General features: G+C 54.8%; 7 protein-coding genes and 2 long non-coding RNA genes across 29 annotated transcripts in view; 7 read left to right on the forward strand and 2 right to left on the reverse strand.

Annotated features, from left to right (window-relative positions):
- The first annotated feature begins 4,953 nt into the window (after positions 1 to 4,953).
- Positions 4,954 to 20,821, forward strand: ZBTB7B (zinc finger and BTB domain containing 7B). Of its 4 annotated transcripts, XM_055403423.2 has the most exons (5): positions 4,954 to 4,992; positions 5,167 to 5,267; positions 11,330 to 11,369; positions 16,871 to 18,039; positions 18,534 to 20,821. In XM_055403423.2, exons 1-5 carry the CDS (start codon positions 4,966 to 4,968, stop codon positions 18,997 to 18,999), a joined length of 1,803 nt encoding a protein of 600 aa, XP_055259398.1. In that variant the 5' UTR covers positions 4,954 to 4,965; the 3' UTR covers positions 19,000 to 20,821. The 4 variants fall into 4 exon arrangements, with proteins under 4 accessions (XP_055259398.1, XP_055259400.1, XP_055259399.1 ...); XM_055403424.2 differs by lacking the exon at positions 11,330 to 11,369 and having other exon boundaries at positions 4,973 to 5,009; XM_055403425.2 differs by lacking the exons at positions 5,167 to 5,267; positions 11,330 to 11,369 and having other exon boundaries at positions 4,954 to 5,009.
- A 184-nt stretch (positions 20,822 to 21,005) lies between these two features.
- Positions 21,006 to 32,181, reverse strand: DCST2 (DC-STAMP domain containing 2). 2 transcript variants are annotated; one of them, XM_055401438.2, is made up of 15 exons: positions 31,923 to 32,181; positions 31,584 to 31,754; positions 31,210 to 31,311; positions 30,776 to 30,973; positions 30,154 to 30,219; positions 29,460 to 29,673; positions 29,141 to 29,298; positions 28,237 to 28,401; positions 26,970 to 27,137; positions 26,737 to 26,837; positions 25,684 to 25,814; positions 24,595 to 24,722; positions 24,158 to 24,251; positions 23,912 to 24,052; positions 21,006 to 21,051 (listed from the first exon to the last, which is right to left on the reverse strand). In XM_055401438.2, the coding sequence occupies exons 1-15, from the start codon at positions 32,176 to 32,178 to the stop codon at positions 21,006 to 21,008; spliced, it is 2,139 nt and encodes a 712-aa protein (XP_055257413.2). In that variant the 5' UTR covers positions 32,179 to 32,181. The 2 variants fall into 2 exon arrangements, with proteins under 2 accessions (XP_055257413.2, XP_088691962.1); XM_088835836.1 differs by having other exon boundaries at positions 26,970 to 27,152.
- Positions 25,220 to 28,626, forward strand: LOC148778201 (uncharacterized). Of its 2 annotated transcripts, none has more exons than XR_016037323.1 (4): positions 25,220 to 25,799; positions 26,204 to 26,313; positions 26,949 to 27,081; positions 28,262 to 28,626. It is a non-coding gene; the product is annotated as an uncharacterized LOC148778201 (long non-coding RNA). The 2 variants fall into 2 exon arrangements; XR_016037324.1 differs by having other exon boundaries at positions 26,204 to 26,285.
- Positions 32,182 to 32,427: 246 nt separating the features above from the next.
- On the forward strand, positions 32,428 to 48,394 carry DCST1 (DC-STAMP domain containing 1). 2 transcript variants are annotated; one of them, XM_055403379.2, is made up of 16 exons: positions 32,428 to 32,594; positions 32,932 to 33,057; positions 33,126 to 33,200; positions 37,833 to 37,961; positions 38,302 to 38,441; positions 39,204 to 39,417; positions 39,504 to 39,647; positions 40,290 to 40,411; positions 40,676 to 40,833; positions 42,861 to 42,960; positions 43,087 to 43,182; positions 43,324 to 43,450; positions 44,058 to 44,174; positions 44,666 to 44,808; positions 44,926 to 45,039; positions 48,091 to 48,394. In XM_055403379.2, exons 1-16 carry the CDS (start codon positions 32,537 to 32,539, stop codon positions 48,340 to 48,342), a joined length of 2,115 nt encoding a protein of 704 aa, XP_055259354.2. In that variant the 5' UTR covers positions 32,428 to 32,536; the 3' UTR covers positions 48,343 to 48,394. The 2 variants fall into 2 exon arrangements, 1 of the variants encoding a protein (XP_055259354.2); XR_008682823.2 differs by lacking the exons at positions 32,428 to 32,594; positions 32,932 to 33,057; positions 33,126 to 33,200 and having other exon boundaries at positions 36,607 to 37,961; positions 42,861 to 43,182; positions 44,758 to 45,039; positions 48,091 to 48,228.
- A 383-nt stretch (positions 48,395 to 48,777) lies between these two features.
- Positions 48,778 to 60,245, forward strand: ADAM15 (ADAM metallopeptidase domain 15). 8 transcript variants are annotated; one of them, XM_088835838.1, is made up of 23 exons: positions 48,778 to 48,964; positions 50,153 to 50,259; positions 50,877 to 50,953; positions 51,376 to 51,454; positions 51,629 to 51,705; positions 51,795 to 51,987; positions 52,771 to 52,836; positions 52,919 to 52,987; positions 53,065 to 53,234; positions 53,379 to 53,463; positions 53,900 to 54,048; positions 54,125 to 54,299; positions 54,539 to 54,631; positions 54,746 to 55,050; positions 55,137 to 55,338; positions 55,595 to 55,672; positions 56,135 to 56,207; positions 56,347 to 56,485; positions 56,858 to 56,927; positions 57,558 to 57,629; positions 58,054 to 58,244; positions 58,364 to 58,488; positions 58,593 to 60,243. In XM_088835838.1, the coding sequence occupies exons 1-23, from the start codon at positions 48,886 to 48,888 to the stop codon at positions 58,643 to 58,645; spliced, it is 2,727 nt and encodes a 908-aa protein (XP_088691964.1). In that variant the 5' UTR covers positions 48,778 to 48,885; the 3' UTR covers positions 58,646 to 60,243. The 8 variants fall into 8 exon arrangements, with proteins under 8 accessions (XP_088691964.1, XP_088691966.1, XP_088691963.1 ...); XM_088835837.1 differs by having other exon boundaries at positions 48,779 to 48,964; positions 57,555 to 57,629; positions 58,593 to 60,241; XM_055402533.2 differs by having other exon boundaries at positions 48,780 to 48,964; positions 58,054 to 58,125; positions 58,593 to 60,239.
- A 106-nt stretch (positions 60,246 to 60,351) lies between these two features.
- LOC129540960 (ephrin-A3) lies at positions 60,352 to 83,042 on the forward strand. Of its 7 annotated transcripts, none has more exons than XM_088835845.1 (5): positions 60,353 to 60,561; positions 80,063 to 80,376; positions 80,844 to 80,909; positions 81,096 to 81,173; positions 81,388 to 83,041. In XM_088835845.1, the coding sequence occupies exons 1-5, from the start codon at positions 60,449 to 60,451 to the stop codon at positions 81,516 to 81,518; spliced, it is 702 nt and encodes a 233-aa protein (XP_088691971.1). In that variant the 5' UTR covers positions 60,353 to 60,448; the 3' UTR covers positions 81,519 to 83,041. The 7 variants fall into 7 exon arrangements, with proteins under 7 accessions (XP_088691969.1, XP_088691970.1, XP_088691971.1 ...); XM_055402541.2 differs by lacking the exon at positions 60,353 to 60,561 and adding an exon at positions 73,570 to 73,780 and having other exon boundaries at positions 81,388 to 83,040; XM_088835843.1 differs by lacking the exons at positions 80,063 to 80,376; positions 80,844 to 80,909; positions 81,096 to 81,173; positions 81,388 to 83,041 and adding exons at positions 62,676 to 62,971; positions 63,355 to 63,398; positions 63,804 to 64,507 and having other exon boundaries at positions 60,352 to 60,561.
- A 7,919-nt stretch (positions 83,043 to 90,961) lies between these two features.
- LOC129541515 (uncharacterized) lies at positions 90,962 to 95,531 on the reverse strand. Of its 2 annotated transcripts, none has more exons than XR_008682834.2 (3): positions 95,332 to 95,531; positions 93,522 to 93,885; positions 90,962 to 93,189 (listed from the first exon to the last, which is right to left on the reverse strand). It is a non-coding gene; the product is annotated as an uncharacterized LOC129541515 (long non-coding RNA). The 2 variants fall into 2 exon arrangements; XR_008682835.2 differs by having other exon boundaries at positions 93,522 to 94,045.
- A 30,326-nt stretch (positions 95,532 to 125,857) lies between these two features.
- Positions 125,858 to 132,792, forward strand: EFNA1 (ephrin A1). The gene is made up of 5 exons (XM_055402702.2): positions 125,858 to 126,408; positions 130,112 to 130,407; positions 131,419 to 131,484; positions 131,650 to 131,700; positions 131,874 to 132,792. The coding sequence occupies exons 1-5, from the start codon at positions 125,957 to 125,959 to the stop codon at positions 131,984 to 131,986; spliced, it is 978 nt and encodes a 325-aa protein (XP_055258677.2). The 5' UTR covers positions 125,858 to 125,956; the 3' UTR covers positions 131,987 to 132,792.
- Positions 132,793 to 133,791: 999 nt separating this feature from the next.
- The window catches only part of SLC50A1 (solute carrier family 50 member 1), a 2,391-nt gene continuing 610 nt past the window's right edge, over positions 133,792 to 135,572 (forward strand). The window contains 4 exon segments of the mRNA XM_055402703.2: positions 133,792 to 133,925; positions 134,234 to 134,311; positions 134,456 to 134,579; positions 135,166 to 135,327. Of these exon segments, the coding sequence (XP_055258678.2) occupies positions 133,846 to 133,925; positions 134,234 to 134,311; positions 134,456 to 134,579; positions 135,166 to 135,327 (444 nt within the window). The 5' untranslated portion in view covers positions 133,792 to 133,845.

Below are 135,572 nucleotides of genomic sequence, written 5' to 3' on the forward strand. Positions count from 1 at the left end.
GTCAGAGCTCTGAAAGTGGAAAGATTGAAGAGAGAGATGGGGAGGATAACAAAAACCTCATACACCATTCCGAAGCCCGTTTCAGCTAAAGAGTGCTCTGAGCCTTACAAAAGTCCACTTCAAAAGTAGGCAGGACAAGAGTAATTATCATATCTTTACATGAAGGAACAAGCCCAGAGAGCTGAGGTGACCCCTCCAAAGTCGCACAAACAGCACTCTGCAGTAGGGTAGTCATTTGGTGAACCCAGATTTTTTTCATCTCAAATTCACAGCCTCTCAATGAGCCTGCCTTCCTCTTCTGAACGCGTGCTTGGGATGGTGGTCTAAGTGGCCTGGGAGGCAGGGACAGGAAAGCGAAAGGGTGGACGGGACAATCAACCCTATTCTACACCCACTCCATGATCTCCCGCTTGACCTCAACCCTAAGCTCCCCTGGTTCTTCATTTCCTGCCTGGGGCATTTGGGAGGCCCAGCTGTGCCCTTTTCATGTAAGCCACAGAGCCAGGAGACTCCCCACTGGTCTAGAAGGAAAAGTGAGATATGGCAGTTACCCTGTAGTGTTCTCTTCCCATCTAGAATAAGCTCCGGTTTTGAATGTCCAAACCACTCTCTCCAGAACACACTGGAGGGGGATGAGGGGAGGGATTAAGGAAGATAGGGAGGCACCAAGACAGTGAGGAAAGGGTAAGAGCTCATCTACCCCTCGACCTGCCCACCTCGGGACCCCCTAGAGGCAACGAGGGGTAGAGGACTAGGCCGATAAAGTGCGGAAAGAGACCAGGCAGAACCGAAAAGGGAAAAGGTAAAGGTGCAGTGCTCAGTCCTGTCTGATTCTTTGAGAAACTATGGACTGTAACCTGCCAGGCTCCTTTGTCCATGGAATTTTCCAGGCAAGAATACTGGAGTGGGTTGCCATTTCCTACTCCAGAGGATCTTTCCGTCCCAGGGACGGAACTCACGTCTTTGGCTTCTCCTGCATTGGCAGGCGGGTTCTTTACCACTGCATTACCTAGGAAGCGTTTTACCAGTAGCGGCTTTGTACCTGCACTGGTGCTTTGGGTGAGTGTTTTCCTCACTCAATCTCAGTTTCCTCGTCGGAACTCGAAGAACTAAACTGGCGGAACTGGAAGTGACTCCCCAAATACGACAGCACGCGGAGGGAAAGCGGCCTCATAACCGGGATTCCCAGCTGATCACGGCGGACATGACCCTCAGTGATGTGCAGAAAGTAGGTGGAGAGGGGTCGAGAAAAGTGGTCTGAGGAGCCGTGCGCAATTAACTAGATATTATAGCGATGCTCTTGGGATAGTCCCACGTTTTCCCAGCAACACTGAAAGGCGGGCAGAAGGCAGTGTGGCAGTTGTTTCACTGGCGCCAGAGCGCCGACCTCCAAGGGCATTGGCTGTTATTTGCATCCCTATTTGCATCTCGTTTGCACATGAGTTATTTCCCCTTCTGAAGGCAGAAGTCCTTTCTAATTACTCCCAGCTGAAGCTCTCTACTCTCGTCTTTGCCAACCTTGGGGCATATCCATTTTTCTGGCCGTTCTCTGTCCCCTCTGACCTGCGCCCCTTCGTGCTCTTAGGTCGTTCGTTCTCAATCCTTTGCCTACCCCAGCTTCAAAGCAGCGACCCGGCTCGAGAAGCAGGGGGACCTGCGCCGCCTGGCGGCTGGCGAGAGGAAGCTGAGGGCAAGTGGGTTCTGTTTCGCCTTCTCTGGGACGTGGAGTTTTGGAAAATGTTCCCCCGAGCTTCCTGAGGCTAAATTTATCTCCCCCTGCCCTGGGGGGCGCAGAGATCCCGGCGACGATTAGCGCTGCGCGGCAGCGCGCTCCCGCCCAGAGGCCCGGAATAGGCGCCGAGTTATAAATAGAGCAGCCCGCAGGTGTGGGGGGAGTCGGCGGGAGGGGGGCAACCCTGGCAGCCACGGTCCCTTCAGGTGGGTTGGGCGGTCACGGTGGGGGCGCCGGGGCTGCGGTCTGAGCGCCCCCAGCGGTTTCCTGGGCGGCGGGTTTTTCGAGGGAAGCGGCGGCAGCCTGGGGAAGGCGGAGAGTGGGGAAGAGGTGGGCGCCCGGCGCAGGCTGAAGCTCCGCTTCCAGCTTAGCCCCTCCACATTCCAAAACAGGCCCCTAGACCCACTCTCTCAGGACCCCGCCCAGGCCCAGCTTTGCCTTTCTTCCCGTCAGAAGTACTCTCTTCCCCGGGCTCTGCAAGTATCCATCTCCCCTGCAGCTGCTCCTTGGCGCACGTGGCCCGGACTACGGGCCTGTCACTCCGAATCGCCGTCCCCAGCCCCAGGTGTGCAGTTCTCCTTAAAAGGGGTTAACTCCCAGAAGGCCTGGACATTCATCCTTCTTTTTGGTCAACCACTTCATCCTCCGGGTATTTACAGACCTCCTGCTAATTTGCCCCCCAAATTTAGGTCTAGTTGGTTGCCTGAATATTTATGTCTGAAATTGTGGATCTTGGAAGCGCTCAGATCCCCAGGAAGCCCCTCGGAGATCCCACACTTGCCCTCCAGTTCCCGGTTCCAGTACAGGCCTAGTGCCTGGGCAGGGGTGGTGGCAGGCCTCGGGGGTTTCGTGGGAGGGGGTGGGGCCCCCAGTCAGCTTTTCTTCGCTTAAGTAGCCGCAGTTGTTCGGCGAGGTAAGGCTTGGAGTTGGGGGTTAGGCGGGAATTTCAAGTTGGGGTTCCACCCTCTGACTTCTGAGCGAGGAAGGGAGCCGAGAATGTGTTGGGGGGTGGGGAGAGGAGGTGGTCACTAAAAAACTAACAAGGGGTTCCAGGACTGTCCAGACTCAAGTGGGAAATGCATTCCGGCTGCTGAAAGATCCAGGTAGGGTAAAACAAGACGCCTGGCACGACCCCCAGAAAGGGGGGACATGGCGAGGCCACTGTTCATTTTTCTATACCTAAGGGCTGATGCCAAGGCGCCTTCCTTTCTGTTGCTTCTAGAGGCTCTGGCTCTGCCCTCCCCGAGCCACTTTCCATGCCCTCTCCAGCCCGAAGCAGCCCCCTCTCCATTTCACTTGTGCTTCTGGCACTGTCGCCTTGCCCCTGGCACAGCCCTTCTCCAGTCTAGCGCGACCCCGAGCTGGAGGAGGGAGGGGAAAACCCTGGCCTGGACGCCACCGGCTCCGGGCCCTGACGAACCAGAATCTGTCCGGCGGGGCCGAGAAGAAAACCCGGAGCAGTGACCAGCCTCGGGACCCATGGGGGACAGGGACGATAAGAAAACCCGGAGCGGATTACCTATCGGGAGCGCCCCGTTCCTGCTGCTGCTACCCCCTCCTTCCTAGAGCCCCCCCAATTCTACAGTGAGATAATGTCTGGGTTGGGGGGCTGTTTGGTTTGGCCTAGGCCCTCAGGGGCGCCTCACACTTTCCGCCCCTGGCTGGGGAGCAGGGCAGCGGCCCCGAGGCTGAGTCACGGCCGGAGGGAGAGGGAGGGAGGGACCGGCACTCCGCCCCTCCCCCTGCGCGGGGATCCCGGGTCAGCCCGGGTGAGGGCCAGGGCCCCCCTGGCGCCGCCTATTGTGGTCCAACAGGTTGAGCTGGTGTCCCGCGGAGCCACCTGCTGAAAAGGGAGGGAGGCCCCCTGCGGAGGGGGCTGGGGTTGGAGAAAGCGAGCTCGACCCGGTTCGGCCCGGCAGGCCGCGGGGAGCGGAACCTGGCCCGCGATAGCCGGATTTGAATCAGTTTTACACTAGTGGGAGGGGCTCTTTGGGGTACGCAGCGCCGCAGGCCCAGTTGGAAGCGTCCCAAACGGGCTACCTTCCTCAGTTGGGGGGCACTGAAGCACATATCTCGATCCCCCTAAACCTACGTATATATCGTAAAACACTCAGGTACCCTCGCCTTCTGGGTCTCTGAGCGAATCCAGGTCCAGATATCTCTCCGCGGAGACTCAGTTTCTCCACTTATGGCACAGCGGGATGGAGGCGGGGAGCAGGAGCTTGAGCGTTCCTCCCCCTCCCCCCTCACGGACCTGGCCCCTCCCCTTCGACAATGCCAAGGCCGCAGCGGGCACCGGCTGGAGCGCAGAGGCTGCTTGCCCAGGGCGCCGTCCCCTCCCCGCGGGGCGCCGTCACGCGTGGGGAGGGAGGCAGGGTGCCTGCAGCCTCAACTCCCCCGCTCCTTCTAAGGGGGTTGGGGGTGGGGCGTAGGAGCTGGAGTTGATGGCCGGGTGGCTCCCCTCCCCCTACCTCCAGGGGCCCTGACCTGATTATAGCCCCTCACGGGACCCCCTCCCTCAACCCCCTAAGTCCCTGCCTCACCCCCACCTAGCGTATTTTCGACCTGCTCATACCCTTCCCTCCCGAGGTGCTGACCCTACAGAAGCCCCTCTTAGAAGAGTGAGAGCCCTTCTTGGGGATGGGGGTGCTCGGTTCCCCGGCCGCTGCGGACACTGCCCCCTCCTCTTCCCCTCCTCCAGGTTTCAGGCCAGCCCCCTCGGCTCCGCCCCCTCCCTGCCCAACGCGAGGCGGGACCCACTTGGAATGGGCGGGTGTTCAGGCCAATGGGCGGACAGGGCGGTGGAGTGCAGGGGGCGGGGCGGAGTAGCGGCGGAGGGCTGGATGGGGGTCGAGGGCGGAGCTCGAGTTAAGGTGGACTGGGAGAGATAGGGGCTAGAAAGAGAGAGAAAGAGGAGAGGGAGGGGGAAAGGGACCGCGGCAGGTGAAGGGAGAAAGAGAGAGACAAGGAAAGAAGGAGGGAAAGGAAGAGGGTGGAAAAAGCTCAGAGTGCAAAGTAAGAGCTTGGAAGAAAAGAGCGAAAAAGGAGGGAGCGATCCATCTGCGCCCTGCAGACACTGGCTGGACCAAGGGGTTGAAGTTTATGTCCTTATTGGGCGGAGGGAGGGGGGCCTGGGGGGGCGGGTGAAAAACCAGGAAGTGACAGAGGGTGTTGCTAAGGGTTGGGAGGGGGAGTTTGGGGGGTGGCAGGGGGCGGGGGGAGGGAGGGGAGGGATGGGGGGAAAGCAAGCAGGAGGACAGGTGAGACAGCAGGACAGGTGAGGCGGGCCCTGAGGGGGGGGCGGGTGGGAGCCAGGTGAATGTACGGTTCTCCGCGGCCGAGGGGGGGGCGGGCGGCAGGAGGAGGCAGAGGGCTGCGGAGGAGGAGCCCCCCAGCAGAGAGCGGCGAGCCACTGACCGCGGCCTTCTGACCAGGACCGGAGCAGGGCCCCAAGCCCCCGGGCCTGGCGGGGGACGCGCTTCTCCCCACACCCGGAGCCTCAGCAGCTCCAGCCAGCGGACCCAAAGGCGGAGAGGTGAGTGTACCCCTCTTCTGCCTCCTGGCTAGGGGTCCCCCATACTCGAGATTACTGCAGTGTCCTTCGTCTGTCCTGTAAGTGGGACCCCCCCACACACACGCGCGCATGCAGACCAGATTCCCACCACTCCCCTTTCCTGTGCCTTCCCAACACTCCGGGTCTTGGGAATTGATTTTAACGGGGAGGAAAGGTAGAGAAGGAACTACAGCCTCCCCCAACCCAGGACGGAGGGTCCCCAGAAACTTTCTGTGCACTTCTGGGATCAGACAGACTGGCGGCTCCGGGATGGAGAGAGGGCGAGGCGGCGCCCAGCGCTTCCCCAGTCTCCTTCGTGACTTTAGAGGTAGACCCCCGACCCGACCGAGTTGAGGGAATGGAAACGCTGACGGACTCTAACTAGGACAACGCTCCCCCCCCCCGCTCCTCCGCGCCCCCTGGCGCGGTGGGTTGGATTCGGGCCAGTTGCTTGGGGGGTGGGGGGAGCGCAGGAGGAGCCGCGGCTCGGGGGAAAGTTACCGGCTGGACTGTTTGGTTTCTTGCGCTTCCACGGCCGCGCTCTCTCGCCGGTAGCGGGGCTCAGCGACAGCCTCCGAGCGATACAGAGCGACCCCTCTCTCCGCCGCCCCTCAGTCCCGCTCTCCGTTCGGGCTCCAGTGCCGCCGCCACCTTTTCAAAGCCAGCTCCTGCCCCCAGAACCCGAGAGCGAGTGTGGGCGACTAGGAAGAATTCTACCTATCGTCCGTCCCCCACCGGCGCTGGCGCACCTGCCCCTTCCCGGAGTGGGGGTCGCTACTGTGTTGTTGTAGGACCTAGTCTGAGCGCGGCTGGCACAGGGCTGCCATTCAAAGGGGTGGGGGGCGCTGCTTTCAATTTCCAGTTTTCTCTCTCTCCTCCCACCCCACCCGAAGTAAGAGAGCGACGTGTCCCGGCCAGAGCGAGGGGGGGCCGGGAGTGGGGGGGCGGCGTGGGCAGCGGGTTGTGCCCGGACACGTGCCTGCCCAGGCGCCCCGGCCCTGCTGGTGTTTGGAGAGAGGGCGGGTCCCCTGCCCCCCGCCCCGCACAACCCCCACGTATCAAAGGGCGGCTGAGACGTGGTGAGACCTCGGGGCGCCCTGGGGGGGGCAGGGAGCCTGGGTCCGGAGCAGGGGAGGGGCAGAGGCGCGGGTGCTAGCTGACCCACAGGAAACGAGCGCTGCTGACCTAGTTTGGGACACCGGAAGTGGGTGCTGGGGAGAGGGGGAGACCAGCAGGCTGTCCTGGCTTCCGGGCCAGGTGGAAGGCGTTCTTGAATTGACCCCCACCCGAATGCAGTGAAGACCCCGAGCTGCAGCGGAGAAAGAGAATGAGTCAGCGCAGCTATTCCCGCTTCCCTCAACTTATTCCTGGAGGAGGGAGACAGTTTATCAAGGCGCATGGGGAGCCAGATTGGGTAGTGAGGGGTTAAACTGGGATGGGAACTCTCTCTTCCCTGAGGGTGCATGTGTGTAGGGGGGGGTGAGGCCTGGAGGATTATGGGGAGCCTCCTGCTCCCCCACTCACACACCAACTGGTTTGGTCACCCCTGTACCCGTCTGGCACTGCTGGGAGAGCTGGCATGGAGTGGGCATCAGGTTGGGCAGAGAGAGTGGGCATATGGAGTGTTGTGCTGGGCTGGACATATTTGTGACTGAGTTTGGGTAGCAGTTAGTATTCCTCCTTAGTGGTGACTGGGGAGAAGAGCAGGGGGCTCCCCCTGGAGCAGCTGATGAAACAAGAAGAAATCTCTGTCAGTGCCGCCTGGCCCTGGCCCCCGGGACCCCGGTTCCCCCAGCGTGCCTCTGTTACATGGTTGCTGTGGGCACAACGCAGCCTGCTGGCACCCCCAGACACTGTCCCCTCCCTTGGGTACCACACCCCCCAACCTTAGTACATGGGTCAGGAAGGGGTTAATGCCACCCCAAAAGGGGCTCTGGGGGAGAAAGCAGGCAGTGCCCACTAGGCTCAGGTGTCAAGGAGGCCTGCTCCACTGGGGCACTCTCATTCCTGCTCAGCTCTGGCTGACATGGACCCCAGTGACTGGGAGACAGGTGCTGACCTCTTCCCCCTTCCCCATGGTGCCCCCTGGCACCCAGGGCCCCCAGCTCCTCCTTGGCCTGGTGCCCGCCCTGGGAGGGCGCGGCGGGCAGCGGGGGCTGGGCTAACAATGCACCATCGGGTCCTTTGTGTGCTTGCACTTGGCACCCTGGGGAAGGGTGGGGGAGGGGGGCCCAGCGGGCATGGGGGGTGGAGCGCCTCTGGGGTGGGGACAGTGAAGGCTGGGGGAGAGAAGCAGAGAATGAAAGCAGGTGGGGAGGAAAGGGAAGTAGGTCAGCTAGGGTGCTGGCCCCCCATCCCAAGCCAGGGCAGAGAGAACCAGCCCTGATCCTATGGCTGCCCAGATGGCATCATGCTGCCTGGGGCACAGCCTAGGACTGGGCATTTGGGGTCAGAAGTCACTGCCCAGGGGACTGCTCAGATAGAGGAGGCCTGCCCTGTACTGCCTCCTTCTTGGTGGCTAAGAGACCCAGTTCTGGCCCAAAGCCAAGGTCCCAAGACGGGTAGTGACTGGGCTCCAGGCAGGGCACTGCCCTCTGATAGAAGCCTCTGGGACTGCTTTGGGGCTTCCTGCCTCCAGCCTGCTTGGCTCCCTGACCTTCAGAGAGTTGAGGCTGCCCTGCTACCAGGCCTTAGGGCCTATGCCTGTTTTGGCCTAGGGCTGAAGAGGAGGGTGGGGGAGGAAGGTGGGGACAGGCAGACGGATAGGACCCTGGCATGGGGTGTGCCCGCCCTGGCCTCTTCCCCCTCCTTCTGCTGAGTAAACTCGTGAGTAAACTTGACGTTTTGCCCGGACAGTTTGAAGTTGCCTCGCCGCCCCCCCACCACCACCAGTCCTGCCAACACACAGGCGGCCAGGCGCCAAGGCTGGCCTGGGGGACTAGGGGGAAGGGGTTAGAGCTACTGTTGTCTACCATCACGGATCCTGGAGAGGCAAAAATGATCTCCCACCCAGGCAGACCCAGGTCTTGGCAAGAGTCTTGGCTGGGACCTATAAACATCTGTCCCAGAACCTTGGGGAGCCTACAGAAAGTGGCCTGGAAGCAGAGCCTCTGCCCACTTCTGACTTCCACCCCCACTAAGTAAAGGCACCCAGCTGCTCTCTGGTCCCCTGAGTTGCCACCTTTAATGTTCACAGGCTACCGGACACAACTGGAAAAGTTACCTTTAGCAAATTCCACAGGAACACCAGAAAATGATTCCCTCTTCATTCTGTCCTACAGCCTGGGGTGGTGGGAGGCTAGAGGCCTTCCTTGGCATCTTAGCCGTCTCTTCACTGAGGCCTCCCAGTTGCCATGGCCTCAGCTAGAGGGTGGAATCCACATTTACCAGCACAATTTCTTGACCTCACCCCTGGGCCTAACCCTGTCTCTCTCTACCATACAGCCCATCAGGCCTGGCCCTAATCTTGCCCAGCCCCTTCCTCTGTTTGCTAGCATCACAGAGCCGAGTCAGCTTTCAGAGCTCTCCAGCCAGAAATACTCGTACCAGATCCAGGGGCTGATGGTGCCCCAGACAAAAGAGGGCTGGTGGCAGGTAAATGGAGCCAGTGACCCCCACAAACATGCCAACTGACTTGTTACTTGACATCACTAATTCCTCTTAGGCCTCACTAGGCCACCAGAATGATCCCGAGGCCCGGCAGGGGGAAATGCCTTCCCAGTCCCTGCCGGCCTCGGAGTGGGGCTCCACCAGGCCCTTGCTGTAGACCTCATGTCTCTGGCTTCAGTTTCCTTCCTGTTTCCACCCCCCCCCCCAGCTCCTCCCCACCCATATGCCCCTTTCAACAGACATCCTCTCCTCCTTCCTTCCTCCTTTCCTCCCACTTTGCCTGGGAGCAGGGGTCCTCTCCTCCAACCATAGACCTCCTGCCTTTTACCTCTCCTAAACACAGTCCCCCTGGAGATTCATGACCACCTCCCATCCCCTGCTCTGCTCTCCCCACCCCATCAGCAGCAGGGCTCTGGGGAAGGCAAGAGCACAGGTCTTCTCAAGGGAACTACAACTCCCAAGGTACATGCAAAGCAATTGTGGTGCATACTGGGAGTTGTAGTCCTCCTTGATCTCTCAATTTGGTTAAGTTGGAATTTTTCTGGATGGGACTAAAAGTGGACTGGGATGACTGGGAACCTGGGGACCCTCTGGATCCCCCCAGCTTGTCCTCCTTGCCTTGTTCCCCCATGACACCATGTATCCATGAGTGTCATCCACCCCCCCCACCCCACCCCCAGCTGAGACATGCTATCCATTCTCACCTTAGGGCTCCACCCAAGAGATGCCCACACCCTGCCCTGCTGCCCCTGGCAGGGGTGGAATGGAGGGGCCCCATGAACTCCCTCCCTGCCCCGTGCCCTCTAGGCTGGTTCCCTCCCTTTACAGGGATCAAAGGGCAGAGAGCAGCCCCACCTCACTCCCTGGCAGGCTGCGGGCACTAGAGCGATCAGGAATTGCAGGGACTCTGGTGCCCAAGCAAATGCCTGGGCAGATGCCGGGAGACCAGCACCTGGCCGCAGGGAGAGACACTGGCCCCCGTCGTGGGGAGTGGAACCTTCGATAACTGTTCATCAAACTGTCCACAGCTCCCTTGGACTCTCTTCGTGTAGGCCCTAACCCGTGTATTGCCTCTTGAGGAGATGGCTTGAGAACAGGGTCTCGGGCCTTATCTGTAGGATCTAGGGGCCTGGGCCCGCCTAGCTGGCACCAAGGCACAGGGGTGACCCTCCCCCACCCCAGGCCCACAGTTGGCATGGGGCGCTGGGAGCCAGGGGGTAGGAGGGAGAGGAGGGCAGGACTGCCAGCATCCTGGTGGGTAGGTGCCAACCGGGCCGGGAGCTGGTGAGGGGCAGCAGGCCAGCGGCATTGAGCCAGCAGCTGTTGGGGGGAAAGGGGAGGGGATATTTTAGGGGGCATTTCTGTGGTCCCCCCTCCCAGCCCAGCAGGACATGGGATGGCCTAGTGGTTGGGGGACCTAGGGCCCGCCTCGTTACAGGAATATGAGTCCCCCAGAGTTGTTTAAGTGGAACTTTGTGGCCCACCCTCCTCTGGGCTCAGAGCCCTCCTGAGTTGCCCCTCAGGCCCAGGCGGGTCCCACCCAACCGGCCAGGGTGGCAGCAGCTTACGCAAGGGGTGGGGCTAGGCGCTTCCCAGCAGATGCCCCCTCCCGGCTCCTTCCTCTTTCAGTGCACACAGCTCCCCCCATCTGTCCACCCCACCTCAGGCCAGTTCTATCCCCCTGATGCCCCTGGCCACTGGGGGCTGGCACAAGTGCTGCCCCCTGGCCTGGTTGGCAGGGGCTGGCGCCCGGGCAAGGAACTGTGGTATGTGAGTGGGTTTGGGGTGAGGCATGGGGAGGGCGGGGTGCTGCCTTGCCCAGCCCCTGAGGGCCCCAGCCCAGTACAGGGTGGGGAGAATTCGGCCAGCTCCCAAGGGTGCTGAGGGGCCCACTGGGGGTCTGAAGGGCCTCCCTGTGGTCTCCTGTTCGTCCACATGCCCTGAGGGGCTGGGACCTGGGCACCTGTCACCCCTGGCACTGACTGTCCAGGCTTCCCCTCCTCCCTCTTCTGGCCACTGCCGCCTCCTGTCCCCTCCCCTGCCTTCTTCCTTCTCCTGGTCCCACCTCCAGCAGCCTCTCCCATTGCTCCTCCTCACCTCTGTCCTCCTGGACTGTCCCAGCTCCTACCTTTCCTACCGCTCACCTTTTTCCCCTTTTAGGACTGAGTCAGGACAGGCGGGGGTGGGTATGGCTGGGGCTTCGGGCACCACAGGCAGAGACTCTAGGCCCTCTCCCACGCTGCCAGGCCTCTGGTAACCCCTCCCTCCATCTGGGGGGAGGGGGGACAGCACCCAGAGGGTTAAGGCTCTAGGGGGGAGGGGCTGGGCCAAGTCGTGGGCGGCCCCTTTGAAGGAGGGAGCTGGAGCGGGGAACAGCCACCCTGCCTCCCCCCCAGCCAGGCCCTCCCCCACCCCTCCCAACCTGTTCCCCCCAGGGGCCAGGAGGAGTTGCCGGCAAGGCCCCTCAGCGTTCAGGTGAGTAGGCCCCGCTCTGGCTTGGGAGATCAGGCCCCAGGGGAGGCTCGGAGGCCTAGAATTGGCCAAGGGTCAGAGAGGGACTGAAAAACAGGCTAGGAAGAGGGTGTCCAAATTTTCACAGGGCTTGGTTTAGGGAGCTGAGGGGCTGAGGGGCTGGAGTGTGGGGGAGCCTATGTGTCCGAGGGAGGTAGGAGGACAGGAGAGCAGAAGGGGCCTATGGGAGCCGAGGGGCTGCTGGGCCAGGACAGGAGGTTGGACAGGCTGGCAGGGAGCCGGGCTCCGGGGATTGGGCTGGGGTGTCCTCTGGGGCTGGGGGGCTCAGGTTTCTGCCGGCGGCTTGGCGGGTGTGGGGTTACCAGCCGGCTCGGTTACGCAGCCGGGGACACTAGGCTGGGGGGGAGGGGGTGGGCACAGGGCAGACCCTGGCACCTTGTGGGTCTCCTCAGGCCCTAAGGGGACCTGGCGTGGCTTCGGCAGACCCCTGCTGGGAGCGCTGATGGCCGGGGTCTGTCCAGGCGCATGGTTGCCTGGCTTTGGGTGGGCAGCCTCTGGGGAAACTCCAGCTGCTCCAGGGCTGGAAACTCTGACGGGCAGAGAGGCCTAGCTGTCCCCCCACCCTACCCCACATCCGCTCTCATTGTCCCCCCCCACCCATCTTCGCCAACTGTCCCCCCCGCCCCGATTTTGGTCCTGTGCTTCATCCAGAATGGGGTCGTGGGTGCCTAAATGCAACCATCTCATGGCAAGACCAGGCCTTGGAGGGCAGGCCCGGTTTCTTAATTTAATTCCTCTGCCCCTCTCCACCCGCATCCATCCATTGGCCTGAGGAGAAGAGAAGGGATGCTTGGAGTAGGGCGAAATGGAGGAAGTGGGAGAGGCCTCAGCGAGAGAACCAAAAGCCAAAAGAAAGGAGAGGTAGGGATGGTTCCTTGGAGACCTAGGGACTTAAGGACGCAGTAGAGAGGAAGCAGGAGCCTTGCAAGGGCTGAAGGGAGGAAAGCAAAGGAGGAGTCGCGGAGAGGGGAGACAAGGGTCCGAGGAGTCAGGAAGAGGCCAAGGCAAGGGGCCAAGAGTGGAGAGGGGCTGAGGGCAGGGGTCCCCAAAGGAAAAGAGGGGAAGACTAGGGAAGACGGAGTTGCCCCATTCCTTCCCCCGCCATCTTTTATCGCCCTCAGATTTCCCCTGATGCGATCTCAGAGGCTGTGGACTAGGGCAGGTGTCATGGAAAGAAAGTATGGGGAACACTGAGGTCTCCCTCCTGTCAAGAGCTGAAGCACCAGGAATTGGGGATTTTGAGGGAGGAGAGGCTTAACCCCCACAGCACCGGGAAGCAGCCAACTCCCCTTGCCTCCTTCCCCCTTCGTGGCTTGCGGTCTCTCTTCCCCGCCTCGGCCCCCAGGAAGTGTGAGTGCTGGGGGTGGTGAGGTTAGGAGGGGGAAGCGACATATGGGGGGATGGGGAAGGCATGTACTAGCTTGGAGGGGCTGGGTGGGGAGGGAAAGGCTCCATACATGTCTGGGGCGTCCTGGGCCGAGGGCCTCTGCTTCGAAGCCCTTCCAGTCCTCCAGGGGATTCACCTCCACCTCTCACCCTGCCTTTCCAACTGGGCAGTCCAGATGGCTTCAGCCCCTGGGCCCCAGAGGCCCTAAGAAAGGGTGGAAGAAGCTGGGAAGCTAGGATTCCTGGGTCCCTGAGGACTTTGGACTGGCTGTCCTATTTCCCCACCCCCGACCTGGTCCAGCCACAGGCCAAAGCCCTGGCTTCGTGCAAACTTCGCTCCAAAAAAACAGGAAGAGAACCTGAGGCTGGAGTTGGGGTGGGGGCTGGGGGAGACAGGAGAGAGAAGTGAGGGGAGGGCGGCCAGCCACGGTGGGAAGAGCGCCAGGCTTCTCCATCGCCCCGGCAGGAGGCATCACAGCCTGGCCAGCATCCGCACCCTGAGCTGCCACACCTGGAGGAGCTGGCCAGGTCCCTCTCGGGCTCTCTGGCAGAGCCCGGAGGTGGGGGCCTCTGAGCCTAAGGAGAGGGGGCTCTGTGTGCCTGAGTCTCAGGCCCATATCTATTTTCTCCGCCGCTAATCCTGTTTCCGCCTGCTGCCCCCCACACTAAGCCTCACTCCCCTAATCCCCAGGGTGTGGGGAAGGGGGGCCAGCTTTACGCAGCTGCCCCATTCAGGGCCTCGTATCCCAGCTCTTCAGCTGGCTCAAGCCGGCAGTGTTGGCCCTGGTATTCCCCCAGCCCTTCACTGGACACTGCCTGAGGTCAGCACCTGGAAAGACTTTCAGCCTCCTTTTCCTTCCCGTGCCAGGGCCAGTGCCATCTACCTTTTGGTTTCTTGATGGTGGACACACCTTGGGAGGTGCCTTTGGGCACTGAGGGGTAGGTGATAGGGGCTCCCACCTTTGATCCCCCTATACTTTTCTATCCCCAAAGTCTTCCCCCCACCAAAGACGGGGCAAGCTTGACTCAGGGCCCAGTTTCAAGAGAGCTGCCCACCGGCTTGGCCGGTCTAGCAGGCCTGACAGTGAGGGGAGCCTGGGGGGGGGGTGACGGGAAAGGGGGGAGAGATGGGGCGGGGCCCCCAGTTCTTCCCTCTACCAGGCAAACAGACCTTGCCTGGCTCCCTGGCACAGCTGCCCCCCCACCAACCACCCCACACGCCCATGCCCACAAGGTCTTAGCAAGAGGGGGCATGCCAGGCTGGGTGGGGATAGGCCGTCCTCATGGGTGTTGGGGGGCTGGGCCCTCTGGGATACAGAGTTGGGAAGGGTGCCCAAGTTGGGGTGGGCATCCTGGCATCAATGCCCCACCCTGGCAGAAAGAAGAGGGAGTTCCTCCCCATCAATCCTTCCCAGATGATGGGGCCTAGAGTGCCCCCTTGGCCTGGTTGGCACCAGCCTAGCTCCAGGTGGCACCTAAGTCAGCATGGGTGCCAGAACCCTGGGTAAGGGCTAGGGGAGTTTCCCAGAAGCTAGAGACGCCTGGGAACACCTCCCCTTCCCAAATGGGTCCTCTGCCTCTCTCTTCTTTCATTGGCCTTGGGCTCTGGAGTTAGGCCCCAGGGGTTAAACACCTACCCTTGCCCAAGCCTCTGCATCATGAACCAGCCTGAGCCTGTGACCTGACAGCAGGGTCAGCCAATCAGCAATCCCGCCACACCAAGTTGCCACGGAGATGGCCCTGGGGTGGGAGAAGGGAGGCGGGCTTACGCAGCGGGAATGGGTGGGGTGTGGAGGGAAGAAGGGGGAGGGACAGGGTGAGCCACGTGCTTGCGGGTGCACAGCTCCCGGCCGATGGACAGCGAGGACAGCCCCACCCATCCCCCTCAGGAGGGACAGGATTCACTTGGGCCCGGGAGGGTGCCCACTACTACTTGAGTGGCCACTGCTGCTGCCCACCTGGCTTTGTTTGCTCCTAAGTCCTGGGGCCATTGGCCACTTGTACTATTTATAAAGTACAGGTGGGAAAACCCAAGGAAACTGGGAGTGCTCCCAGACTACTTGGCCCCCAAGGAGAGAAGTGATTCGGGGACTTAAGGTGGGAAGGGGTGGGCTATCTGAGGGTGTCTGACTGTGGCTTATGAGCCAGCACATGGGCGCTGCTAGCTCAAGGCTTCCACGCAGGCATCCGGATGCTAGTGAAGACGGGGAGGCAGGCAGAGACGATGCAGTTCTTGTGTCCTCAAAAGGAAACCTGTAGCCCTCGACTCCTCCGACCCCCTCAAAACCCTTCCCCGTCAGTGGCCGATACTGACGTTGGGAGTGTCAGAGAAGACACTGACAAGCTGTCAGTGGGACTTGCCCTAGGGATCATCCGGGTCAGCCTTTAATTTTGCAGATGAGGAAACAGGAAAGAAAGTGACTGGTTCAAGGTCGTGTAGCTAGTAGTAACCAGACTCCCCCTGAGTGATCTGACGGAGGGAGACAGACCTTTCTCCCAGCAGAGACCATCTGTATAGTGCAGTCTGCCTCCGGGTGAGGCTTGGTTTCTCCCTCCCAAGGCCAGAACTTTTATTGAGCCCCTTCTATGTGTTAGGCGTTGTGCCACCCACGGGCTCGTTTAACCTTCACCATAGCCCTAGGAGTCAGGTGGAATTATCCCATGTTATAGACGGAAAAGAAGGTTCAGAGATTAAACAACTTGTTTAAGGATCACAGAGCTAATCAGCCGCAGAGTGAGGATTCAAACTCAAGCCTAGATGACTCCAGAGCCCAGCTCTTTCCAGGCCTCAACTCTGTCTCCAGTTGCTGCAGACCACCAGATGTCAGGGTGGAAGAGCTGAGCCCCTGCAGCTTTCATCCCCACCCGCTCCTTGTGTACCATGAGGAGACAGAAGCACAGAGCGGAATGACTTGGCCAAGGTCATTCGGCAAGATAGTAGCAGAGCCAGGATTAGAAGCCGATCTCCTCACTTCCAGACCAGACTCACCCTGCTACCCACCTCCCTCCACCAGCCTTGGGACTGCCAAAGTGCTGTGCCTTCTGTGGCTGTGCCTCAGAGAGGATAGCACGGGGAGTGGAAGAAGGTCTTCTGGCGAGGGGGGCCTCTCCTGACTGGCCAGGAATGGAGATGGAGAGGTGGTGGTGGTAGCCCAGTGGAGGAGGGGTAGGACTGGAACTTGGCCTATTGGCAGGGGGGGAGGGGCGGGGACGATGCTTATCGGTGCGGGGCAGGAAGCACCCGCGCCAGCGCCAGCGACACCCCAGCAAAGGGTGGCTGCTCCTTGGCCCCATGGGGGAGGGGAGGATGTGGGGGAAGGTATGCTGGGAGCTGTGTTTCCCTTTTGGCCTCTACAAGGGAGAGATCTAGAAGGGGAGATGAACTTTTAGTGGGTGGGGAAGGAGAAGGTGGGGTCCTGGGGAGCCACCTCCCAGGTTTGCATAGTGTTTTATAGTGCACCAAATGCTTTAGGGAGATAATGTGAGCTAAAGCACCTGACCTTGCCTTGAACAGACCTTGGCCCAGTGTGAATCTGAACTCTCATTGGCCTCTCTCTGGGCTGAGAGGAGGTTCCATCACAAAGACTGTCACCCCACTTTTCCGATGCCTGAGGCTGGCTGCAAGAGGCACCTGGAGTCCTTCAGCTAGTTCTTCATGAAGCCTGAACCAGAACACAGGCATCCTTTCCCCCAGACCAGTGCTTCTTCCAAAGGGATGGGAACGGGGCAGGTGAAGCATATAGGTCTCTAGGAAAGGCCAGAAAGGCAGAGCTCCCGCGCTCACTGAGGCAGAACACTGCACAGTGGTTAGGAATAGGGCTCAGCCCGCCGCCTGGCTTTGAACCTGTTTGGCACTTAACATAGAAAGTCAGTTCACCTGTTTGCACCTCAGGCTCCTGCCTGTGAAATGGATAATTGTTACTTTAGAAGGTCGTGGAAGATGAAATGGGTGTAAAGTGCTTGAAGGGCCTATGCTCACAGCCAGTGTTGGTATTCCCACTCTGGGCCCCCTGGCAGGGCTGAGCGCTCCTAACCTTCCCTTCTCCTTCGCTCCACAGGAGAAGATGGGGAGCCCTGAGGATGACCTGATCGGGATTCCATTCCCAGACCACAGCAGTGAGCTCCTGAGCTGCCTCAATGAGCAGCGCCAGCTGGGCCACCTCTGTGACCTCACCATCCGGACACAGGGCCTGGAGTACCGCACCCACCGGGCTGTGCTGGCTGCCTGCAGCCACTACTTCAAGAAGCTCTTCACTGAGGGTGGTGGGGGTGCACTCTCGGGTGCTGGGGGCGGTGGGACAGCTGCCGGGGGTGCAGGGGCCGGCGTGTGTGAGTTGGACTTTGTGGGGCCGGAGGCACTGGGTGCCCTGCTCGAGTTTGCCTACACAGCCACCCTGACCACCAGCAGCGCCAACATGCCGGCAGTACTCCAGGCCGCACGACTGCTGGAGATACCCTGTGTCATCGCGGCCTGCATGGAGATTCTGCAGGGCAGCGGACTAGAGGCGCCCAGCCCGGACGAGGACGACTGTGAGCGCGCGCGGCAGTACCTGGAAGCCTTCGCCTGTACAGCCACCGCCTCAGCTTCGGGAGTCCCCAATGGTGACGACAGCCCTCCACAGGCACCCCTCCCACCGCCGCCGCCACCGCCTCCTCGGCCTGTTGCCCGCCGCAGCCGCAAGCCCCGCAAAGCTTTCCTGCAGACCAAGGGGGCCCGGGCCAACCACCTAGTGCCCGAGGTGCCCACAGTGCCCACCCATCCCTTAACCTACGAGGAGGAGGAAGAGGCGGGCAGAGTGGGCAGCAGTGGGGGCAGCGGGCTGGGGGACAGCTACAGCCCTCCCACAGGGACTGCCTCACCCCCCGAGGGGCCCCTGAGCTACGAGGCCTATGAGGGTGAGGAAGAAGAGGAGGAGCTGGTGTACCCCCCGCCCTACGGGCTGGCACAGGGCGGCGGGCCCCCACTGTCCCCAGAAGAGCTGGGCTCAGACGAGGATGCCATCGATCCTGACCTGATGGCCTACCTCAGCTCCCTGCACCAGGACGCCCTGCCACCAGGCCTGGACAGCCAGGACAAGCTAGTGCGCAAACGCCGCTCCCAGATGCCCCAGGAGTGCCCAGTCTGCCACAAGATCATCCACGGGGCAGGCAAACTGCCACGCCACATGAGGACCCATACGGGTGAGAAGCCCTTCGCCTGTGAAGTCTGCGGCGTCCGTTTCACCCGGTGAGCACCAGGGGCGAGAGGCCCAGCAGGGGCCATGTGGGAGGGTGCTGCAAGGGAGAAAGGGGTTGCGAGACCCGGTGTGTGGAGGGCCGTGATCCTGGAGGGACTGTGGGGTGGTCCCCAGGCTGAGGAGAGAGGCCAGGAGAAAGAAAGTCAAGGAAGGTGGGTCTGGGGCCTTGAAGATCTGACTGTGCTGGAGACAGGTGGTTCAGTTCAGTTCAGTTCAGTCGCTCAGTCGTGTCCGACTCTTTGTGACCCCATGAATCACAGCACGCCAGGCCTCCCTGTCCATCACCAACTCCCGGAGTTCACTCAAACTCATGTCCACAGAGGCAGGTGGTTAACCTGGGGCTAAGTCAGCAAGGGTCTCCCGGAGCAGAAATAGGGAAACGAGTGTTTGGGGACAGGAGTGAACAAGGCCGGGGAACCTGGCCCCGACGATCCAGGGATCCCCTCCTGACCTGATCTCTTTGCCCTCCGCCAACCCGTGCCAGGAATGACAAGCTGAAGATCCACATGCGGAAGCACACCGGAGAGCGCCCCTACTCGTGCTCGCACTGCCCAGCCCGCTTCCTGCACAGCTACGACCTCAAGAACCACATGCACCTGCATACAGGGGACCGGCCCTACGAGTGCCACCTGTGCCACAAGGCTTTCGCCAAGGAGGACCACCTGCAGCGCCACCTCAAGGGCCAGAACTGCCTGGAGGTGCGCACCCGGCGGCGCCGCAAGGACGATGCGCCCCCGCACTACCCCCCGCCCTCCGCAGCCACCTCATCCCCTGCTGGCCTCGACCTCTCCAACGGTCATTTGGACACCTTCCGCCTGTCTCTGGCTCGATTCTGGGAGACATCCGCCCCTACCGGGCCCCCAGACTCCACCCCAGGGCCCCCTGATGACGAGGAGGAGGAGGGGGCGCCCACCACACCTCAGGCTGAAGGTGCCATGGACACCTCTTAAAGAGGGACGAGTGGCCGAGCTGGAGCAGCACGGGGACCCGGGAGGCCCATGCCAAGCAGTGGGAGTGTATACAGCAGAGACGGCGCTGGGGGTTCAGGCACTGAGTCTCCCTGGCATCGGAAATAGGCTCCTTCCCTCAGAGCCCTCATTCCAGTTCCAAGCCGAGAAGGTTTGGGGGCAGTCTCCCCAGATTGGGGTGCTGTCCCAAGGAGTGATACATATGACATTATGTATATATTTACAGCTCCATTGTAAAGGTGGGGTCCCTGTCCCCAGCTGCTCCTGGGGAGTAGAAGCAATAATGTATTTCTGATTTGTGGGGTCCCTCTTCGGCTATGCGGGTTTCTAGGGGGTGGGGGGCTTGGGACCAAAGCCTTGCCCCGCCCCCATGCCCCTTGGGGTTTTGGCTGTGTAAGGGGGTGAAGGACTGCCCCTCCCTTTCGAGACCCCTCCTTCCTGGTTTCTGTTCCCTTTTCCTGGCAGTGAATTACGCAAAGGGGGGCGGCAAAGGAAGGGTAAGTGGGGGAAAGCAAGGTAAAAGCTTGAAAGGCGGGGACTGGGCCTGTAAGGAAGGAGCCATCCCGGTCCCCCTCCGCCCTCCTCCCAGCGCTGAGTCATGGGGTCCTGGAGAAGGGGCGGGGTGGCCTGATTGGCTCGCCCGCCCCTGGGGGCAGCGGGAGGGCCCCGCCCAGCCAGGGGAGCCGCTGCCGCTTCTCCTCCCTGCCCTCCCCTCCCGCGTCCCCGGGCAGGGAATGTCTTGTTCCCGCCGCTCCCTCCCCGGGGCCAGAGGGCAGGGCGGGCCGGGCGGCGGCCTACCCTCTTCTCCTCCTCCCCACCTCCTCCCCGCCCAGGTGCGAGCCGCGCCACCACCGCTGCCGCCCCTGACTCACGCCGCCCCCGGGCTGGCGCGGTGCAGGGTGTGGGACCGGGCGAGGGGCTGGGGGGAGCCTGGCGGAGAACGGGCCGGCCGGCGCCATCTGGCGGCTGTGCCCTGCGCGGGCGAGCGCCCCTGGCGGCCGCTGCCGGGGAGCCGTCTTCTCCACCTCCACCACCCCAGCGCGTGAGCCGCGCCCCCTTGCCAAGGCCGGGCTCGGAACTGCTCGCCCGCCCCCAGGGAAGGTGGGCTGCGGCCCTGTGGGAAAGGAGTCCTACCCTCTGACCCTTGCCTGCCAGGGCTCCCTGTTGGGGAATAATTCCCTCACTCTTCCCTTAGGATTGAATCCACCCCTGTTCTGTACATAGCCTTTTCTGTTGGTCTTGTTGAAATCTAGTTTCAGATTTTTAACTACCCAATTCTGCTGGGGGTGGGGGTATCTCCCCCGCTTCCTCGCTGGGTGCTGGACCCCGCTCGGGCCTGGGCTCTGCCTTGCACTATTTCCCCTCCCTGGCCTGGCGGCCCCCGCCTCCTTAAAAGGGGCAGGTTCAGGGGCCCGGTGCTCTCCCTCCCTCCCATGCACCCCCATGCCCATTTGCACAGCTGCCCAGGTACCCCCAATAGTGGGGGGGTCACAGGGAGGGGGTAGCGGGACCAGTCCTTGTCTCTATTTAAAAAGTGATGATGTAATATATTGGGGTAGGGGGAGGTCAGGTTGCTCTGGGCCTCATCTTTGCATTTCAGGTGATGGGGGAGCCCAGGGCTGAGGAGACCCGGGGCCCAGCCCCAGGGAGTGAGGACAGTGTGGCCTCCCCCCTCCCCCCTTGCGGCTTCTCCACTCAGTGCCTTAAGGGGGGAGGCGATCCCCCCTCTCCTGTTCCCCTCCCCTTCCCTTGCCCCCCACCTCGGGTGTAAGCGACAGGAAGAAATAATAATAATTTAAGATTCCCACTGTGTCCACCTTTGGTTTCTTTATTTTGGAGGTAGGTGGGAGGGATGGGGAGGAGACGGAAATGAGAGACGGGGGGGGGGGGGGGGGGGGGGGGGGGGGCTGCTTTGAGGGCAGAGGATTTCTGAGGTGGTCAGTGGGGCTGAGGGGGATGCTGACAGACTGGGCCGCAGCTGGGGGTGGCTACCTGTGCCTTCTCTCCCGAGGCCCCTGCTCCTCATCCAGGTCACTAGAGAGGAGAGGAAGAGGGTGGCCCAGTCACCCGTATTCTGCTTTCACAGGTGACTTCCTGCCTTCTGCCCCTGCCCTGTCTATTCAGATTTGGCTCCTGTTATTTTCCAGCTGCTGCCACTCTCACAGGCCCCTCCAAGGCAAGCCAGCGTGTGTCTGTAGATATCTTCTGACTTTAGCCTGAGAGATGAGTGGGCAATGATGTGCCCAAGGTCATGTGCTTTGCAAGGGCAGAACCAGTAGAGACCTCGGAAATAATACTCACTCGAGGCCGTAGTGATCCTCCCTGGCAGCCCAGCTTTTAACTTCATTGAGCCCTCTGGAACCACTGAAAATAAAACTTTCCTTCCCCTTCAACCTCTGAATTCATTACTAACTTCCGGTGCCCCATTCACACTGGAATGTGACCACTGGACAGTTTTCTCTTCAGTCCTCCCAAGTGGAGGTTGCTTGTCTTTCTCAGACTTGGCATACCTCTGGCGTATTGCAAAGCCCCTGGCTGTCATGGAAGCTACACTCCCGGGCTGTGCCTATCTCCCCAGGTCCTGCCGACATCCTGCCATATCCATCCAGGGTGCTAGTACCAGACTTAAGCCTCTCTTGTGGCCCAGCTGCCTTCTAGCTGGTGGGCAGACTCTTCCAACACACTGGCCTTCCAATCCTCAACCTCCTTGGCCATAATGACCTTCCTCTCTGCTCCTACTCGGACATCACCCTCAATCTTGGCCGGGATAAAGATTCTTCCAGATTCTTCCTGGGCCTGGCCCATTGTCTGCATCCCTCTTGGCCTCTACTTTAACACCCCAATAACACATAGACCTTGGACAGCCCCCTGGGGTCTCAACCCCTTTATCTTCCCCAGTCATCTTAGATACTCTGACTAAAGCACCCCAATTCTCACCCCATCATCTCCTGACCTGCCCAGGAAAAGCCTTCAACCCTGGAAGCCCATTCATGGCTACATTTCCTTGAGAAAACCACGTAACCAAGCACGCTGGAGTCTGTCATTACACGTGATGATTTTCAACTTCATCTGAGCCTTTAACGCTCCCTGGAAATCTCTTAACCTCCCCAGTTGGCTCCTTTGCACACTCCCCAAGGCAGGCATTTCAACCTCCACCACCCACTCCTTGAAACCTTTATTCCACTCCCAACCCCATTCTTGACTGTTTCAGCAGGTGTGCATGCCTCCTATCCCCACCCCCAGTCCCCACCCCCACCCTCACCCTGAGAAAAGCAAGGCCACCAGACTGGAGCAGGCTCAGCTCTGCTGGGAGGAACATGCCCTCTCTCCTCCTGCCTCGGGCGAGCCCGGTCCTATTTGAGGCCACCCTGTTCACCTGGCCCTAGATCCCATCTCTCCGGCATCTCTCACTCTTCAACACTTTTTTCGTCTCTGAAATCCTCAGACCTCCCCATACGTGGGTAAAGAAAAAGCTTTTTCTTGGATGAAGAAAAATCTTTTAGGTTCCCTTCAAGCTACTCTCTTGTTCTGTGAAGCTAACTCTCTCCTCTTTACCATCAAGCTTCCTTTTTTAAACTTCAGAAGTTATATTTAAAAAAGAAAAAGAATTCCCAAACTTTTGCAACAGTGACACAGAGCCATGTACGCTGTTTCTGAGTCTTCTCTACCAGTCACCCCCCTCAACCCACGAGGACTGATTTTGGCCTTCCCCACATCATGAGAAATAGTCCCACAAGCCACTCCAAGGATCTCTCGACCACCGAATTCAATGGCCAGTCTTTAGGCTTCATCCTACTTGACCATCTCACAGCACTGGATCTGCTTGGCTCTCTGTTCATGAGTCTGTCCCCACCTTGGTTTGTGATGGAGCCCCTCAGGGTCCTGTCCCTGCCCCCTCTGGTGACCTGCCCTCCACCAGGGCAATCCAGCTCATCTCTCTCACAGTCTCCAAGTCAACAACCCCCCAAAAGATACCTCTGGCCCAGAGTCCTGCCCTTTTCTAACTGTCCCCTGGGCATTCCCAGTGGATTCCCTACAGATACCTGAAAGGTCTAGAACTGGGCCATTGTTTCTGCAGAACCTGTTTCTCCTCTTGCCCTAACACCACCCAGTTCCAAACACAAGCTCCCTGTCATTCTCAGCACCTCAATCCTGAGGCCATCACCAACTTTCCCTGAGCTAAGACAGCCTCCTCTCTGGTCTCTCTGCTCCCACCCTGCCTCCACTCTGCCTTCTTAGCTTATTGTCCCAAAAGACAAATACGAATACATCACTTTCTGACTGAGGATCTTCAGATGGTAAACTGAGGCCCTCTCCCACCTCACCCTGCCTTGATGGCCAACCTCATCTCCCAGTACGCTCTGCTGTCTCCACCCAGCCACAAATACATCCCTCCCTGACCCTTCCCCTACCTCTAAGTGTCCCATTTTCTCCAGACTCACACAAGCCTCCCCCTGGAATGTTCTCTTGCACTCCTCAGCCTAACAAACCCTCTGGCTTCCAGGCTTCATCCTACTTGATAATCTCTCAGCATTTGATATACTTGGCTCTCTGTGAGTGAAAATCAAACCCACCTATTTTTCTGACTTCTTTCGTGAAGCCTTCATTAATATGCCTCCATCCCAAACTGGGTGTTCTGTCCCCTGTGCTTCCCAGAGCCTGCTTCACTCCTCATCTGGGGCGCTGTCTACATTGTCACTTATCTACTTGATGTCAGTCCCCCCCACTCACCCCAGGGCAGGGGTGACGCAGCAGGCATGAGGCAAACCTCCCTCCCCCCACCCCTTTTATCTCTCCAGCTCTAGCAGAGGGCCAGGCACCCAAGACACAATTGATAAAGGTGACTGAACATGCTTAGGCCTCCCAGCCCCCACTTCTGAAGTTTTCCGCTCACCTGGATTCCGACATGGAATCCGATGAGAGGGTCCTGCCCAGCGCTTCCTGGAGCTGCTGCCACAGTAGCGCCTCCTGCTCAGGACCCTTGCGGTGGGCGGCAGCCAGCCATAGGCGGGGACCCTCCTCGTCACTGGAGTCCCTGGAGAAGCCTCCCATCTCAGCAGCCCACAGAGGTCCTGCAGGAGGGGTGGCTGCTCCCACTGCCCCCACAGTCTCCAGCCACCCCATGTCGCCTGAGACTCACAGCTCTAGGTTCAGCTCCTCCTGGTAGGAGAGGGGAGATGCACACACAGAGCAGGTGTTGTCCAGGAGACGGAAGCAGGCGAGACAGAAGAGACCTAGAGGAGGCCGGGAGGGAAGAAATTGAGCTTGTCCCCCACCCCCACCCCGGCACTGCGCTCCCGAGCTTTCAGCCCTTGCCCCCCCAACTCCACCCAAGAGGGAGACCATCAAACCATGCACTCTGGGGGACTGCTGTCGTACCACCTGCGTAGGAATTCTCCTTGCACTGGAGGATTAAGGCACCCAGAGAAAATGAGCTACCTGAGGGTTCTGTGTAAATGAGGACATGCATCATAACGAAGGGAGGGGAGCGAAAGGTGAGGTACAGAATCCATAACAGCTGACTGTCACGTACAAACCCTGAGAGCCCAGCAGAGAGGCATCCTCCCCAGAACTCACCCCGGCAGCCTGGGGTACTGCAGGCCACCGAACTCTCTGCGTCCCCCTCGCCCTGCGGCTGCCCGCAGCCCAGGCAGTAGGTCTGACGCTGGCTGAAGTGGCTGATAAATGGAACCAGGCAGGAACACCTGAGGAGAGGGGTCCCAGACACTAAGTAGGTCAGCTCAATATATCTGGACAAAAATATAATTCAAAAAGATGCATACACCCCTATGTTCACAGCAGCAGTATTCACAATAGCCAAGACGTGGCAACAACCTAGACGTCCATGGACAGATGAGCAGATAAGGAAGATGTGGTCCGTACATACTGTGGAATACTACTCAGCCAGGAAAAGAATGAAATAATGCCATTTGCAACAACATGGATGGACCTAGAGATTCTCATACCAAATGAAGTCAGAAACAGAAAGATAAATACTATATGATAATGCTTATTTGTGGAATCTAAAATATGACACAGATGAACTTTTATGAAACAGACTCACAGACATGGAGAAACAGACTTGTGATTGCCAAGGGGGAGGGGGAAGGGAGAGATGGAGTGGGAGTTTTGGGTTAGCAGATGCAAACTAGTATATATAGAATGGTAAATAACAAAGTCCTACTGTATAACACAGGGAACCTTATTCTATATTCTGTGATAAACCATAACAAAAAAGAATATTTTTTTAAAAAGAGTGTGTATGTGTGGATGGCTGAATCACTTTCCTATAATACAGCAGAAATTAACACATAATTGTAAATCAACTATATTACAATTTTTTAACTAATGTTTTAAAAAGCAGGCCAGCCCAGCCAGCCTAACTAACCCTTATCCTCTCCAGTTCAGTTCAGTCACTCAGAAGGTAGGTCTCCCTACAGTCTAACCTCCATCCCTCTGACTATAGCAAGAACCTCCCTTTTTCCTGTCCTCCTCCTCCTTTGACTCCCCACCCCTAAAAAGTCTCATCCCCAATCCATTCATGAATGAGCACCCTCTTCAACCAAATCTCTGGACACCTGGGAAAGACAGTGATCCATTCTGACCTCTGGCTCTTTTTGTACTCCCTCTCACTCCACTTCCTATAAGGAAAGACAGTGGGCTTACCGTCCGGCCAGCACCTGGAGGATGCTCGTGTGGCCATGGTCAGCTGCCCGTCTCCTCACTGATCGGTGCAGGGCAGCCAGCAGCTTGGTTCGGCGGCTCAGAAGTACATTGTAGAGGTAGGAGATCCTCTCCTGGTGGAGGGGAAGGGAGGTCAAGGATGGGGTCCCCTTGATCCTGTCTGCCTGGAATGCCCTCTGCACTCACCCCTGCCCCTTACCTTTACCTTCTGTCCATTTCCTATGACTCCTTGTAGGCTTGGCTCAATGCCCCTTCCTGGGGGAAGACTTCAGGGCTTCCCTAGGTGGACGCACCCATCCCCTCCTCTGGGTTTCCACAGCCCTTAATAAAAACACTTTTTTCTTTCTCTTTTTTTTTTTTTGGCTGTGCTCCAAGGTTTGTGGGGTCTTAATTCTCCAACCAGGGATCACACCCTCACCCTCTCGCCCCCTGCAGTGGGAGCTTGGTGTCTTAATCACTGGATGGCCAGGGAATTTCCTAAAAATACTTTTCTTCATTGCAGTGGTCTTGTTAAAACCTGCCTTGAGACTGTGTCTGGTTCATCTCTGCATCCCTGAAGCCCCCGGCATGGTGACTGGCATACAGTAGGTGCTCAATGAGTCATATGAGCAAGTAAGCAAATGGCAGGTTTTCATTCCCACCTCAACACCAGCATGGCTTCTGTCCCCCAGGGTTTTTGTTTGTTTTGTTTTAATTTATTTGTTTATTTGGCTACACCAGATCCTTAGTTTTGGCATGTGGGGTCTAGTTCCCTGACCAGGAATCAAACCTGGGACCCCTGAACTGGGAGTGTGGAGTCTGAGCCACTGGACCACCAGGGAGGTCCCCTTCCCCAGGGTTTTAACAAATCTTTGGAATCAAACTTTATCTCAAGAGGCACCATTTCTCCCTTCTGCGGTCCAGGTCATTTGCTTTGGGGTTCAACCAAAGGGAGAGAGCTGGGCTGCGGAAGGCTTCTGAACTCCCCCAAACCAAGACAGACAGCCAGGAGCTTAGCCCCCTGGGGGGAGCAGGAACTGGCCTTGGCCCCCTCACCTGCTCCCGGGATGGGTAGTAGGAGGCACAGATGAGCCGCCGCAGCCGACTGACATAGTTGCCGAACAAAGTGACAAAGAAGCAAAGGCCATACATGACGCCTGGGGGCACAGCAGACACAGTAAGCTGCTGCTGCGGGGCACCAGGTGCCAGTCACGCTCACCCTCAGCGGACTGTGCCCCTCATGCTTTGAATTGTGTCTGTCCCCCCAGCGCCCTTGGAGGTGTGCATACCAATGACTATGTAACCAGAGGAGTCAGGCTCTGAGGGATGCAGATGGCAGCGTTGGGACAGGACGGTGATGTTGCCTTGCTGGAGGACATCGAATGCCGACACTAGGTCGCGGTAAATCTTCCCCGCGGAGCCAGTGCCTTCCACGGTTATGGACATGAACACAGGGCCTGGGCACCAAGACTCTGTGTGAGGGACATTCTTGGAAGCTGCCCACTCCACCATGCTCAAAAGACCACACCTTCTGGAGGGTGGCAGGTGGATGGTACAAAGCATAGAGATGGCCCCCAGGTCCCCCTGGAGGCCCCAGGCACCCTCATGGTGCTCTAGGCCCCGACATCAGCTCCTGGAAACTAGGCCTGGCTCCATGGTCCAGAGCTGGCTGGCACTGCTACCTATGTGGTCTGCCTTCTCAGGCCACCAGATCTGAAATGATCTTGATAGCCTGTGAGTTCATACCCAGACTCCATGACTACCCAGAAACATTTATTTTAAAGCATTTGTTGGGGGAGGGAAGGTTTGGGAGTATGGAATTAGCAGATGCAAGCTATTATATATAGGATGGATAAACAAGGTCCTACTGTGTGGCACAGGGAACTATAGTCAATATCCTGTGATAAATCATAATAGAAAAGAATATGAAAAGGAATATATATATATTTACATATAACTGAATCTCTTTGCCATACAGCAGAAATTAAAACATTGTAAGTCAACTGTACTTCAATCCAATTTTTAAAATTTTTTCAAAAATAAAGCATTTGTTAAGCACTGACTGTGCAGCAGGTATTGAACTAAGGGCTTTATCGATTGTTTCGAGGTTTTTTTTTTTTTTACTTTTTCTGTTGGGCCTCCGGTATGAAGGGTTAGATTAATTCTATTCTGTGGTTTGTGGCGCGCTGTCAATCCAAGATCCACCAGGCACTCACATGTGTGGTCTCATCTATGTAGAGCCACCCAGAGAAGTTGCTACCATCACTGTCCCATCGTTCAGATGAGGCAACTGAAGGTCTGGGAGGTTGAGCAAACTGCTCAAGGTCGCCATCTGGTAGAGGACACTACTGAGATTTGACCCCAGGCCAGTCTGACTTTAGAGCTTGTGTTTGGTGTATGTGTGTTATGGTGTAATCTTGAACTGGGCACAGGGGTTACCAGGCAGAGGATGGGGTTGGAGGAGGGGCAATGTCAGGGGCTGGTAAGTGGCAGTGACAGGGGGACTTTCAGGCCATCCCCCAGGACTGAGGGAGCTAGGGAAGTTTGGGCACTCACTGCGGGCCACAACCTCCCCCTGCAGGTGGTACCGAGCCAGGTCCAGGACCCAGAAGACGGCATAGTCCAGGAAGACCAGGAACAACACGAGGAGGAGGTGCTGGGCAAGGTGGAAGACCGCCAGGATGCAAAAAATCTGCTCCCACCGGGACAAGAAGATGGAGCCTGCATGGGGGAGGGCTGGTCAGGAGGATTCTCCGCAGCTCTCCTGCCCGCCAGACCCCAGCTCCTAGAGAGACCGCCCTCCTGGAGGCAGCTCCTGCCCCTCATCTGGCTGGGTCCCATCTGCTCACCTGGAAGGTGCGGAAGCTGTGAGGACCCCTGTGCAAGAGTGGGAAGGAAGCACTCTTCCTGGGCAGGGTCTCCGTGGCTCGAAATACACACCTAGTATCTCCCTCTTGACCTGGTGGCCTGTTTTCAGTCTCCAGGAAGCCCCCCTTTAAAGGCATCCCTGATACCCATATGTGGTTCCCCGCCCCCACTTCAGAGGCAGCACTGTGGCCCACCTCCCCCTGGTTGCATCACCTCCGCATCAGCGTGCAGGCACATTCCTGCTCACCACCTCCAAAAGCCTCCCCAGCTTCACTTCCCGTGCTCTACATCCACTCCCCACCCATCCTTCCCACTGTCTTGACATCCGCGGTGCTCCCAGAAGCGTCACCTGCCCCTCTTTTCTTTTTCTGCATGCTCTGAAAACCTCCCCCTTTTAGGCTGAGATTTCCCAAGGACAGGGTTGTGTCTCCCCCACCTCCCGAGCCTGAAATTTTCTTTTTCTCTGTCGTCCCCCATCTCTGGCACTGCCCTGAGCCAGGCCTGTGCCCAGCACTTCTGGGCAGAGCAGTGGGGTTGGAGGGAGCCCTTCCCCCCACCAGGGACCCTATCTCTGGGTCCTCGGGGCCCTCGCCTGGCTGGATGTAGTGTCTGGCCTCATGGGCAGTGAGCGGCAGCACTGTGGGCAACCCTGCCCTGGAGCGGACAGCCTCCATGCGCAGGAATTGGCTGGTGATGTAGATGTTGTCGAAATTGTCCCAGTTCAGGTAACCGTATCGGTAATACAGGGCTCTGGTGGGACACACGTGAGGCCCCTCAGCAGCCCCAACCAGACATCCCAGGGCACCACGCTCCCTACTCTTACCCCTGCCCATGAGCTCCAGCCTCCCAGGATGCCATGGGGACAGCCCTAGCTCCCACCCCTGCATTGGAGGGGCCCTCCAGCCCCTCACTGGAGGTAAAGAAGCAGGAGCAGCAGAGGTGTGGTGTAGCCCATCAGAGCCAAGGCCTCTCGGACGCGGTACAGCTTCATGCTGACGGCTTCGTGGAGGTCCAGAGCCACCTGGGACAGGCTCCGAGAGGCATTGAGGTCCACAGAGAAGTGATGGGTGGCTGTCATGTTGAACTCAAACTCTTGACGCACTCGGCTGATCAGATTCCTCACAGCTGAGGCCCCATGTCCAGGGGAGACGCAAGCAAGGACAGTTACAAGGGGCAGGGCTGCACCCTGGAGGGCCTGACCAGCCCAGGGGTCCCACGGCTCCCAGGTCAGCTAGAAACCCCCAGTGTTGGGACCTACAGTGGACTGAGGAGGGGCAGAGCCTTCACTGTCTACTCCATGGCCGATGCACTCTTAGCACCAGGCTCCTGCCTTCACAAGGAACATCTCAACAACTGGCCTTGGCTGCAGGGGGCCCTGCTTCTCTCCCCAGCTCCTGCTCTCAAGTCAGGCTTTGAAGCAGCACCCTCTCTTCACTGGGCCCCAATTTCCTAATCTGTACGGCATGGACATTGGCCTGGGTAACCTCTGGAGGTCTTCTCCTGAATTCTCATCTGTGGAAGCACTCCTGGGTTGGCACATGCCGGGATGAGGGAAAGAGGCCTCAAGGAGCACCGCATGAGTAGGGCTAGGCAGGGATCACTCACGGGTGCTCATGGTCTCTCGCAGGAAGGTCTGGATATACCCAGGGATGATGCAGAACACCTGGACCACTGGGAGCCAAGCCCGAGTGTCAGGAGGGGCCAAGAGACGCAACCTGTCTGTCCAACCTCCAGAGACTTGCTCTGACAGGGCCCCCCGACTTTCACTGTTCCTGTTGGCCTCCACATCAGCGCAAAACCTTTTGGCTTCTCCTTACTACCCCACCCTCCACATTGGTTACCCCCCTACCTGCTCCCTAATCCTGCATGGCACCCAGCATCCTTGTTGGTTCCATATTTATTGCCCCACATTAGTCCCCTGGAAGGGGGCTTCCCAGGTGGCCCAGTGGTAAAGAATTTGCCTGCCAAAGCAGGAGACATGGATTTGATCCCTGGATCAGGAAGATCCCCTGGAGAAGGAAATGGCAACCCACTCCAGTATTCTTGCCTGGGAAATCCCATGGACCGAGGAGCCTGGCGGGCTACAGTCCATGGGGTCGCAAAGAGTCGGACACAACTGAGCACACACATGCTGCTGCTACACTAGTGGCTACCTGGGCCCACTCACCCAGCTAATCCCTACACTTGCCGGGCCCCCATTCCTACCAGTAAGACCATATTCTCTCACCACTTGCAAGTCCGCAGAGCATCAGCTTGAAGGGCATGAGCACGAAGCACAGGTGGTAGGCTTGCGGTATGACCTTCATGCAGCTGTCCTTGGCGTCATCAAAGACCCGAGCACACTTCAAGTAGGGGTTGCCCAGCTCCGAGTTGCATACATCGCCGATGTGCAGGAGCCAATACCACACGTTCCGCAGGGCCCTGGCTGGGAATGTCTGCGGGGCTGGTACCCAGGAGTCCTGCAGCATCTTCTCAGTGGGGTTGGGGGGAACACCAGGGCAGCACCCAGAGCCCGAAAGGCCTGTGGTCAGGGGTCGGGCTGTGCTTTATCCAGTGGGGTCTAGTCAGCACTCTGGCAGGGCCCAAGAAGTCCTGGACAGGGGCGAGGGTGAGGAGACTGGGTAACCCTGGCCCCCAAAACAGACATGCCAACCCGCTGACCTATGTGCTTCACGCCATCCATGATTGACCGGAAGAACTTTCGGACCTGGTCAGCCACCTGCTTGGCTCTCTGGGCAATGGCTTTAATCTTGTTCAGAGCACCTGAAGGGCAGGGGCAGGGGTCCGGTCGGGTCTCCTCCTCTTGAGGCTGGTCCTAACCATTGCCCTGGAGTAGGGAGTGGAGCAGGGAAGCTGCCCGGATGTTGGGGTCTGGGAGATAATCCATCTGGCAGTGGAGTGGGCCAGAGAGCGAGGGTCAGGGGGTCCTGCTGGATGCTTTGAGGCCCAGGACCAACAGAGAGGAATGGAGCCAGAGGGCTGTGAACGTGCAGGCTGAGGGGAGCTCGGGGGCCCATGGAGGTGGGCGGCCTTACTGACGAGGGGCTGCTTGGCCCTCTCCAGCACTTTGGCGGTCTGGTTCAGGGCCAGTTCTGCCCCACAGGCCACAGCCTCGCTGGCCTGGGTGAAGTTGCGCAGGGTGTTGGCACAAGGCCCTTGCAACACCAACCCAAAGGCAGCCACCAACAGCAGTGTCCGGCCCTGCTCTGGGGAGAGAGCACCGTGGGAGCCAAGCTGGCAGCCTTGCCCATGGCAGCATATACAAGTGCCGGACGGAAGGCAGCAGGGCTTCCTTCGACTGCCCTCTCCCGCAAGATCCCTCCTGCCCCCGCCCCTCCACCAGGCCCACCCCCTGCCCTGGGCACCAAACTCACTGGAGAAGGCCTGGGGCAGCAGCAAGAGGACAGTGATGCGGACCTGGCGGGAGAATCCCATGCCCAGACCAAGGAAGGCGGCCAGAGTGACAGTGCCCACCAGGCAGCCCCAGGGGCTGTGCCCTTCCACCAGCAGCTCCAGGAGCCCATAGGCTGTGGCCAGGGACAAGCCCAGGATAAAGCCCCCCGTGCTGCGGACTACAGCCCGCGCCATGCTCGGCTCCTCTGCCTCCAAGGGCTGCACAGCATCCTTCATGACCTTGGACGTGGCTGAGGAGACCAAACGCCTCACGCCTGTCTCCAGATGAGGCCCACCAAAGACCTCACGCCTGTCTCCAGGTGAGGCCCACCAGGTTCTGGGGCTCTTTAAAGGCCCTAGAATTTCTCACCATATTCTAAGGTTCCGGAGGGCTTTTACCATGTGTGTCTTGGAATTCTTCATCTAGTTACAAAGGGATAGATAGGTCTCTAATCTCCACATTTCACAGCTGAGGAAAAGACACAGCCCTCAGACAGGCTGTGGATGAGGTGGAGGAGACAGAAGCCGAACCTCTGATCCAAAGACATCCTCAAGGAGCTTTCTGGAATGAGAGAGAGTTCCCCATAGCAGACTCATGGCCATCAGACCTCATCAGAATGCAACAAAAAGGCAAAGGAAACTACCCCACACCAGTGAGTCAGTCACCAGAGACCCCGACCCTTCCAGTGACTTCCAGCAACTCCTGGCCCCCACGCCTCTCACCAGTCTCTCCTCCAGGACTCCCACCCTTTCCCCCACTCCGGGGACCCCCAGCCTCCACCCCTCCCATCCAGCGCCCTCCTCTGGCCTAGCCCTTTTTCTTCTCTCCCTCTTGTCTGCCCCACTTCCCCCGGGTCCCCCAAGTTCCGGCCACCCTCATCCAGGTTCCCCCAGCCTCCACCCCTCTGTCACCCCTAATCCTAATGAACCATGCCCCAACCAGAAGAGTGGTATGTTGGCCTTGCTGGGCTAAACGGTTTGACCCCTCAGCGGTGCAGGGGTTCCTGAACTGGGGGCTGCCCAGATCCTGTAACCAGTTCCTATGGCGCCAGCCGGGTGAGTTTCCTGTCAGTGCTTTCCTGCTGGGGGCAGGCACCGGAGGGCTCCTGGCCATAGGTGAGTACAGAGCAGAGGTCAGAGGTGGGGCACACCTTTTGACCTTTGGCTGAACCCTGTATCTTTAGGTCTCTTTCAGCTTCTGGTGAACCCTATGAACATCTATGAAGGTCAGAAGATGGTGACGTTGTACAGCTTGGTGGGTTAGTGCTGGGCTAAGAGCAGGGATGCAGCACAGCCCTGGGTACCCAGGAAGGAATCTCTTCTTGTTTCTTTTGTTCCCAAGTGTCCCTTGTAATTTTAGCCTCGTCTTGGGTTTTGAGGGGAGATCAGAGTCTACAGAAGACACAGTCCTTCCCTGCAAGCTTCTCCCCAATCTGAGGGACTCCCTATTAACCCCTGTGTGTGTGATCGGTCATGTCCGACTCTTCACAACCCCTCAGACTGTAGCCTGCCAGGCTTCTCTGTCCATAGGATTCTCCAGGCAAGAATACTGGAGTAGGTTGCCATTTCCTCCTCCAGAGATTAACCCCCATGATGAACCCCAAAACCATTCATAATCCCCATCTCTCCTGAGCTCTCTGATCTCGTTCCTGCTGCTTCTGATCAATTCATTCACTCATTCATTTAGCACTAACTGAGCACCTGCTGAGGATCCATTCAGCAGTGAACAGGGTTGACAAGCACTCAGCCCACTTTTTAAATTTTAGACCCCTAGAGCTGATAATATATATAACAAGCATTACATACACATACATACATTGTGGTATATAGTGCGTACATGTGTGCATATATATGTATGTACAGTGACTGCTATAAATTTATAATGATTTCTTTTTTAATTGACATATAGTTGATGTACAATATTATGTTAATTTCAGGTGTACGATATAGTGGTGATTTGACACTTGCATACATTATAAAATGATCACCACAGTAAGGCTAAGAACATCTTTCCCCGTACAGTTTTTACAATATTATTGAGCATGTTGTTTTCAATTGAAGTACAGTTAACTTGACATGTTATATTAGTTTCAGGTATACAACATTTTGATTCAGTATCCTTATAGATTATACTCCATTTAAAGTTATTATAAAATATTGGCCATATTTCCTATTGACCAAATTCCTTGTTATAGATCTCTGACTTATTTATTATATAACTGGAGGCTGTACCTCTTAATTCCTTTTAACTATTCCCCACCACACACCCAGTTTTTTCAGAGTTTACATTCTCTTTCCAGTTTACATTCTAGTGGAAAGAGTTAGACAATAAATGAAGAAATAGACGAGAACATTTTGGATGGTTACAAGTGGTATGAAAAACATAAACTAGGGGAACGTGACAGAAAGGGATTAGGAGCTAGCTGGGGAGTAGTCAGGAAAGGCTTCTTAGAGAAGGTGACGTGTGAAGGGAGACTTGTATCAAGAGGTGCTGAGCCACAAGAACAGAAAATCCACCTGAAAGTGGTTTAACCATAGAGGAAATTTATCATCTCATTTAACAAGTTTCAAGGTAGATTAGTTTTGGAATTTGGATAATTTGGCACCTCAGTAAACCCACCAAGGACCAAGCTTCCTTTTGACTTTTTTCTCTGACATTTTTGGCCTGGAGATCATTCCTCTTCAGGTCACAAAATGGCTGCAGCAAATCCAGACACCATGTCCCCACATGACAATATCAAAAGACCAGGGCATTCCTTCCTCGTGTCTCCCGTAAGAACAAAGAACTTCCTGTAACCCCCCAGCCGACTTCCCCCACACCTCTTTGATCCGAACTGCAGCATGTGTCCTTTCTAACCCTCTCCCAGGCAAGGGGCACGGACGTGGCATCATCCCCAGCTCACTGAATCAACTCCCTCGATGTGGCTCCAACAGGAAACTACTTTCTCTCTGACCACTGTTTTTCAACGTTTCTCCCCACGGATGACCTCTCACACAGACCCTTAGCTTTCTGGTGATTTAAATCTAGAAGATCTAGTCTTGCTTCAGTAATCATGACTATTTTCGGGGCTTAAAAGGTCCAGTCCGGTCTACGTCAAGATTTCAATCTCACATCATTCTCAAACATCTTCCCTTCTGACCACGCCCTTGCCCCGAAGCGCAGGCCTGATCCGTGGAGTGGGGTCCTGCGGCGGACAAGAGGCACAGCCTGCTCACTCACTTTTTTTCTCCACTTCCTTCCCTTTCTGGCTCTTCTGATGTCAGAAAGGGGATTAGAAGAATTAGAGGAAAAGGGACAAAAGTCTGAAGTCATCGATACTGTTAGAATTCCCCCGCCTCTGTACGGCACTCCCTCACACCCTGGTCGTCTCAGGGGGCCCTGTTCACAGTCTGGCTGGAGGCTCTGTGTGGACTGCGCTGGGCCCAGTTTCCTGCTGAGGGCAGTTCTATTTGACTGACCTTGAACGAAGCTCCCTGTAGTTCCTACAGGCCACCCGCAGACTCTTATTTTTGGATGGCTCCCCCTAAACAGGCAACCCTCTGAGATGGGACCCCCACAGATGGCTTTGAGGCCCGCTGCCCTCTCTACTTCCCAGGTGGCACCAGTGGTAAAGAACCCACCTGCCAATGCAGGAGACATAAGAGACGCAGTTTTGATCCCTGGGTTGGGAAGATCCCCTGAAGGAGGGCATGGCAACCCACTCCAGTATTCACGTCTGCAGAATACCATGGACAGAGGAGCCTGGCGGGCTGCAGTCCACGGGGTCGCAAAGAGTCTGGATGATGGAGGCGACTTAACATGCCCTCTATATGTGCGCTTGACCCAAAGGAAATGGCCTTGCCCTCCCAAACGGGAAGCGCAGGACCCCTTGAAGTTGCCCCTCCCCGTCATGATGAGAGTACCACTCTCCATGTGCATGGCTTCCCCCATACTCCTGGGAGGCCCTGCTGCCCTCATCAGTGAACGCTCCTCCCTCTCTGTGCTCTGGGGCAGCCCTGGGGTGGCCCTGCCAGGCTCTGCAGCTCAGCGAGTGTCCAGTTGGGAGGGGTAAGCCGGGTTCCCCTTCTTGCAACACCAGCCTCAGAAGGGTGCTCTCGGAGTCTGTCACTTGCCATGGGGAAGTGAACACCCATCCTCTCCACAGCCTCTCCTCCTGTGTCTGCCTGCTCTAACCACTTCCCTCCACTTCCAGATAATTCCGATTTCTGGCTCTGTCTTTGTCTAGGCCGGTTGGGGTAGAGGGATGAGACACCAGTTCTGCTCTTTGGGGAATGCCAGATAGCAAACTCCATGAGGCTCTCTTTAGAAGGTAGAGCAGCCCTCGGTCAACAATCACCCTCAGAAAATAGGGTGACTGTTTGTCAACTATCATCCTCAGCTTGAGCCTTGGCCAAAAGGCCAAGACCACAGAATCACCCCCATTTCTATATCCTACTACAGCATGCTTGGGTTAGACGGATCCAGATTTACCCCCAGGGGCCAGGGTAGGGACAGGCCATTGCCCTGGAACAAAACCCAAGTTGTGTTAGCAAGGAAGAAGGGAGAACAAACCATGGGGTGGCACCTGACAGGGTTTGCAGCAAACCTGTATGACAAGGTAGAGCCGGCCAGGTGAAGACTAGGGGGAGGAGTGCTCCTGGCAGGGGGAACAGCCGGGGCAAAGACCTGAGAGGACGCATGAGCTTGGCAAATTCCAGAAACAGCAACAAGGCCAGTGTGGGCGGACGTGGTGGGCGAAGGGCTGAATAGGATGAGATCACCTCAGAAGGCGGGAAGGGGCCAGATCACGAGAGTCTGGTGATCGTGTTCGAGGAGTCCGGATTTGATCCCAAGCAGAGATGGGAAGTTATTGCATGGTTTCAAGCAGAACAGGGACCACGATCCGATTTTTGTTTTTGTAAGATCATTCTGGCTGCCTCATGAAAATTGGCATCTAGGTTAGCAAGAGAGGAAGTAAGGGGCGAGGCAGCTCCATGAGGGATGCTGGGGACTCCGTGCCGGCAGAGCCGATGGAGAGAAGGGCACGGACTAGGGATCTGCCTCAGCCATCTTTGGGAGAACACGCCATCCACACAGGAATCTTCTAGGTTCCCTGACCAGTTTATGCTACTCCTTTGGCTTGGAATGCCTCACAACACTTACTCATCGTCCAGGCCCAGCTGTCACATCGCCTGCTTTGTCCAGCCTTCCCAGCCCCACCCCTCCCCACAGAAGTGCCTGCTCCCTCCCAGGCTCCCACAGCTCTCCAGAAGCACCTCCCTGTGCACTGAGCTTTTGGTGTTGTAGTCATTTGTTTACCCGTCTGTCTCTCTCCCTGGATTATGAACTTCAAGGAGCTCACTGTCTCCCTTCAGAGACCACAGGGAGACACATGTGAAACTGCTAAAGCACACCAGGAGGCACACAACTAAAGGCTGAAATCAGGGACAGAGCTGTAGGTGTCAGAGCACAGGGAATATCGAGGGGGCTGTGACCTCTCTTCCGACTGCTCTGGGCACCGGTGTCTGTTTCCAGAATCCACCTCTTGCTCTCTCTGCCCCCTCGGTACCTAGGGTACCTTTGAGTCCAGCCTGGAAAACGAAAGTGTTGGCCCCCTTCCCTAACACACACTCGTATATACGCAGCAAGTCATCACTGACCCTGGCTTTTCAACCTCTGGCCTCCTCTCCAAGCCCTTCTGGAGGTTGGCACACAGTCGAACTCTATAAACGGCTGTTCAATAGATGAATGCATGAGTGGCCTGAAGGCCTATCAGAGCCAGAGTGAATGGGACAAGGGCAGTACGGTGATGGTTCTAGAAAGGAGTTGTGGGAGGCGGGTGCTCTGCTAAACTTGGTGGGGGAGGCAGCTTCCTTATTCTGCCTCACCACTTCCTGGGCTCTCCTGGCAGGCTTGGGGGTCGTAGGCTGGGGGACCTCGCCTCACATTCGCTGTGCCAGCCTTCTGCTAATACCCAAGATGCTGGGCAAAGAAGGCAGGCTCTTTGTACTGGGATATGCCTTGGCCGCCATCTGTGAGGGTGAGTGTGTGCCCCTGGGTGCCAGTTAGTGACACTGAAGCGGTGACTCTGGGTGGGCTATCCATTGAGAGCCAGGCGTGGTAAAGAACAAAGAGTGGGGGTCTAATCCCAGCTGTTCTGACTGTGTGTCACCTGAGAGAGTTCCTCTGAGCCTCTTTCATTTACCAAAGGGGGGAAAAAAAATCAGGGGTTGAATGAGATGACCTCTCACCAGCTTCTGGGCCCCATCAATGTACAGTTCTAGAAGGTGGTCACCACCCGCAGAGTGGGAGCTCAGGATGGGCTGAAGAGAGTTAATTGGCTCTAGAGGGAGGTAATCTACTGGGGCATCTTCCCCCAGGACCAGTGGCCAACCTGCGGCACAACCTCAACGAGGTGATAGCATCGCTTGGCTGCACCGTGGAGCTGCAGGTCAACAACACCCGCACAGCGTGGCGCGTCTCCACAGCCCCCCTGCGGGCAGTGTTCAAGGACTTGCTGGTCAGGACCCTACACGGGCAGGGTCTAGGGGTCCCTCTCCCCACAGGGCCTAGATGACCTGAGTTGAGAGCTGGGACCCTGGACTTATAGTTTCACAGCAGGGCGAGTGGTACCGGCGTTTGGGGCAGAACTGTTCCCAAACATTGCAGGATGTGCTCTGGTCTCTGGGCACTAAATGGCAGAAGAGCTCCTACCCTCCCTGGCCACTGGGACACATCCTACACACATTCCCAAACACCCAAGTCGATAGTGCTCTGGGCGGCTGAGCTAGAATGTCAGGAAACTGGGGGCCCTGGCCGTGAGGAGTTTGGAAACTTGGAGGGTCAGGGGATGAGGGAATAGGGTACTGGAGGACTGAAGACTGGGATCTGGGAAAAATGGAAAGTTGAGGGGTTGGGGAGACGAGGACCTTGGGGCTTCGGAGTTGGGACAGCGGCGATGGCGCAGTGGCCTGAGAGAGTAGTGATGAGGGCTGAAGTCAAGGGCCCGGGGAACCTTCCTTGACTAGCAAGGATCCGGAATGGGAGGCCTTGGGAGGAGCTGGGAGCCTGGGAGGTGAGTGGAGCAGAGGCCCCTGGGGAGGGGAGAGGGCTCCCAGGGACTACAAACAGTGGGGAATCTGAGATGAGAGCCCGTCTCCAGGCCTTGGCTCCTTACAGCTGAAGGTAAGAGCCCGAGGCTGGGCTGAAGGGGACGGACAGGCTGTCGGGCACAGAAGCTCCAAGTTGCCATGCCTGACCCCTTTCCTGCCTCCAACCCCAGAGCAGCAAAGAGTCACTGAAAGCGGAGACTCAGAACATCACCAGCTCCTTTGAGGAACTGGATGCCCAGGTGAACAGTGAGAGCGGATTCTCCCCCAAGGATGCCGAGGGCTCGGAGACAGCCCCGGGTGGAGCGGCCCCGCTTGCCTCAGCCTCCAGACACCACCTCTCTACACAGAAGATGTACGAGCTGAAGACTAAGCTGCGCTGCTCCCGTGAGCGGGGGTCCCTGGGCAGGGCAGGGGCCCGGGCGTCGGCTCAGGGTGTGGGCACCTCAGAGCCCCGTTGGCCCTTCCTGCAGATGTGGTGAACAAGGCTATGCTCAGCTGCCGCCGCTGGTTTGACCAGAAGCATGGAGTGTGTATGCAGCGCATCTGGGTGCCCCTCCTTAACCACCTACTCTGCCTGCCCATGAAGTTCAAGTTCTTCTGCAGCATTGCCAAGGGTGAGCACAGAGGCAGGAGGGTGGGGAGCACCAGGGCTAGGGACCTGAGTCCTGGGGGACCCTGGGAAGATGTCGGGCAGGAAGGCAGTCAGGAGGGGCTGCTTTTGGCTCTGAGGACGTGGCATCTTTAGGGCCCCGCGCCTCCAGCTGACCAGATTTGTGACTCAGGTAAGTTCCTGCTTTGTCTCTTCATCTGAAAGATGGGCATCCCATTAGGGGTCTTGAGGATTTAAGGAGGTAATGCACATAAAGCAGCTAATAGAGCCAGCACATGGAGGAACTGCTCTGCTGAGTGTTGGCTATCATAATTAGAGTTTGGTACAGTTATAGACAGGTGAAAAAATTGGGGGGAAGAATTCAAGGGGAGTGAAGAAGGGAAAAACTCAAGGTGGTAGAAAGCCATTGGCAGGGAATTCCCCTTTAGTCCAGTTGTTAAGACTCCAACGGTTAGGACTCCGAGCTGTCACTGCCAAGAGCCAAGGTTCAATCCCTGGCCTGGGAACTAAGATTCCATAAGTCGCACCAAAAGACGAAGAGAAAGAAAGAAAGCCACGAGCAGAGGGACATGAACAGAGGGTCACGGAAAGGGAGGGCTGGGTGCCGGGCACAGGAGGCCCCTGACTTGGCCCCACTGCCCGCCAGCGATGGAAGTTTGGTGCCTTACCCGCATCCCAGTGGAAGGCAACTTTGGGCAGACCTATGACTCCCTCAACCAGTCTATTCATGGCCTGGAGGGGGAATTCTCAGCGACTATTAACCTCAAGGTAAGAGATGGGCAGTGGGAGGAGGAGGGCACAGGGCCCAGGGGGTGTCCAGCCTGTGGGAAGGGTCAGCCAGGTGCGCGAGGGTGTCAGCTCACAGAGGTGTGGAGGAGCAAGACTGTGTCAAGGAGGGCGGCGGACAGAGGCAGAGGCCCCCCTGAAGCTCCCGGGAGGAGGAGAGCAGAGGAAAGCATCCGGGGGAGAGAGCCACAGACAGCCCGGGAAGCTGGGTCTGGGCCTCTGAGGCGGCGCCTGTCCGTCCCCCAGGAGGAGAAGCGGGCTGGGGTGCTGGGCCTCAACACGAGCTGGACACACGTGAGCACCGAGTTGCGGGGCTACGTGAGACGCCGGGAGGCCCAGCTCGAGTGGGCCCTGGGGCTGCTGCACGTGCTGCTCTCCTGCGCCTTCCTGCTGGTCCTCCATGCGTGAGTCCTCAGCCTCTGCCCCGGCCGGCCTCCCGCCGACGAGCCCTGAGGCAGGCCTAGGAATGGAGCTGCAGAGCCCTCCTCCGACTGAATCCCAATGCTCTTCGCCTTTGACTTTGCCTTTTTACAAAGCCGGCCTCGTTGTTTACACAAAGTTAAAGGAAATGTGGACATTTTGTCAGAAGAAACGTTACCCCATGTTCCCACCACCTTAAAAGGGCGACCGTCTTCATTTATCTGCCTCCTTCCGGCCTTTATCCCAACGCTGACTTTTTTTTTTTTTAACTTTTAGCTTTGACTTTTGATTTTTTTTTCTTGCCCTTCATATTCCCCTTGGCTCTGACTTTGTGCCATTTTTATCGTCCAATTCTGCTTTCATTTTCTCCCGCCTGCTGTGTTGGCAGCTACTTTCCCTCCATTTGGACCAAAGTCCTCAACCCCACCCAGCCTGGCGTCCAGCTGGGCTGCCCTGGGCCTCACTCTGCTTCCCTGCGGACCTCTGGACCCTCTGTTTCCTGTCTCTAGCCCCATGTGCCTGAGAGGGGCAGGGGCTAGACAAGGGCGGCCGCAGGGGCTCTTGCTCTTTCTGACCCTGTTTGTGGGGCCTAGATTGCAAGTCTAGTTTATGTGTGTGTCCAGAGCCCTGTGGGAGGACAGAGATGAATGAGCCATAGTTCTGCCCTCAAGACGCTCATGGTTGAGGGAAAGCAGAAGAGGCGTCTACAGACAGAGATGATTCAAAGCCTGTACTATGGACAGATATGGGAGCTGAGGAAGTGCCGCTGAAAGGGCCATAACTGAGCTTCAAAAGGCTGCAGATGGGGAGCCACAGCCAAGAAGAGGAAAAGTATTCTCTTGGGTCAGGAATCCAGCCTTTGTGGGATGTGGAAGGCAGAGGCTGTGGTTGAGGACCCAGCATAGTCAGAACAGTCTGGAAATCCCTGCAGGAGGGCCCTGAACTGCCCCCCAGTGGCAAGGTTACAGGCTATACTGGAGCAGCCTGGAGGCAGGGAGGCCAAGGTGGGTCAGAGGTTAGCGAGCCAGGCTGGAACGGGGGTGGGGTGGGGGCGTGGCAGGAAGTTGGCCTGAAATAGAGGGAGGTGGGGGAAGGTGCAGAGCCAGCTTGCGGAGGGAAGGAAGGAGGTACAGAGTCAAAAGCCACTTCCAGGCTTTCAACCTGGGTGAGGTCACTCATGGAAGGGGCTGAGTTGGGGAGGGGCGGAGACCCGGCTCCGGAGGCCCAGACCCAGCAGTGGTAGGTCTTCCCACAAGGGGGCGCTCACAGTCTTTCTTTGCATTTATAGACATTTCCATCTGAAAGGCAAAGATGTGGATTTTTACAGGGTCCCAGAACCAATAGCATTGGAAATCATGTTTCACAGTTTACAGAGCTTATTTAATGTACTTTTACAGTTTTAAACACATTTCCAACAATTAACATTTTTCCTCAGGAAACTGAAGCATTATGTGGGACTCTGAGTGATACACAGAAAGGCTACGTTTGCGTGTGCACACACGCTCACACAGAAAACATCGCTTTACTCAAGGGTGTATCAGAGGAGACGGGAAATGATGGTTGAAATGAGTTTTGCTTCAAGTGAGCTCCCAGGAGATGTTTTGAGGGCTCAGCCAAGAGGCAGGGGCTTGCGAGGCGAAAGTGGGAGTCAGTGGATCGGGTGATTTCTGAATCCTTGAGGGATTTTCCTTGTCTCCATCCTTTGCTCCTAATGTTTCCGCTGCTGGATATTCTTCCTGGAAGTTCATGCCTGGGAAACCATCCCCTACCTCCCAGGCACACACACGCACTTACACAACCCTCCCCACTACCTCTGATATGTCTCAGCAGTATGTATGTGCATGTTTTTCACTGGACTGTGGGGCTGCTGGACGGCAGGGCAGGGCTTTCCTCTCCTAGGACACAGACGGTGCTTGCTGCATGCTGGGTGGTCGGCTGACTGACCACATCAGGGAAGCCCGTGGTTGGGGGTGGGTAAACGTGGAGGCGATGGAGACACCCTCATCCACAGGTGCTTCTCCTACATGGACAGCTATAATGGGGACATCCGCTTCGACAACGTCTATATCAGCACCTACTTCTGTCAGATCGATGAACGCAGGAAGAAGCTAGTGAGTGTGTGTGGCCTTGCCCAAGAGTGCGCTGTCCCATTCCCTGGGTGGCTTCCTGCTCCAGGAGGGCAGAGGGGAAGAGGAGCAGGTGTTCAGTGTTTCTCACCGTGGGGACGTTTTTCCCAGGGCAAGCAGACGCTGCTGCCACTGCGCAAAGCCGAGAAGAAAACCGTCATCTTCCCCTGGGACCCCATGATCCAGGCCGCAGAAATGAGAAATGTGGTGAGGATGGCACAGAGGGCAGGACCCCAGATCCTACTACAGGTGGAGATCTGAGGGGTGGAGGGCAGAGGGGCCTCAGAGGAGGCCCCATGCCAGGACCAGTGGCACTGCCCAGCTCTGCCCCTCCTGCTCCCTGGCCAGTTACGGGAGCTCATGGAGACACTGCCAGTGCTGCTGCTGCTGCTGCTGCTCTGTGGCCTGGACTGGGCTCTCTACTCCATCTTCGACACTATCCGCCACCACTCCTTCGTGCAGTACTCCTTCCACAGTGAGCCCAGCCCCCACTCCGGACTCCAGGCCCAAGGACACAATCCCCTGGAGAACTCCCGCCCTTGTGCAGCCACCCCACCCCAATTCTTCCAATTTAAAAAAAATTATTTTATTTGGCTGCGTTAGGTCTTAGTTGTGATCATGGGCTTCTCTCTAGTCGTGGCGCACGGCTTCCGGAGCACGGGCTCAGTAGCTGTGGCTGCCAGGCTTAGTTACGTCACGGTGCGTGGGAGCTTAGGTCCCCAACCAGGGATGGAACCCTGCACTGGAAGGCAGACTCTTAACCACGGGACCACGAAGGAGGTCCCCAGTTCTGTCATTTCCTTCTGCTTCTCAGCCCCTACCTGCCCACCTTAGGGTCAAATATCAGCCCTGCAACTTGACGGCTGTTACTGGGAGCCTCAGGTTCCACTCCCCTTTGTATCTGTCAAAAGGAGGCATTAGGAATCAAGGAAGGGATGGGAAGTCCTGTGCAGTTGAGAAGTATTGCTATGCCTTGACCCCTCCCCTCTGTCCAGTCCCCATCCTGACCCATCTCCTTAACTCCAACTCTATCCTGACTCTCCCACTCCCCCCACACACCACGACCCCTATCCTGGCATCAGGCAGTCATAAACTGGAAGTGAAAGTCGGGGGAGACTCCATGCTTGCCCGGCTTCTTCGGAATACCATTGGAGCCCTGAACACCTCCTCCGAGATGGTAGTGGACTCAAACAACATGCGTGAGTGATGCTGAAAGTTTGGATCAGAGGAATTGATGGCTGGGGGCCAGGGGAGAGGAGGCCGGGGGGTGTTTCCAAGACGAAGAGTTAGGGGACCGGGCCTTGGCTATGGTGAAATGGGGGTCGGTGTGTTTGCATTGGAGAATCTGAGTTGGAAACATCAGGTCAAGCTTGAAGGACTGGAGGATGACAGGTTTGGGTCAGAGGAGTCCAGAGGGTCCCCCAAGGTCCCAGCCCTCTGGAGCAATGCCATTCAATAGAACTTTCTGCCATGATGGAAAATTTCTACATCTGTGCCATGCTGAACAAATAGCTTCCTGGGCCTATCAACTGCAATGCTGACAACACAGCTCTGCAGGGTGAGGGGCAGGCGGGAAGATAACAGGGTAATCAGAGACATAACCCACACCCCATGAGCATGGGGAATTCAGTCCAGAGTTGAGGCCAGCTGGTGCTGGCCGTACCCCTGACAGGCCCACCTCCTCCCCCAGCCTGCCTGCCCCAGCCTGTGTCCCTGAGCACCAGGGCCTATTTGAAAGCAGCACTACCCAGTGGCCTCCTAGTGTGTCTCTGCCTGCTGCAGGCTTTCGGCTACCGGCTCCGGAGGGTCATCGCAGCCTTCTACTTCCCCAAGGTGCGCCTCCCACAACCTCTCCATGCTTAGGTGTGCACACACCAGCCTGCACCCAGCTCCCCACCAGCCCCACCTTGGGGGATGGCTTCCTCCTCTGTACTGTCTCCTTGGCCCCAGCGAGAGAAGAAGCGGATCCTGTTCCTCTACAATGATCTCTTGAGGAAGAGAGCAGCCTTCACCCAGCTGAGGAGGGCTACCATCGTAAGGCGGGCAAGACAGCAGAGGGCTCCAGTAAGTCCAGGCCTGCGCCTCTGGGTCTAAGAACTGGAGTAGGGGGCCATCTCCCCTTAGTCCATCCAGCCCCTACCAAGGTGCCAAGTCTACTGACGCTCAGTGAGTTCTGATGGGATGCATGCAAAGGCCTTGGTCATCCAGTGCCTAGAGGTCATCCAATGCCTGGAGTTCTGATGGGACGCATGCAAAGGCCTTGGTCATCCAGTGCCTAGAGGTCATCCGGTGCCTGGAGTTCTGATGGAATGCATGCAAAGGCCTTGGTTATCCAGTGCCTAGGGGGTCATCTCTTCTTAGTCCTTCCAGCCCCTACCAAGGTCCCAAGTCTACTGACGCTCAGTGAGTTCTGATGGGATCCATGCAAAGGCCTTGGTCATCCAGTGCCTGGAGTTCTGATGGGATGGATGCAAAGGCCTTGGTCATCCAGTGGCTGGAGGTCATCCAGTGCCTGGAGTTCTGATGGGATGCATGCAAAGGCCTTGGTCATCCAGTGGCTGGAGGTCATCCAGTGCCTGGAGTTCTGATGGGATGCATGCAAAGGCCTTGGTCATCCAGTGGCTGGAGGTCAAGGCTGTGTCCATATCTGCACCCAGGATTCAGCTCAGCCTGAGATCCTAAGTGGACCATAGGGCTGTGATGTGCTTAGTCACTCAGCCATGTCCGACTCTCTGCAACCCCATGGACTGTAGCCTGCCAGGCTGCTCTGTACTGGAATTCTCCAGGCAAGAATTTTCCAATACTGGAATGGGTTGCCATGCCCTCCTCCAGGGGATCTTCCCAACCCAGGGATCAAACCCAGGTCTCCTGCACTGCAGGTCGATTCTTTACTATCTGAGCCACCAGGGAAGCCCAAGAATACTGGAGTGGGTAACCTATCCCTTCTCCAGGGAATTTTCCTGACCCAGGAATCAAACCGGGTGATTTGCAGGTGAATTCTTTACCAACTGAGCCACCAGGGACACCTGGACCATAGGGAAGCAGGCAAAAAGAAGGAATCAGATTTGATATAGTTGGGTCAAAGAAAAGCAAGACCGGTTCATCAGAAACAAGGGGCCCAAGGCAAAGCCACAGGTTCTTCTGAGAGGACTTCAGATTATAAGCTCAGTGCAGTTCCAACAGAGGGGTGTGGGGGGTGTGGCGGGTGTGAGGAGGTGGCATAGGTGAGGGGACTCAGGTGGGCTGGGGGTCAGGGAGGCCTCATGAAGAGGCATGTGGTATACAGAAAGGGAACACTGTCAGCAGAACCAGGCTCCAGTCCACACGCCCTCATTAAGCTTTGTAACCTTGGCCATGGTCACCACTGGACCTCAGTTTTTCCCTCTGCAGAATGGGGAGGTTGGACAAATCTATGAGGCCTGCTCACTAGAGATCAGTAATAGAGTGGTGGTCGGGTATGAGGCTCTGGTGCCAGAGAGCTTTTTTTTTTTTTTAATATAAAGATATCATTTTTAAAAAAGATATTTATTTACTTATTTGGCCGTGCCAGGTCTCAGATGTGGCATGCAGCATCTTTAGTTGCTGTATGTGAACTCTTAGTTGCAGCAGGTGGGATCTAGTTCCCTGACCAGGGATGGAACCCGGGCCTCCTGCATTTGAAGTCTTAGCCACTGGACCACCAGGGAAATCCCTAGAGAGCCTAGGTTTGAATCCTGGCCCCTCCCCTTATTACTGCGACAATTGTGTGATCTTGACCACTGACTTAAATGTTGAGCCTTGGTTTTTCCCTTCTGTAAAATGGACTTAATTACTCCATCTATTTGTAGTAAGGATTAAGTGAGTTTCACTCATTTAATCATAGTGCAGGTGCATAGCAAGTTCTATATATATGTTAGTTGTCATTGTGTGAAAATGATCACCTCTCCAAGCCATCAATTTTTTCAGCTGAAAAGAGATCTGCCTTACATAGTTATTGTTTGAATTGAATTAATTTACTTACAGTTTCTTGGTATGGGGCCCAATATCCTTTAAAAACGCAAGGAGCAGGCACTCTTATTTAATCAGTCCTTAAAAAGCTCATAAAAGTGAGAGACCATGTTTGCTTAAATTTTTCCTCCAGCTCCTAGACCTCCCCAACTCCCATGACATGCAGTAGAGTCTGGATGAATGTCTGATGAACATTCTGATACTATGGGAGGAGGTGAGCTCCATGTCCTTCTAGTCCATCATCTTGATCCAGATCTCCTAAGAAATTCACTCAAAATAAACATAATGTGATTCCATGACCAGATCATGGAGTTAACTGGATTTTGATGGGCAGATGGAAATGTGAAGGGCATTCATTCCCAGTTGAGGAAGCAGAATGTGCAAGGACTCGGAGTCCAAAGAAAATGCCAAGCAAGTGCCAGGGCTTGAAGTCTAAGGAGAAACTGGCACAGAACATGTAAAGTTCAGGGAGAGGTAAGTGGGAGCAGAGGCTAGAAAGGGACCAGATTGTGGAAGGCTCAGAAGGCCAAGGCCAGGAGTCCTGCCTTTGCTTGGCAGGCAGTGGGGCCCCTGGAGTTTCTTGAGCAAAGAGTGACCTGAGAATTCCTGGAAAACGTGTGGAGAGAGGGTGGGAGACAGAGGGAGTATAATGAGCCAGGCTTGTGATTTGGAATCAGGGTACCTGGATCCAGACAGGTTTTACTGTTGAGTCTGTGCCTTTGGGAAAGTCATTTAACATTTATGAGATTCAGCTTTCTCATCTGTAAAGTAGGAGAACGCAGTAGTGATAGTCTTATCCGCCCTACTCACTTCTCAGCCTCACGGTGAGAATCAAGACGGTTTACGATTTACAAGAGAGTACATGCGATGACGGTTGTTGCTGTTACCGGCTGCATCTTCTCACTCTCCACCACGAAGTGAGGGAGGCTCTCCAGGACCGACTTCCACAGAACCCTTGCCCTCCAGGGCTCTTCTTTGCCAAATCCAGCTTCCTCCAACATATGGGCATAGTCAGGTCTTGAGACTTCAGATGAGAAGCGCTTCTCCAAAAAGAAGCGCTGTTCTGCAGCTCCCCATCTTTCTCGCCTGCTCCCCAACCCGCTCTAAACCCGCCTTGTCTCTCAACAGCGCCGCCATCTGGTTGACATCCTGCACCGCCGCTGCCCGCTCTTGCGCCCCTTGCTGCGCCGCCGATGCGTGGTGTGCCAAGCACCCGAGACGGCCGAGTCCTACGTGTGCCCTACACCGAACTGCGAGGCAGTGTACTGCCGCTCGTGCTGGAATGACATGCGGCAGCGGTGCCCGGTCTGCACACCCAGCGAGGAGCTCTCCTCCTCCGCCTACAGCGACAGCAACGATGATGCTACCTACGCGGAGTGAAGGGGCGTCTTGCTCGCTCTCCCATCCGCTCCTTCCTGTTTAATAAAATGCTTCATACACTCCTGCCGCCCGCGCTTCGCAGGCGTCGGGTACCGGAGGGTGAACTGGGCAGTCGGGAGAACCAGCCCACCTGATCCGGCAGAGCCCGGCTGCGGTCGGGAGAGCGGAGGGCAGTGAAGCTGCTACGAAGGCGTCCTGACCCAGGGCCGGGTGGAGGAGCTACTCCCAAGCCGGTCGGACCGGGCTTCGGCTCCCATCCTGCGCAGCAGCCTGAAGTGGCCGTGCAGAGCAGGGTGAGCAGTGCGGCAGTCGCAGTCAAGGGCTGGATCCACACTTCTGTGGGACCCGGCGCACTGTGGGGGCGGAGCCCTTCCAGGGGCGGGGCCTCGGGGCGGGGCCTGGCTCTGGGCCGGGTGGGCGGAGCCTGGGAGGGGCCTGTGGCTGCGCCTGGCTGCGAGGTGCGAGAAGCAGACCCGGCAGCCGCGGCTCCTCGGCGCCCGGCCCAGCACCTGCTGCCCTCGCCCGGCCCCGGGCGGCGCTGCCATGCGCCTGGCGCTGCTCTGGGCCCTGGGGCTCCTGGGCGCGGGCAGCCCATTGCCCTCCCGGCCGCTCCCAGATATAGGTGAGTGCTTGGCCAGAAGTGGGCCGGGGGTCGCCCTGGTAGGACGCGCGGGGAAGTCGGGAGGCCCTGGGGTCCTGGGGTCGGCCGGAGACCTCGAGAGAACCCATCCAGAGTACAGCCTGCCCTCGTCTGATGTTCTGGGCCGAGGACCCGGCGACGGGGCGATGGAGTGGGGAGGGACGGTGGAGGGATGCTGGCGCCCCCGGGCCGGTTATCCTCTGCAGGGTCCCCGCGGACACTTTCAGGCTCCGGGACCGGACACCGCGGGGCCTGGCCCAGCAACCCCTGGGGATTGCGATAGTGGGGCTCTGCTCCCCGGGACTGACGTCTTCGCTCCTCTGGGGCCTAGCTGATCGTTCCACCCGGTGCCAGGGCGCCGAGTAGGCACGGCTCCTAGGGTTTGGCGAAGAGGATACTTCCCGGCCCCTCATCCCAGGCCTGAGACGCCGGCACCCCTCACCCTGGTGCTGATCCCACCAGAAAGCTCGCTGAGCGGGAGGGGGCCCGGGAGGAGCCAGGAATGGGAGAATTGGCCAGGAAAGAGGCTGGGACACCAACTCCTCCTTGGAACTTTCACTTCCCGCTGCTGTCTTGGGCTGGGGGCCGAGAGGGCAGGCGGGGGTGGAGTGTCCGGAGGAGAGAGGGCCATTTGCGGGGGGTGGCCTCCAGGAGGAAGCAGAGGCTGTGGGGAGAGGGTGTGCTTAACTGGGCATGAGGGGTATTTAGGGAGGGGGGTGTTTGCAATGCTCACCCAGAAATGGGCGTTCCCGGCATCTCTGATGTGAGGAAAGGGAGGGTGAGTGGGCACTGGGCCACAAGGCTTCGCCCAGTCCTGAGAGGGGGCGTTCCCGGGGAGGAGGGGGTCGGGAGGGAGTGGGAACAGGGGGAGGGTCCCTGTGGGAACCCGGGATTGGTCTGAGGGGGACAGGGAAGGACAACAGGCTGGGCAAGCTGAACTTCTTTCTCTGGGGACTTGTGGATGGGTTGGTGGGATGAAAGGGAAAAACTGGAGAGAAGCCCCCACCCTCTAGTAGTCTCCTTTAAGTCCCAGAATGCAGTGTAGGAGTCTTTCAATCAGAAAAGAACCTTGATGGTTTGGGAGCCAGGTGGGTCAGAGGGCAGCAGCCACCTCCAGCCCTGGCGCTGATTCTCTCAGCACTCTTTTGGGGTGTCCTGGGAACCCTGCAGGTGTCACTGAGGAGACGCAGGCAAGGCCAGAGAGGGCCCAGAATGGACCTCTGGAGCCCCAGATCCTTCAGGACAGCCTCACGCTCAGCCCAGCAGAGGTGCTTCAGGTTAGCCTCTCTCTCCCCTCAAAGAAATACATTTGCACCCCCCACCACCCTGAGTAATCAGGTGTCTCCAGGCAGACAGGCTGAGAGCGGGTGAGTGAACTTCACAGCAGCATGGCCATCCCAGGTCTGCTGCCTCTGCCTGCACACCCCAGCACCTGGCTTCACTTATCTCCCTCTCCCGTCTACACGCATCTGTCTGCCTCAGCCCTGCCCAAGTCGTCCATCCCCACCCAGGCCAAACTTGCTCTCTTGGTCTCCTGTTGTCAGTTCTTTCAGTGGGGGGGACATGGAGAGGGTCGGGCCCCACCAGATACCCTCCCCTCCCAATTCTAAAGCTGAGTCAGAGGAAGGGCTGGGGCCTGCACTGGGCCCTCCATGATGCTTCCTCTCTGGGCAGGAAGCCGAGAAGGGGCGGCTCAGATACCTTCCTTGACCTCCCCACACAACCCCCCAGAACAATGCCCCAGGCCAGGCAGGGCTTCCTGGCCCCTCCCTCGGGATACCCCCACCAATGATCTAATCGTCGGTGCTCTCCTAAGGGCCTGAGGTTTTCTAGTTAAAGAAGATAGGAGTTACAGACAGGGCCAAGGAGGTGACATGCCTTTTGGTGCCCACAGACCAGTCTGCCTGAGGCTTTGCGGATCAAACTGGAATTGGATGGTGACAGTCATATCCTGGAGCTGCTGCAGAATAGGTAATAATGATTGCAGTAACAGTACTAATAACACGGCTAACAACTCATATAGCATCTGCGATGTGGCATTTAGGTACTAAGAGCCTGAACTCACTAAATCCTCCTAACAACCTCTACAAAGTAGATACTATTTGTATTATTATTGGCCTCAGAGATGAAGAAGTCAAGGCACGGAGAGGTTAAATAACTCCCCCAAGGTCACACAGCTGGTGGGTGCTAAAAACTAGATTGGAACCCAGATGGCCTGGGTTTGTAGCCAGTCTAGGGCCCAACCACCATACTCTGCTACTCGAGGGGAAGCAGGAAGGTCGGGGGGGATTGCCTGGCCCCCAGCTGCCTGTCTCCCACCTCCAGGCCTCAAGCTGTCACTCCACCATCCTAAGAGGCAGCTGACCCTGCCCTCCTTTATCTTCATTCCGCAGGGAGCTGGTCTCAGGCCGCCCAACCCTGGTGTGGTACCAGCCTGATGGCACCCGGGTGGTCAGTGAGGGACATACTCTGGTGAGTCAGGCCATCTTGTGCCCGGTTTCTGGCCCGAGGGGATAAGGGAAGGGGCAACTGGGAGGTGCCATCCCTAGAGGATGGGAGGACACTGCATATCCTCCCCAACAAGCTAGCCTCCTGGCTCAGATCTGGCCTGGCCTTCAGGTCGGCGCTCATGTTTCTCTGCTGTAGGAGGGCTGCTGCTACCAGGGGAGAGTGCGTGGCCACGCCCGCTCCTGGGTCTCTCTCTGCACCTGCTCCGGGCTCAGGTACAAGGGGTCAGTTCCATGAAGGTGGAGAGGGAGGGTGAACGAGGCATGAGCCAGCAAGCTTTCTGACTTCCTGCATCTTTGCGTAGGGGCTTAGTGATCCTTTCTCCAGAGAGAAGCTACTCCGTGGAGCTGGGGCCCGGGGACCTTCAGGGTCCCCCAGTTATCTCCCGGATCCAAGACCTCCTCCTGCCACGCCACACTTGTGCCCTGCACTGGCCTACATCTGTGCTCACTCAAGCTCTACCAGAGTACCCCCTGGGACAGCGTCACACTCACCGGGTGAGGAGGAAAGGCAGGAGGGCTGGGCTTCTGTTGTTCCCGGGGCTGGCCCCCTGGCCCTCAGAACTATTGGCTCATAGTAACGACAGCTCCCGCCCATGGAGCAATTTCCAGTACCAGGCATTTTGTAAACATTAACTCCTTCACTCACCCCAGCAGCCCTGGGGGATAGGTGCCATCCATAGCTCTGTTTTAGTGAGAAAACTGGCTCTAAGAGGTTAAGTGACTTGGTCAAGGCCATTCAACTAACACATGGTATTTCCAGGATTTGGATGCAGGCACTTGACTCAAACCCTTCATCTGTCTTATGTACCAAATGCAGAGAGCTCTCACTTGGATATAGCAAATATATAGTTACTGATCATCAAGCAGTAAGAACCCAATTTATTCAATGGGGATAATGGAACTACTTACCTTATAGGATTACTGTGAAAATTAAATGAGTCTGCATACATATATTTATGTATGTAAATGCTTAGAACTCCAATCTGTCTGGCATATGTTAAGTATTTGATGGTGTCAGCTATTTTTTTTTTCCCCAATTTGGAAAAAGCACCGAGTTTGAAGCCAGAAAAGCAGGGCTCTACTCCCAGCTTCATAACTATTCTTAGTCCACTTGGGCAAGTCCCTGGCCTCCCAGGCTCTCGGTGGCTCTCTGTAAAATGGACTCTTCACTCTCCACTTTGACCACACCGGGTGGGTGTGGACACAGCCTGACCAGGCGGGCGTGGCTGCGGGTGGTGACTGGTGGGTGTGCCCGATGCTCCTTCCTCTCGTCCACAGTGGAGGCGGGACGTGGTGACAGAGACCAAGATTGTTGAGCTGGTGATTGTGGCTGACCATGCCGAGGTGAGCTGGCCGGCCCCCGGCTGCCCTCCCCTGACCTCTGCCAGCCGCGCTACCTTTCCTGGTCACCTTTCTTGACCCGCAGGTCCAGAGGCACCGGGACTTCCAGAGCCTACTGAACCGCACCCTGGAAGTGGCCCTCCTCCTGGACACAGTGAGTGTCAGGCCTGGCAGCATCCTTATGGCCCCCAACCTTGGGAACCACTCTCCTGAGTCCCAGTTCTCTTTCAGTTCTTCAGGCCTATGAATGTGCGGGTGGCATTAGTGGGCCTGGAGGCCTGGACCCAGCACAACCTGATAGAGATAAGCCAGCACCCAGGCCTCACACTAGACAGCTTCCTCCACTGGCGCCGGACAAACCTGCTGCCTCGGTTGCCCCACGACAGTGCCCAGCTGGTGACGTAAGGCCTCCCCCCCAGGATCAGCCAGCAGGGTCTGGCTCTGCCTTGGCCTGGCCAGTTTCACACCCCAACTCCCTCCCTGAGGGCCTGAAGCTCTGGCCACTTTTACTTGGAGCCCTAACCTTTGACCTCTCAATCCCACAGTGCCACTTCATTCTCTGGGCCCACGGTGGGCATGGCCATTCAGAACTCCATCTGTTCTCCTGAGTTTTCAGGAGGTGTGAACATGGTGAGCTATGTCTACACCTCCTCCCCATTCCCCATCCAGGTCCTGCCAGCTGTGGTACCAGTATATTCACTGAAACCCCCAGCAAAGTTACCAACCCCAAGCTGAGGGTATAGAGGGCAGGGGTGCATGAAAGGTGCCCCTCGCCTGTGGCCAGCTCATCGTGTCTTCATCTAGAAGCTCTGCCCATTTCTTGGGGGAAGGGGGGACAGCTGAGGCCCAAAGGACAGTGGTGCTCTCCCAAGGCCATACAGTGAGATATGGGAACAGAGCTGAGCTTGAGCCCAGGTTTCCTACCACCCAGGCCTGGGCTCCCCTCCTGGTTTAGAAGCATTTGAGGAGGGAGGCAGGACCTGCTCAGGGCCCAAGAGGTCAGATGAAGAGAGAACAGGAGCAATCAGGCTGGTGCTCGACCTGGGCTATCCCCTCCCAATGACAGGACCACTCCACGAGCATCCTGGGAGTCGCCTCCTCAATAGCCCATGAGCTGGGACACAGCCTGGGCCTGGGCCATGACTCCCCTGGGAACAGCTGCCCCTGTCCGGGTCCAGCCCCAGCCAAGAGCTGCATCATGGAGGCCTCCACAGAGTAAGCAACTGCAGGATGGGGAGGGATGGGGGCAGGGGCAGGTCCGCAGCCCCAGCCTCCTCGCTGTCGTCCCCAGCTTCCTGCCAGGCCTGAACTTCAGCAACTGCAGCCGACAGGCCCTGGAAAATGCCCTCCTGGGTGGAATGGGCAGCTGCCTCTTTGAACGGCTGTCTGGTCTGCCTTCTATGGCCAGTGTCTGTGGAAATATGTTGGTGGAGCCCGGCGAGCAGTGTGACTGTGGCTTCCCAGATGTAAGCCCCTCCCCCAGAGCCCCTGCACCTCTGTGCCCTCACCCTGGCTCATCGGCTGTCTCCAAGCCCCTAGAGCCCCTCTCCCCGCCCACCTGTCTGTGAGGACAGCAGGCAGACTGTTGGGCTCTAGCTCTCATCTGCCATGCAAATGCCTAGGGTTCAGGCCCCAGGAGGCGGTTGGAGAAGGGTCCCAGGCCCAGCCCGCTCTGATGCCTGGCCCTCTGTGCCCTTCCCTACAGGACTGCACTGATCCCTGCTGTGACTGCTTCACCTGCCAGCTGAGGCCAGGGGCCCAGTGCGCATCTGATGGACTCTGCTGTCACAATTGCCAGGTGGGCACAGACTGGACCGGCCACCCCGAGCCAGGGTGGAAAAGGTCATCCTAACTCCCAGGGCCTGGCTGGATTTGCACCCTCCCCACAGTGACATTCACCCACCCTCCACAGCTGCGTCCAGCTGGCTGGAAGTGTCGCCCCACCAGAGGTGACTGTGACTTGCCCGAGTTCTGCCCAGGAGACAGCTCCCAGTGCCCCCCGGATATCAGCATGGGGGATGGTGAGCCATGTGCTGGAGGACAGGCTGTGTGCATGCAAGGACGTTGTGCCTCCTATGCCCAGCAGTGCCAGGCTCTCTGGGGGCCTGGGGCCAAGCCCGCCGCACCGCTCTGCCTCCTTACTGCCAATACTAGAGGGGACGCCTTTGGGAGCTGTGGGCGCAACCCTGATGGCAGTTATGTGTCCTGTGCCCCTCGGTGAGTGAGGGAACCTGGCTCCTCCTCTAGGTCTGTGGGCATCTTGGCTCCACCACCCTGACCCTGCACCTCCTCCCTCATCCCAGAGATGCCATGTGCGGGCAACTCCAGTGCCAGGGCGGGAAGGCCCAGCCTCTGCTGGGCTCAGCCCAGGATCTTCGCTGGGAGATGCTGGAAGCCAATGGGACCCAGCTGAAGTTGAACTGCAGCTGGGTACATCTGGACCTGGGCAACGACGTGACCCAGCCCCTCTTGACTCTGCCTGGCACAGCCTGTGGCCCCGGCCTGGTGAGCAGCCTCGGTGGGCAGGACCAGTGGGGAGGGACGTCTGAACTGCTGTGAGCAGTGCCCAGGCCTTATTAGCCACCAGTGCAAACAGTGCAGACTCTGAGGGGAGTTCAGATTCTCACATCAGATGGCGCAGAGTCCGGTGGTCCTGTGAGCCTTGGTGTCCCCATCTGTAAAAGTGTGGTGGGCCTCGGCCTCCCAGTGCCAGCAAAGCGTGTGAGAGGGTGATCTTTGCTGTTCTCTCCCCACTGGTCAGGTGTGTGTTGAGCAGCAGTGCCAGCCAGTAGAGGTCCTGGGAGCACAGGAATGTCGAAGGAGATGCCACGGGCATGGGGTGAGCTGGCATGGGGGGAGATGAAGGAGGAGCAGGGAGCCTCTGGGAAGGAAAATAACGGAGGGCTTTGCAAACACACACACCTGGGTTCGAAACCTTGCTCTGCCATGTCTTGACTGTGGGACCCGGGCAGGGTATCAACCTCTCTGAGCTCAGTTGCCTCATCTAACTAACGGGCATAATAGCAGTACCCACTTCCTGGGGCACGTGAGATGAGTACAACACTAGCTTCTGGCATGGTGGCCGGCAGATAGAAGGCACTCACAGTGTGAGTTCAGTCTAATCTCCTCTGCCGCTGGCGCTGGCACCGATAGGGTCCCTCTCTCCAGAGCGGTGGCACTTTCCACCCCCTCATCCTCAGCACGCCTCCTGGCCATGGACAGCTGAGATCCCGAGAAGCTGGGACCGGGAAACACAGCCCCAGAGGGCCCCGCTCCTCACTGCCCAACCTATGCGTCCTAGGTCTGCGACAGCAACAGGCGCTGCCACTGTGAGGAGGGCTGGGCACCCCCAGACTGCGCCACCCACCTCAGAGGTAGCACAGGGCGGGGGCAGGGTGGCTGAGGGGGTGTCCTCCATCGCCCCTCTCTTCCTGATCCCTTCCCTGCTGGTTCCTGGACTCCCTGTGACCCCTGACCCTTCCGCCTTCACTGACCGCCTGGCCTCGCCCACAGCAACCAGCTCCCTGACTACAGGGCTGCCCCTCAGCCTCCTGTTGGTGCTGGTCCTAGTGCTTCTTGGTGCCAGCTACTGGCATCGTGCCCGCCTGCGCCAGCGACTCTGCCAGCTCAAAGGACCCAGCTGCCAATACAGGTACCAGCCTCCCTGTTACCAACTCTCTCAGCCTCTCTGTTAAGGACAACAGCTCTGGAGCCCTGCCCCCACCCCTGGGCAGTTCCCAGACCACACCCCACACACCCCCTTCCCTACTTGTGCCCCCTAACTCTTCACCTCGTGTAGACCCAGGAGGGGCAGCTGCGGTGCTAGGACCATTCCTCTCCAGGAGCCCCAGGGCTGGAAAAGTGGGGCCTCCCTCAGGCTGATCAGCTTCCCCTCCTCACCTCTGATCTGGCGTAAACTATGCTCCAAGGGGCCACAAAGGATTAACCCCACTCCAGGGCTGCCTATGGGCACAAAATGGTCTGAGGCTGGGCCCTTGCTTTCCCTGCCTTTCTCCATGCTCAGGGCAGCCCAGTCTGGTCCTCCAGAACGCCCAGGACCTCCACAGAGGGCCCTGCTGATGCCAGGTGCCAAGGTAAGTTTGTACGCCAGAGCAGAGAGGGCCCCGACTCAGCCAGGAAGCCAGCTTGGGCCCTGGGGTGGGGGTGTCCAAGGCTTTAGACTCAGAGAAAGACTTGCATCGCCCATGAGTCAGTCACTGGAGTCAGGGCCAGCCCCCCCCACCAACCTCCCCTGGCTGCAGGCTGAGAAGCAGAGTCCAGTCTGGACTGGGGAGGGGCAATGACCTAGAGGAAGGAGCGCTGAGCTCTGTGAGCTGGCCAAGCCAGTGGCTTTCAAAGGTGGGTCTGCCTGTGCTCCCAGCAGAGGTGCCCCGGGCGGGCAGGCGGGGGTGCTCAGAGTGGTCTTCAGTGTGCCAGGACCTGATGAGGCCCTGGTCACCAAGTGTAGAAGGGCTGGTGAGTGCCTCTGCCCTGAGCCCCCTGGATCTGATGACAGGAGCGCGTGTGTGGAGGTGGTCTGCATGTCTACCCCACCACTCGTCACGCCCTCTGCATGCAACTGAATAACCGCATGCACGCACAGCCCCCACTGCCCCTGAGGCCCTGGCTGCCCATCCCTGAACACTAACACCTCTCTGCCCACGTCTGTCTCTCTGCTCCCTCCCCCGTCCCCTGCCTGTCTGCTCCTCCTGCTCTCTCAGCAGGCTAGTGCTCTTGGCTTCCCGGCCCCTCCTTCCAGGCCGCTGCCTCCTGACCCTGTGCCCAAGAGACTCCAGGTAAATCTGGGCCAGGCCCGGCCCTGGCCCAGGGCAGGTGGGAGGCTTGGTGCCCAACCGCAGCTCTCATCCCTGTTCCCTGCCAGTAGCACTCGTCATTAGGGGACCGGGGTGCCCTCAGCCTTCAGACACTCTGAGCCCCAGAAGCAGCAAAGGGTGAGCCTCCTGCCTTGGTTTCTACCACCATCTAGTGGTCAGTGGCGGGACTGCAGTTGGCCAGGGACAACCGCGCCCCCCCCACAGTGACCCTCACCTTTCTCCCCTGAGGCCTCTCCTGGCATGCACTCAAGCCCCATGCACTTGTCCCAGTTCTCTCCTGCCCCCTGGCTGACTCTGCATGTTGACCTGAACCCCTGGGGAGACCCATCGCATGTCCACTGGCCCTGGCTGTGCTCTCATAGTCACTGCCCCTCTCTCTGTTCAGGCTGAGCTGGCAGACCGACCCAATCCCCCCACCCGCCCTCTGCCCGCTGACCCGGTGGTGAGGCGCCCAAAGGTAACCGTGGGGGGAGAGAAGGGCACAGCCTCTCCCCCCACCCAGGGCTGTGGTGCTGGTGGCAAGATGTCCTCTGTGCCTGAGGCCACATACCCCAGTGGCATCTTTAATGGTGACAGGTTCGTTTGGAGACACAGGTGACCTATGGTGCCACCTCTCAAGCTGGTGCTCCCCAGCATCAGTGTGTCAGAGGTGAACGACACGATATGCTCTCCCAAACTGGCCTTCTCTCTCTCAGTCACAGGGGCCCACCAAGCCCCCACCCCCAAGAAAGCCACTGCCTGCTGACCCTCACGGCCGGCGCCCTTCTGGTGACCTGCCTGGCCCTGGAGCTGGAATCCCGCCCCCAGTGGTACCCTCCAGGTAGGAGAGGAGAGGAGAGGATAGGCGCGGAGGATGGGTGGATTGGGCGAGGGGTCTGGGAAAACAGCACCTCTGACCTTTTTTCTTGGCTTTCCACATCCCAGGCCTGCGCCGCCGCCCCCAGCAGCGCCCTCGCTCTACCTCTAACTTCTCCTGAGGTTCTGCTGCCTCCAGCCTGGACTTAGGACGCCAACAGGCAGACCTGACCCCTGAAGCCCCCCACGGTGACTGAAGGAGCCGGAGCCTGGACGCTGTGGAGCAGGAGTCTTAAGAAACCGGGTACCTCCACTTGCTGTCAAACAGCACTCTGGGGGCCGGCCCACGCCGCGGCATCTGGGGGTTGGGGAGGGTCTGGGAGCTGGACGGAGCTGAAGGAAGTGCGCACAGCCTGTCTGCTGAGTTACAATAAAAGTGAGGTCTTGGGAGCACGCCTTTAAGTTTGTCTGCTTTGGGAAGGAGGGTCTCCCCTGTTGCGATTCCAGGTCTGGCCGCCAGGAGACGCTGCCGCCTCAGACGAAGACAGGATAGGGAGGGCGAGAGTCCCAGGCTGGGTGAGAGGATCCCTGGGATGCTCGCGGCTTGTTTCTGCCTAGCCTGTGATGTCTTTCTGCATAATCCAGTACCACAAAGGGCGCTGTATGCCCTCTACCGCCCCCAGTCGCCAAGTTCTCGCCCCAAACGCTGCGCGGCCCTTTAGCGGCGGCCGTTGACAAACCCGTCAAGCTGCTGGACTCGCCTTCCCCACCCTCTGACCAGTGACTGGGAAAAATGGAACTGGCTGGTGTTCTCAGAGCCCCGGAGCTGGGGCAGGGCGGGGCAGCGGCTCCCACGATTCCAAGGCCGCACACCTGCCTCCCCCCTCCCCCACCCCACCTGAGGGTTTCGGAACAAAGGTGCTTTGTACCGGCCCGCAACCACCTCATTACTTCGTCTTGGAGACTGTGGCCTTCGTAGAACGAAGGTGTGGGGTGGAAAGGGACAGGTGCCAATCCCAATGTAAGCATCAAGCTTGCCACTTGAGGCTCTGTAAAGGGTGGGGTGAGGGGTCCCCGGGAGGCGATTTGTCCCTTCCTCTCGCTGTATCTCTATACGTCCAAAGAAAAAAGAGCAATGCGCCTAAGATGGCTGGATAAACTTCATAGATCCTCGCACTGCGCCTCACTTGCCTCTTTCTGGGTGAGAGGCGTGGGCCCGTATTTAAATCTTCCAAAGATTTAATAAGGCTTTCTACCCTGTATTATGGCTTTCCAGGTGGTGCAGTGGCAAAGAATCCACTTGTCAATGCAGGAGACGAAAGAGACGCGGGTTCAATCCCTGGAGAAGGAAATGACAACCCACTCCAGTATTCTTGCCGAGATAATCCCCAAAACAGAAGAACCTGGCGGGTTACAGTCCATGGGGTCACAAAGAGTCAGACACGACTGAGCAACTGAACACACACACACACACCCTATATTAATTGTTGTTTTTGTTTAGTCGCTCAGTCCGACTCTTTGCGACCCCCATAGACAGTAGCCCGCCAGGTTCCTAGCAAAGGAACCTAGGAATCGAACCCGCATCTCCCGCACTGCAGGCGGATTCTTTACCGCTGAGCCACCAGGGAAGCACCCTGTACTAACACAAGCACGAAAGACACGACCTCTCTAAAACAACTCCTAGACAGGGGACTGTGTCCCTCCTCGCCGCCTCCTTGAAATGGGCCCAACCTCAGCAACAGCTTGCCGAAGCTGGAGAGCGCTGCGGCGCCCAGACGGTTAACAAGAGTTGGCTTTGAATGAAGAGGCGGAGACGCGACCCCATTGGTGAAAAGTTATCCAGGGGCGTGGCCTGTGAGTCTCTGCACCCCACCCCGCTTCTCGCAAGCCCCACCCCAACCTCCTCTGCACTTTGTACCTTTCTCGCCGCGACTGCGAAGCGGACCGGGACGGGCCGGGCCAGACCACACCAGACCTAGGGGGCGATGCGGCTGCAGCCCCTGCTGCAGACTGTCCTCTGGGCCGTACTCCTCAGCTCCCCTCTGCGAGGGGGCTGTGGCCTCCGCCTTGCGGTCTACTGGAACTCCAGTAACCCCAGGTAGCCGAGCCGAAACCGGCGGGCAGCGAGCCGGGCCTGCACGCTCCCGGGCTGGGCGCGCGCCCGACACTCGCTCTGTGCGCGGCGCCGCCTGGACCCGGCCGCGCGCCGGGGATCCTTTGTTTGAGCCGGTGGGGGAGGAGGGAGGGGCGAGGCGCGCCTGGGGTCCCCTATGCCCGCCCGCACGCGTTGGAGGCGATCGGAGGACCCCAGCCGCGAAGGCAATCGGCGGGGTCTCAGAGCCAGGAGCTGGGGGAACCTCAGCCTGCACTCCGAGCCCCGCCCCCCTCGCTTCTGTCTTGGGGATCCCCAGCCTTCCTCGGGCCGAAGCTGGGGCGAGCGGACTTGCGGGGCGCCGGAGGAGGGTGGTTACTCTTGTGAAAGAGGGTTACTCTCCTGCTCGCTTGGCCTCTTTGGCGCTCGCTCTTTCTCCTGAGCTCATCCTAGGACGCTTTCATCTCAGTCATTATTAGCCCTTCTATTTCTGTGCAGTCTCGGCCCTGCCCTTCTAGAGTTGAATCACCTTTAGGCAAGTCATCTGACCTCCCTAACCTCAGTTATCTCATCTGTAAAATGGGGTAATAATGTCTAGTACCCTGGGAAGTCAGGTAGACTGAGGTCATGTGTGTCCAAGAGGTAAAGCCTGTACAGATATAAACTACTATTTTCTGTCTCCTGATCTGCCTGCCTTGGAACCTGTATGTTTTTTTCCTGTTTCCATGCTCCTCCCCAATTCTCCTTGCCTCTCTCTGCTTTCTCCATGTTTTCCTTTCTGATTTTCTACTTAAAACAATCTGTGACTCTGTTCGTTTGTTCACTCACTAACATTTATGAAGCGTGTACCGTGTGCCCGGACTTGTGCTAGGGCACTGGGGGTTAGAAATAAGACCTAGGCTCTGCCCTCTGGGATCCCGAAGGACCCCTGGGTGAGCAGGCTTCAGAACAGGTCATTACAATACCAATGCTGTATGGTGAGAGCTGTTGTTGTCTTCCACCTCTGAATTCCTCTCTGTGTTCCAGACCAGTGCCTCTGAATGACTTGGAAGACTGGTTAAAAATTCAGGTTCCTACCCCCTAACCCTGAGGTTTCTGACTCATTCATTCCATTCCCAAATATTTATTAAGCATTTTCCTTGTGCATGACACTTTTCCAGGCACTAGGGATGCCGCAGAACTGAACAAAGGCCCAGCTTGTGTTCCAGCTGGTCTGAGCTGAGCCCAGGAATCTGCAGGAATCTGCATTCCTAATCACAACTCCAGATGCAGGTGGTCTTGAGACCACCCATCGAGAGAGAGTTGGGGGCCTTTCATAAGTCAAGTTGGGCTCTGTGTATGATGAGCATGGGGGTGGGAGTAGTTCATGCTTTACTTGATGCGGAAGGGGTTGACGTGTCCTAGGTCTTCCCACCCATACTGGCTCCCCTGACGTCTCCCAAGAGGTGGAAGGGAGTCCTGAGGAGGCCAAAGATTGGGAGATATGTGGAGGGGGCTCCAAGTCTGGCACTTTGTTGTCCTGGCAAAGAAAGGAGGGGGAGGGGAGGTTCCCACCATCCACTCTTTCTTTCTTGCTTGCTATGGTGTTCTTTCGGCAGCGAATTGGCATCTGAAAAAGGCAGCCTTCCTCTGTGAATCAGTTAAGGAGGGTACTGTTCCCAGTCTCCACCTCTAGTCTGTGACTGCACTGTGGGCCCAGGTCTGTGCCCCTTGCTTCTGTGCCCCAGCTTCTTCACAGCAGCCATCCTCCTAACATTTGTCAAGCACAGGTGCTGCACCAAGGCCTGTGTTGGGCATTAGAGCTAGAGAGGGGTGGCAGCTCCCACCCAAAAGCTAGGCTGTGGGAGTGCCTTCTCACATTTGAGCCGTGTGGTTATAGGCCCTGCAGTCCCTTAACCTCTCTGAAACTGTGCATCCGTTACCTCATCCATTTCTTGCACTCTCTTTGTCTCTCAAGAGTTGTCAGTCTGGGGAACTCAAAGACCTTCCCAAGCTGCTCCCGCTCCAGTGGGTGGGGGACTGGCTGGCAGGGACCTTTGGGAAGGGGTATCTCTGACCCTCGTGCCCCCAGTGTGTTGGGCCAAGGAACCCTTCTGCCCTCATCTACCTTATGCCTGCAGGCTGCTTCAAGGAGACGCCGTGGTGGAGCTGGGCTTCAAGGATTACCTAGACATCATCTGCCCACACTATGAGAGTCCAGGGCCCCCTGAGGGCCCCGAGACATTCGCATTATATGTAGTGGACTGGGCGGGCTACAAGGCCTGCCGTGCTGAGGGGCCGGGTGCCTTTAAGCGCTGGGAGTGCTCCCACCCCTTCGCTCCCTTTGGCCCTGTCCGATTTCCAGAGAAGATTCAGCGCTTCACACCCTTCTCCCTTGGCATGGAGTTCTTGCCTGGAGAGACCTACTACTACATCTGTGAGTGAGGATGGGCACCCTGGCCTCCTGGGGAAGGCAAGGAGGGGTGTGGGCTACCTGCCATTGCCAGCAGTCAAGGCAGAGAGACTGAGGGGCGGGGAGAGGAGAGGAAGGAAGGCCAGGCCTGGAGGGGGGGTCAGGCAAGGGTTCAGGACATGGTAGGGGGACATCTAGAGTGAGCTGATAAAGAGACGGGGCACGGAAGAGAAGCCGGGCAAGGGGACATAAGGAGGGACACAGGTGGGCACCTAGATGTAGCCCCAAAATAAGGAAAAGCTTTCCAGGGAATTGGAGAGAGGAGAAGCTGGGAGGGTTTTAAAGTGACTCTGAAGCATGCAAACTAGCCCATGCTAACTTCTTCCTCCCAATTTCCCACCACCCAGCAGTGCCAACTCCGGGGAGTCCTGGCCAATGCTTGAGGCTCCAGGTGTCTATCTGCTGCAAGGAGGACAGTGAGTGGGTTGGGGCAGGGGAGCAACCCTTCTGGCTAGAGTGGGACCCTCGGGAATGGGGGGAGCAGTGGGAAGAATCTGGGAGCATTAGACTCTGGGGGGCCTCTTCTTCCCCCTTTAGCCTGTGGGAGCCTCCGCTGCACAGTGGGAATGGCATCTCCAGGGGCAAGGCCCTCCAAGGCCTTCTCTGAACTGGTGGCCTCTAATGGCACCTGGGAGGAGACCTGCAAGTTGGGGCTTAGAGATAGTAGATTCTGGGAGGGACTGGCTGGTTCGGGAGACCCTGAAGAGAGGACTGGGAGTGAGCAACTAACGGGGGGAGCAAGAAGGAGGCTGCGGAAGCAGGAGGGCCCATCGGTGCCACCCCCTCCCTCTCACAGAGCCTGAGTCAGCGCATCCTGTTGGGAGCCATGGAGAGAGTGGCACGTCAGGGTGGCAAGGAGGGGCCACTCCCAGTCCCCTCTGTCTCTTGCTGCTGCTGCTGTTTCCAATTCTGCGACTCCTGAGAGTTCTCTGAGCCAAGCGGACCCTTCCTGCCACCCCCAGGAACCAGAGGCTTCCCAAGACTCCTTGGCGAGGGGCCCCTGCCCCCTACCTGAGCTGGGAGTGCCAAGCCAGACAGACAAGATGGAAGAGTGATGGGGGAGGTCTGAGGTGACCCTTCCAGGTACTGCCCTCCTCATCACAGGCTGAAGAGGAGCCACAGGGGAGCAGCAGACAGCCCTGGGCACCTTGGAGTGGAGGCGAGACAAACATAAGGTCTCCATCAGCGGCTTTGATGTTCGAATCCCTGCCCTCAGGAAGGATGGGACTTGATGGGATGGCATCCTGGAGCCTGCTGGGGGCCAAGGAGAAGACCTGGGGACAGGCGGATTGCTGGACCAGGTCAGGCAAGAAGCCCAGGCCTGCCATCTGTCCCCAGTGCCCTGTGGGCCTCTTCCCTGGGGCAGCACCTCGCCTCCCGAGAGGATCACTCACTTGTCTTCTGTGAAGACGGACTTACCATGAGGTTGAATTTCATGCCAGTTTGTATTTTTGTAAGTGTCTGGACTTCAATAAACCAAATACCCATCTTTTTGTTGCTTTTTCCAACCTACTGCCCTCTGCTCTCTAGCTCCTTGCCTGACACTGGGCCCCCGGCGGGGAGGGGAGGGGTGCAGGGTAGGGGGTGGCACAGCAGCGGAGCTCCCTGAAGTCTCTGCTCTCAGCGTGGCTTGGCCTGACCTCCATGCCAGCTGTGCCCAAGCCATCCATGCCAGGCCTCAGTGGGCACCCCTCTGGGCAGTGTGGGGTGGGTGCCAGCAGCAGCTGTGGAGCTTGGCACCCTCTACCCCCTCTCTAGCTGGTTTCCTGGGCTGGGGAGGGGACAGGTGCTCCTGATAGCCCACACACACACACTCGGGGCACTGCTCAAGCTGTGGCAGCACCAAGCAGGATGTTGGGGCAAAGGCAAGGGGTAGTAGAAAGAGAGCATCTGGGTTTCAGAATGCCTGGGTCCCTGAGGGCTGGGTGTCCCCCTACTCCGTAAGGGCAGCCTGGGCGGTGCCTGGCCTAGAACTGAGAAGGTGGGGTCAGATCAAAGCCTCCTTCCCCAGCGGCCTCTTTGTTCTTCGCTTTTATAAGGAGGAGGGGGTGGGGCCGAGGAGGGAGGGCCCCCTTTGCTCTCAGCCCCCTCTGTCTCTATCACCTCTGGCAGGCAAAGCTATGACGCTCCCCCCAAGACTAACCAGTGACCAGTGACTTGGGGGGAGCCAAAGAAGGGGTGCCCCTTCCCCTGGTGCTATGCTCTACCCGCCCCGGTGCCCCACAGCTTCCCCTGGCACGGTGCCGGCCCGCCTGGCACCCAGCCAACGATCGATAGGTGGATGTTGTGCTGATTAGCTCGGCGGGGCTGCGGCGGCAAGAGGCGGCGTGTGAACATGCGCGTGGGGGCGCGGCGGGCGGAGGGTTCTGGAGGTCCAGAGGCTGATGACCAGGCCGAAATGCCGGAGGTTTTCGAACCCCGCCCCACCCCTTTGCACACCTGGCTCACACCCCGTCCCTTGGGGATGTTTCCATCGCTCTGGCTGAGGCCTGGGGCGGAGGACTGCAACGAGGACGAAGCCTACACGAGTTGGCCCGCCCCCGATTCAAGGCCACTTTCATAAAATGCCATATCTGTAGGTGCATGTGCTTGCGTATTCGTGTCAGGGCCCTCACCCCAAAACACGATTCTTATTGGGGGCGAGGGGCCAGAGTGAAGAGGGTGAAGTCTGAGCTGAAGCCTGAGCTATGGGCTCGGTCTTCGGTCCTGTGTTCAAGTTCAGTCTCTGCTGCCAATCAGAAGGGTGTCTATCTGTCGCCGTGGAAACCGACTGTACTGCTACCTCCGCCCCTCTCCAGTGAAGCCAGAGGCGGCGCAGGCCGGGGATGACTGGTTAGACCAGCACTAAGGACTGCGGGCTTCTTATCCTGCTCCCAGCGGCCGCAGACACCCTCCCTTCGCGGACCAAGCCCGGCGCGCTCGCTCCCGAGCCCGCAGCCGGCGCGCGGATCTCGCCTCTGATAACGCATGTGCGAAAGAGACGCGGGGCCAAACCGGCTTTCCCCACACTCAAGACACACGCCCTCTCTCTCAGGCAGACGCGCACCCTTGACACAGACACAGGCAGGCCCTCGCCGGCTCCGAGCTCCCTGCAGGTGTGAGGGTGGACTCCTGGGCCGCCACGCACTTGCGCTGGGGAGGGAGCGGAGGCGGGGGAGACGCAGGCCCGCCGGCCGCAGGCCTCTAGCCAGCCCCTCCCTACACTCACTTTCCGCCCAGCCTGGGCCTTGTGTGGACAACTGATTCAGTTGCGGGGCGCGTCTCCAAGGAAAGCGAGGGCCAAGTCCGCTCATGGGGCCTGGACAGGACGAAGACTCTGGGAGGTCTTCCGGGACTGGGCCCTACCCATGAGAAGTCCTCGAGGCGTGTTCCGGGCGTGGTTCCAGGAGGCTCGGCAGACCTGCAGGTTTTGAGGCGTCACCGATCTCCCCTAAACTCAGCGGCGCTAGATGGCCGAGGGTGGGGCCCTCAATTTGCTGGGCTTGCCCTAGTCTCACCAGAATGATGCAAAACCCCCTCATCTTCGCATCAAGCTATGTCGCTGTTCCGAGAACCTGAGAGCCCCAGTCTCCACCTCGATCCTGCTCCCCACTTTCTGGGGTTACAAGTCTTTCACTAGAGGCTAACCCCTAAAGTTTTGGTCTTTTTTATGTAACCCCACCGTTGTTTCTTCTTCCTTTTCAGTAATTCCTTCCTTTCCTTACTCATTCATTCGGCAAGTTGTGAGCTCCCAGCGCGTTCTTCTTTCAGTCGGCCACACCAGCTGGGGTCGTCGGGGGATCCCCAGCGGTGACGCAGTTGGAGAGGGGCACGCTGACTTCCAAATAACCAATAGAATCATTGGGCCTGGGGCATGAGGTCATCAGCGGTGATGCCCATTGGTTCAGGCCTGGACGTGGAGGGGTCCCCATAGCAACCGACGGTGCGTCCGAGCGTAACCTGGAGAGTGGTCTTTGCTTGTGCTTCATTGGCAGCTTGGGTGGTGCTTGGGTTGGGGGCGGGGAGGCGAGAGCGGAGCCCTGTTTCCCAGGTCCTGCAGTCGTAGCCCAACCAAGTTCTTATTTTTCTTGAGGTCCTTTTACTCATTCAGACGAGGAATTTAGGAGGGGAATATTGACAAAAGCGTGGGGGTCCTGGGTACTGAGCTTACGCCACCCGGAATGTTAATTCTGAGATCCTCGCGTTCATCTGCAAATCGTCTGCATCTCATTTGCATTCTCTTCATTTAAGGTCAAATTGGGCAGACATCTCCACATCCCTAGCTCTGTCGCTTGTCTGTATCCCAAATCTGTCCCTCACTGGCTCTCTAATCTGCTTCTCAGTGGTCCAGTTCCTTTCCCCACCTCTCCTCCCAGCCTCCAGCCTCTCCAGGGAGGGAGAGGGCACAGCCTAGCTACAGGAGAAAGGATAAGAAGTCTGCCTCTCCCTCTGGATGTTTGGTGACAGATGGGGAGGGCTGGTCTGTACTGCCTGGAGACTACATTGGCAAAGCAAATGGTTGGGGGAGGTGCCCTGGGCTGAGTTGAGGGTCTCCAGGGCCAAATCACCCACGTGCCCGGCAGGGTGCTGGAACTAGGGATGCCTGCTTCCAGCTGAGGGGCAGGCCTGCCCACCTGTCTGGTGCCAGGGCAGCTTCCTTCCTCCAATTAAGCACTAATGAGGTGTCATTAACCCTTACCTTGCCTACCAGCCCTCAGGTGGTACTCAAATTCATGGTCTCACACTGAGCAAAGGGGGGAGGAAAAGGAGGGCCTTTGAGGAAGCTAAGAGGCAGTAAGGTCAGGGGAGCTAGAGACAAGAAGGCGGGACCAGAGGCCTGAGTAGCATGTACTAGTTATGCTGTGTGCTTCTGAGGGATTCTCGGCATGGGTGTCTCACTATCAGAATCCATTTATTCTTCCGTTCATCAATTCAACAATTATTTATTAAGCACCTCACCTGTGCCTATTAACTAAATACTAGGCTTCATGCTAGATGCTGAGGATATACACTTGCCTCAGTCAGGATCCCTTCCCTTAAGGAATCTTCAGATTACTTGAGGAGAAAAACTGGCCAACAAATAATTACAGTGCCAAGTGCAAATGCAGTTATGGAGCTGTGAAGAATGTGCTATGGGAACACAGGGAAAATGAACTGTCAGAGAAGGCTTGGGTTTTGAAGGACAAAGCCTATGGCATGGAGGGGAAGTGTAGAGCTGATCATGCTTTTGATTCAGCGAAGAGGTCCATGTTTAGCTGTGTTTTCAGGACCGCTGGTATCTGCTCTCCTCAGAGCTGCATGTTTTGCATCCATGTGTATGTGTGTGAGTGTGTATGTGTGTCTGGATTTTTCTGTGTCTGGAATCCCTTCTCCCGAACACACATTGTGGTTTTATTACAGATCAATGTTTGCCGTGAAGCTCTGGCGCAGATTAGCCTGAACCTGCCCAGCCCAGGGGAGGGGAAGTGGAGAACCAGTGTTGGCTCTCTGGGAAGAGGTGGGCAGGCACCACCTTCACACCTGGGGGCCCAGACCCTTGACACCCCAAGTAGCGGCAGGCTAGCCAAGGGAGACAAGGGCTGGGTCCCCAGGCTATGGTAAGCTGTGCCCAGGCCACAGTCCCTTCTGCCCCAGCTCCCCACCAAGGAGATATGGGGGTTATAGCCACCACTCCCCACCAACACCTCAGGCCCCCTCCCCCAGCCTGTTCTTCTGTCTGTGGAGGAGCAGGCCAGCTCAGACCTGTCTGCTGGCTCTCTCCCACTGGGAGCGGATCCTTTCCAGGGGACACGAGAGGGCTGGGGAATGCTAGGGCCTACTAGGAGGCCCTAGGTACTCCACCCTGGCCCTCTGCAGCTCCCTCCAGCCTGGATTCTCCCCACCCACTATGGGGTGCCACTTCTCTGGGTTTTGCCCAGACATAGCCATCTTTGCCAGGGAAGTGCTCAACCAGTAGGCAGAGGGCAGAGGCTAGAGCTGTGGCAGTGGGGACTGGCCTGGGGATGGCTGGGGTGAGGAGACTGCAATGCTCCTCTGAGACTATCCCAGTTCCGTCTGTCCCCTTGCACCACTTACTGGAAAGTTCAATTTTGGTGGCAGGAAAGAGAAGAGACTGTGGATTGAAGGAGAGATTTAGGGGCTAAAGAGAGGCTCTGGGGTCTGAGGAGAAGGTCAAGGACCTCTCTTTTCACACTCTCAAGGATGTGAATGTCTCTTTGGCTGTAACTTCTACTCCCCCTCATTCTATCTGAGCTTTTCCTATCCCATCGCTATTCCCCAAGCCCAAGGTCACCTCTCCTACTATGACGGCTATTAGAGAAGTTTGGAAATGGCTGGGAAGAAAGATGAAAAAGAGAGTCTGGAGCTAGTCTAGGTTGGCAGACCTCAGGATAATAACAATGATGAGGCCTCCATCAATCAAGCACCTTGTGGGTCCTAAATTCTCTGCCCAGTGTTTCCCAGACACGGATCTTTATCCTCATAACAAGCAGCTCTTCGAGGAAGGGTGTTATTATCCCCAGTTTACAGATAAGGAAACAATCTCAGAGAACTAAGGTGACCAGCACAGCCCATGAATGGTGGAAATGGAATTTGAACCCAATCCCATCCTGTTTAACTGCCAAGCCCAACTGCCTCCCTCTCAGCTTTTCTACAAAGAAGCACATTCAGAGGACGCACTCAAACCTCCAGTGTAACACCCCTGAGATGCCTCTCCACTTCAGGGTTCTTAGCTTGCTGGATCAGTTGAGGGTTCAGGGCATGACTGGAATCAGAGGTTGTGATGCTCTGACCCCACCCATCAAGCCCTGAATCCTAATTTCCTGTGTCCTGTGCACCGAGTTCACTAGTCAGTCATGTGTGTTGTTCCCTGTCAACTCACAGGCATTAGAGAACCATGGAGCCATGCTGACACACACATCACACTTGGAAGTCAGACGACACATACATCACCCTCCTTGTTGGCACCCAGGGTCCCATGTTAGGACCATGCCAACAGGCTGCCTGCACCAGGACACACACATGGGCCCTAGGCAAGGTGTGGAACCTGTGAATATTTCATGTCTGGAGCTGGCGGCTGCCTCTCCTGCCCACACGCGGGCCCCATCCTCCCTCTTACAGGCTCCTTGTTTGTTTGTTTAATGAATTATTTATCCACGGCCCCCCTTCCCTCCTGGACTCCCCCTCCCCCAGGCCCTAGCTTCCATGATTTATTGAACATAGCTCGCCTCTGTGGTTGCCACCCGATGTCCCAGGAGCCGCCTTGGGCCACACAGCCTGAGTACTCCCTCTGCCCCTGACCTGTTCAGCTCCCTGCTTCCTCGGACCCAGGGGGACGGGGTAGGGCAGGGTGAGGCACCACATTCAGAGAACTCCCAGGGGCCTGAGCTCAGTGCCCCTGGAGAGAACATGGCAGCCAGCAGTGTACTGGCAAGCTGAGGGGCAGAGGGAAATGTAGGCAGAGCCTGCAGAAGAGGAGAAAGAGGCCCAAGGCCCTAGAGAAAGAGGATCAGCCCCATGGAGAGAACCTCAGCTTTCACAGAGGCCCTCACCCAACAGAGAGGTAGCAGTCATGGCCCAGGCCTTAGAGCATTTCAAACTGTATATTGTAACCCATTAGGGGTAATACAATCAAGGAATCAATTTTCTGGGACTGAACGAGCTTCGTATTTTTGTTTTTTTAAGAGTAGAACAGAAGAAAAATATCAGAGTGCAGCCTCTGTAATAAGGGTAAGTATTGTTTCATGAAACTTGTTATTTCAATTATATGTGAATGTGTGTGTGTGTCTGCTGTATGGCAAATGCAAAATATACATCTTATTGTGGGTCATAGGAAAGATTTGAGTCACAGTTATAAACAGAGGTCCTACGCCCCATTGATGGAGGCCTGGGTCCTTCAATGACCCAGATGTCACATAAAGAGGCATAGGCTTCAGATCAGATCCAAGCTTGTGGACAGTGGCCCAGATCTTATACACAGAGACTCCATCCCTAGAGAAGCCCAGACCCCATGAATAGAGGCCTATCAACAGGCCTAAGAATTACAGCTGGAAGCTCACATCCTATATTCAGAACTGCCACATATGTGTGTGCTGTTTGTGCTTGGCACAAAGGAGCCCCCCAAGGAGTAGTAGAGACGATCAGTCCAAGCTCTCTCACTAAGATGGGGAGACACGTGGGGCCACTTCCCACTGAAAGGAGCGGCACCTTTGTTTTTGCACAAAGGTACCACTTGCCAAGAGATGCACCCTAAGGACTGGGTCTGCAGAGAGGGTGGTTTTGCTAATTCACACAAAAGCCCAAATCGGCCAGCAGCTGATTTAGAGGCCTAGATAGACAGAGCACCAGATCCCATGGTCAGAGGCCTAGGCTCTATAGAGAGTGTCTCAGAACCTAAAAACCAGAGGTTTAGACCCCATGGAGAGAGCTGCTTAAATCCAGAAGAGAGGGCTCCAAATTCTAGAGAAGAGAGTTCAGTTATTACTGGGGGGCTGGGAGGGAGTGTGCTAGATTCTAAAGAGGAGTATCTGAGTCCTACAGAAAAGAGCCCAAATCCTTAAGTGGGACCCAGATTCTATAAACAGGGCTTCTAAAATGGAATTTAAAGTCCTAGGCCAAACCAGCAAGCTCCCACTCCCTATGAATACGGGCAGCCTCTCTGCCAACTGTGGGACCTACAGGGAGATGCTTCTTCTGCAGAATAGGAATGTGGGTAGGCGGGGAGGAGGCTGGGATGCGTGGCACCTGGAGTAGGCAGGTCAGCATCATTTGGGTGAAACAAATCTCCCTCAGGCTGAGGTGTCTGAGGGGACGGAGAGCTGTTTGCAATGTCCCCCATTCCCACCCCAAGGGGCCTAATTTATTTTCTGGCTCCTGAGAAGGGAGAGGAGATCTCCTGGGGTGGAGAAGAACCCAGGGAGGACACAGCCTGCTCTCTCCTGACAGCAGCTAGGCACAGGGCTTTTTCTGGATGGTACCGCCCCTCCCCCAAACCCAGCATCTGAGGCCAAATTGTGGTCAGCACCCCTGTCCTGCCAACAATAAGAGATAAAGGGTGCTTGTATGTCCTCTCTCCTGCAGTAAGAAGAAAAGCACATCATTCCTGTCACCCTGGGCTCAGGGGGTTGGACTGGGTTCTGAGAGTCTGGTCTGAGACCTGGTCTTCCTGATCACTCTTAATCTGAGCCTCCCCAACAAAAGGAGATGAGGGGTGGACAATCCCTAGGTCTGGATTTGAGACCCTTTCCCTCAATCTCTGGGGTTTCCCAGGTGGCTCAGATGGTAAAGAATCTGCCTGCAATGTGGGAGACCAGGGTTTGATCCCTGGGTCAGGAAGATTCCCTGGAGAGGGATGGCCACCCACTCTGGTATTCTTGTCTGGAGAATCCCTTGGACAGAGGAGCCTGGTGGGGGGTTGCAGAGAGTCGGACACAACTGAGTGACTAACACTTTCTAGATTCTAGAATTTTCTTTCCCTGAATTTCTAATTCATAGGACAAGACAGAAGAGGAGAGTGCAGAACTGTGTGTATGTCAGAGGGTGTGCATGGGCTTGTGTGTGTCTAGGTGTGTGTGCTTGGACGTCTCTGTGTTCTGAATCTCTGTGTTTCTACAGATCTCTGGGTACCTAGTGGTACCTCTACCTGTATGTCTCTGAGGGGTTGTCTGTGTGTCTGTATGCCTGTGTCAGACGCCTGGGTTTCTGTGTTCTCTGCTTCTGGGTGTCTGAGCCTCTTCTGAATGTGTGGCTGTAATGTCTGTGCTTGGGAGTCACTGTGAGGGCAATGACTGTGGTGGGGACTGGAGTACAAGGTGCTCTGGCTGTGCGCACTCTCCTCAGCATCTGTGACAGTAGGAGTGAGACTGCCTAGGGACACCACTGGCTGTGCTGGGAGGGGTCTCTGGTTGAGAGTGAGTGAAGAATCCTTTGTCAGTGTCCCAGGAAAGCCGGTTTGGCTCTAGCTGACTCTCCTCAGTCCCTCCTCTGCCTTGGGCCCTGGACTGCTGAAGGCCCTCCCAGCACCCAGCCTTGACACTCTCCGGCCGAGCTCCTCTACACTACCTCCAAGAAAAACCAGCCTCCTGCTCAGCTGGGGGGTTCAGGGCAACAGAGATAAGGTCCTTGGTGGCAGCTAAGGGCTTCTCAACCACCCTCTAGACCCTTTCTGGCTCCTCACGCATAAGGGAAGAGGGATGTGACGGGAGCAGAGGACCTGACTGGTCAGAAAGGAGGGAGGTCTAGTTTTACTTATTAAAGGATCCTGCACCCCAAGCTTCTTCTCAAGTCTCCCATCCCAGAAATGAACAGTGACAAGAGATTGAGATCCCTGTCTTGGCCTCCCTAGTCTTCTCCAGACTGGGGAGCAGAAGATCGGCGGTAGCAAGTTAAACCTACGAGGGAGAGGCGACGAGCGCTCCGGTTGTTCCCGAGGGGGCAGCACGGTTCTCACCTCCCACGCGCCGCGCGCGCTCCGGGCCCGAGCGGGGCGGGGCCTGACGGGAGCGCGCCAGGGGCGGGGCCTTGGGGGCGCGCCCGGGAGGGCGGAGGGAAGGGCTGGGGGCGTGGCCTAAGGCTCGGGGGCCGGCGGCGGCGGCAGCAGGGAGCTGGGAAGCGAGAAGCCGGGAGCGCGGGGCTCAGTCGGGGGGCGGCGGCGGCGGCGGCTCCGGGGATGGCGGCGGCTCCGCTGCTGCTGCTGCTGCTGCTCGTGCCCGTGCCGCTGCTGCCGCTGCTGGCCCAGGGACCCGGGGGGGCGCTGGGAAACCGGCATGCAGTGTACTGGAACAGCTCCAACCAGCAGTGAGTCGGGGGCCCAGGGAGCCCATGCGTCCCGCGTCAGTGAGAGGGGGAGGCCTGGGAAGTCCTGGGGGAACCTGGGGTGGCAGTCCTGGGAAACCACAGTTGGGGGCTAGAAGGCGAGGGAGAGGGGGACACACTCTGTGGGCGTCTATGAAACTCAGCGGGTGTCTGAAAGAGGCTGTTAAGGTAGAGTAACCAGGGCTTGGGCCGAGCGGAGGAGGCTGCTTGGGAACACCCCACCCCACCTTGGCTTCTCTCCACACCCGCCTCTGGAATAGCTTACCCCTCAGTCGACAGTCCCCCCATCTTCATCCCCTTCGGCCGGCCTGGGGTTTGGGAGCACCAGCATGCTGGGGATAGGCCGCCGCACTTGGGGAGCCCAGGGATGACCTGTTTTCAGTGGCGAGCGTTTCTAGGGGTCCTGGGCATGACTCCTGCTTTAACAAGTGGGGTCCAAAGCTGAGGCAAGGAGTCCGGGAGAGCACCTCCTCAGAAGGAAGGTGAATGGATTACCCTGGTTGTATGGATAAGCAGGGCCGGGATGAGCTGGGGCTGGGTCGCCAAGTTGGGGGCTCTGGAGGTGCTGCTTGGATAGGATAGGAACGTGGGGTACCGGCGAAAGAGAGGAAGGCAAGGAGATGTCGGTGTGTCACACACGCACACACACACCCGGGCTGGGGACAGCGTGTGGCTCCAAGTGTGAGCGGGCGTGCGCGGCTGTCAGTGTGCGTGTGTGTCTGAGTGTGTGATTTGTGTGTCTGCGTCGGCGATCGTCTGGGGGTGGGAGCGGGCGACGGGTCGAGGAGGGGGCTGCGGTCGCTGTCCGCGTGGCCGGCCGCGTCTGGGCTAGGGTGGCTGTCGGCGCCGCCGCGGTCTGGGCGGGTGTCAGGGCGGCCGTGTGGTTTCCCGGGGTGTGTGGAGTGGCGGCTGGGTGCCGGCTGCGGGGCCAGTTTCTCATTCTGCTCAGTCCTTGCTGCCCTTGTCTTCTCCTCCCCGCCGAGCCGCCGTGTGTATCACCCCTGCCGCCTCCGTGTGTGTCTGTGTGTTGGGGGGATCCCTGGGGACACGGGGGTCACTGTCACACCTGCCCAGGCGGCGGCGGCGGCACTGTCTCTGGTTCCCCATCCCAGGGGGCGACTCGGGAGCAAATGGCGAGGCCCCTCGAGAGGGGACCAGGAGGGCCCGGCGGCCGCGACCCCCAACCTCCCGGGGGAGGGGCTGCCGCTCGCGGCTCCTGCTCTTTGTTGTTTGGGGCTCTGCGCCTCCCCCTCTCTCCCTCCTCGCGCCCGGAGTGTCAGACTGGGGGTGGGGATGAGGCAACGACGCACCCCCCCCCCCGCTTCCCATGGAAACCTCGGGGGTGGGGATACGGCCCCTCCCCCCCCAGCGGGACTCGGAGAACTCCGGGGGCCGCTAGGGGCTGACTCCCCTTCTCTATCTAGCTCGTTCCCTCCCCCAGACTCACACGTCCGCCCCCCGCCCCTCTAGAGTCTGGCAGGGAGTGGAGAGCACGCAGGTGAGGGGCTCCAGGTTCGCCACCACGGTCAGGGCACCCTCACGTTCTTAGGATACGCCGGAACTAGGGGATGCGGGAATGGCAGGGGGTAGAGGTGAAGGGGGGATGTTGTTGATCAGGTTCCCCTCCCCCGCATACACCTGGGCGCAGGTGAAAGCCCTGGGAGGGGGTGGGGGAGCCCAGGTTCCGAGATCCTCCTTTCTGTCTTCCCTGCTCCTCCGCAGGTCTGGACCGGTAGAGATGGGAGGGGGCGCGTACCGGGCCAGGAGGCCGCCGCCGCCCCCGCCTCGCTTCCTCCGCCTTTGTTGCCGCTGCGCCCGGGCTCCCCGGCTCCCTCACTGCGGCAGCCGCGGCCCCATAAATCGTGAGAGCGACGTGCTCCGGAGCCGGGAGTGGAGAGGGCCAGGGAGCTGGGGGCGGGGCCGGGCCGAGCCACAGGCTCCCGCGTCCCCTCCCCCCGGTCACGTGAGCTGGGCTCCTGGCTCCCACCCCCATCACGTGCCAAGGGTCTCTGCCCCCTGGGGTCACGTGAAGAGGGTCTTGCGACCCCGCCTCCTGGGGGTCACGTGGGAGGGTACTGGTGGGACACGTGCGGTGGCCTCTTTGACAGACCTGGGGGCAGTACCCAGCACAGCGACCGTGATCTTGCCCCTATCCCGCACTCAGCCCCTCCGTTTGGTCCTCTGGAATAGAGGAGACCTGTTCCCAGTCTGGCCCAGAAACCGAGCATGGAGGAACCTTACTGGAAAAGAGCATAAGAGTGTGAGGTCGAGGGGTCCCATGAGCGCGGAATTGAATGGCGAGGGGCGGGACCGGCCAGTGGCCAAATGGAAGCGCCCAGGTCTGTGCTTCATTTCTTTGCCGAACTGCACAAGGGTGCTGGCATTCGCCCCTATCTCAAGAAGCGTCAGAATATATTTCTCTGGCTGTCTCCCTACCTGTCTATCTCTTAAATGTTTCTGTTGCTGATCTCTCTTTCATTCATACATTCATTCAACAAATATTTATTGAGGCTCCACTACGTCCCTGTTGGTCTTTCTCTCTTTCCTTCCGGTCACCGAGTCTCTGCCCTGAACCGGCTCCCTGTCTCTGATATTCTCCTTTGCGTCCCTGCCTCCGTCTTTGCTGTCTGCGGGCCTCTCTGGAGCGGCCTCTATGGCTCTCCCTTTCTCCGAGCCTCTCTCCCGTCTCACTCTAACGTCTCTTTCTCGGTTTCTGGATTCCTTTCTCACTGTCTCACTCCCTTCGCCTCTCGGTGAATCCACGCTCTGTTCATCCCCGCTCTCGGTGTGCGAGGTCTCCCTCTCACTCCATTTCTGTGTGTCTCGCTTTCGGCGGGTCTCTCGCGCTTCTCCGCCGCTGCAGATCAATAAACCTTCGCCGCCGCCGCCGCCGCCGCCGCTGCCGCCGCCGCTGTCGCAGGGAGGAGGGGCGGGGATGTGGGGCGCGCTGATTTTTCTCCCACCCGACGCCGGCGGGAGAAGCCCGGGGCCGAATCCCGAGCTGGCGAGACCCAGTCCGGTGGGGCGCGGAGGCCCAGGGCGCCGAAGGGGTGCGGGGGTGTCAGCGTGCACGCGCCGCCCCGCGAGCGTTCTCGCCAATCACCCATCCCAGCCCGGGCGCGCGGACCCCACGCCGCGCACACGTGGTCCGGCCTCGCCTACTGGGGTGAGTGGCGCGCAGCCTCGGCGGCGCGCGCTAAAGGGAAGGAGAACAGGGGTCCGGTGTCTTTTTCCCTCCTCCACTTCCGTAGCTCTGCATCTTGGCGTTTAGAGGTGGGGGGCAGGGATTTAACAAGTTCAGGATCTCTTGGGATCCTTTCCTTACTCCCTGGTCTTGTTAGACACCCTGTTTACCAGCCCCTAATTGCCCCGGGGGGAGAGGTTTGCTCCTTCCCGGTTCCCCCGCCGCCCACCCCACGAGGCTCGAGCAGACAGGGCGCTGAAGGAGTGAAAGAGAGGGGTCGAAACGTGCACTCGGGGCGGCTAAAGCCGGGAAAGAGGAAATAACGGGGCGAGGGGGCACCCCCTCCAGGTGGGGTGTGTTGACCCTCGCCTTTCTGCGAGAGAAGTGGGAGGCTAGTAGGAGGTCAAGTGAGGAAGAGGAGAGAGTTGTTTGAAGGGGCAGGCACGACCGAGTCCCCAGAGCCCAGCCTGCCCTCCTCTCCCGCGGGGGCGGGGTGTGGCGGGGTGTGGCTCTAGGTTAGGGAGGTGCGGCCCTGAAGGAGGGGTCAGCTGCGAAGCTAAGCCGGGGCCTAGCGGCACCTCCCTCTTTACTGCCAAAACTGGGAGGATGACAGATTCAATTAAAGCGCCCAAGCCAAGCAGACACCTCAGGTCTCCCAGGAGTTGTGGCTGGGTTTCCCTGGCAGGCAGCCTTTTGCCCCTGTCCACCAGCTACCGACTGGGCACAGTCATTCCCCAAGCAGTTCTTTCTCCCACATGCCCAGCAGGGAGGGTAGGGACATTTCAGGGGTTTTTCACGCCACTCAGCCCAGGGACAGGTAAGAGGTGGCTTCTCTTTAGTTGTGGTCGTCCAGCAGCCTTTCTATAAGGCTGGTCCCCTGTCTGCTGAGGAAACTGAGATGCCTGTAGGAATAGCTCTGGCTTTGGCTCCCTCCATCCTGGAGCAGGATGTGTTGCAGGAAAACTGCGCAGTGCCCTAGAGGCTCTGCTTCAGGGCTGGAAACCCGGGTGAGGCTCAAGGACAGAGGCCTCGAGTGGCCGTGCAGCTGCTCCAGGTCTGGCACTGGTGGCCCCCTCCTCAAAGTCTGTGGGCGAGGAACAGTAGACTTTGAGCTTGTGGATAGAGAGGTAAACCTGGGGTGGCAGCTGGGAGCTAGGCCTGGTCTAACCCGTTTTCCTGCTCCCAGTGCCCCAGGCCGAGACTCCTGCCCACCTGGGTGCCAGGGCCAGGGAGGAGCCAGAGTGACCCATCACTCCCATGGGAACCGAGTGGGGCTGGTGGCATTCTTGATGACTCAAGGAGGCTGAGCCCATTCTTACTGGGGTGCTCAAACACCAGCTCTTACCTGTCTTTCTTACTGCTAGGCTTGAAAGGGAGTGTTTGGGGAGGGGGTGGCACAGGCAAGGCCAAGGATGTAGGGTGAGGTGGGGAGGGACCCTCAAGGCCCCACCCCATCCAAAGGCCTCCAAGCTCGATTCCCTAATGGATCTAATTACTGTTTGTGGAACTGGGAGGTGCCTGGTGACAAGGGGAGCGAGTCTCTCCCCTCAGGGAGTTCCCAGGAACCAGAGACCCCAGTGCTTTGACATTTTGCCAAGTACCCCATGCCTTCCTGTGTCCACTATACGCCCCTCTCACTGCTAAGATGTGTGCATTCCTACGTGAAGAAAATAGGGAGAACTCCTACCTACTTCTCTGAGTTTCTTTCTCCATTCAGATGTTTCTCCCATCCCCACACCACCATGGAGAGAGCGTTAAGACCAACACTTTGATGATAACTAGCAAGGCAGGTGGGGATTACAAGGGACCCAGCATCTGCTTCTCTGCCCATAGAAGGATCAGGGAAGTAAGAGGCACAGCCATCTTGTCTGGGCATTATGCCCACTACTCTGTTCAGCATCATTAAGGGGGAGTTAGTGTCCAGGTTGAGGAGAGAGGTGGGTATAGAGATACCAGTTTTGGCATGACACACATGGAGCCTTGGTGTTGAGTCCCTTACCTCCCTAATCTGTTGTGTCACACTGGTATATATGTTAGTCGCTCAGTCATGTCGGACTTTTTGCAACCTATAGACTGTAGCCTACCAGACTCCTCTGTCCATGGAATCCTCCAGGCAAGAATACTGGACTGGGTAGCCATTCCCTTCTCCAGGGGATCTTCCCAACCCAGGGATCAAACCTGGCTCTCCTGCACTGTAAGCAGATTTTTTTTACCATCTGAGCCACCAGGGAAGTCCTGGTGCGTCGCATTATCGGAGACCTAATTGTCCATACCCTCAGGGTGGAGGCCAGTGAGACTCAAGGTACATAGGCCAGTCATACTGTTGAGAGAGCATGTGCCAGTGTGTGTGTCTGTATAGGAAGGGCAGGGAAAGAGCTGAAGATTGCTGGGGTCAACCAATCCTGGCATGCCAGTCCAGCACACATATCACCTAGTTTTTCTATGTGTACGCTGCCTGTGAGTGGGCGGTGGACATATTTGTGTGTGTGCCACACAACTTGTGCATGTATATGCATGAAGCCTGCATACATATGTCTGTGAGGGCAGGTCTCGTTGGACTCGCCTTGGGGGTGGACTGGCAGCATCAGGAAAGCATGCTGGGAGAGGCGATGGAGGGTGCGCATCCCTCCAAGGGATCCCTCCTACTTTCACACTTCCATTCCTTCTATCCCTCCTCCCCACTAGTGAATTATGGGGGATGGACGGAGGAAAGCCGGGCCTGGGTCTGGGAGTCGCAGGGACCTGCGCCGTTTCTGTGGTAACCAAAGCATACGTTCCCTTCTTCCCTCCACCCTTCTCCCCCGCCTCTTTTCCTTTGGAGGCCGGCCGGGCTTCCCTGCGTCTTTACTACCCTCTGGTGGCTACCAGGAGAAGGGCAGAACCAGGAGTGGGCCTGGAAAGAGAGTGCGGGGATTGGAGGCACTAGGGCCCAGGGGATAGAGAAAGGGACTGAGAGGAGAGGAAGCTCAGAAGGAAAGCCTGGAGACTCTAAGGACCCTAGGGAAGGTCTGCGGAGAGGTGAAGTGGAAAGCGGGTTGGCTTTGGGTTTCTTCTCTCTGACCCGCTTCCTTCCCCCACAGCCTGCGGCGAGAGGGCTACACGGTGCAGGTGAACGTGAACGATTATCTGGATATTTACTGCCCGCACTACAACAGCTCAGGGGTGGGCCCCGGGGCGGGGCCAGGGCCCGGAGGCGGGGCGGAGCAGTACGTGCTGTATATGGTGAGCCGGGACGGCTACCGCACCTGCAACGCCAGCCAAGGCTCCAAGCGCTGGGAGTGCAACCGGCCGCACGCCCCCCACAGCCCCATCAAGTTCTCGGAGAAGTTCCAGCGCTACAGCGCCTTCTCTCTGGGCTACGAGTTCCACGCCGGCCACGAGTACTACTACATCTGTAAGTGACGGCCTGGAGGCGGGCCGGGGCGGGGCCTGAGGGTGCCAGGGGGTGGAGTCCCGAGGGGCCGGGGCCGGGGCCGGGCCGACGCTGCAGGCACTAGTTCTCTGTCGCTCGCAGTGATACCCCGGGATGAGGCGTGGGAGCTGGGGCCCTCAGGGTTCCAGCGCAGGGTCGTGAGGCTAAGAGGTTTAGTGGCATTCCCAAAAGTCACAGAGTCACTGTTTCTGTGAGGGACATTTCGGAGGCGGGACCTCAGGGTTCCCTGTTGATTGAGGGATAGGACCCCGGGAGCTTCTAGTGCTAACAGCAGAGCCACCACGACCAATACCCCAAGGGTGGAGGAGGTGCTGAAGGACACTGCGCAAGAGGGGCAGTTTGGAGGGAGTGAGGAGAGTTTCTGAGCGAGGAGGGCGCGGGGTAGAACATCTGGAGAAAAAGCGACTCAGGCCCAGTCTCCTCCCCAGCCACGCCCACCCACAACCTGCACTGGAAGTGTCTGAGGATGAAGGTGTTCGTCTGCTGCGCCTCCAGTGAGTATAACCGGCTCGCAGCCGCGACCCCATCCTTGGCTCCCCTGCTTTGGGGCTCCCCTGGCTTCCTGGGGGTGGAGGTGGAGGGCACAGGCGAGGGGGACTCGCTCCCCAGCTGTAGCAGGGGGAGGGGATCCTGGCCCTGACTCTCCCCTCCTCTCTCCCCGCCCGCACCCCACCCCGCAGCATCGCACTCCGGGGAGAAGCCGGTCCCCACTCTCCCCCAGTTCACCATGGGCCCCAATGTGAAGATCAACGTGCTGGGTGAGTCTGCGCAGCGCCCTCTGGTGGCCACTGCTGGAACCGCAGCCCCCTCCCCGGTGTCTGCTCCTCTTGCATGTCTTTCCCCTGGGGGCACCGATCCTTACCACCCCCGTGGTGGTCACGTCCCCCACTCCACTGCTGCTACCGCTGCCGCGTGTTCCCACCCCAGCGCACAGCCCGGCTCTCACCAGTCTGTCTCTTCATCTATCCACAGAAGACTTTGAGGGAGAGAACCCCCAGGTGCCCAAGCTTGAGAAGAGCATCAGCGGTACCAGCCCCAAGCGGGAACATCTGCCCCTGGCGGTGGGCATCGCCTTCTTCCTGATGACACTCTTGGCCTCCTAGCTCTGCCCCCTCCCTTGGAGGGGAGAGATGGGGCGGGGCTGGGACAGAGCAGGGAGCCTTTGGCCTCTCCAGGGAAGCCTAGCCTTGGGGCCTAGACCCCTCCTCCGATGGCTGGAAGCGGGGTCTGCACCATACATCTGTGCTCACCCCTTCTGTCCCCTCTCCACCAAGTAAGGCACTGTAGTGGACCAGGCACAGGGACAGCCATGGGTCCCAAGTGGCCTTGTGGTTCTGGTAATGTTTGGTACCAAACCCGGGAGCTATAAAGGGCAGTGCTCAGGACTCCCTGCCCCCTGGTACCTTTCTGTGACCCCTGGTGCCCTCCCCCTTTGTCCCCCCCCAGAGACAAATGTGCCCCAGAGAGAGCAAATCGAAGTGTGGGAGACACCCCTAGTCACTCTCTTCCAGGGCCAGAATACAGGGAGGGGACTAGATGGGTGAGGGGGTGGCACCGCCTGCGGCCCCTCCCCTGTTTACAGCAATAAGCACGTCCTCCTCCCACTCCCACCCCCAGGATTGTGGTTTGGATTGAATCCAAGTTTACAAGCAGACACCGCTGCGGGGGGCCACCGACAGTGGACAGGGTGACAAGGGGTGGGCATTGGGGTGCCAGGCAGGCATGTACAGACTCTATATCTCTATATAATGTACAGACGGACAGAGTCCCTCCCCCTCCGTAACCCCCTGACCTTCCTTGACTTCCCCCTCCAGCTTCAGACCCCTTCCCCACCAGGCTAGGCCCCCCACCCGGGGGACCCCCTGGCCCCTCTTTTGTCTTCTGTGAAGACAGGACCTATGCAACGCACAGACACTTTTGGAGACCGTGAGACAACAACGCCCCCTCCCCGCCAGCCCTGAGCCAGGACCCAGCTCCCAGGACCTTGCCCTGCCCATCCTCTGTGGTCCCCACCCATCCTCCTGGGCCTTTTTCAAGTGCTTTGGCTGTGACTTTCATACTCTGCTCTTAGTCTAAAAAAAAATAAACTGGAGACAAAAATAACTGAGTGTGTGTGATTTCCAGGGGCCATCACTCTTCTGTGCACTGGTTAAATAAACCCCACAGGTCACAAGGCCTGTGAGGAGGAGACAGGACTCTAGGGCCAAAGGGTCAACTGAACATCTTGTTCTGTAGCTCATCTCCCCTAAGGAGACACCTCTGTGTGGAGGAGCAATAAGGCTTCTGAGCAGGGCCTGGATGACTTTGGGCAACACACTCAACCTCTCTGAGCCGCAAGTATCTCATCAGAAAATCTAGGTTATAACACAGCTCTCACAGGACTGGTGTAAAGATCACATGGCAGAGAGAATATAAGGCTCAATGATGATGGTTTTCTCATTTCCTTCCCATTCTATTCTGTAACCAGAAGTTCTTGACTGGGGTCTGTGGATTTCAGGGGGTTGTGAAACTAGATAGGAAAAAGTTATATCTTTACTTTCACTCACCTGTAACTGAAATTTACCATTCTCCTATGTATGGGCAATGAGCCACAGTAGTTTTAAGAGTGCCTGTGACTTTGTAACCAACAGAAACCACAGATGTGTTCAGAATGTGTTATAGTTTTTGAAGATATCGCAAAATATCATTTACTCTCATCACTACTTTGAAATAACCGTAGTTGTTAGATCTTGTTTTTAATGTGTTAATAAAGAAACATATATATTACTATACCAAAAAATGTAGATGTTTTGATAACTGTGTTTCAATATAATTGGTTTCCTTTATAATTCTTTGCAATTTTTTTTTTCCGTTTAAAATGTTATGGCTGGACTTCCCTGGTGGTCCAGTGGTTAAGAATCCACCTGCCAATGCAGGGGATATGGGTTCTATCTATGGTCCGGGAAGATACCTTAATGTGCCGTGGGGCAACTGAGCCCATGTGACACAACTATTGAGCCCGCACTCTATAGAGTCCATGCTCTGCAAACGAAGCCTCTGCAGTAAAAAGCCCACGCACAACTAGAGAGTAGCCCCCTCTGACTGCAACTAGAGAAAGCCCGCACGCGGCAATGAAGTCCCAGCGCAACCAAAAATAAAGAAATAAACAACAAAAACAAACAGAAAACATTACGGCCAAAAGGCTAAGAGTTTGCTGGTGCAGGGACCACACATAACTACAGCCTCCTGCGTCCATCAGGAGAGTGAGGGGACAGAAAGTGAAAGATGGGACAGGGCCTTCCTGGCAGTCCAGGGAAAGCATTCCATTGCGTAAGAATCTGCATTCCAATGCAGGAGGCGTGAGTTCAATCCCTGTTCAGGGAAATAGGATCCCACGTGCTGTATGGTGTGGCCAAATAATAATAATAATAAAGATGGGACCACGGTGGAAGCAGTCAAAGGTCATAGCCCCTCCCAAGCCAGGTGAGGTCAGGGTTGTTCAGGTGGGCATTTTAGGAGGGCAGTGAGGGGTTGCTGATAGGGGCTAAAATCTATCCAGGTGGCCCTTGCCCAGCCAAGCTCCCTGGCCTGAGAGCGGGTGCCTTTTTCTTCATTGCCCAGCTGTGACTCCATCCCAAGCAGGCTGGTCCTGGGTGAGCGCCCCTCCTGTGTGTCCTGTGGCTCTTACCAGCTGCATTGTGAGTCTCTGGGCAGCAGGGACTGTGTCTTCTCCCGCTCTGTACTCATAGAACACAGGAAATGGAATTTCAACTGGACCCTGGAGAGTGGGTAGATTTTCCACCAGCAGAGCTGGCGGAATGGGGTGGGAGGGCAGGTGTGGAAAGGAGCAGGGAAGGTCAGCGCAGTAGTCTGAAGCTCCCGATGTGAAGACAAGACTTGAAAAGTTAGGCTCATCGATCCAGTTGTTCATGGATTCAATAGACATTTATTGGCGCCCGCTGAGTACTAGGCCCTATCCTGGGGACTGAGGATACAAAGAAGTGTGTGTTTTTAGCCTCAAGCTCATAATTCAGCACGGGTTATATGTGTGTGGCGATAGGTGAGGAGGAATCTGTAACACACACACATATGAACATACAATCAGGTGTTGACACAGGAGGAGGAGCACAGAGCTGGGGCCCTGCTGGGCAGTCTAGAGGACCTTGAAGGCTAAGGAGAATGGGTTTGTCCCATAAAGGAGCTGTAGCTGTGGGTCCCAGGCTGCAGGCTCCCTCCAACCCCAGGGCCACATGGGGCAGGAGCTGGCCAGCTGGGATGGGGAGGGCCTAGTGGGTTTGAAAAAATCCAAGAATGGGGGACTTGCCTGGTGGTCCAGTGGCTAAGACTCTGTGTTCCCAATGCAGGGGCCCAGGTTCGACCCCTGGTTGAAGTACTAAATCCTGCATGCCACAACTCAAGGTCCCACATGCTGCAACTAAGACCTGGAGCATTCTTATTTATTATTTATTTAATAAATAAATAAAATTAAAATTTAAAAAAAGTCTAAGAATGGGAAGGCTGTGAAAAGGCCAGTCAGTGGAGCAGGAGCTGGACCAAGCCAGCTTCCATTCGCTCCGTGCCTGCTACGGCCGCGGCACCCTGCCCGGGGCTTCACATGCATTGCGTGTCCCGCGCCCTTGGAAGTCTCGCTCACCCAATAGCACGGATGAGAAAACTTGAGGGTCTAAGAGGCCATGTCCCTCAAGGTTGGCATTCAAAGTGGATCTGCCTGTCACTGTGCTCTGAACATTGGACCCTGGAGCCCTTCCCCACAAACCCTGCTTGCCTCCTGCCACCTCATCCACAAAAATCACTCAGACTTCTTGGGGAAAGACGTCAAAGGAACTCAGACCCGGACTGGAGGAACCAATCTGAAGCCCACATTTTACATACATAAAAACCGAGGCTCTGAGAGCAAGTGACTTGCCCACAGTCACTTGGATATCCACGGCAGACCCAGGACTGGAACTCAGGCGTCCTGAGCCCCAATTTTTCCTGCCAGACTGCGATGCCCCAGAAGAGAAGATCTGCATCTTCCCAGGAATTGGAGCCTGGTCTTTGAAACCTCTTCCTCAGCGATCAATGCAAAGAAACAGAGGAAAACAACAGAATAGGAAAAACAAGAGATCTTTTCAAAAAATTGGAGATATCAAGGGAACTTTTCATGCAAAGATTGGCTCGATAAAGGACAGAAATGCTATGGACCTAACAGAAGCAAAAGATATTAAGAAGAGGTGGCAAGAATACACAGAACTGTACAAAAAAGATCTTCACAACCAAGATAATCACGATGGCGTGATCACTCACCTGGAGCCAGACATCTTGGAATGTGAAGTCAAGTGGGCCTTAGAGAGCATCACTATGAACAAAGCTAGTGGAGGTGATGGAATTCCAACTGAGCTATTTCAAATCCTAAAAGATGATGCTGTGAAAGTGCTGCACTCAATATGCCAGCAAATTTGGAAAACTCAGCAGTGGCCACAGGACTGGAAAAGGTCACTCTTCATTCCAATCCCAATGAAAGGGAAAGCCAAAGAATGCTCAAACTACCGCACAATTGCACTCATCTCACACTAGTAAAGTCATGCTCAAAATTCTCCAAGCCAGGCTTCAGCAATATGTGAACCGTGAACTCCCAGATGTTCAAGCAGGTTTTAGAAAAGGCAGAGGCACCAGAGATCAAATTGCCAACATTCGCTGGATCATGGAGAAAGCAAGAGAGTTCCAGAAAAACATCTATTTCTGCTTCATTGACTATGCCAAAGCCTTTGACTGTGTGGATCACAATAAACTGTGGAACATTCTGAAAGAGATGGGAATCCCAGACCACCTGACCTGCCTCTTGAGAAACCTGTATGCAGGTCAGGAAGCAACAGTTAGAACTGGTCATGGAACAACAGACTGGTTCCAAATAGGAAAAGGAGTATGTCAAGGTTGTATATTGTCACCCTGCTTATTTACCTTATATGCAGAGTACATCATGAGGAACGCGGGGCTGGAAGAAGCACAAGCTGGAATCAAGATTGCCGGGAGAAATATCAATAACCTCAGATATGCAGATGACACCACCCTTATGGCAGAAAGTGAAGAGGAACTCAAAAGCCTTTTGATGAAAGTGAAAGAGGAGAGTGAAAAGTTTGGCTTGAAGCTCAACATTCAGAAAATGAAGATCATGGCATCTGATCCCATCACTTCATGGGAAATAGATGGGGAAACAGTGGAAACGGTGTCAGACTTTGTTTTTTGGGGCTCCAAAATCACTGCAGATGCTGATTGCAACCAGGAAATTAAAAGATGCTTACTCTTTGGAAGGAAAGTTATGACCAACCTAGATAGCATATTAAAAAGCAGAGACATTACTTTGCCAACAAAGGTCTGTCTAGTCAAGGCTATGGTTTTTCCCGTGGTCATGTATGGATGTGAGAGTTGGACTGTGAAGAAAGTTGATCGCCGAAGAATTGATGCTTTTGAACTGTGGTGCTGGAGAAGACTCTTGAGAGTCCCTTGGACTGCAAGGAGATTCAACCAGTCCATTCTAAAGGAGATCAATCCTGGGTGTTCATTGGAAGGACTGATGCTAAAGCTGAAACTCCAATACTTTGGCCACCTCATGTGACGAGTTGACTCACTGGAAAAGACTCTGATGCTGGGAAGGATTGGGGGCGGGAGGAGAAGGGGATGACAGAACATGAGATGGCTGGATGGCATCACCGACTTGATGGACATGAGTTTGCGTGAACTCCGGGAGTTGGTGATGGACAGGGAGGCCTGGCGTGCTGTGATTCATGGGGTTGCAAAGAGTCGGACACGACTGGACTGAGCGACTGAAAAAAAAAATCCCCACAGGCAGGGATTAAGGAGGAAGCACCACACACATCAATATCTCTTCTCCTTTCCCCCCAGGCTGGGGCTTCAGGAAGCTCTGGGATGCTGCTGGGATACCCTTCAGGCAAGGCTTTAGTTCCCAGAGCATGTAAGAGGGAGTGGGGTGAGGACTCAGCATTTAGATGCACAGATACCATGACCCTGAGCCTGCCGGGCACAGGGCCTCTGCCTTGGGGCCCAACGATCTGCGTAGCCCAGCACGTCCTGGCCCAGGCCGAGGTGAGATGAAGCCCGTGGTGGGCCAGCCTGAAAGCAAGGGCTGGAGGTGAGAGTGAGGGCAGGGGTGGCAGGCAGGCAGGAAAGGGGCCTACGATCCAGACTCAATACCTGCTGATGGAGGAGATAAAGCAGGAAAGGAGTGCGAGAACCACATGGACAGTTAGGCTACAGGACTGAGCAGGATACTGGGGGGAAGGGGAAGGGCAACAGCAGGGCGAGGGGAAGCCAGGCTAAGACGCTTCCTTCCTGCTGCCACACCCCAGCACCTGGCATGCCCCGAAATTCTACTGATAGCTACCAGATGGTGCCCCTGGGACCTGACATACCGCTGGTGTCAAGTCCACACCCCCAAAGAACAGGGCCCTAAGGCCAGGGAAGTTCAAATCAGTGAGCTGTGCTGGCTTTAGACCAGCAAAGCCAGCTCCAGATGGCAGGGCCCCACCACCACCCCACCCCCCGCCCCGGCAGGGTCTTCTCCCCCTTGATGCCTCCATCCGGGCCTCAAGATGGGTCGTATCAACACACGCCGGGATTCCCAGAGGGTCCTCAAAGAGACATCCCAGGACGTGGACAGACAAAGATGCTCACACATCCTTTCCTTCCTACCATCCCCAGGGTGAGAAACAGCAGCCACAACTAACAACTCTACACAGATTTTGGCTGGAGGAGTGAGGTTAGAGAGCCAGCCCTCTAACATCCTCCCCTTCTGGATGCGAGGTCAGCAGGGCCATTGGCAATCCAGGCTGAGCTCAAAACCTTGTCCCCGGGGTTGGGGGCCTGCAAGGGTGGGTGTTGGCTTTTGAGGGGGGCCTGAGGGCTGCCCTGAGGGGTGCTTTGAGCTCAGCATGTTTTGGAGCCTGGGGCAGGGTGGAGACACCCCCACCCATCCTCCGTCTCAGAATTTCTCTGACCCCTGACCCCCTTCTCTCTCTCCCTTCAGTTCTAGAAGCTTTGGGGTTGAAAGAGGACTTGGGCCCCATCCACACCTGTTGGACTTAGAGCTACTCAGCTCTGAAACTTCCATGGTCTCCCTTACCCTCCTTGTTCTTCCCACTTGGCAAACCCAGGAGCATGGGCTGAGCAGGAGGGACATGGGTCATGGGGTAATGTGGTGGTGACATGGGCTGCGCTAGGACAGAGGTTGAAATGGAGGGACGTGAGCTAGGACCAGGAGATATGGACTTGGATGGGGGTCACAGGGGTGGATGAAGGGCATGAGCTAGGTGGGGGCAATGGCTAGCAGGAGGGACAGAGGTGGAGAGTGCTGGGGACCCACAGGCTGGGGAGCTCACCCCGGATGCCCGACTGGCAAGTGTGATGCTGACACAGGAACAGCCCAGATGTGACAGGGCCGAGCCAGCCAGGACACCGTGGGTCCAGAGCAGGAAGAGCAGCTGCAGGCAGAAGCCAGTGATACCACCTGAGATGTGAGCTGGGAGGCCTGGGCTCCAGTTTCCACAGAGGTTGAACAGAGGAGGGGCAGATACCGCCCCTCCTCCAGAAGGCCAGCGTCACACTCTTGGTTTTCACCACGGCGTCTGGCCACGGGTAATTACGGGGCTGTTACCATACTTGGCTACAAAACCATGGATGAACCGGCCTGGGGACCTGAGAGAGCTCAGTTCAAGTGGCCTGGAGTCCCCCAATTGCCCCTCAGAGGCTGCTGCTGGCCAGGGGGGACGCTCTGGCCTTGCGTTCAGGCTCACACATAATTTTGCACACTTCAGTTCACACCCAGTCACATAACTTCACAACCTGGCGACCCCACACAGTCAATGAAATTCCCTGCTCCAGGAAGGGGCGGCGGTGGGGGGATGACAACCCTGAAGGGGCCTCAGAAAGGAAGGCAGGGCCTTTGTTTACACAGCTGAAGTGGAAGGGGCCTCCCTGGGCCGAGGGAACAGCCCAGGCACTGCAGGCCCAGAGGCACCCCCACCTCTGCCCCTGTCCCATGGGCAGACCCCTGACCCACACTCCTTTGCCACTTCCACACACATTCAGGCGTGTGTGCTCAACACACTTCCAAGTCACACTCCCACCCTTCACGGGCACCCAGCACACACAGGAAGGTCACACTGTCTAACACACTCAGCGAACTCAAGCCCACACACAGGTGGAGGGGCTCCCAGGCACTCAAACCACACATGCATCCAGGGTCACACAGGGTGACACACTTGAGGACTGGGATCCGACAGATGACAGTTGCCAACACAGACCTGACAGTCCCAGCTAAACAAACAGTGTTTTCTGCCAGGAAGGGAAGCAGCCAAACCGACTGGACCAAGTCTGGAGTCCGGGAACATCTAGGGAAGGGAGCAGTGCCACATTCACACCCTCTGGAACCCACAGGCCGTGTCAACAGACACACGGTTCACAAAACAAACCCCAGGACCCCAAGGATATGCCCAGACACACTCACAGACAGAGTGCGGGGCTTCTCACCCACTTCCATGTGTGCAGAGACACGCATCCACATGGGCGTTAGGCACAGATGCCCACTACAGCTCCTCCCAGGGGGCCCTGATCAACACCCCCATTCCTGCCATAGGCTGCTCAACAAGGAGAAAACAATGAAACGGACCCCGTCTGCACACCACAGACATCCTTGTGCGCGCACGTGACACACACACACCAGACCCTGAGCCTGGGGGACCAACATGGGGATGGACCAACAGAGCCTGTCCCACTCTGTGTGGGGCCATGTGCCCACATCCACCTCTCTGGGCACCAGCAATTTCCACTCTGGGCACAGACGCCCCAGACCAAGCCTGGAGGGTGATCCTGGCACCTCTCTGTGTACTGAGGCCTGCCAGGACATTGTCTGACCCCTAGGAAGGGCTCACAACCCGCCTTGGGAGCATTCCTCACTCCTTGAGGGCTAAGCAAGCCCTGCCCCTGCGCTAAGGTATACTCTCATATCTTACACAAGGTATACAACCCAGAGTGAAAGGGCCATTGTTACCCCCAAGTCGCGCAATCCCCAATAACCATCGCAGGAGCCAGTTTCCGATCCAAACACACAAGGGTCGGTTTATTCAAGCTCGAGCAGGGACCCCCACCATCACCGACGCAGCGGATCCGGATAGGAGCCCCGACTCTCAAAACACAGAGGTTTATATAGTACATTGCGAGTGAAAGTACTGTTAGAGTTAGTGAAGTGATTGGTTGACCTTTACCTAAAGAGCACTTGGTGCTTTCTGATCAGACTCTTTAAACTTGCTCAACCTAGGGCTTTCTTGTTATTCTCTGATTGGCCCTAAGAAGGGAATTTCCCTGGGTTGCGGCTTTTCCAGGAATCCTTACATAACCCTACTCAAGATGGCGTCTACTTCTAAAATGGAGTAACTTTGGTTCTGTGAGCAGCAAGCAGTAAGCAAAGTACAGAAGCAAAAATGCATTAAAGAAGCATTAAGTTCTACATTCCCCACTTTCTCAAGTCCCTAAGAAGACCCAATCATGGGTCTATACTTAGTTCTATCTGGTCCCCCATATGGGAAGGTGAGTCCTCTGTTTTAAGCGCCAAGTATTGGGACCTTAAAACCATTAATTGGATGGTATTAATGCGGTTTTTTACAAAAGTTATCAGCTGATTTATTATACAAGGCCCACAAGTGAGGAGCAGAAGCAGGATAATTAAAGGTCCCATCAGGGTAGATATCAGAGTAGCATACCAAGGGGAAGAGTTAAACCAAGATTCAAACCAACTCTGAGACTGTTCTCTTTCTCTCTTTCTCTGATTTAGACCTTCTCTTATTTCGGCCAGGGACTCTCTTACCATACCAGAGTGGTCTACATAGAAGCATCACTCTTCTCCAAGGGCTGCACAGAGGCCTCCCTGTTGTAGAAACACCAGGTCTAAACCCCTCCGGTTCTGCAGAACCACCTCAGCTAATGAGCTTAGAGACTCTTGTAGATGACTAATAGAGCTCTCTAACCTTTCTATGTCTAGGTCGATGGCTGCTCTTAGGCTACTATAATGTTGGTTCTGCAAAACAAGTGAGGATACACCCATCCCTGCCCCAGCTACCCCCAGGCCCAATAGGATGGTGAGAGTGAGGGCTGTAATTGGTTCTCTATTTGGTCGGGGAAAAATCTCCCAATTGGCAGAAGAGGTCATCATCTGAATGGTAAAACAGTCTAGGTACGAGCTGCACTAGAACACAAAAATCTTTGGTCTTGTTAAGTACTTGGCCATGTATGCAGGGAATAAGCCCTGAGGAGCAGGCCCACCATCCTTCACGTGGGGGTATCAGATAGTCGAGTTGATTTCGTGGGTATCGTTACAGAGGTGCTGATAGCGTGGGGGTACTTGGCCTACACAGAGGCCTTGGCCCTGGCACCAGTTGCAAGGTGAGTCTAACATTTCCTTTCTGCTGCCAGCGGCAGGCGCTTTGGTCTTTGGTCTGATTATAGCTGCCTCGGAAAGCTATTCCCTCATAATAGGGTGGTTTGATATCATAACAAAGCCAACATTTGTCAGTTAAGTCTGGCCGGGAAGAGTTTAAGACCCGGAAGGTGTTGACTATCATTTCAAATAAAGGGTCTCTTTCTGTCTAGTAGTGCTCGCTAGTGCTGTTTTGCAGAGGGACATGACTAGGGGTAGCTGACAGGTTAGATGCGGGAGCCCTGGTGGGTAATGGGGTGCTAGGATTATGTTTGGTCCGAGAGCCTGGGCCGGTCCCTGTTGTATAGTTTCTGTTTTTAGCCTGACAGTAAACAGTAGTCCGTTGTCATACCCGGATTGATATAACCTCAGGCCCCATGAACGCCCAGCCTCCCAACTGAGAAATTTTTGTCCTTCTGTTGTGAAGGTGAGTCTAACCGGGTTGCAAACAGGCCTCTTTGGCTCATCCTTGCTTTTATTACAATAGCAAGGTCCGCCCCAGGGACTCGGGTTCCAGCCATAACCTCCTGTCAGACCAGGTCCTCCCGATACCCTTTTTAAGGAAATTAGGTCATTTTTAATAGGGGGATCCCAAGGGACCGTGCCCATCGATTCACATCCCCATTCAGCACAGTAGAATTTGTCTGCTCCCCCACATCGCTTAAGCTTTTCTTTGTCCCGTCCCCGGCCTGGGCAAACATAAAAAGGGCCTCTCTTAATGCAGCGGCCATTCTAGGGCCTCCACATCCCGGGTAATGACAAGCCGGGTCCATACCTGGACAGCTCGGAGGGTCCCATATTCCCGAAGACCCTGTCCCCAAGAGGCAGAGGTCGAATTCCAGCGGGGGTCACCAGGTGTTCTCAGGGTGTATGGCAGATGTGGAGCTGATGATTTCTCCGGTGGTGGCGCTGACGATCATCCAGGTCAAGTTCACAGGTTGGTGGGGTGAGGCTGCTGCCCTTACTGAAAGTGGAGCAAGCAAAGTCAGTAGCCAGACTGTTGTCTGCGAACTTTGAGCTTGAGTGGGTTGTTTTTGTTTGGCTCAGCCTTCCATTGGGGCAGGAAGTTTTCTCTCAGGGCGAAGGGGTCTGCCGGGCTTACGTGGGTGTAGTGTACTCAGGAGGCAATGCCGTCGACCTTTAGCGTGGTTGGAGTGGTCAGAACAACTAGATAAGGTCCTTTCCATCTGGGTTCCAGAGTCTCCTGGCGGTGTCGGCGCACGAACACCCAATCTCCCGGCCGGTAACGGTGAGGTTCCTGAGGTGTCCCAGATTCATACAGTGTTTTCAGTCTCTTCCATACATCCCTATGGGTGTATTATAGGGATCGGAGAGAAAAGAGTAGTTTTTGGTCATCTATGTCCCTCAATACCTCTGTTTTTAGATTTGGTACAATGGGAGGGGGACTCCCGTACATAATTTCAAAGGGGGTTAGTCCCAGCTTGTATGGGGAGTTGCGTACCCTATTCAGGGCAAAGGGGAGGAGAGCCACCCAGTCATCGCCAATTTCTAAGGTTAGTTTGGTCAAGGTTTCTTTAAGAGTCCTATTCATCCTTTCTACCTGTCCAGAACTCTGAGGTCTATAGGCACAGTGTAACTTCCATTCTGCCCCTAGCGCTCCCGTCAATCCCTGGCTTACCTTCGACACAAACGCAGGCCCGTTGTCAGATCCTACCTGCACAGGGAACCCGAACCGAGGTAGAATGTCTTCCAGTAGCTTCGTGGCTACAACCTGGGCCATCTCGCGCTTAGTTGGGAAGGCTTCTGTCCATCCTGAGAAAGTGTCTTTGTCCGTCGCGAACGAAGCTGCTTCCATCAGTGTACCAGGTGGCCTCTGCATCCCAAATAGGTGACCTCCGGTTTGCAGATCTGAGCCTTTTTGGCCAAGGCTCTACATCCCAGTTCTCCTATGGTATGGAGCAGGTCTTTTGTTCCGGCCAGGCACGTCTGGTAGTCTTGAGCAGCAACCAGGAGGTCATCTTGTGCCGTGTTGAAGTCCCACTCTGGGCGTGACAGGGGAAAAGAAGCACTAATTTCATCTATATTATTTGTGGGCTCTCCATTAGCTCCTGGAACTTTTGTCCTGGCCTCGGCTTGTATCCTTTCTCTTTCTTCCGTGGTAAACAGGATCTGGAGTAGCTGTTGGCAGTCGTCCCAGGTAGGCTGATGAGTAAAAACGACAGTTTCTAGGAGATTAATGAGGTCTCGGGGAATCATCCGAAAATTTCACATTTTGAGATCGCCAATTATTAGAGGTCGCTTGTAGCGAAGAGCCAATAATGGTGAGGCTGATTTCCATCTTCATCAGGGGGACCGGTTGCCCTTAAGGGGAAGGCAACAGTAGAATCTGCCGGGCTAGCCGGCGACATGGCCTGCCTATTTCTTGTATTTTGTGCCGGACCTCCTTGATCCCCCCGTGGCTCTACGGTTGGAGCGATTGGTGCCGGTTGGGGTCGGGGGGTTGGTAAGGGGGAGGAAAAGGAGGTCCTTATCGGCCCCACCCTGCAAAATTGGGTAGAGTGGCGCCGAAGACTTAGTTTCCTTCCGTGTTCTTGGGCCTCCTGCTGTCTGAGTCACCAGCACCTGCTTGGGGGAAGGGACCTGTTGAAGTAAAAAAGGCTTTACCCAGGGCAGGGGTCGCGTTATAATATCTTCCCAGACCAAGATATAGGGGACCTGGTCTGGGTGTCCCACCCTTGGGCGGAAGATGATGTCTTGCACTTGACGCGTTCTCTCAAGATCGAAAGTTCCCTCTGGAGGCCAACCCACATTGAAAGTGGGCCATTTGGTGCTGCAAAAAGTGATCATTCGGCTTTTCTTTATTTCTACACTGGAAAAGAGTCTGATGCTGGGAAAGGTTGGGGGCGGGAGGAGAAGGGGACGACAGAGAATGAGATGGCTGGATGGCATCACCGACTCTGTGGACATGAGTTTGAGTGAACTCCGGGAGTTGGTGATGGACAGGGAGGCCTGGGGCGCTGTGATTCATGGGGTCTCGGAGAGTCGGACACGACTGAGCGACTGAACTGAACTGAACTGAACACTGAGGTCATGGGCGCGCCCTTTAACTTCCTTAAAATGGTCAGACATCAAGGAAAGGGATGTAGGATGAGAATTGACTCTGTCCCATTTTCAGAAAATCAGTCAAATCAGTCAGATATTGGTAAATCAACACAGAGAGCACAGTTAGCCACAGAGACAAACAAAATGGCAGAAAGAACAGACCTCCCGCCGTCTGGAGGCAAAACTGAAAGTAGGACGACGGTCTCCGAGCGGCTTGCGGGAGCGACCCGCGTCCGTCCTCTGAAGCAAGGGGCACTCCGTCCCCACAGACAGGGTTGGGGACGTCTCCCCTAGACCCACACCAGTGATCCTCCAGCGCGTCGCTAGGATCGTATACTGGTTTCAGAAGCAAGGCCTTTTAAGAAAAAGAGCAGAGAAAGTCTTACCGGTTTGGCGGCGACCGTTCGGATCGGTGTCCTTGCGGGGTTAAGAGGGATCCCCGGACGAGCCCCCAAATGTTACGCCCAAGTCGCGCAATCCCCAATAACCACCGCAGGAGCCAGTTTCCGATGCAAACGCACACGGGTCGGTTTATTCAAGCTCGAGCAGGGACCCCCACCATCACCGACGCAGCGGATCCGGATAGGAGCCCCGACTCTCAAAACACAGAGGTTTATATAGTACATTGCGCGTGAAAGTACTGTTAGAGTTAGTGAAGTGATTGGTTGACCTTTACCTAAAGAGCACTTGGTGCTTTCTGATCAGACTCTTTAAACTTGCTCAACCTAGGGCTTTCTTGTTATTCTCTGATTGGCCCTAAGAAGGGAATTTCCCTGGATTGCGGCTTTTCCAGGAATCCTTACATAACCCTATTCAAGATGGCATCTACTTCTAAAATGGAGTAACTTTGGTTCTGTGAGCAGCAAGCAGTAAGCAAAGTACAGAAGCAAAAATGCATTAAAGGAGCATTAAGTTCTACACCATGTGGCTGGGCCTGTAGGCAGGGCCTGTCAGAGAAGGCTTTTGGGGAGACAAGAGGCTTGAGGGATGGGTGGCAGATTGCCAGCTAGCGTGTGGGAGTTGACTGGCGGACTAGGAGGGAAGACAGGCCAGGCAGAGGGGGCGCCTACCAAAGGGCAGAGGCTGTTGTTTACGTTTCATAGCATAAGCAGTAACAAAAACATTCACATTCGCAGCGGAGCACATCCTTTTCACACAGAGCGTCTTTATGCGCGCGCGCGCGCGCGCACGCACACACACACACACACACACACACACAGACACACACATACGCCTCTCTCCAGCACGAGTGTGCGGTCCCACTCCCTCCCAGGACTACCCTGTGCGTTCTGTTCCCATCGTCTCCGTGTGCATGGCGCCCCCTAGAGGTTTTCCTCGCACATCTGCGCCCGGGCTGAGGGGCCCCCTGCCGCGGGTGTTGGCAGCGACGCCCGCAGCGAGTGAGGCCCAGTGGCCGGGCAGCTGGGCGTATCTCAGCAGCCCGCGAGCCTCCGGGGGCTGGGGACAGCGGGGGAGCCAGAAGTGGCAGGTTCTCTTTTAGCCAAAAGCACTTAAGCAGAGGCCTGAGTTAAAAATAGGCTGGATTTACTGCCAGAAGGTGGCAGGAGCACTTATTCTGTGCTAAACACCTGGAGGCTCAGTGGGACACCCCCCTCCTCCCCTCCCGCCCCTCTGGCATGAGGAACCCATCCCAAGAGCTCAGTCTGCAGAATGGGCAACCAGCGAGGCCCTGTGGATGCCTGTGACCGTGACTCCTTTTATCTTCTTTATTATCTTATTAAGTTATACTTTTAAAACGTTGGGTTTCTTTTTTTGCATGGTTCCCCTAGGATTACAGAATACATCTTTAACATATCATAGACTATCTTCCTTAAGTAATATTAGACCACTTTATTTATCATATAAGCACCTCGCTTTTGCCTGTTTCCCACCTGCCAGCCTGTGCTGTTGTCCTGCACTTTATTTCTTCTACATTCCCATAAATCCCATCCATATTAATATTTTTGTTTTAATCCCTCCACCATCATTTAAAGAGAAATTTAAAGCAAGAAAATGGTCTTTTATAGTTACCCGTATATTTATCATTTCTGGAGCTCTTCATTCCTTTGTGTAGACAGAGATTTCCATCTGGTATCATTTTTCTTCTGCTTGAAGGACTTTAAAATTTTTCTTACAGTGCAGGTCTGTTGGTGATGAATTCTTTCAGCTTTTGAATGTCTGGATGCATCTTTTTTCCCTCTTTAGTTTAGAAAGACATCTCCCCTGAATTCTCAGCTGACAGCTTTATCTTTTAGAATTTTAAAGATGTTGCTCCATTGTCTCAGGTTTGTGTTGTTTCTGAGGAGAAGTCTGCTTCTCTTTTTCCTCTTAATATGTTTTTTGCTCTAGCTGCTGTTAAGATTTTCTCTTCATTAGTGGTGTTCAGCAGTGATTAGGCAGATTATGATGTGCTTTCATATTTCTTATGGGTTTGCTGAGATTCTTAGACATATGCATTTATAGTTTTTGTCAAAAGTGCAAAATCTCTTGACCATTATTTCTTCAAATATTTTTCTGTCACCCCTTTCCCCACTTTCTGTCTCTTCAAACAGGTATACGTGCTACTTGATATTATTCCAGGGCTCTCTGATCACTGCTTCTACAACTACTGCTTCCTCCTCTCCTTTTTCTTCTTCTGTCTTTTTCCTCTCTGTGTTTCATTTTAGCTACTTTCTATTGCTAAGTCTTCAAGTTCACCCAGCTTTTCTCTGTGGTATCTAATCTGCTTTAAATTCCATCCAGGCCACGCTCACCCTTTGCGATGGTCCACACTCTGTCTATGGAGTGTGCTTCTTTCTGAATCTGAATAAATCCACTTCTTAGCTAAATACATATATATATATATATATATATATTCCATCCAGTATATTTTTCATCCCAGTCATTGTAATTTTCATTTCTATAAGTTCAATTGATGTTAATTTTAATCTCTTTCTTATCTATCCTTATCATATTTCTGTGTTTCTTCATCTTCCCAAACACATGGAATATATTTAATAATAGTTACTTAAAATCCTTTGACTACTAATTCTATCATCTGTGTCATTTCTGGATCTGTTTTGGTTGGTTGATTTTTCTCATTTTGGGTCTTATTTCCCCTCTTCTTTGCATGTGTGGTAATTATCAGTTGGATGTCAGACACTGAATTTTATGATGTTTGGTACTGGACGTTTTTTTTTTTAATTGCTTTGAATATTTTTGAGCCTCATTCAGGGACACAGCTAAGTTACTTGAAAACAGATTGATCTTTTAAAACTTGTTTTTAAGTGCCATTTGGCAAGACCAAAACAGCATTTCATTTAGGGCTAATTTGACCTGGTCACTGAGGCAATACTCTTCTGAGAAGTCTACCTGATGCCCATGTATCAGCCAGGAACATAACTGTAACAAGACATTCCCTAGTAGGAAATAAACGGAACTCTAAAGGCATACGAGAACAAAGGCTATCAGGAACAGCCACTGCTTCTAGGGCTGAGAGAAAGTTTCCAAGGATGAGCCCTCCCCCAGCTGCTTCTGAGAAGCTGCATTAACTGCAGAAACCTGTGGAGACAGCACACCAGAATCCAGAAGAAAAATTCTTCCTCCTCCATTGTCTCTCCAGCTTCTCCATTGACAAAGCTTAACATCATGCCCAAGCTTCCCAGGTGGCACAGTGGTAAAAAACCCACCTGCCAATACAGGAGACACTAGAAGATGTGGGTTCGATCCTTGGGTCGGGAAGATCCTCTGGAGGAGGAAATGGCAACCCACTCCAGTATTTTTGCCTGGAAAATTCCATGGACAGAGGAACCTGGCAGGCTGCAGTCCACAGGGTGGCAAAGAGCTGGACACGACTGAGCACAGGCACACACACAGAACGTCATGCCCAAAGCAAAGGTGATCACTGTGGACTGTGTAGAAATATCAGGGCTTCCCTGGTGGTCTAATGGTTAAGAATCCTCCTGCCACTGCAGGGGACACAGGTTCAACCCCTGGTCCAGAAAGATTCCATATGCCATGAGGCAACTAAGCCCATGCATCTCAACTACTGAACCTGTGCTCTGGAGCCCTTGAGCAGTGACCACTGAAGCCCACAGAACTAGAGCTCGTGCTCTGCGACAAAAGAAGCCACCGTAATAAGAATCCCACACAATGCAATTAGAGTAGCTCCCCATCAACACAACTAGAGGGAAAGCCTATGGGCAGCAATGAAGACCCAGCACAGCCAAAAATAAGTAAACTTTAACCAAAAAGGAAATATCAAATCACATATTATGCACCTGTTTTGCCGAAAGTTTCACTTTTTAAAATAAATCAATTTATTTGGTCACATCAGGTCTTAGTTGCAGCATGCAGGATCTTCACTGCATCATGTGGGCCCTTCACTGCAGTATATGGGCTCTCCAGCTGCAGCGCACGGGCTCAGTAGTTGCAACGCACAGGGTTAGTTGCTCCACAGTATATGTAGGATCTTAGTTCCCCAACCAAGGATCGAACCTGCATTCCCTGCATCATAAAAATGCAGCTCTGATTATTCTTTAACTTTTTTGGGGGGCAACATGTTTTCTTTTCTTAAACATTTTTAGTATTTTTTTTTTTTATTTTGGATTGTGCTGGGTCTCCGTTGCTGCATTAGGACTTTACTCTAGTGTGGTGAGTGTGGGCTACCCTTCACTGCAGTGCACAGGCTTCTCATTGCAGGGGCTTCTCTCGCTGCAGAGCACGGGCTCCAGGTGCATAGGCTTCAGTAGTTGCAGAACAAAGGTTCTAGAGCACAGGCTTAGTAGTTGTGGCACACGAACGTAGTTGCTCCATGGTGTGTGGAATCTTCCCTAACCAGGGAATGAACCCTTGTCCCCTGCACTGGCAGGCAGATTCTTACCCACTGTACCACCAGGGAAGTCATTTTTTTAACTTTTACTGTGCTGTTTGTTTCACCTTGTGAGTCATAAGATTCCTTAGGCCCTGGGGGACTGAGCAGGTCTCCAGGAGCTTAAGAAATTCTAAGACTCACAACCCTTTATTATCTAAAGGGCTGCTTGACTTGCTGGGAATAATTGGTGTGCTTGCAGGCAGGTATGTATTCCAGGCAGGGTCCAGGCAGGGTCAGAAGTCAGTCAAAGGCCTGCTCCCCTACTTCTAAAGCCTGAACAAGACTACCTCCATTTTAATTTCCCTAATAGCACCAGGAACTGACTTAGTGTTGTAGGTTAATATAGTTCAAAAAGAAACTAACTAGTAGAGAAAAAGATCATATTTGTGGTTACCAGAGGTGGGGTGAGGAGAGGGAGAATTGGATGAAGGCAGTCAAAAGTTACAAACTTCCAGTTATGAGACAAGTAAGTATTAGGGATACAATGTACAAGATGATTAATCTAATTAATACTGCTATATATTATATATGAAAGTTGTTAAGACAGTAAATCCTAAGAGTTCTTATCATAAGGAAAAAATATTTTTCTTTTTTTTTCAGTTAAAAATATTTTTCTTTCTTTTTTTTTTAGTTTGTACCTGTATGAGATGATGGAAGTTCACTAAAGTCATTGTGGCAGTCGTTTCATAATGTATGTAAGTCAAACCATTATGCTACACACCTTAAACCTATACAATGCTGTATGTCAATTATATCTCAAAACTGGAAGAAAAGATAATTTTGAAATAACAAAATATATTTAAAGAGTTCATCCCTACTGTCCCAGAGCAGGACATGAAGAATCAGTCTAGAGCTGAGAGGCAATAAAGGAATACCTGGCACAGAATGCTAACTGTTAGGCATTCTGTTCACTTTGGCTGGTGGGACTGTCACCAAGCAGGACTCTCTGGAGCTTGCCCAGGACAAACCCTGCCCCACGTGCTCCCCTTGCCTTCTTGCTTGTAGAAAAACATTAGCCTTCCCCAAGTTCCAAAGAATAAATTTAACTGGAGAAGTGAGGAAATGCAGAAACAAAGGGAAACAGTCAAGCAAGACAAAATAATAACAGTTTAGCCATTAAGTGAAGTTCAGGACTTTTAGCTCCTCCTCTAGGGCTATCAACAACATCTTGAGCCATATCCTTTGAGCTGTTTTGCAGATACTGAAATCCCCACAGGTGGAAGATAACTATATGCTGTCCCAGACCAGCTGGAACCAGAAGGTTCATGATGTTGACCCCAGATTACCTCACCACCCATCAAGCAGAAGAACATCCATGAGTTGATCTCGTACCCTACAACCCCCGTCCCTTACCCTATTTTGAAAAACTTTTCTCAGAAAAGCACCCAGGAGTGCAGGTCTTTTAAGAACTAGATGCCTGGGCTCCTTGCTTGGCACCCTACAATAAACTCTGCCCCCTCTTTCACCACAACCTGGCGTCAATCAACTGGCTTTACATTGCGTAGGCAAGCAGACCCAAGTCTGGTTCTGTTAACAGGAACACAAAGTATGCCTGCATTGTCTGAGCTCAAGGGATGGCCACCTTCCCTGTGGTTCTACCCTGCATGCGTACACTGCTCAGCACACAACTGAAGGCCTGGAGCGAATGCTCTGCGGACTGCCAGAACTCTGTCTCCACGCAGCTCTCTGCTCTTCAGCGCCCTGCCCTGTGAACTGCTCACCACGGCCTCCCCAGATTCCCAGCTCCCTCTCCTCAACTCCAGGAGACCACCAGGCTCAGCCTGGGCGCCGCCCCCCACTCCCCGCCACACACACACACATCACCGCCTGGAAATTCTCTTTAGGCAGTAATCTTGGGAAATCTTAGAGTTCATCCTGTTTGCTTTCTGTCTCTCAGGGATCATCATCCTGTTCTGCCTGTTGTCCCTTGTCTGAATATCATTGTTTCGTATGGTTTGTCCATTTTTTAGTTGTTTAATGCAGGAAAGTAGAGGATAGTCCCTATTATCCCACTGTGGCTGGAAACAGAAGTTGGCCTATGACTTTGGAGGGCTTCCCTGGTGGCTCAGTGGTAAATTCCTGCCAATGTAGAAATTTGGGAGATGTGAGTGTAATCTCTGGGTTGGGAAGATCCCCTGAGAAGGAAATGGCAACCCACTCCAGTGTTCTTACCTGGAAAATCCCATGGACAGTGGACCCTGGTGGGCTACAGTCCATGGGGCCAAAAAAAGTCAGACACAATTTGGCGATTGAGCACACATGCTCTGACTTTGGAGGAGTCAGTCAGTCAGTTCAGTCGCTCAGTGCTGTCCGACTCTTTGCAACCCCATGGACCGCAGCACGCCAGGCTTCCCTGTCCATCACCAATTCCCGAAGCTTGCTCAAACTCATGTCCATCAAGTTGGTGATGCCATTCAACCATCTCATCCTGTCGTCCCCTTCTCCTCCTGCCTTCAATCTTTCCCAGCATCAGAGTCTTTTCCAATGAGTCAGTTCTTCACATCAGGTGGCCAAAATACTGGAGCTTCAGCTTCAGCATCAGTTGAGACTTTGCTTGAAACATGACTTTGTTTGCTTCTTGGGTTTTCAGTCTCCTTTAACCGTTCTGGCTGCAATAACCAGCATAAACTCTCCTGTGGATCACACTCCATTGTATCTTTCTACTGAAAAGGGGGAGGCTTTATATTGTAATGTACACCCCACCTATTTTAATTGTGTATGATTAATTTTGTCTTATCACGGGAATGCATTACGTAGTTTAGAAAGTCAAACAGGACTAAATAACTCTGTTGAAAAACAATAGCCCCTGTCACACTCCTCCCTAATTCCCAGTCCCTATTCCCAGAGGCAACCACCCTCAAAATTTCTAGTTGCTTCCTCTGATATTTACCTTCATATTTCTAAACAGTCTGATTCAGCTAGCACTGCTGTTTGCTCTTTCTTTTTCTTTCTCTGTGGCTTTCTCTTCTGGAAGGTGAGGACTCGTTCTCTATGTCTGCTGCTTCCCCCATATCGTTAAATCCAAACTCAAAGTTAATTCAATATTCAGCATTTAGATAGATGCTAAATATTTAGATAGCTGTGAAACTGTAGTACTTATTCACAATTGAGCCGAGTCAAGGAGATCCAACCAGTCCATTCTAAAGGAGATCAATCCTGGATGTTCATTGGAGGGACTGATGCTAAAGCTGAAACTCCAATACTTTGGCCACCTCATGAGACGAGTTGACTCACTGGAAAAGACTCTGATGCTGGGAAAGGTTGGGGGCGGGAGGAGAAGGGGACGACGGAGAATGAGATGGCTGGATGGCATCACTGACTCTGTGGACATGAGTTTGAGTGTACTCCGGGAGTTGGTGATGGACAGGGAGGCCTGGCGTGCTGTGATTCATGGGGTCGCGGAGAGTCGGACACGACTGAGCGACTGAACTGAACTGAACTGAACTGAATATACCATGGTCCATTCTATTTCTTCAAAAACTTTTTATTTTCTTTGTAGTTAATAATTATCTGGAAAGACCAACAACCCAGTAGAGAAATGGCCAAAGAACATAAATATTTCACAGAAAAGAAATGCAAATGGCTCTTAAATTATTAAAAAGACGCTCAATCTCACACATAAGATAAATGAAAATTAAAACTACATTGAGATAGCATTTCTCATTTATCAGCTTGGCAAAAATCCAAGAGTTTACAACACAGTCTGTGAATGAGGCTTCAGGGAACAGGCATTTTCATATATTGCCAGTGGGATGGCAAAACAGCACAACTCACATGGAGCGGGATTTGGAGATATCAAGCAAAATTACAAATGCATTTACCCTTTCACCCAGCAATCCCACTTCAGGGAATTTGTCCTGCAGCTATAGCAGCACACACTTGAAACGATGCATGTATATAGTTATTCATTGTGGCATTCATTTACAACAGTCAAGTACTGGAAAAAAACAAGTGTCTTTCTAAAGAGAGCCGGTCAAATAAACTACTGAACACCCACACAATGGGACACTAAGCCAGCTGACAAAAGAATGAGGGAGAATACTGAAACTTAATATGAATATAATTAACATACTGAACTGTACACTTGAAAATGATTATGACAATAATTTTATTTGTTTTTTTGTGCATGCTCAGTCACTCAGTTGTGTCTGACTCTTTGCTGCCCCGTGGGCTATAGCCTGCCAGGCTCCTCTGCCCATGGAATTTTCCAGGCAAGAATACTGGAGTGAGTTACCATTTCTTCCTCCCGGGAATTTTCCTGACCCAGGGATCGAACTCACATCTCTGTGTCTCTTGCACTGCAGGCAGATTCTTCATGTGTTCTTTTTACCGCAATTAAAAAAAAAATCGGAAGCGTCTGTGAGAAGTTCACATAATATGGTTGCTTATTTGGGAGGAAACCATGTGCATAAAGTCACTTATCTTACTTTTTTTTCATCTGTGCCGGGACTTCATTGCTGGGAGGGCTTTTCTCTAGTTGTTATTTGGGAGAAAACCACGTGCATAAAGTCACTTACCTTCCTTTTTTTTCAGCTGTGCCGGGACTTCATTGCTGGGAGGGCTTTTCTCTAGTTGCAGTGCAAGGGCTTCTCACTGCAGTGGCTTCTCTTGTTGCCGAGGATGGGCTCTCGGGCACACAGGCTTCACTAGTTGCGGCACATGGGCTCAGTACTTGTGGCTCCTGGGCTCTAGAGCATAGGCTCAGTAGTTGTGGCAAACGAACTTAACTTCTCCGTGTCATGTGGGATCTTCCTGGATCAGGGATCAAACCCAGGTCTCCTGCGTTGGCAGGCAGATTCTTATCTGCCTGTGCCACCAGGGAAGCCCATTTATTTTGCTTTTTATATCATTTTGATTTTTCCTCCATGTGAATGTGCGACTTGTTAAAAAATGAATGTAAATTTAAAATATTGTCTGGACTTATTTTTATTTTCTTTTTCTGATTACTCACTTATCCCCAAACCTTCTTCTTCTCAATGTGGTCAGACTCACCCAGTCCTTGGCAGCACCCTTTTTCTTGGAGACAGCCTTCTGGAGTCCTTCACTCTCCTACTCTAATCTAATCTGGGTTGGTTGGCCCTTGGTTCTGCCTTACAACTACACCTTGGAGCTTACCTTCACTGACAGTCTGGGAATTCCCGTCCCCTTTTTCCTGTGTTAGAACTCTGTTTCCTGGATCCCATGTCCCGTTCTCTCTGTTTACTTCTTCTTTGTGGACATATTTCCAAGAACTTCCCGAGAAACATTTGTTTTGCTTTATGTATTTAGGTGTCTTGAAGTGCTCGTGATCCTAATCCCATCCTTAATTGCTAGTTTGCCTGGAGTAGAATCTTAGGTTGGGAAACATCTTCCCTTAGGATATCAAGGCCTCCTAGTTTCTAGCTTTGCTACTGAGAAGTCTAAGACTAATTCCTGATCCTTTGTGTGAATACAAATCTTTTATCACTCTCCCTCTAAAATTTGGGGGCTTCCCTGGTGGCTCAGATGGTAAAGAATCTGCCTGAAATGCAGTTCGATCCCTGGGTCAGGAAGATCCCCTGGAGGAGGGCATAGCAACCCATTCCAGTATTCTTGCCTGGAAAATCCCATGGACAGAGGAGCCTGACAGGCTACAGTCCATGTGGTTGCAAAGAGTCGTACGTGACTGAGAGAATAATGCTTTCAGTTTTCTAAAATTTTGGTTCTTAGAAAGTTTCTAGTATTATTTCTTTGACAGAATACTCAGTCGCATATGACTGTCCACAGCCCCATGGACTCTAGCCCATCAGGCTCCTCTGTCCATGGAATTTTCCAGGCAAGAATACTGAAGCAAGTTGCCACTTTCTCTTCTAGAGGATCTTCCTGACCCAGGGATAGAACCTGCGTCTCTTGGGTCTCCTGCATTGGCAGGCGGAGTCTTTATCACTCGCTCCACCTGGGAACCCCCCATTATTTCTTTGATAGCTTCCTCCCATCTCCTTTCCCTTATTAGTTGGATATATTAGTCTCCTGGGTTGTCACTCTAATTTTTATATTTCCTCCCCTACTGCCCAATACCTTCTTTTCTTCTGCTTTCTTAGAGATTTCCTCAGCTAGACTTTCCATTCCTTTGGTTAACGGTTTTCACTAATTTATACCAAATTTCTGATTAAGTTTCTAATTGCTTTTTAATATAATCTTGTTATTTTATGAATCTTCTCTTCTCGAAAAACATTAGTTACCATTTTTGAAAGATTTCTTATTTTCTTTGTGATTTCTTTTTCTCTATGTGCTTTATCTCTTTCTTTTTCCCACTGGATCCCTCTTCAAATGCCTGCTGATCCTTGGCTATCCATTTACACTATCCATCCAGTCAAAGCTATGGTTTTTCCAGTAGTCATGTATGGATGTGAGAGTTGAACCATAAAGAAGGCTGAGAGCCAAAGAATTGATGCTTTTGAACTGTGGTGTTGGAGAAGACTCTAGAGAGTCCCTTGGACTGCAAGGAGATCCAACCAGTCAATCGTAAAGGAAATCAGTCCTGAATATTCCTTTGAAGGACAGATGCTGAAGCCGAAGCTCCAATACTTTGACTACCTGATGCGAAGAGCTGACTCGTTGGAAAAGACCCTGATGCTGGGAAAGATTGAAGGCAGGAGAAGAAGGGGATAACAGAGGATGAGATGGTGGGATGGCATCACCAACTTGATGGACATGAGTTTGAACAAGCTCTGGGAGATGGTGAAGGGCAGGGAAGCCTGGCATGCTGTAGTCCATGGGGTTACAAAGAGTCGGACATGACTGAGCAACTGAACAACAACATGTGCTTTATCTCTGTCTATTTCCCTTTGGGTCCCTCCTCAAATACCTGCTGATCCTTGGATATCCATTCATACTTCAGCATGAGGCACAAAAAAATCTGTTGGGTAACAGTATGTCCTAGCTGGGTCCTGATTGTACCCCAACAGAATACTAGCTCTTCAAGGCAAAGATCTTATTGACCTAAAAAAAAAAGCACAATGTGAGTGTTGTGAGATAAATTTTATTTGGAGAAAAATGAGGACTGCAGTCTGGAGACAGCACCTCAGATTAGCCCTGAGAAACTACTCGAAAGAGGCAGTGGAGGGGAAAGGTCAGTATATATGTGATTTTGGTGAAGGGGGAGTACATGGAATCAAGCACATATTTTTCCAGAAGGTTTCAACTAGTCTTGTGAAGCTTTTTCTAGTCACGAGGAACAGTCATCACCATGAAGGATTTTAGTGCTTTTCTAGATATAGGGAGATACTGGAATTGGGCTCATAAAACTGGCTCCTGAAAATATCTAACTATCTGAAGACCTGTCTTGCCAGTCCCCGCTCCCTCACCAGCACCCCCACCAGCACAGAGTGGCTCATTTCTGCTCTCCACCCTTAACTCCTTTCAGCGGGTGTTGAAGGTCAACAGCTGCAGCAGTGCATGATTTAATCCTTGTAGAGGGGGATGGCAAGTGCCCATGGCGAGCGCCAATTTGTAGTTGACAGTCTGCATCAGCTTTACAGATAGAGCACCTAGAAGATTGTCTGGCAGCTAGTAGATGCTCAACAAACATTTGTAGAAGGAAGAAAGGGAGGGGAAAATGGAAGGAGTGCAGGAAAGAAGCAAAGGGGGAGGGAAAGAAGGACATCTAGAGCTTCCCTGGTGGCTCAGATGGTAAAGAATCTGCCTGCAATGCAGGAGACCTGGGTCTGATCTCTGGGTCAGGAAAATCCCCTGAAGAAGAGAATGGCAAGCCACTCCAGTATTCTTGCCTGGGAAATCCTATGAACAGAGGAGCCTGGCGGGCTACAGTTCATGGGGTCATGAAGAGTCAGACACAGCTGAGTGACTAACAGCCCTAAGTGGAGGCTTTCTTATCTTTTCTGAAAGGTTAGCTTTTTCTTTGGGACTATTCTCTGGGACTTTTTCCAGAAAAGAATGCTCTAATTTTGTTCCTGGGAGTGCAACCTTAGCTTTCAGGAAGCAAGTAGGGAAAGAGGCAAGGGGTTGCATCATTCAGTACACAGATTATTTTTATTTATATGCTCCTTTTACCTATTTTTGCCTGGTGTTCCTAAGGCTAGATTATTTTTTCAAATCCTATCTTCCCAGCAATGTTCCCTCCAATAGGGGAAAGAGTCCTTGACTCATGAAACTTAACATCTACTGAGATGAAACATAAACAGAGAAGAATATATATGTATATATTAATATACACATGCTTGCTCAGTCACTAAGGCGTGTCTGACTCTTTGTGACCCCATGAACTGTAGTCCGCCAGGCCTCTCTGTCCATGGGATTTCCCAGGCATGAATACTGGAGTTGAGCTGCTGTTTCCTTCTCCAGTGGTTCTTCCCAATCCAGGGAAGATCCATATATACATATATATATGTGCAGTAAATATATTAAGCCTGTTTTAAATATGAACACATATATGTGTGTATATAAATGTCAAATAATGACAGGTTCTATGAGGAAAAATGAAGCAAAATAAGAGGATGAAGATGAGTAGGAGTGCATGCATGTGACCTTTCTAGCTCAGGCAGGCTTGTTATCTTAAAAGACATCTCAATGGAGGCAACATAATGACTGACTAAGTGTATATCTTAGGGAAAAGTTTTCCAGCCTGACATTCAAAGTACAAATTCTCTGAGGCAACAGTATAGTTAAGGAGGTCAAAGAGCATCAAGAAAGCCAGGGTGGCTGGACAATGGTGAGTAAGGAGGAAAACAGTTTGAGATAAGATGGAGGAGGGAGCCAGGGGCCAGATAATGAAGAGGCTGATAGATCACAGTGAGAACCCGAATTGTGCTGTGTGATTGGGAGCCACAGGAGGGTTTGGCCAGGGGAGACCAGGATAAAATTTACATCGAAAAGGATCTCTTGGTGGTCGTGTACAGAATAGGATTATAGGAGTGAGAGTGGAAGCTGGGAGCCCAGAGGGAAGGCGGTTACCTCGATCCAGGTGAGAGGTGATGGTGGCCCTGCCCAAGTGGTTGAGGTCAGATTGTGGAAGGCAGACCTGATGAGATTTGATGAGGACTGGATGCCAGAGAGGACAGTCAAAGACAACTCCTGCTGCACTTTGTTTTGGTTTTGGCAATTAGGTGGTGCCATTTGCTGAGGAAGGAGTTGCTAGGAGAGGAATGGGTTTGAGGGTAGAAATCAAGAGTGTGTTTTGGCCATCCCAAGAGTATGGGATGCCAATCAGATTTCCTGATGCAGATGTCACATAAGCAGTAGATCTGAAAGTGTGGTGATTAAGATGAGATATGGGTTAGATATAAATGTGTGAGTAGGGATTCCCTGGTAGTCTATGGGTAGGGCTTACAGGGGTATAGTTGTTTCACTTCTGAGGATGCAGGAAAGAGCTGGGTGCCTAACTGCCCTAGGGACCCCTTCCCTAAACCCGTCTCCATTACCAGCCCTGGACCAGACTGTGCCTTGAGAGATGCCATACTCTTCCAAAACCCTTTGGCAAGAGTTCATTCTGCAGGTACCCGCCTTAGAGCTTTTTCATTTCTCAAAAAATCAGTTCCCACTCCTTCACCTGCTGCTCATCTTCCAAAATGTGCTAAACCTCTCATATTTGGAGGAGCTATGTTATTATTATTATATAATGATTCACAGTCATTCTAGTATGGTTTTAAGAAATAGACATGTGTGATTAACCCCTCATGTTTCCCCAAGTCTTTTTGAAGGACAGGATTTGTGCGTCACTACAGAAAAAGCTGAGGATTCAAGGTCAGACAGACTCAGTTCCAGTCCCAGCTCCACCATCTACAGATCTGCCAGACTGGAAAGGCGTTTAACCCCCTCCATCCCCACTCTGGTAGCTCAGATGGGAAAGAATCAGACTGCAATATAGGGGACCCGGATTTGATCCCTGGTCAGGAAGATCCCTTGGAGAAGGGACTGGCAACCCACTCTAGTATTCTTGCCTGGAGAATCCCATGGACAGAGGAGCCTGGTGGGCTACAGTCCATGGGGTGGTAAAGACTCGACTGAGCGAACACTTTCATTTTCTACCCACTCTAGTATGGAGATGATAGCTACTCTTTGGTAATCATGAGGAAAGATTGGTACCTTCACTCTCATCCCCTTATAAAACAGTTCCCCAACATGGAACTCTGTGTCATGGATGGGAGGGAAGTCTGGGGGAGAACGGATACATGTATGTGTATGGCTGGGTCCCTTCACTGTTCACCTGAAACTGTCACAACATTGTTCATCAGCTATACCCCAATACAAAATAGTTTGAGTGTTAAAAAAATTATATTAAAAAAAAAGCAGCTCCTGAGAATAAATATGTTAGAATGGGAATAAAAATAGACAAAAGGGGAATAAGAAGAAAGAAGCAGCCAGTCTATGAAGGTGAAGGTCCACCCCCTTGCTCAGATGTATTCACAGCTATAACCATTCATGCTCATCAGTCACTTCTTTCTACCCTGGGAACAAAATGTGCTTGACCATGATGCATTTGTCTAACTTCGGAGCACAAGCAAGGAAGTAACATTAATATGATAATTGAGGTCCAAACCACAAAGGAGCTGCATTTCCATTTGGTGATCATAAATCTATCTACCCTCACCCCCCTACTCCCAGATCCTCTGGGTGGGTGAAGAACACCCGTGGAGATTGAATATCGGAAATGGCTGCTTAGTTATGCCTAACATCTTTGCAAAAAGGACCATAGCTTCCTATAGTTGCTTCCTGAGCTTAAACCAAAAACAAAAACCCCAGAGGAGTATGAGTATCCTCGGTCCTGGCCAGTCACAGGTCTCTGCCACATGCTCTGTAGACACTAGGCAGGTGGTGTCAGAGAGGATTTTGCTTGGTGATGAGTTTCACAGTATTGGAACGAACAATGCTAAGTTATCCACACACAAAAGCAAACAGCACTTGAGAAGTTAGAAACTTCCTTGATCTTGTCTGAAAACTCAAAGACTCTTTTTTTGGCGTGGCTCTTGGAAATCTTAGTTCCCCAAGCAGGGATCGAACCCACACCGCCTCTAGTGGAAGGAAACATGGAGTCTTAACCACTGGACTTGCAGGGAAATCCAGCCCCAAATCAATTCTGATATTGGTTGGTGCCCCTTTGGAGCACCACCATCCATAACAATGAATGCCGCTGTGGGCCAGGCACTGGCAGAAACCTAGGGAGCAGCAGTGTGGGCATGGCTTCACTCCTGCCCACATGGACTGAAAGGACGATGCCACCGTGTACCAGCTGGGTGGTATTCATGCTCCTTAGGCCTCTCTGATGATGCTAATTCCAGCCATGCAAGGTTAGTGTGAGGGCTAATCTGGCAGGTTGTGTAACCCTACATGCCTGACATATTACAGATGCTCAGCAAGAGGTCACTGCTATGACTGATAATAAGTAAAAGTGGTACTGTTTCCTAGATGTCAAACAAATATCAAAGTCGTGAAAGTTTACAGGAGTTCAAAGGGTAGGGCTTACTAAGTTGACCTGGGAGACTTTGTGAAGGAAATTGCAACTTGACACAGAGTTGTCAGATAAACTACAGAACCCCCAGTTGAACTGGGATTTCAGATAAACAATGAATACCTTCTTAGTGTATGTATGTCCCAAATATTACACAGGACATACTTATACTAAAATATTCTTCATCGTTTATCTGAAATTCCAATTTAATTGGGCATGCCCCGTTTTTATTTGCTAAATCTGGTAAGCCTAATCTGGAAGAAAAGGAGGTATAGATGAGCTGGAAGAAGAGGATGGGGGATCCCCCACAAGTTCAATGGGAGAACTACCACACATGTATTTACATCTGTCAGGTGCCGTGCTGAGCAAGTTACAGGAATATCCCAAACTCTTGTAAAGGAAGTGAAAGTGTTAGTCACTTAGTGATATCTGATTCTGTGACCCCATGGATTGTAACCCACCTCTGTCCATGGAATTCTCCAGGAAAGAATACTGGAGTGGGTAGCCATTCCCTCCTCCAGGGGATCTTCCTGACTCAGGGATTGAACCCAGGTCTCCTGCATTGCAGGCAGATTCTATTATGGCTGAAGATGAGGGAACTGAGACTCAAGACTCAAGAACTGAGACTTGAGACCCCTTAAATCCTCCCCTCCCCCCCCACCCCCGTCTGCCTGGCTCCTAAGCACCTGTCTCTTTGCAAGCACCACATCCTCCCAGGGGGCAGCCAGGAAGCAAAGAAAAAAAGTGTGAATACCCACCTTCATGAGAGAGCCCACCCCATGCAGCTGTTCCAGCTCTGTTCCAACACAGCCTCACTTCTGAACACTCAGGAGCCTTCAATTTTTTTTTTTTTTTGAGAGCTGAATACAGCAGCTAGGCTTATAGATTGCCCCTCCCTTTAACATTTCTATTTAACCAGGATACATTTGGGGTGCCTTTCAATTATTCATACGAATCAAGTGTTTTTTCCATTCTCGGTTTTGAGTTCCATGTTATCCATCCCAGAAACCACAGCAGGGAACGGTGCCCAGTTGCCAGAGTGTCACCATCCTTCATCAATCAGATGCCAGGAAATTTCATTATAAAGACAAATTTACCACAGGTCATCTTGCCCTCCCACAAAAGCTATCCCGAAACAAAGGATTGATTCCCTAAGAAGATAAACGTTATATATCAGAACTACGATAAACTAATACCACATTTTCTTCAAATCAGATTTTGCATTCCACTGGCTCTACATGCAGTGTAGTTACAGCAACACTCTAAATGAGGCAAAGTTCAAAGAGTATGAAATAAAGATATCCTAAAGTGTGATGGCTTTTACCAAATTACTCTGTGCCAATGCAGGGTCTTTATTTGCTGCAAAGTAATCTTCTTTAAAAAAAAAAACAACACGCAGCTGAATTCCGCAAACACTACCCGAGAGCCTCCTCTGGGCGCAGACTGCAAGGAAGACTCCGAGAGCCAAGTCAGTTCTGGCCCTCCAAGGATGTGCGACAGGGGACGGACACATATTCAGCTAAATTTCAAAAAGGAAGAAGCGAAGTAAACATTGTAAAAGACAAAATGTCATGGGGGCCTAGAAGAGGGAGTGATTAATTCACACTGTGGGGAGGTGGCACCAAGCCAGCTGGGCAGAATGATTGGGACTCTGAGAGCTGGTGAAGGCGTCCAGGCAGAGGGAGCAGCTTAAGCAAAGGCAGAAGGCCACGGTGTGCAGGAGGACTGATCGTCATCTAACTGATCAAAATGTGTATGGCGACATTCTAATTATTCTATGTTGTCAAATATCATCACACCTACTCTCTTCAGAAGTAAAAAATCACATACCTGCATGTTACCCCTATAGGCCTTTAACTAATGATGTACAAGCAGGGTGGTTTTTTAAAAAGATGCTAATTTCCCAGACTAAACCACCCTCCCGGGTCCCCGGGCCCTTTACACACATTCCATGGTGAGGAACACATACCCTGGCCAACAACAGACTCCTTTCTTGCCCCTGATTCTCGTCAGCTCCTCAGCATCACTACCTCTAAACTCCCTCATTAACACATACTCCAGGCCACACAGGCACACACATTACCGAGTCCCCGTACGCAGTGCCAGACAGGAAACACATTTGGAGGATTTTAAACAATTTTAAAATGTGCCTTCAAATTTTATAACTTGCTTTACTCGCCCGAGGGAGGAACCAAGCCCCTTGTATAAATATCACCCCAAACAGGCCTGCTCTACATCCCACCCAGCTCGGGGATCTTGCTTGTTCTATGTGAGGCTCAGGGTGGGTGTAGGGGGTTTTATTTTGATTTTTCTTTTTTTCATTTCATCTGTGTCTTCTGTGAACACTGGCTTTTTCAGTCGTGTTTAGTTTATAGGCACTCCCAGTAGCCGATGGGACAGAAGCAGCGTTCCTTGTTCAGGACATGAGCCACACAAGCATCCCAGGACAAAACTATTTATCGGGCTCCTGGTAGACTTATGAAGAAACTTCTCAAGGAGAGTTTCCTACCGTGAGTTGGACAGTTCCTAGAATGAGGGTGGCTGTGGGCAAAGGAAAGGACCTCAGAGCAGGGACTGGGGCATCTGGAAGATGCTGGCTGAGACGAACCCCTCTCAGTCCCCCAGCTTCTGGCCCAGTGTCTTTATCTGCAGAAGACCCTCAGGAAGCCCCCCGGCTGCTTCATTCACTGGCCTTCTCACTGGTTCACAAACCAGAGTCTCCAGTTAGCTTGGCTGTTATTTGTTGTATTTTTTAATCACCCTTGTCGTTGTCTTTATTCCGTCACTCAATCATGTCTGACTCTTCGTGACCTCATGGACTGTGGCCTGCCAGATTCCTCTGTCCATGGGATTACCCCAACAAGAATATGGGAGTGGGTTGCCATTTCCTTCTCCAGGGGATCGTCCCAACCCAGGGATCAAACCAACCAACATCCCCTGCATTGGCAAGTGGATTCTTTACCACTGAGCCAGCAGAGAAGCCCTTTTAATCACCTTTAGAGAAGTATAATTTGCACACAATAATAGTCATATGATCGACTTTCTCAACAAATGTATTCACCCCTGTAATCACCACCCAGTCAAGATAAAGAACATTTCTATCTCCCAAAAGAGTTTCTTCATGCCTCTCTTCCAGTCAGTATCCCCAGCCCCGCCCTCAGCCCCTATCCCAGGAAACCACTTTCTGTCCCTGTAGATTACCTACCGGTTCTAAAGTCAATTAGAAAAGACCTTGATTCATTTGAAAAGGCCCTGATGCTAGGAAAGATTGAAGGCAGGAGAAGGGGACGACAGAGCATGAGATGGTTGGATGGCATCACTGACTCGATGGACATAAGTTTGAACAACCTCCAGGAGTTGGCGATGGACAGGGAAGCCTAGGGTGCAGTTCATGAGGTCGCAAAGAATGGGACATGACTGAGCGACTAAACTGAGCTGAAAGTTAATTAACCTTTTCTGGAGGGGCACTGGCACTGGCTGGGTGGTGTCAGGCACTGCCTCCCCCCCAGCACCCTCCCCTTCTCCAATTCTACCGAGGATCCAGGTGCATCTAATGACACATGGGGATTTTCTTTTTCTCTTTTGGAAGGACAAGGAGGAGAGAGCTCTGTTTAAAGCAGGAGTGTGGGAAGACTGGGTGGAGGCGGGAGGAGGTCTCGGTCCGTCCTTGCCTAGTAGAAGGGTGGGGGCAGAAGACAGATAACTGGGTTTGATGAGGACCTGTGATAAGGAAGATAGTGATGGACAGGGAAGCCTGTGCTTCTGACACAGACACTCAGTGACTGAACAGCAACAACATAGGGCCTTTGGTGCCTCGGGGCTGACTCCAGGCCTGTGGTGACTAAGCTGAGCACAGAACTGGAGAGAGGGCCCACCCCCGCCTGCCTTGCCAGGGGCCTAGCTCTGCCTGGCCCCCTCACCATTATCCTTGGCTGCCCTGGCCTGGGGCAGATCTCCTTGCCTGAGCTTTCTGCTGAGGGGCTGGGCTGGGCTGCTGTGGCAGGAGGGGCTGCACTGGGGCTGACAATCACCAAGCAGCTGGGAGAGAACACCTCACAGGAGGGCCCTTGCTGGAGGGGCTGAACAAGCTCCCCAAAGGCTCGGTGGCAAAGTTGTTGTCCTCAGAGAGGCGTATGACAGGGTGGCGAATATGCCAACCATCCTCAGCCTAGCCCCAGGGAAGCCTGTCGGGCCTCATAGACCAAAGTGGTTGCAGAATGAAAACTGAAGAACTGACTCCCCAAATGACATCATGCGGAAACGCCAGCGGCCTTTCTCAGGGACCTTCCCTGTCCCCTGACGGAGGTGACACTGGAGAGGAGAGGGAGGTGCCCGCCGCCCCACACCTACCAGCAGAAAAACCCTGCGCCCGGCAGAACATCTGCAGCACAGTGCGCACAGACACGAAGATGAGCCCGTGTCCAACGCCCTGTGGGGACCATCAGCAATATTTGAGGGGGACTTGGCGGGGGGCTGGAGGTCCTATGTCAGCAAGTAGGAGCCAAAGCCAGTTGTGTTGAAATTCATTACTGTCACTGTGAGCCCTCTGTAATAAAAATCATAATAATTACCATCATAATAGCTAATCCTGAGGTTTTTCCATATGCCAGACACACCAGCTTTTCTAAGTACTTTGCATACATTATCTCATTTAATCCTCTGGGTGGGCCCTGTTATTATCATCTTCCTTGAATTAAAAGAGGAAACTGAGGCACCAGGGTCACATCCTACTAAGTGACAGAGTTAGAATTTGAATCTCTACAAGCAGCCTCCAAAGCGCAAGCTCTTGGCCTGGGTGAGGCCTGGGATATCACAACTTCCTTCTCACAGGAAGATCTCACAGGATCTCACAACTTCCTTCCAATACCGCTCAGCCTCTTCCCACTGTCATCTCCCTACCTGCCTCTGCTCACAAATAGCTGTTCCTCCCTTGGCCAAGACGAACTCCTACCCTCCCTCCTGAACCCCATCCCCACACATCCTTCCTGGGGCCTGCTTCTTCAGTTGCCACAATGTATTTCCAGGCCCTCTCCAATAGTTTTCTTCTCTTTATCTATAACTGGGCCCAGATTTCTCCATCCAAAAAAGATCCTTCCCTCCATTCTGAAAACCCCTCAGGCTACCAAACTCCTCTTGAGGACATCTGCTGGTGTGCTTGCCCAGCTTCCATTTCCCCTTCTGGGAACAGAAGCCCAGTTTTCCTGTGGGACTCCCCACTTCATCTTCAGTCCACCTCCCAGGTCTGTTAGCCAGCCAGTGTCCCAGCCTGTCCCAGCCTGCCCCAGCCTGCCCCAGCCAGTGTCCCAGCCTGCCCCAGCCTGTCCCAGCCTGCCCTGGCCTGCCCCAGCCAGTGTCCCAGCCTGCCACAGCACAGTAGCCCCCAGCCACAGGGACTGGTCTGGGGATGGGAATGTGACCCAACGAAGACAACGCGAGTTCTCTTTGGGCTCTCACTGAAACATTAGAGATGTTCTCCTTCTTCGGGGATGAGTACGGTGATGGGATGCTTGCCTGAAGCCTGCATTTGGCCTTCCTGACAAATACACCTGGGCTCCCTCACTCTTTCACGATTCCTGCTTGACTCCCTGCAGGGACTGTTCAGGTCAGCTCTCCACTCTCTCTCACATCAATTCCAGGGCTTCAAACCCTAATTCTCTGCTTCATCACCACACTTCTAGCTCAAAGCAGTGTCCTCAGGCTCAGTCCCTAGTAAAAAACTTCTTCTCAATCCATTCTCCAGGCTTTTCCAAGCACTTTAAACTTAACCTCCTGAAATAGAACGTCCCCCAAAGCACACATCTGCAAATGACCCTTCTAGTCTCCCAGGCTTCAGACCTTGTTATCATCAGCAACTCGCTCTGTACTCATCCAGGTTCTGGCTTGCCAGTGACAGAAACTGACTGTACTTAAAGCAGAAAAAATGATTTATTGGAAGGAATTCCAGTAGTTCACACAATGTACAGAAAGGCTGGGAACCTACCTTGGGAGATGGGCAGGGATCAAAGTACATGGGGCAGCCCAACACAGAGAACTACAGCCAGGATCAAAGGAAGGGTCCAAGAAGAAATGAATTCTAACTCTTCACATCTCTGGGTCCTTCCTTTATACACAGCAAGAGCCCTGGGTTGAAGCACCTGATTGCCCGAGCTCTAACAGAAAAGACTGGGAGAGCAAGGATTTTATCTGGAGGCTTTCATGGCCCTGCCTCCCACCTGGGCTTGACATGCTGAACTAACAACTCCCTCTTTCTGCCACCTCCCAACAGCTGCTATGTTGTGAAGAGATAATTTCCAGAGTGGTCTGGTCTCTCTCTAGAAACAGTGGGATAGGACGATGCAGTGGTTAAATCAGGACCCACCGGCCTGATTGCCTTGTTTCAGATTCTGGCTTCATCACTTACTAGCTGTGTGACCTTGTGGAAGTTATGAACTTCTCTGTGCTTTCACTTCGCTCATTTGTAAAATGAAGGGATGATAATACTCCTGATCTCTTATGATGATTGTGAGGTGTAAGGGTTTAATGTACGCCAAGTGCTTCCAATGAGCCTGGGATGGAAAACCCGTTCATAAACGCGAGCTGATGTTATTATTCCCAGGGCAACCTGCCCACTATCCACTCTCCAGTCTCCAAACCTCCCCTCCCTCTCTGCCTTCCCTCAGGCTAGGGTGGATTCCCCAAGGAAATACAACCCCCTCTGCCTGTCTCTGAGGCCATACTGGGTTCGCCTGCTCCAGCCCAGTCTGGACTGTCCACAGTCTAGTCTAGGAGGCCAAAGGGCCTCCTCCAGGATGTCTATCCAGACACCTCCCCACACGGGGACTCACACCCACGTGAGGAGCTCTTTCTTCAGTCACATGGCACTGGGTCAGAGGGCAACGGAAGCACACCCTGAGGTATTTACCACTTTCCACCTGTATTCCCGCGATTTGCCCACTCCTGCCCCTCCTCTCTGCGTGGTTCCAGTCCCCTTCCCTGTGCCCAACCCCAAGCGGTGTCACCTTTCCATGCTGTGTGCGTGTCCCCCATCATTCATCAATCCCTACACCTCTTTAAGGCCCAGCTCAGGATCCCGAGGGCCCAGCAGTGACTGATCCGCTGTCAGTGGATGAAGAGGGTGAAGGAGGGGACAAAGGTGGGGCCGAGGAGCCATAAAGAACACGGAAGGGGGCAGATTCTCTCCCCGTCTCCTTCCCCTTGCCCCTGCGGGTCAGGGGAGAGAGGCTGTACTGTCTCCTTGGGCATGGAATGCCCTTGCCCACCATCTCTACCTGGGGAGCCCTCAGAGGCTCAGAAGGATCTTTCCCCCATTCACCTCTGCACCCCTGCACCTCAGAGCTCTCAGCTGCTGTGTCCCTCAGGCGTTTATCGAGTACTGCCTGGCAGAACAAATATTTGTGTTCCTAGGACTCCTTCCCCCTTGCCTTTCCTGGATCCTGAAGGCTCCCCCATCTCACCCCCATTTCTCCCCTGTCAGCCCAGGTAAAGAAAAACACACCAGTCCTTACTGACAGTCTGGTCCCCAAGGCTTAGCACCAGGCCCCTCACAGCTGTTATTTCCTTTGATCCAAATAATAATTCCAGGGGAAAAAAGCAGTCTTGCCCCCATTTTACAGATGAAAACAATGAAGGTGCTGTGTCATCAAACATCTTTTCCAAGTTTTCACAGCAAGGACTCAGAGCCAGCTCTCGAGGGCACTGCTCTCTCTCCTGCTCACAGGTTGCCTTTTCCTGCAGTGCCTTGGTGCTTAGTCACTCAGTTGTGTCTGACTCTTTGCCACCTCACGGACTGTAGCCCGCCAGACTCCTCTGTCCATGGGACTCTCCAGGCCAGAACACTGGAGGGGTTAGCCATTCCCTTCTCCAGGGGATCTTCCTGACTGAGAGATCAAACCCACTTCTTTCATGTCTCCTGCCTTGGCAGGTGAGTTCTTTACCACTGGGCCACCTCGGAATCCCCTGCAGTGCCTAACAGAGTACCTAATAAACAAACGCCCGACCTTAAAACATGTTTGGTGAAGTGAAAAGTGAGCCATTATCTGGACATCTACTGCCTGCAGGGACAGGCCAGGGCGGCTGCAGCCCTGGAAGACTGATCTCATCAGCCTGACCCAGGCCCCTCCCCTCTCACCTCCCTCTTCCCCATCTCTCCCAAGGGCTCTGGGGAGGGAAGGAGCTGCCCCTCTCCACTCTCTTCCTTTCCCTTCTCCATCCACACTCCCCTCCATTTGCCCACAGCAAATTCAGCACCTTGGCCCCAGGGCCTTTCCTTTATACCCAGGACAGCTGGGCAGTGAGGTGTGGGGAAGGGATAAGGTGGTGTGAACCCCAGCCCTACTGAGGCTACCCCTACCCTCTGGATGCTGAATACCATCATCTTTCCAAGCCTCAGTTTCCTCAACTAGTCAGTGATGGCCTTTGCCCACCTCAAAATGTGTAGGAGTCTATAAAGGTGAAACAGTACGTGATAAAATACACAGCTGAAAACACTGGAAGATCGTAAAATGTTACACAAACGTAAGCAGTTCCGAGCTGGCTGTCACATGGGCATTAAACTATAACCTCTCCAAGATATTTACCATAAACATTTCCAGAGCCATGGGGAAAGGAACCGTGAAGTGTGCTTGCTCCTAAGATTTAACTTCTATGAGTGATTTTGTTTTTCATTTGTGCTTCTCCAAGTTTTCTGCATTGATCATGCATTTCTTCCATAATTAGGAAAAAAAAGTTACATAAAAATAATACCTCTGGGGAAAGAAAAAAGTCATACCTCTGAAATAAAAGTGTCTGAACTCCTGCTTTTACACTATGTTATAGTGAAAGACTGGGGAGAAGAGAGGCATAGGTGGGCAGAGGAGTAGAAATTAGGTTTATCATCAGCCGCATTGGGGATAAATGTCTTCCTGCCCACCCTCACCTGGCTTTTCTACCACAGAGAACCCAGGCTGAGTAGGTGGGAAGGAAAAATTTCTTTCCAGTTAGAAACACAGGGCAAGGATCCCTGGCTCCCATCCCCCACTGCTGCCCTGAGACACCTCCACCTGGAAATTCCACTGACCCCTCAAATGCAGCATGTCTGCGCAGGCACTGTTCAGTGTTCATCCCTGCTCCCAGGCTAACAAGACCCCTGTTTCTTTGGGGAACAGAGCAGATTCTATTTGGGGGAGGGGGCCCCAGGCTCGGCCCTAGCCCTTCAGAACAGTCACTTCTCCTTCACAGATGCTGGTGTAGCCATGGACACAGCTCTGTCCCCCAAGAGTAAGCTGCTAGGACAGATTTTCTTATCAGATTAAAAAGAGCTCCTTAGGAAGAGAAACTCTCTTGCTCCCATCCCTTCATCCTGTGGCTCCTGTAGCTCGAATGTAGCTCTAATATAGTCATCCTGTAACCAGAGTCATGAGGCCAGCAGGGCAGAGAGGCAGAGAGCATTGAGTCTTTGACAACACTGTTGAGCTGCTGACCCACATCAGAAGACTTTGGTGTGGGGGAAACATAAACCATCTTTTTATTATTATTTTTGGCCATGCCATGCAGCTTGTGGAATCTTAGTTTCCGGATCAGAGATCGAAGCTGAGCCATGGCAGTGAAAGCACCAAATTCTAATCACTGGACCTGCAGAAAAGTCCCAAAACCTCTTGTTTAAACCACTAGAACTTGGAAAAAAAAAAAAAATAAACCACTAGAAGTTGGGTGTTCTGTTATGCAGCCGAAATCACTCCTAAAGATACACTGTCCAAGAGTTTCCTCTTCATTTGTCCCTCCTGGGTCTGCCCCCGCCTCCATGTCCTGTATGTCAGTGGCACTTCCACCCACCAGGCCATCCCAGACTCCTCCCTGTCTCCTGCCCATGGCTCACCCGACTCTGCCTAGTCTGTCCTCTGCTCTCCCCTCTCTGCCCCTCCTCACTCCCACCAGAACTCCTGCAGCTCAGGCCTGACCAGCACCCCTGCCTCTGAGTTTCCTCTTCTACCCACATCCTGTTACCTGCAGTGCTTTTCCTAAAATACAAGTCTGATTATGTTTCCTACTTAAGCATCTATGGACTACAGAATAATGTTCAAGATCCTGGGTATGGCATTTAAGGCCCTTGGCAACATGGCCCCAAACCACTTTCTGCTTTCATCTCCTGCCACCCTGCCCCAGACCCGTTCTGTAATTTTAGCTATACCGGAGCAGTCACTGCACAACTCTCACCTCTCTAGCTGTGCTTCCTATTCCCTTATCCCTGAATGTGAATGCCTGCTTAGCTTTAAAAACCCATTTAAAGTATCTCCTCCAGAGTCAGCCAGGTTGGCAAAGACTCAAAGGCAGGCAGAGGAAAAAACACATATATCCCCTTCCTTGTGAAGCACCCCTGACCCCAAAGAAACATCCTTCCTCTGTGAACCCACAGCCTGTTGTTCCATATATACCTCTACTATAACCCTTATTTTATATTCTCAGTATACATCTGCAAGTAGATTAGATTCCTTTAGGACATGGATATGTTTCAGAGCCCCCAGGACTTCCCAGTACAGAAGTTGGGGTAAGTGACTAATTAATTTTTGGTGGAAGGGGCAGCATTTTAAAAAAAAGCTTCCTGTTGCTTTCTAGGCACAAATTACGGTCCTATCTTCCTTAACACTACTCTTCCCATCTCCCTCCCACTCTCCATCCTGCCCAACCTTTTCCCTGCAGGGGACTCCCAAGGGGAGAATTCCATCTTCTCCCACAGAGTTTGGCCCCCTTTTGAGTTGGATGTGGAGGAGAGATAGATCCATTAGATTCTGGCCCTCAGTTAAGAAAACTAGACTAGTAGCCAAAAGAATCTGATTTTGGTTTGGCAATATCAAAAATATTTCCCAAGAGTTCGCTCCCTGGGTTGGGGAGATGTCCTGGAGGAGGGCACAGCAACCCACTCCAATACTCTGGCCTGGAGAATCCCATGAGGAGAGGAGCCTGGAAGGCTGCAGTCCATGGGGTTGTATAGAGTTGGACACAACTGAAGCGACGTAGCACACACACATATCCATGAAATTCTCCAAAATCCAGGTAATCATATGCCCAGGTATCACCCGAAACTGTAAGCTCCAGTAGGGGAGGGCCCTCGCCTATTGTCCTCCACTAAGGATTCAGCCCCAATTCAGAGCCTGGTCCAGAGCAGATGTGCCATAAGAACTTGTTGAATGAAAGTTAACCTCAGAGTTATTTGCAAGCTCTAGGAAACAATCAACTCAATTGCTCAGTGGCTGAGGAGTACTTGAATGTGGGAATGTGTTTATTTATCTCTACTCTGCCCCATTACAACAGCAATCCCTGAACCATTCAAAGAAACACTATGCTGTGGTTAAAAATACTGTTTACAAAGAGGTTATACATGAAAATATTTTCTGTCATAAAGTTAAAGGGCAGGAAAAGAATTACACAATAGAAGTGAATCATATTTAACACAATTCCTAAAGACAAAGAAACAAAACCTCACAGACTAAAGGCTGGCAGGGTTGGGTTGAAGATATTCACAGTAGCTGGTAGCTCCCCTGATTCTCCTGTTCTCTTTTTCAAACTTTTGAAAAACACACACATATCACTAATAAAATGGAAAACATACACTTTTTTTTTTTTTAAATGATGTGGGGAGTGGAGCAGAGGCTGCTCCAAGCTCAGGATCACCTTCCCTGCACCCTCCCCATCACCCCACTGCCCAGTGATGCTCTTAGAGGTTGGGCCAGGTTAGCTGTGCCCCAGGGCCTTGTGGTTTTGTCCTTCTCCACCCCAAACCACAGGGAGTAGCAATCAAGTAGCTCTGCCTGTTCCACACTGGAAATGGTACCTCCAGGCCAACAGTGCCCACACAGGTGGACAGCACCTTCCTCCAGAGGCCAGGCCTCCCCCAGAGCACTCAGAGAGTTAATCTTGTCCCTGAGGAACTCCCAGAAAGGACTCATAAGGGGAATTTCCCAGACAGGCAGGCAGACAGACAGACACCTCAGACAGCTCCCGCCACTGAGCCCAGATGTTTGCCTGAGGGTGGCGGTGCTGAGAGCCAACACAGGCGCACGACTTCGTGGTGAGAGGTAACCCAAAGCAAGAACCAAGACTAGACCCGCCTGGGCAGGCTGGGGGCTGCGACGAGGGAGGCACCGGGCTAACTTGGTCTGCAGGTCGGTCTCCGAGCCAAAGTCCCTTCTGCTGTCTCGGTCTGGATAGCTCAGTTCTTGCAACTCTCCTCCCAGTCCACCAGGTGTCGCAGCGGCTCTCGAAGTGTCCAGGCAGCGCAAGTGCGCATTGTGGCTCTGCAATCTCGGCTTTTCCACTTAGCAAGTTTGTTGATAAATGCTGGCTTGTCTGTTTCCCCTACAGGCCTAAGGACTACCCGGCAGGGGTTTTATCCTAAACGCACCCTTATCCTCGGTGCTCAACACAACAGCCAGGATCTAGAGGCGCTCCATTAGTTCGCTTGAAAGACCCCCGTACGCACAAACCCACGAATAAAAGAATGATGAGCTCCAAGCCTTAAGAGAGAATGTTGGGGGCGTGCCAAGCTGGGGGGAGAGGGCTCCGCGCTCCGTTCGTCTGCCCAGAATTCCCCCCCACCTCTTCTCCACCCGGGTTGCTCCAGTCCTAGACGCAGGCAGGGCGGGAACGGACGTGGCCCCGCCGGGCTGGGCCGAGCGAGTCCGAACCTGCCGGGTCTGAGCGGCTCAGCCCAGGGACCCCACACGTTACCGCCCAGAAATCCCGGCGGTCAAAAAAACTAGGGAGGGGGGATGTGCCCCAAACCGTCTCCTCCAGGGGGCAGCTGTGGACCACCCTCTCTGAAGAACCACCATCACCCCTTCCTTCTCTAACGCTTCTGGTTTCTTTTCAGAGCAGTACGTCTTGCAGAGGTAACACTGAATAGTGATTTCATTTACTCAACAAATATTTCTTGACTGCCTACTACGTGTGCTAGGTGCTGTGCCAGGCGCTGGCAATACAGCAGTGAACAAGCAAAAACCCCTGCCCTCGTGGGACTTCGAGACAAGAACGGGGCGGGGGAAGTATCTCGCCGGGGACACGTGGGTGGCCGACACCCAGGTGTACTCCCAAGTGAGCAAAACGCGCGTGAGGTGCACTGCCCTGGGGCTGGCCGGCGGGTAGACTTCGGCCCCGGCGGGAGGGGTGGCTGCACCTGGGCTAAACGCGTGGCGGGGCACGTCGCCTGGGGCAGGAGCGTGCGAGGGGGTGGGGGCCTTGCGCAAAGCCTGGCCGGGACCTGGCCGTAGGGTTACCCGGCCAAATACCTAATCCGCGCGGGGGCAAATATTTATCCTACGCGCGGCGAATCGAAACGAGTCGGGCCTCTAGCACCCTGAGCCCCACGCGGGGTGGGACCCGCCCGGGCCCTCCCTCAACTCCAGGCTCCTCCCCGGCAGGGGTCAGCGCCGGACTAGCCGCGGCGTCCCGGCCTACACCGCCCCCCACCCCCCCGTAATTACAGGCGTTGTGGCCAGGCCTGGCCGTAAAAGAAGAGGATGAAACAGCTTGGGAACTGGAGAAGCTGGGCCCGAGCTTCTCGGGGCGGAGAGGGGAGAGGCGCGGGGGGCCAAGTCTGAAGCTTCCCGCTTTGCTCAGCCGCGTGGAAGGGCTGGCCAGGGGTGCACACGGACTAGCAAAATCAACTGGGCGGGCACACAAAGAGTCACACAATCGCACACAGGAACCACCAAAGGCACGCAGGCACACAGCATTGGGACCTCCAGCTCCAGATTCTCTCTCTCTCTCACACATACACCCCCCCTAATCAAACACCTGCCCGCCCTCTCTGCCCCGAGAGCTGGGAGGCAGACACCCACCCCCCAATCCCCCGCTCCAGACGGCAGCAGACCCCGGCGGAGAGAGGAGCCCGAGAGGCGAATTCCAGCGGGTTTGTTTACACGGCTCGGGGGGAGGGGGCCGAGTTGGATACTGGGGCCCGACGGACTGGAAGACCCAGCCCAAACTGGGCCAGACACAGCCGCCGCCCAGCCTGGGACGCCGCGCACAACACCCCTTCCGGGCCTTCAGCCCGCAGCCCCCGCTAGCCAGTGCACGTTTCCCCCTACTCTTCACACGCTTCACAGACATTAGCATACGTTCGTCAAAGTTTCACACGCTTCCCCACACACGGCTGTGATACTCCTCACAAATGCTTTCACGCTTGCGCGCCATCACACTTATTTACACATGCCAGATGCACATGTGTGGTTTCAGTTTGTCACCCTTCAGGCCGAGATTCTCACAGTCCATATTCAAAGTCTGTTCACATGGTACACACGTGTTGGCGCGCGCGCACACACACACACACACACACACACAGAGGTCATTAGTGCCCTTTGGAGCCCTAGAAACAAGAGCGAACCCCCTCGGGGGCCCACGATCCCATGTTCCTCCCTCTCACAGGCACTGACGGTCAGAGGCGCCCTTAGCCCTCGCCGCACACGTTACACACTTGATCACACACAGGGTCGCACTTTATTCCCGGCATCTAGGCGATGACACAATCTCCCGAACAAAGACAACATTGACAAACCCAACAAAAACAAACAGCCTCGTGTGTGGGGAGGGGCAGCCGAGCACAGAGTCCGGGAAGGGGGTGGGTAGGAGGAAAGTGTGGGAACGCGGGCGTACAAGGCTCGGGAAAGGCGCGGGACCTGTCCACAACCTCGCACCCGCCAAGATCGGCGCGCGGCGCCGCCAGCCAGGCCAGGCACCGCGAGTTCGCAGACGCTCATGTGGAATGCGTTCCCTTCTCCCACACACGACTGCGCCCGGGACACAGACCCACAAAGCTTCACGCGGACCCACGAGTGAGCAAACACAGCGCCTAGCAGATTTGCCGGGCGGAGGTGCACGCTCCGCTCCCCTCCCCCTGGCCTCCCCTCCTCCACCTCCCCAGCCCCCGGGCCCCGGGCGGCCGCGCGCCGGGCGGGGCGGGGGCGGGGCGGGGCGGCGGGCGGCGCCGGCCCAAAAGGCGGAGTCGCGAAGCGGAGGGGCCAGAGCCGCGAGCGCGGTGCTGACTGCGCTGCCGAGAAGCCCTGCGGGAACCCAGACTCGGAGGAGCCCCTCGTCCCCGCCCGGCCTGGCCAGGCCCCGCGCTATGGAGTTCCTCTGGGCCTCTCTCTTGGGTCTGTGCTGCAGTCTGGCCGCTGCTGACCGCCACACCGTCTTCTGGAACAGTTCAAACCCCAAGTAAGCCCGAGTCACCGGCCGACAGCCTGGACGCCGGTTGGCATCGCTCCCCACTCCAGGTTAACTGTCCCACCCGGCCCCTAACCTGAGTCTTGGGGAGATGACCCGCGGCGGGAGGGCTCCCATAGATTTTCTTCTCGCCCATAACCGGGAGTTCCACCCCAGGGCAGGGCCCTGCCCGCATCTGCTTGCACCGTACGGTCTCTGCCCCTCTTTTCTTTCCCTCTGCTACAGCTGTTACTTCTGTTAGGTGGGAAGTTAGACATGAGCAACCACGGGAGACCTCGCTGAAAGGGATGCAAGCTGATCTCTTTTAAAATCCATCCCAGACACACCCAGGAGAGCTCACTGATGTGCTACGAAAAACCCACAGAGACCTTTCAACGCCTGCACATGCGCCCTAGGCACACAGTGGATACAAAATAACCACAGGGGCTTCTCCAAGTAACCTTAGGCAGTTAGGAGCCCAGTAAGAGCTCATGAATATTCTACATCGAAGTGTAACAGACCAAATTATGGGAAGACATAAACAACAGAGCCTGCTGTTATATGACTTACAATTGTCAATCGGCCTTGAGTGTGTGGCCGTTTGCATTCCCTTTCATTCATTGGTGGTGGGTACTGCTTTGCACCCGCTATAACCAAAAGGAGGAGACTGGACGTGTGAAAGGGGGAAGCCAAGAGGGAGTAACTGGAAGGGTAAGGAAGGCCCTTTTGAGGATGAGTCTGCTCCCATGTCTTAGGAATGTCTGTGTAGTAAAAGATCTGTCTGCTTGAGCTAAACTGAGCTGTAACTTGTCTGTTACTGTACACCCTTTAGACTGTCGGTCCTTTCGATGCTGAACACCTCCTGCCTCTGGCAGGGGCACTCTCTCTCTGACCTTCAGGGCTCTTGTTCTAAGCCCTTCCACCACAAAGGCCTCTGTGTATTTGGGCATTTACCTACACTGACAGGTCTTGACATCCGGAGTAAGAATTCTTACAGTAATCCTGGAAAGACCCTTCAGGAGGGACCTGGGCTTGCCTGAATTCAGTGTTTATTCTGATTTTAAGGTGTCCCTGGAATGCTCCCTCCCACAAGGGTCTTCTGAGGTGGCAGGAGTGAGGCATATGCTGTGTGTGGGTAGGCTTGAAGGAGTCACCTGTATCTGAGGTTCAGGTAGTAAAACAAAAGAAGGGGAGAGACAGAGGTCATGGGGATGGTTCCGGAGGACAGGAAGGGGTTAAAAGGGTTACAAAGGGCTCTGGGTGGGAAGGAGTTAATTTCTCCTGGGCAGATTTAGGGCTGTGAGGCAAATGGTACTGGGAGGAAGAAGCTCCATCAGATTCTTTGTTCTTGAGTTTTCTGAAGTTAGGGGAACAATATTTGTGGGAAAACAGGAGAGGTAGGTAGGGTGGAGTAAGGGGGGGACAGCTGAGCAACTTGGAGTCAGGGGAAAACACTCCACTCCACCCCTAGCCCTAGCAGTCCTCCCCCAACTGCCCTAGGGAGATAGATTGTGCCAGTTTCCTCTGACCTTGTGGCAGCATTGCCTGGTGGGGGGTCTGTTGGGGAGGGAGGGAACAGACAGCTACCTGCCAAGCCAAGGGGGCAATGCCCTCTTGCCTGATAGGACTGTAGTCAGCCCTCCCCATCTCACTCCTTGCTGTCTGTTCTTTGCTTCTTTGGCCCAGTCTTGTCCTAGAGGGAGAGAGCAAAGTCCCTGTTTATGCCCATGCCAGGTGCTGGCTGAAGGAGGAGGAGGGGACAGGAAGCCGTGAGTAGGGGGGAGGACCCTGGCCTTTTCCGTTCCCAAGCTCCCAGGTTTCCTCTCTTTCAGGAAGGAGCCTCTTCCTTGCTCCCCTTCCCCGCCTTCCCTGACGCCGCTGCCCCCCTTTTCCAGATATCGAGCAAGTCAAAGGAGTGCTAAGTGGAGCAGATTGCACCCCCAGGAGGAGGGTGATGGGTGCACCCACCCAACACAGCTTCTACCCTGTCCCTCTGGACACACACACACAACTATGCCCAGGACTAAAGGGAAGCCAGCCCAGAGTGGAGTCCACAAGCAGCCAAGCCAGGCCCAGCCGGAGGGCAAAGATGAGGTGGCAGTGAGCTGGGCGGGTGTGAGGCTGGCAGGGGTGACTCAGGGCAGTGGGCATCAGCCCTGGGATCTCCAGGCCCCAGGCAGGGGGCAGCGTGGGAAGAAGGGCAGTGCTGCCTGAACTGTGCGCCGGCCTCCTTAGTACTCCAGGGACAGGAACACCCCCTCCAATTCAGACCTGTCACCTCCCTTTGCCTGAAGTGGGCACTGGGGTCCTGGGGGCTGACCACATTTGATGAAGGAAATTTTCACAGGTTCTCGTGAATACTAGGGCGGGTGGCAGAGGTAGATGAGGAATGAGTCAGTGCCCGTCACGGGAATGGAGGAAAGACGCCAGGCCCAGAGCTGAAATACCTGTTCTGAAATGGCTTCTATGTTTATCTCTCCAGAGAGGAATTTAAAAAGCCTCTCTCTGCTCCTCTCTCTCTCTCTCTTTTCCCCAGGGTGGGGGAAGGGCCTTAGTAAGCCTAGCCAGTGCACTAGCTTGCTCCTGTAGGGCCAGGCCTCTTAAGGGTCATGCTGACTGGGCAGTGGGTGCCCGCCTCAGAGGTCTCTTGGCCTAACCCCGCCCTGCCCCCCCATGCCCTGGCTTTGGTTTGGAGCAAGTTGGCAGCCAACTCTGCTGAGTCTCTAGCTGGCAGTGCTGGGGGGGATTTGGAGAAGCTGACCAGCTTGGCAGAGGAAGGTGGGGAGGCACTTTTCCCCCTACTAGGACCCCACCCAGACTGGAGCCAGGTGGCTAGAGCCGGGCGGGGGAGGGGCTGGTGGGCAGTCAGGCTGGAGCCTGTGGAGCCTGGGGGGACTGGGCTGGGGGAGGGGAGCTGGCTCCACCTTGGGAAGAAGGAGGGCCTTCTCCAGAGCTCATTTCACAGGAGGTTAATGTATGGCTTTTGCAGACAAAAGGACAAGAGAGGTTTTGGGGTGCTTTGAGAAAAGTGTACCAGGGGAGCTGAGCACTGATTTGAGAAGGTGGGGATTCGAGAGGACTGGAAGAATTGATGGAAGCAATTTAACTTAAAAGGACTGGGCATTATCCGTGGGCGTGGATGTCCTGGGTATTGGGAGAAAAGTTAAGTTGAACAATATGAGATACAGTCAGTGGGTCAAGGGGAAAATGAGAGGAGTAAGAAAAGTGAAAACAGATTGTTGGGTGCCAAGCACTAGCATGGGAAAGAGAAAAGGTTACATGGATTGTGATTACTGAATGGGCCAGTAGGGTCTCAGATTGCGGTCTAACAGCATTTAAAGGAACAAGTGGTAGAACAGAGTTGGAGAAATATTGATAGGCAGAAGAGTGAGCTGAGGAAATATTTAGAAGCCCATCCTTGGGTAAATATCAGGGAGGTTATGGGAAGTGCTTTGGTACCTGAAAGATACTAAGTGGATGCTATTTAGAGGATTAGTGGCAGACAATGATGGTGTGACAAATGTTTGGAGATAGTGGGAAGATATTTAAGAGATCAAGATCAGTAAATACTGGAAGTTAAGACTTTTTAAGAAATCTTTGGGGTAGGGTCCAATATGAAATGTGAGGGGTCATGTAAATGTTCGGAAGCTCAAAAGCTCTGGCCTGGCTTCTGAGGGACCGACCATCTGCTCTCTCCACCTTTGCGCATGCCCAGGTTTTGGAAAGAGGACTACACGGTGCATGTGCGGATAGATGACTACCTGGACATCATCTGTCCTCATTACGAGGACAACTCTGTGGCAGACGTGGCCATGGAGCAGTACACATTGTACCTGGTGGAGCACAAGCAGTACCAGCTGTGCCAGCCCCAACCCAAGGAACAGGTCCGTTGGTTCTGCAACAATCCCAAGTCCAAGCATGGCCCGGAGAAGCTGTCTGAGAAGTTCCACCGCTTCACAGGTTTTACCCTGAGCAAGGATTTCAAAGAGGGACACAGCTACTACTACATCTGTGAGTGCCCGGGAGGCATGCACACAGGCCCACATGCTTGGGGACACAGCTGACGTGATGCACACGCTTCAGTACATGCTTAGTGGGGAGGCAAGCAGCAGACAGCCCCTTCCAATCCTGAACTCTAGTTTTATTCATTCCCATTACAAGTGCAGAGTGAGCTTCTACTATGTCCTGGGTGCTCTGCTTGGCACTATAGTCACAGAGATAAATAAAACACTGCAGGGTCTCCGTTCTCCAGAATCTAGAAAGGGACATGCATCTATTAATACTGTTAGAACAGGGGGATATGGTAGCTATGAGCTCAGAGGCCCTGAGAAAATGACTTGAACACCTTGCCAGTCTGGGGGAGGGGGGTGCACCTCATAGAAGGTGTCCTGGGGAAGATGACCCAAGAGCTTAGGGCAAGCAGAGGAGCTGGCCAGACAAGAGGTCATGTACAAAGACAGCATGACATCCTCAGGGAACTCCAAATGATTCAGACTGACTGGAGCAGGAGGGACACTTGGAAGTGGGGAGATAGGAGCCTGGAGAAGTACACAGGTTAGGGCATGGGGACCCAAGAACTGCTAAGGACTTTATCCTGAGGGCAGATTTTAGGAACTGTAAGATCAACTTTGTGTAGAATGGATCCAGGCCTCACCCTATCAGGGGGCTTAGGGATAGCAAGGACATAGTGGCTGGGGAAGGGGAGCATATTGTGCAGGTCACCCTAACTTCAGGCTGGGAGGAGTGGAGAACGGACTGTGGGGAAGGGACAGTGTCTATGTTCTTTTTATCATCACTTCCAAAGTCAAGGATTATTCCCAAGAATGGGAGTTTGGACTGAACTTGGGGCAGAAAGTGGGCAAAAACTTTCTGGGCAAGTGGGGAAGGTGAGAATCAAAGATTAGAGGGAAGAGAGGGATTAAAATGAGTAGGGACCAAGAAAGCAGGGCCAGAGGCATTTGTACTTATATTTTCTTCCGACAAAGTTTCCCTTCCTTAAAACTCTCTGGATTTATTTTGTAGCCAAACCCAGCCACCACCAGGAAGGCCGTTGCTTGAGGTTGAAGGTGATAATCGATGGCAAAATCAGTGAGTGTCAGGGTCCTGTGGGCCTCTTCCTCCATCCTGTCCTGGGCCCGGTCGAGAGATCTGGGATGGCTGGGAAGTCCCGTTGCCCAGTCCAGCCAGCACTCCCACTCCTTTGCTTCCTGTGTGTACCAAGTTACCTGACCTACCACCACCCTTATTTTTCAGCTCACAGCCCTAAGGCCCATGCCAATGCACAAGAGAAGAGACTTCCAGCAGGTAGGTGGCTGGAGCAAATTGGGCCTGGGGCACAAAACAGGGTCTGCTTGAAGAGGCTGGGTATAAACAGTGACTCCTTTGCCAGGCAGGGCAGGGGAAGCCTCGCTGGACTGAGGGCCAGTGCCAGCAGTAGGGCCACTCACCTTGGAGGCCTTTGCCCTCTCATCCTGCAGATGACCCGGAGGTGCAGGTTCTACACAGCATCGGTCACAGCGCCGCCCCACGCCTCTTCCCACTGGCCTGGGCTGTGCTGCTCCTGCCATTCCTGCTGCTGCAAATCCCATGAGGGTGTGCGCCACGCTATATAAGGACTGGAACCAGGCTGAGGGGGCAGGCAGGCCTCCCACGCCTACCTGGGGCCCCTCCCAAGGCCCCAGTCCTGGGAACCACTCCTACCACATGCTCAAGCTGCCACCCAGCAGCCTCAAAACGGGTCGATATTAAGGGTTTCAACCCTAAGGAGGTCAGAAAGCCTGACAGTGCCATTCCCACCTCCACGTCAGACGGATGGACAAAGAAGTGGAGACAGTCCTTTCCCCTCCATTCTTGCCCTTAAGCCAAAGAAACAAGCTAGACGGACATGGCCTCCTAAGAAGGGCACCATGGGAGCCGAACTGGAAGGGGCTTGGGGGTCACAAGATGGACACTGAGCTTGGCAAAGATGCCCCTGCCATGGAGAGCCAGGATGGCTCTGAAGGAAGAGCAAGAGACAGTTTCCTGCTTGGGAGCCGGGGACAGGAGAAGCAGCATGCTTGCTTGGGTTGACCCAGCATCTCCCCCAGGACTTGCCTCTGTGGAGCTGCCACAGGGAGGTCTGTAGTCAGACACTGCATCCTCTCTCATCCTGGGACATCACTCCACAGAGCTGCACCAGCAGGGGGGCTGTGCCAACCTGTTCTTAAGAGTGTAACTGTAAGGGCAGTGCCCACGCGCAGAGTCTATGCCTAGTCTGTAGCCTGAAGGGCAGGGCCCACAAGTACGGAATGTACATTAACTTGATGTGTGTCTATGCTGATTTCTACAACTGGAGTTTTTTTTATACAGTGTTCTTTGTCTCAAAATAAAGGTATGTGTTTGTTTTTTCGAACATGATTTTATGCCCCTCCTTCCTAATTTATGACCATTGAGTCCTGCTACTTGCCAGGCTCTGCACTTTATCAGTAGCAAGGGGGTTTGAATTTTTTTTTCTTTCTCTAAAAATAATGCCTTTCACCAGCCCATAAGGGTGGGTGTTTCCTCCTCTGAGGTTTGTCCAGGACAGGAGTGTTCCCTACAGCAGTTCCAGGCTGCACCCCACTCTGGAAGTTCCTTCTGTCCAACCGCTGCCCCACTCCCACCCTCTCAGCGCTGGGCTTCGGCATACTTACTCTTCAGGTACTCACGCTTTTGGGTGAGTCAAGGCAGCCGCTTGGAACGCCAGCTGAGGCATGCGGCCCGCCTCACAGCCCCACCAGCAAAGACGTGTGGGAGGCTGGGAGGGAAAGTTCCCAGCAGCAAGCTGGTTGGACTAGGAGGGGTCAGTGATACACTTGGCCAGTGGATTCGCGAAGTCACAGAAAGTTGGCAGTGTTGGCTGCAGGGGGAGGGCATTTCACAAAGACTCGGTGATTCCTGGCAGTTCCAGTTATTTAGGGAAGAAACCGGAAAGAGGCTTCAGCAAACAGGGAAAAATCTCCCAAACTCTGGCCAACTTGAAGCTGTGAGCTGGGGTCCTGCATCGGAAGCATGTCGAAGTCTGCCTAGCAAGCTTTTGTTTCGAGTTCTACCACGTAGGCTCGCGGGCCAGGGGGAAAGAGTTGAGCCTGGGGGTCTAGGTGATCCAAGGAGTAAGCAGAGAGTGTGGAGCGGCTGATGCCGGGACAAACCCGCGGAGCCTTAGGAAAGCGGCCTTAGGTAAAATAGAAAGCAACGTGAAGACCCTTAAGTGAACCTGCACAGTGTCGGGACAGGCCCTCGGAGAGGCGGGGCCTGAGCTCGGGCTTGACGTTCTAGGGGTGGGCCAGGTTCCGGTTCAGTTTCCGGGGGGACCGCCGAGCGCGCAGGGGCGGAGCCAGGGGCGCGAAGGGGCGGGGCTCCGGCGTCAGGGCTCCAGATCCTGCTAGCTGGCCCCTGGCGCGGAGAGCGGGATCTGCGACCCGGGGAGGGATGGAGGCGGGCGGATTGGCCGACTCGCTTCTTTCTGGAGCTTGCGTGCTCTTCACCCTCGGCATGTTCTCCACTGGCCTGTGAGAGAGCGGATGGGTTGGGCTGGGGCAGGACCAGGAAGTCAGGAAAGGAGAGAGAGGGGACAGAGACGTGGCCGCTCTGTCAGGTTACATCTGGAACCTAGGATCAAAGTGGAATCGGGTCGAGGGGAACGGGGTACAAGGGCAAGGCTGGACATTTGACCTGGGAGAGAAGGCCAGGGAGTTGAGGGTACGACTGGGGATCTGGGGTTGTCCGGAAAGGATGACAGGCATCGGGGATTTCGACTCCCCAGCAGCCTGGCTCTCCCTTTCCACCTCTCCCCCCTGCCTTCGGGGCCCCGTTACAGCTCGGACCTCAAGCACATGCGGATGACCCGGAGCGTGGACAGTGTCCAGTTCCTGCCCTTTCTCACCACGGATGTCAAGTGAGAGGGGGCGATGCCTGCTGGGGGGGAAAGGCTGTCTGAGGGAGGCTGGGGAGGGGTAAGGCAGAATGTGGCCGAGACCCCTTGGGTCCCCCCGTTCACACTCAACCCCGCGGGACCATGTCCCTCCCCTGCATCCTGCAGCAACCTGAGCTGGCTGAGTTATGGGGCCTTGAAGGGAAGCTGGACGCTAATCGTCGTCAACGCCGTGGGCGCTGTGCTTCAGACTCTGTATATCTTGGTGTATCTGCACTACTGCCATCGGAAGGTAGAGGCCCCTCCTCTGCTGCACGCCCTGCCCTGCCTTGCTGGCAAGGCAAACAGTTTTTCCTAGAAGACTATAACAGGCTAGCACTGCCACCTTTTCCTGGAAGACCCCTTCAGGCTTGCAGTCCTCCTTCCGCCGTAAAGTCAGCCTTCTGAGATGCACGTTTTGTCCCCATTCTGGCAAAGCTGATAGCTCTGCCAGGCCTGAAAGTGCCTTGCTGCCCAACAGAGTGGAAAGAGATTTTTGTCTCCACAGTTCCTTCAAAGTCAGTACCAGTGGCTGCGAGTGAGATGATTAGCTCTGCTTCCCCATTCACACAAGCATTAAGCTTCTACTCTGTAGCAAGCTCACCCCCCCAAAAAAAAGATATCTTTCCCTCTCTTAGAAACCTCCAGGGTTTGGGTAGATCAGACCCGTGTTGAAGTCACTGGTGGGAAAGAGGCTGTGGCAAGTGCCATACTGGAGGCTTAAGCAAAGGCTGGCTCCCCCACTGGAGCATGGGTGGAAGGCAGGATGAATTAATCCCAGCAGCAGAGTCACAGGACTCCTGGCACATCCAGAAATATGGCTACTCTCTCTTCTGTAGCGTGCCGTGCTCCTTCAGACTACAACCCTGCTGGGGGTCCTTGTCCTGGGTTTTGCCTACTTTTGGCTCCTGGTGCCCGACCCTGAGATGCGGCTTCAGCACCTGGGCCTCTTCTGCAGTGTCTTCACCATCAGTATGTACCTCTCACCACTAGCTGACTTGGTGAGTGAGGGTGTCCGGGAAGATAAGGGAGATAAATCTCCCACAGACAGAGACTGTAGCTTTCAGTCCAGAGGAAGGGACGACCCAAATCCTGGAAGGAGACAGGGCAGTAGAGCTGGGTGAGTGGGAGGCAGGAGGGAAAGGTTGGGTAACAGAAGATCATGGGGGCTGTTTGACTTTTTTTTTTTTAGGAAATTCTGGGCAAAGTGGGAGATTTACCATGTGCCTGGCTAGGAGTGTCTTTC

This window comes from Moschus berezovskii, chromosome 4 (genome assembly GCF_049115385.1).
Source record: "Moschus berezovskii isolate FMDL1 chromosome 4, NW_MosBer_1.0, whole genome shotgun sequence".
NCBI lineage: Eukaryota > Metazoa > Chordata > Mammalia > Artiodactyla > Moschidae > Moschus > Moschus berezovskii.

What these genes read in the sequence shown, in the direction of transcription:
- ZBTB7B (XM_055403423.2), top strand. Translation starts at nt 4,966, where the DNA reads ATGGGGGGAAAGCAAGCAGGAGGACAG. An exon ending in GCGGACCCAAAGGCGGAGAG is followed by an intron (nt 5,268 to 11,329) that starts GTGAGTGTACCC and finishes TGTTCCCCCCAG; the next exon opens with GGGCCAGGAGGAGTTGCCGG. An exon ending in TGCGGCGTCCGTTTCACCCG is followed by an intron (nt 18,040 to 18,533) that starts GTGAGCACCAGG and finishes AACCCGTGCCAG; the next exon opens with GAATGACAAGCTGAAGATCC.
- DCST2 (XM_088835836.1), bottom strand. Translation starts at nt 32,178, where the DNA reads ATGAAGGATGCTGTGCAGCCCTTGGAGGCAGAGGAGCCGAGCATGGCG. An exon ending in GCGAGAGACCATGAGCACCC is followed by an intron (nt 29,674 to 30,153) that starts GTGAGTGATCCC and finishes ATGGGGCCTCAG; the next exon opens with CTGTGAGGAATCTGATCAGC. An exon ending in CTCCAGGTGCTGGCCGGACG is followed by an intron (nt 24,723 to 25,683) that starts GTAAGCCCACTG and finishes CCCTCTCCTCAG; the next exon opens with GTGTTCCTGCCTGGTTCCAT.
- DCST1 (XM_055403379.2), top strand. Translation starts at nt 32,537, where the DNA reads ATGGCCATCAGACCTCATCAGAATGCAACAAAAAGGCAAAGGAAACTA. An exon ending in GACGTTGTACAGCTTGGTGG is followed by an intron (nt 33,201 to 37,832) that starts GTTAGTGCTGGG and finishes CTCTCCTGGCAG; the next exon opens with GCTTGGGGGTCGTAGGCTGG. An exon ending in CTTGGCCGCCATCTGTGAGG is followed by an intron (nt 37,962 to 38,301) that starts GTGAGTGTGTGC and finishes ATCTTCCCCCAG; the next exon opens with GACCAGTGGCCAACCTGCGG.
- ADAM15 (XM_088835837.1), top strand. Translation starts at nt 48,886, where the DNA reads ATGCGCCTGGCGCTGCTCTGGGCCCTGGGGCTCCTGGGCGCGGGCAGC. An exon ending in CTGGAGCTGCTGCAGAATAG is followed by an intron (nt 50,954 to 51,375) that starts GTAATAATGATT and finishes TTCATTCCGCAG; the next exon opens with GGAGCTGGTCTCAGGCCGCC. An exon ending in TCTGCTGTCACAATTGCCAG is followed by an intron (nt 54,632 to 54,745) that starts GTGGGCACAGAC and finishes CACCCTCCACAG; the next exon opens with CTGCGTCCAGCTGGCTGGAA.
- LOC129540960 (XM_055402541.2), top strand. Translation starts at nt 73,653, where the DNA reads ATGGCGGCGGCTCCGCTGCTGCTGCTGCTGCTGCTCGTGCCCGTGCCG. An exon ending in TGGAACAGCTCCAACCAGCA is followed by an intron (nt 73,781 to 80,062) that starts GTGAGTCGGGGG and finishes CTTCCCCCACAG; the next exon opens with CCTGCGGCGAGAGGGCTACA. An exon ending in GTTCGTCTGCTGCGCCTCCA is followed by an intron (nt 80,910 to 81,095) that starts GTGAGTATAACC and finishes CCCACCCCGCAG; the next exon opens with CATCGCACTCCGGGGAGAAG.
- EFNA1 (XM_055402702.2), top strand. Translation starts at nt 125,957, where the DNA reads ATGCGTTCCCTTCTCCCACACACGACTGCGCCCGGGACACAGACCCAC. An exon ending in ACACAGCTACTACTACATCT is followed by an intron (nt 130,408 to 131,418) that starts GTGAGTGCCCGG and finishes TTTATTTTGTAG; the next exon opens with CCAAACCCAGCCACCACCAG. An exon ending in GATAATCGATGGCAAAATCA is followed by an intron (nt 131,485 to 131,649) that starts GTGAGTGTCAGG and finishes CTTATTTTTCAG; the next exon opens with CTCACAGCCCTAAGGCCCAT.